This window comes from Malaya genurostris, chromosome 2, assembly GCF_030247185.1.
Source record: "Malaya genurostris strain Urasoe2022 chromosome 2, Malgen_1.1, whole genome shotgun sequence".
NCBI classification, from domain to species: Eukaryota; Metazoa; Arthropoda; class Insecta; order Diptera; family Culicidae; genus Malaya; species Malaya genurostris.
In genome coordinates, this window is record NC_080571.1 from 253,149,509 (window position 1) to 253,293,687 (window position 144,179).

At 36.8% G+C, this 144,179-nt stretch overlaps 1 protein-coding gene across 2 annotated transcripts; it reads left to right on the forward strand.

Moving 5' to 3' along the window:
* The first annotated feature begins 24,957 nt into the window (after positions 1–24,957).
* Positions 24,958–120,068, forward strand: LOC131429526 (guanine nucleotide-binding protein subunit gamma-e). 2 transcript variants are annotated; one of them, XM_058593704.1, is made up of 3 exons: positions 24,958–25,113; positions 47,321–47,438; positions 119,475–120,068. In XM_058593704.1, the coding sequence occupies exons 2-3, from the start codon at positions 47,326–47,328 to the stop codon at positions 119,578–119,580; spliced, it is 219 nt and encodes a 72-aa protein (XP_058449687.1). In that variant the 5' UTR covers positions 24,958–25,113; positions 47,321–47,325; the 3' UTR covers positions 119,581–120,068. The 2 variants fall into 2 exon arrangements, with proteins under 2 accessions (XP_058449687.1, XP_058449685.1); XM_058593702.1 differs by having other exon boundaries at positions 24,964–25,401.
* The last annotated feature ends 24,111 nt before the right edge of the window (positions 120,069–144,179 follow it).

Below are 144,179 nucleotides of genomic sequence, written 5' to 3' on the forward strand. Positions count from 1 at the left end.
ACCCAAATCTTGACATATTGTTCCAGGTTATGAATATTAGTAATCGAAACTCAAATCAGGAGTTATGTTCAATGAGCGTGTATTCATGATTTACTCACTTGGGAAAAAGGGTGTAATTTAACGTCTTTTGAGATCGACTTTCACAAACAAAATCTAGACAATACACTTTTTTATGCGTAGCTTGACCATTATAGTTCAACAGAACCATTGTAATTTGACCATTTGACATTAATGTCATTAATGTGTTTGGTTCGTACATGGCAACGGGGGTTAGAGCAAGCCTGATAAAAAAATCAGGTTCGAAACTGACTCGAATTTCAATTTAACAACGTTGAAACTAGGTTCGAAACTAGCATCAAACAAACGGTTTGACAGCAGTTAGGGTGGAAACTGGGTTAGGTTTAGCATCAAACGAAAACGATATAAGAATCCTTCCGATATTCGGGAATCAAATGTCATTGTAAATTCAAAGTAAATTATTATTATGATAAAGAATACAGTGAATTCATCATCACATGGAAATGATACAATTTTCCGTGACTAAATAGTTAATAAAAGTCTGACAACAGGAATTGTGCCTGAATCGTGGAAAGTGTCGACTATTGTTCCAATTCCAAAGACAATAAATACGAGAGATGCTACGCTTTACAGACCTGTCAACATGTTGGAATTGCAAGAGAAGATATTGGAAGTTATAGTCAAAGAACAGTTATTAAGATTTGAAATTCGAATAATCTTTTGATTGCGGAAAACTCAGGTTTTAGAAAAAATCACTCAAAGGAAACTTCTTTTGCGTAATTGGAAGTGTAATTTTGAAGGTGTTAAATGCACTGTAGCGATTTTTTTAGATTTCAATAGAGCATTTGAGACAATTGACAGAGCGCAGTTGCTAAGACTATCATATAAAATTGGGCTACGTGAAGTTGTGTTACAGTGGTTTAAGAATTATCTGTCAAACACGAAACAAAGGATCAAATTTGGTAACTTCTTCTCAAATATTCGACACAACGATTTGGGTGTGCCTCAAGGAAGTTTCTTAGGTCCACTATTGTTCTCTTTATATACATGAATGATATAAAAAATCGTCTGGGTAGGGGAAAGTTGGAACTTTTCGCAGATGATTCTGCCTTATACTGGAAAGTTAAGAACCAAAACGAGATTATAGAATGAAAAAACGCTGAATTAGAAGATCTAACAAAATACTTGGATAACGAAGAAATTTTGTCTTAATTTGGCCAACATTAAATGGATGATTATTGACTATCGGAAAATAATGCAAACACCAATACTGCGAATAATCAACCATGAAATAATCACAAGGATTGTTGAGCGAAGAATTTACACAAACTCAAAAAACAAATGGCTGAGAGCCGTCGGTTGAAAGCTTGAACGTTAGTCCCTATGTAATTTTCGATCATACACATTTCATGGGAAAGATCTAGAAGGTGGGAAAATGGGATACTCATGTGCTGAATGAAGAGAGCATGAAAAGAGAAAAAACGGTGAGCAAAATGTTACTTGCGATTTTTGAAACAAAGGGTAGAGAAATAGATTTATTTCGGAAATTACAAGCGCAGTAAATGATGATCAGCCATTGAAATTAACTTCAAAACGATGCTTTTCTTTCGGTAGGATCAAAATGGTTTCTTGCACTACAACCTTTTCAAACCAGAGGAAACTGTAAATAATAATCGCTACCGAAAGCAAATGATGAAATTGAATCCAGCGTTGTTTGAAAAATGATCCGAATGCTTGACAAGACATGAGAAATTTTGCAGCACGACAGTGTCCGAGCGCTTATATCGATGTCTCACGAACTTGCTGAACAGCACTTCACTAGATATGAAGACATGAAAAAATGGCTTCACGGCTGGATCACATCGAACAGTTTTTCCGACGTTTTATTCGTCAGTTGGTGGAAAGATGGAAAAATACATGGCTGTCGTAAGCAACTAATTGAAATAAAAAGTCTCGAACCCCACTAGATCGATAAAAGTAGGTACCAAGTCGATGATTCTCTGGTGGTCGCCTGGAGCATTATTGTTGCACGATAGTAGGTTAATAGAAATTCTTACTATCTAACAAATCATTTCATTCGTGGAGCTCGGACGGACTTGTTTGGCACAATCTAACATTCAGTGGTTGACATATTTTATGCTTCCGTTATTGCTGTTGCGATTTCGCATGTGACAGGCTGTGTTGTCACAATCTTTATCGTAATGCAGAACTGTTGGTTTGAAAACAATTTAAAAGCAACTGTATTTATTTCTGCCGTTCAGTTTTCTTCATTTTATTCCATTCCATGGTTCTGGTGATGTAGTTGAGTTTTCGGTTTTGGATAGGTATGTATAACGTACGGGATCTTGGATTCCGTCCTTCAGCCACGAGGCGAACTACCGTGGTCCCGATAGAATACCGACTCTGGTGGATTCGTTGTCCGTTGGTGATTAGCTGAAGAAGCTCACCAAGAAAGGAGAAAAGACATAGTTGCTGTGCTAGCCGTGTTCTTCGCCCGTAAAATATTGATTCGAGCGGTTGAACACAAGTAATCCAATTAGTATAAACAGTTTGACAGATACGACTCATACGACAACATATCGTTTCGATTTCGTTTCCCATTATCGATTTTCGTTGCCGCATGCTGATCCCCAGTGTATTTTAAAGCTCACGGGAAATCGACAGTATTACTAGAAAACGGGAACCACAAAAAGTGACGACGAGGAGAATGATTGAACGTTACCAAAATAATAAGAACAATGTCATACAACGATATAGAGAACAATTTTATATTGTGTAACAGTAACACCTGTAGTGAACTTTGATATGAATATACCCATTTCCCAGCATATTGATTGAATAAGATAGAAGCACTATTATAATTGCTATTTGATGTTTAATATAGGAGCAAAACTCATCGACAAACGAAAAACAAAACAAAATAGAAAAGGATAGTAACAACAAGGACATACATTTTCTGTCGGTAGTCAACGCACTTCATAAAATCATTTCGCATGAAAGAGCAGAGAAAAAAAGATTGTCATAATTCTCACAATTAGTACTAAAACCATATTTTGCTCGGAGTATGTATCTGCCTATTTATACAATTTAAAGAAATAATACGTATTACTAGGATATAGTTCTACTAGTTCAGTCTCTTTCCATTTCGATCGAGCAACATTTTAGCAACTCAACGTTTACGATTGCGTAAAGTTTAATTACTTTCATGTCTAGGTAGCACCTATAGCCAAATGCATTATCATTTCCCCTATAACAAGAAGAAGAAAAAAAGATCTTTACGATGAAACATTGTATGCATAGATTTCATTCTAGAATTATCTCTTATAGCAGTATTTATCAAGTAAAGGAGACTAAAGAACAGAAATGAAGTATTAAATATATTTGTGAAATTTTAATACAAACAGAAAGTTATTCCATAGGTAAATAAATATGATCTTAAGTGTATGTTTTTCAGTGTATTTCGAGATTTATGATTCCTCCTATCTCAATATTACAAAACTAAAAACCTTATCAAACGAAAAGTGGTTACCAAACTAGCAGAAACAAGATCTATAGTTTATAGAAAAAATATAATTGATGTGTAACGTTCGTCTAGCGGTCCACTGAGGCTGCGGGCAGTATAATTAGCTACCGTTCATTGCATTCAACATACTTCTTAGTAAGAGTGTGTTTCGTTGTTTAGTCCTAATGCCGCCGGTAACGAAAGCTATATTAGTTGTCCAACTTTTAGATAAGTAGAGTAAGGGAAACACAATGAATGCTAAAAACACCAAACAAAACTATACATCTACAGACGTTAGCTTAGGAAACAGTTTTTCAGTTTTCGCATCGGAGATATTTACATCAGCTACAGGTAATCGACGGAAAAGCCAAGCAATGAGCGGCAAACTGGTACCAAAAACAACGGAGGACTTTGAATTTATTTTATTTAAATATTTCTGAAACAGTAAATCGACCGGTAATTTAGCGATAACTCAGCAAGAATGGGGAACATAACTGCATAGTGATCCAAACTAGAAACCAACCGACACAAAAGAAGATAAAACAAAATGGCGAGATTCTAACTCGGTACCGCGTTTGAACGATGTGGATGAAAATCAATTGAATTTTTCGATTTGAGCTCCAAGTTTCGATGACTTCGCTTGAGAATCGTTGATCATCACGAGTGAGTTAATTTTGGCATCTAACAATGACCAAATATTTACATGAAAGTTATGTCATCTAGAATTTGTGTTCAGTTCGACCTGTTAATAATTGTGGATCAAAGTCTTAACTTGTATCGAAACAGTATTTGGCTCTCTCGGTCGAAGTTCGGGGACCTGCCCTTATTTTCAGTAGTGGATAGTTCGGAAACCATCTGAAGTCACGAAATGGAACCATCTACAGTTACGAAAAATTGTGATTCTCGTAGAATAGTTGTAATGTACGACTGACTCTTCAAAAACGAGTTATAAATGAAAACGCGATGATCGACACTCCAGTGATCCATGATGGAAAGCTACTAGGCGAAAATAAACCTTTATTCTTCTACTTTCCGATGCCGTGTTCGGTTTTTACCTCCCTTGTTTGGTTCCAGTGTAACCGGAGAACAAAATATGTCCGGTTCTTTTGTGCAACCGTGTACTTTGATCTACATTTCCGGAACAGATCAAATGTGTCGTACCAAAATTTCAGTGATCCAGTAACATATAGTAGAAATGAGCGTATCACTTCATTTAACCAGTTTCATTCAATTTTTTTATTTCATAAACCGCCTCTTTAGTTAATTTTTCTTCCGCATTCCGAAAGGAAACTGATCGCGGTTACCCAAATCGATTTATATTAAGTAGAATAGTTCTAATGACCACATGAATCGTGTTTTTAACCGTTTCACCTTAATTTTCCCTTTAACTGAGTTTTCAGTTAAACTTTGAAACGGAATATCGCTCATATTTTTGAAGCGTAACTTCTAAATAAGTTAGAAATGAAACAAAATTGTTATGTGTTACATTAGCTGCAACCGATCGACTGTACAAATACGGGTTTTTCTCATTGATTTATTTGACAGAGCTCAAGATCCTTAAAACTAAACAGAGCCGGTTTATCTAATAAATTTTAAGCAATAATAAAATCACTGCAATGTGCTTTGGTGATCCATACAAAAAGTCCAATTTTCATTAACTTTTTCAAGCACATCCATAAAAAAAGCAGTTATTTGCAAAAAAAAAGTGTGTATAGTATGTCACGTTTCTTCTAATAAATTTCAGCGATTTCTCAATTGGCAAACATAACGGAACAATTCACCTTTACATTTGCAATGGAAATAGAAACCATAGCAACCATATTTGTGTCATTTCGCTTACATATCTTGATCAAAATATACCTTTTGGACTCTTGCATTCGAGCTTGCATGCAATGGAAATTCATGCGTGCAAATTTTCACTTATATGCTGTACACCCAAACCTCCATTTACGTAATAATCGGGGATTCGTAAATCGAATCATGACGTAAAAAAAGTATGTTCCGGTTTCAAGATGCTCGGATGCACCACTAAATTCACTGACTTCCCGAGTGAACGTTTCAACAAAATCCTATATTGAAGTCTTGGTAAGTCTTCATTCACAGCTCTTATTCGAGGAAACTGAAGAAAAATTTGCAATACTACCGCGTAAAGAATAAAAACTTCCCTATTTTTTATAAATGAAATTACGTGATACAAAATAAACGTGTGAATAGGATTAAAACAAAATACATGAGGTCCTTTTTTATGCGGTTTTTACGCGACTTTTTTTATGCGAATTTTCAGAGTTATGCGGTTTTTTTATGCGAATTTTCAGAGTTATGCGGTTTTTTTTTATGCAAAGTTTCAGAGTTATGCGGTTTTTTTTATGCGAAGTTTCAGAGTTATGCGTTTTTTATGCGGTACGTAAATTCGCATAAAAAAGACTTCAGTGTAGTTGATTCATTGCATTGACATATTCTAAACAGTTGTTTTAAAATCATTTTAAATCACCAAATAAAGGTCAACAGATTTCACACGCGTCTTGATTCTTTATTATTTCCGATTTATTATTTTAATTATTTATTAAAATTATTAATTGGTTATATTAGTTGATCTGGGCAGCCGGATACCGAGAAAAATATAAATTTATTGTTTGAAATATTAATATCAAATATTTTTTACTATGCATTCCATATACCGATATATGTTATCTCTGTTATTAACTTCGTAATATCAACAGATTTGCGCAATAGTTGATTTTTATCATTCAATTTATAATCCTGAAAAACAATCAATAACATGGAAGAAGAAAACATTCTAAATAAAAATTTTCTCCGAAGCTAGACGGAAATTTATAGGTTGAATGAAGAGATAATTTAGTACATAGAGTAATTAGAAGTGAAACGTTGAAAATATCTGATAACTGAAAGAAAAAAGAAACTCCTGCAATTGTCGCCTTCTACGACATGGAAGCAGGAACCCAGTGGATCTATTCTTGGTTCATTTTCTTCCGCCGGATTCCACACGGCATCTAGGCTGGTACTGTCCGGAGAGAGCTAATAGGTACTATCAATCTCCTAGTGGACCCCAGCCCCTTTTTGATGGTAGTTTATGTTATTTGGAATATTCAAAGTGAAAAAAGTTTTCTTTATGTGTATGTATTATTGGATATGTATAAAATATTGGATAATTATAGAACGAATATTATCAGTATTTGCAGGAAAAGTTGTTCCTAAAAAAAGATTACGTTATTTGGGATTTTGTTCGTAGAAAGAGTTATGTAAAAAGAGATAACATAAAAAAAGTTTTCGTAAACGGAGGTTTAGGTGTACACAGGTTTCTTAGAAAAGTTTGTATGAACTTGGATGTCTGTTCTCTGTAGAGAACAATAAGATAATTGTGAGATGAGTAAACCATACCACAACAATAAAATGCTACTAAAGGGTGATTTTTTTCTATTTGGTGCTCTATTTTTAACTGTTTTTTCACAGCAATCGTATTATTCCGCTGCGTGGTAGATTTTTCGCAAGGATTTTGGTTTGAAGACGTATAAAATGCAGCTTTATCAAACTGAAGCTGACGGATTCATCACAGCGTAGTCTTATCGGTGAATGTGCCTTAGAAAAGTTGAAGTGTCTTCAGCGATGAATTACATTTTATTAGAACGGATACGTCAATAAGCAAATTGGTATTTGGTACATCCAGAAAATTGCACCATTTGGTACGATTTATGATCCGAAGGAATCATTACCCCGTACTTCTTCAAAAATAACGCTATCGTGCGATGATTTCCTAGATTTCATTGCTCAAAATTAAGGACCTGAATCTGGTTGACTTGTGGTTTCAACAATACGGTACCACATGCCACACAGAACGCGAAACGATGGGTAATTGAAAGTATACAAAGAATTCGATTTCTTTAAATTTCTGGGGATAAATATTTCCTTTTATTGTTTGGACTAAACGCCGACTGTCGCATGTGTTGCTTGACACTCCGTTGAAATTCTTTGACATAATCTATAATGACTTCCCGACAGAGATAGCAGGATCTGGAATGAAGCTTTCTTTATATAATCAACAATTATTTGTAGTTATTATACTTACTAAATACATCGTAGATTCTCACATGTTCCCTTTGAAATAATAACATTTTTTAATGATCACCGGTAATTTTCTCCGAAATATTTTGTCAGGAAATGACTGCGTAGTGTCAAGTGAAAATGTAAAACGTTAAGACATTTGCCTAGCCGAATATCGGCAAAAGCTAACACATATTTCGAAATTTCGGTAAATTTAGTAAAAAAGCTCTTTGCCGATAAATCAGTAAATTTACTAAATGAATCACTGAAAACAAAATATTGATGACTGAGCAATCAACAAAATTGTGTGTTACCGATTTGTCTCGGTATTTTACTTTACGGAGCTCGAGAATTGTGTGGAGCAATTTTGTGTTAATCTCAGTGAAATGTTAGCTGTTTGAAATAAAGATGATAAATTATATGAATCAACTACTAAAACGCAGTTTTAGGTGAAGAGTTCTCAGCAGAGACCTACTAAACTACTAAACTAACCAAGGGGAAAGGTAATTCTGCGACTACTTGTCAGCAACAATACACAGCATTCGTCAGGCGGAGTTCGAGTCATCAAGCGGATCGGGTTTTCGGGAAAAAACGAAAATCAACAGTTCTAACTAGGAACCCATGTTTCCTGCCGATATTATATCTATTCGAGCTCGAATATTAGCTACTTCTAATTCTACATTGAGCGAAAAGAGCATTTCAAACCTAATATCTGTTATACACTGCAGCTCTTCCCCCAATATATTCGGTTCGACAATCGCCGATTCCTCAGATTGTGGTTTGCTTTCCCTAGATGACATTTTCAGTTTGTCCGGGAATCCATATAATTGCTCACTATTATCGATTTATTTTGTTTGTTTGAGACGTAAGGTCGCCTTGAACTTCTCAATGGGCAAACGAATTGGAACAGAACTGACAAAAACGTATGGCCGAAATCAGTGTTGGTGATTGCCGATAATTTGACAGAAGCTGCTTGATATTTCTCTATATTGTACACAACATTTTCAATCCGGTAGAAGATGCTACAAGAACTCTTGTCTCTCAAAGCATTAACCGTGAGAAAAATTTTCTACATTTCTTCGCACCACTTTATACTCTGAGTATTTCACGGCCCTTGAAAATCAAATCGAATCAAATTGAAATTATCCACTGCCCGTATAGAATCGGATCGCAAAACGAGAATAAGCGACCGTTTGTTGCTTCAGAGAGAATCCCCATAGCAGCGTGCTAACTCGTGATGCTCAGACCGGTCATCGAGAGAAATTCGCTATCGCACTGGTGTGCATTCTACGTGTAATGAATCATGCCGGTTTTTTGTTGCTGAGATGATATCCGTCTTTCTTTGATGGCACTGATTGAATCGTGTGAAGAGTTGGTAGAGAGCGTTCTTTGATACGATAAAAACCATCCTTCGCCGAAATGGTAATTCGCGACAAAACTACCACAAAGACAGAACTCGAAACCGTAACCCCCTTTTCGAGGAAATCGTATTGCCGTTTTTGAAATACCCTGCAATTGAAACACCACACAGAATTATGCCTACATATTTGTTCAAAGTTGGGATTCCTGCCAACAGAACCACAATGGTATCGCAATCGTTTCCTGAATTGGCATCCATTTTGTTTACTTTCTCTGGGATTGCGTATCTGAACGAGTTAATTTTTCAAGCTTAACTCAAAGGTACACGTCATAAAGTAACATGTTGTCTATTGTCTATAATGTCAATTTCTTGGCAAACAATTGCACAGTAAATTTACTCTGAAAACTCAGTTTTAAATGAACGAACTGTAAAATCAATATTTGTAGTGCTTTAAATTTACTAACTTTTTTGTTGAAATAAAGCATAAGAAATGAATTAAAAATGTTGTTTGTTTGTTTGTATTTCACCTTATTGGTCAACCTCAGTTGGGTATAATGCGACATCAATGTTGCGTTTTCAGCTGCAAACCTTTTGCTGTTATTTTAATTTTTTCCCCAGAATCTTAAGTAAGAAAATGATGTGTGGTAAAACAGGATCCAACTATTGGTGGTTTTCCTACGTAACAGAAATTGATTCATTGAAGTTATTCACATGTCAGAGGTACTTTTCGGTTAGACGTATTCAATTTCTTCACAGTTTTACTGTCAGTCTTCAATTATCATAATTCGATTCTACGGACACTTTTGCAGCATCACTAATATTTTGAAAATAGATTCTTCGATTTATATCAAGTTATTAAGTAATGTTGCGTTTTCGAACCTTTTTTCCACTGAGAATTGTTGGGATTGCTGCTGGGATTTATCAAGGGGAAAATCACTCTACACTGTAAACTAACTCAGACAAATCTGATCCGAAACAATCTCACCTGGTTCCGCATGGTCCCTCCTAAACTTTTTTGATTCCTATTGAACTTTTCTAAACTCGCTCATCCAACGCAATCGCTCCTACACTTTTTTTAGTCATGTGCAATCCCTTTTAAATTTACGTACACCGGTTAATCCGAAGTTTTTCTAAGCCCGCAAAATGGTGTTTGGGTTCAGACAAAGTTTAGAGTGATTTGCCCCTTAAACGCTATTCGCACTATTCCGGAACGACCGGGACGGGACCATCCGGGACTACCCGGGACGGCGCCGGGAAAAACTTGGCGAGGAATATCGGTGGCAACCAAATGGATTTTATCCCGGATCCGGGATTTCAATGCATGCACACGCCGGCAGCTCAGTCATCACTGATGAAACAAAACATCCCGGATAGTACCGGATGGTCCCGTCCCGGTCGTCTCGGAATAGTGCGAATAGGCTTTTACGTTTTCATCTATAAATGTCGAAAGATTTTCGTGGAAATTCAATTTCTACATTTTGAAGCCCCTAACACACTTTAAACCGCGAGCACAAAAATATAGTTTCATCGATCCAGCTCAAATTTTTCATACTTCCTATGGGGTTTTAATGGAATACGAAAAGTTTACTGGAGCTGGGATTAAAATATGTTGGTCCACCTTAGTGCTTACTAGCGAATAGAATATTTTTCTTGGTGGGTTTCCAATGCGATTCATCTTCGTCGTTCAACGTCGGTACCGGTAAAAACTAAACCCAACGAGAGTGACACAAGGTTTGCTCATTACTGATGTAATTCTTATGTACGTAGGAACTCACATAACGCCAGTTGTTTTAATAATCATGAAATTAGATCGATCTGCAACCAGCGAGTAAAATAAAACGAATCAGACACGGACTGATTCCGCTCAATACTATATACTGATCACTCAATGGACACACGAACTGAGGCGAAAAAAACCTACACATATATAGAATCAATGATAAACAGAAACAATATAGACAAAACAAAGAGTTATTACTAATATATATAGAGTATATTAAAAATGATTCCTGCCAAATGTGATAAAAAAATCATTAGTAAAATTTTTAACCGTGAGATGTGAAACAATGCCACGCAAATGGGTTGAAATCATGCAATCGAGATTGAATCAGACACACATACAAAACCTGCTGCACTAATTCGTAAGTGTTTTTTACGAACATTTTATAGGAGATCAACAACAACTAATCCGAGTAAGAAAAACCCGTGGAATCCAATATGGTACTAAAACAAAACTGAACGAGCAGTTGTAAAAGCAAATCAAAATCATCTAGGCTTATCGGGAGAATGGTACTTGAAAAGTGCCGATCTTAGCGACTGAATGTCGATTAAATCGACGGAATGGGAACGTGAATAGTGAATGCGAAATTGTGTTTAGAAGCAATGAAGCCGAACAGTAACAGACAAAAGTGAAATCCAGAAGCAATGACGATTAGAGAAAGTAACCAAACTTAAAATTACCGACTAAATACAAACATGGGCCAACGTAATAAGATAAACAATTTAAATAAAATGTTTAACACACATTCATGAAACGAACAGTGTACCAATTATGTCCTACTCTATGTACCAAAAGATAATGGAGTTTAGAAACAGTGAGCGAAAGTACGCTTAGTTGACGGAAGCAGAAATTGAGGCGAGAAAGGTGAGATACTTTCAGTCAGTGGAAGACAAGGGAAGAACATCCCGACACCTTGTATGATATTATACTTTCAGAAATATCTAATTTGGAATAAATTTTAAGTAAATCGGTTGATGTTTTGATTGCCGTTGAAAGGTTAGCTTTTGAACTTTCATTTGAAAAAGCAGAGCTGATCTGTTTCGTGACTCCAAAAAATGAGGCTTTGTTGCCAGTAAGGATGATTGGCCAAAAAAAAAATGATGATGTTTGTTATTTTTGAGGATGTTTAAATGTCAGTTTTGAGAAAATTTCCATTCGTAGATACTAATTTGTTGGAAAATTATAATTATCTGTCAAACAAGTGAAATACAATTCGTTTGTCGTTAATCATTGATGGTGACGAGTAATATCAGTTTTAAATAAAGCATTAGTATGGCAGTCACATTCACACTCATAAACACGAAATGAAGTATTTAAATAAACAAAAAAATATGTAATTAACAATTTCAATAACCAGCGAATTTCTACATGTTTTATTGTGTTTCTGTGAGCAGTATAGTTATATATCAATGCATTTGATTAAATTGATATCCAGATTATGATTATATTGATACATTCCTAATGTATAACTTTAATAAAAACTGAAAACAAGAATAAAACACCAGGAAAACGTACCGCCATCCGTTTTGTCGTATTGTTTAGTCGAAAGTCCTTACTCGTATGACACATGCCAAGCACCCCTGGGCCGAATACCGATACCCTATCGAATTATCGTTACGATAATTAAATTATTTGTCCTGCCCCGGCAAGCAAGCACGTGAGGCACCGGGAAAGCCTATTATAGTTGAAATGGATGGTTTCATCGTTCGTCCGAACAGTTTTCTGCAGGAACGAATTCCACCGTCGATGAAGTCGTTGGCTTCAGGTACAGGTGTACTTTTTGTTCGACAAGTTTCGAACGTTTCCTTTCCACAATACATCGTTGAAGCATTCCGTTCCGTACCAGGAGATGGTAACCGTGGCAGCCGATGTTGGCCGATGTAGTATGTCATTGAACTGAAACGTTTCTTCTACTTGACAAAAGCACATATTGATTTTGAAACAGGCTGATGTGATCGAAGTTCGACCGGAAGGAACAAAGGAAACTTGTTTCGGCGGATGACGTATCCGATACGTAGAATGATTTTGGTTGGTGTTTTGGCCTCAAGACCTAATAGGTATTTATGTTCTATATAGGCATACAATTTTGATGGTTTCGGAATGGAATGGACTGTAACCGAGCTCCCGTTTCGATGCACATTTCAGTGCAGACCTTATTCAAATACACATCCAAAGTAATGCAACACTGACGTCGGTATGGAAAGTGAGAAGTGATATTTTCTCAAATGGCACACTAGGGAACGATTGATGAATGATATAGAGAAAATTTGATTTGTATAATAAAAAATTTCCAAAGACAGCCCTCGACACCGCAATCTAATCTTCAAACCAAAGACAGCCCTCGACACCGCAATCTTGCGCTTCGGCGCAATGTAAAAAAAGGTGGGAGGGTAATGTCAGATACATAACTGGATCACGTGAATACGGATAAAACTGACATGCTTGTTCAACACATCCGAATAACGATAACATTACCTACGAAAGCAATAAATTACGGAATTGTGTAGGGGACAAAACCGATTAAATCATAAATCCAATGTTCAAATTCATTCATGAATTGAAGAATTCACTACAAATCGTTTTCAGTCGTCTTGGATTTCTAAATTTTTAGGATTAATATGATATTTCAAATATTTCAATAATTTAATTGTCAAATCCGCCTGGAAATTACAATACAATACAATACAAATTTTACTAAAATTCAGGATGGAAAAAATAAAGTGTTTTAGATAGCGAGCCGTATCAGGCTCTAGTTGGTGAGTAAAATACATTAAAATGCTTGTTTACATCTAAACTTTTAACATATAACACTGTGAAGCATGAATAGATTTTCAATGTCTTTGGTACTTCATACTCATTTACAAATGTCAACAAAAGGGAGTAATATTTACCCAAAATGTCGTAATACCCGTTGTATTCAATTTTGGGTATGTATGGTTTTTACGAAACAGTGCGACTTTTGATCCAATTCTTTAGAACCACAAGTAAGAGCAAATTCAGCAGCTAGAAGTTCTATACGGAAGATCTATAAAAGAGCAGAAACTGAAACAAACGTATCCCCAGCAAGCCGTTCTAGATTCATTTATTCGACCAGTTCTTCTGTCAAATTTGAAACGGCTCTACGATGCCGTTCTATTTTTTGTATATTTGAAACACGAGTGAAACACTGCTGGGGGCTGCCAGTTTTTCTTGTTATAAAATGCAGATTTAAATTTTGTAACTGACATAAATTATGCATCTAGAACTAGAACACTACTGAACATGCCATAAGCGTGCTCATTATCTTGACACATAAATAAAAATTTACATTCAAATCACTTGAAAGATCACGTAAATTGGTTCCAAATGCCAAATTGAATATTGTACGTGACGAAATTGAATGTTAAGCGAACATCCCCTAAAATGAATAGAGTATCATCAGTTCGTTTACGTGAATTGACCAAACATCAAATAATGTACGCGTATTCCCGGTGTGAAAAATTCCATTTTGAAAATAGTGAGCAGTGAGTCCTTCAAGTGTAAGTAGTTTGAACATTCGTGAGAAATTTTTTTTGATTACAATTTTTTATTGCAAAGCAAAATGAATTATGATTTTGATTTAAATTAATCTGTCAAATATGCCCGTTTTGTAAGGCTCACAAACCCAAATCACCCACGATGTTAACCGGTGGAACCCTCAACGAGTGAACACGGTGAAAATTTGAGTATTTCGAGAGAAAAGATTTTCACCCGTACTTTTGCGACTCCACGTTGTCACGCATCGAGATTTTCACTTGTAGTCCAGTGAAAAGAAACGAAAATTAACTGGCAATATAGCCCAACTTGCTATACCATCAATCGGTGTCATTTCAAGTGAGGTGACACCACCCAGATAAATGTTCATGTTTTTATGGTTAGAATCCTAATGATTTATATGAAAATTTTGAAAATCTCCAACCAATATTTAAAATAACTGTTTTCTGGTATCTGAATGTGATATGAGTACTACACTACATTTTATATATGATTCAAATAATTTTTACTGGATTGTGCATTAAACAGCTTTAAAATGGCAGTCCATTAAAACCTACGTGAAAAGTAGGGTCTGACCGCAAGATCTTAGAGCCAAGGCAGTGTGTCTTATTAAATATGTTATAAAAAAGTAGGGTGGAAAATATTCTCATAACTTTTCACGTAACTATGATTGATCGGTTTTTTTAAATGAAGAAAAGAAATGTTTTTTTCTGGAAAAAGATGCCAGTTGTCAGGTCAAATGTCAAAACTGCTTGAATCAAATTGTTTATTTTTCGAAAGAACTGTTTTGCAATAAAAAAAATTCTCGTCAACGTGTAAACATGTGTATGTGAAGTACAAATGGTCGGGTAATTGATCAGAAAAAAAAATTCACCCGTACCCGACCCGTACCCGAGTGAACAGTAAATTTTTTTTCCCGTACCCGACCCGTACCCGATTGAAAATAAAAATTTTTACCCGTACCCGACCAAAAACCCGTCGGGTACGGGTACGGGTCGGGTTTCGGGTAAAATACCCGAGACTCGACCATCTCTAAACCGGATGACGTGAATACGAATATAATGGACGTTTCTGGACCTGGAATTCTGGAACCGATCTTTGTAGCCGAATGCTAAAGCAGAATTCTGAAACACAGTTTTGAAGCTAGATTCTGGAACTGAATTCTAACACTGAATTCTGGATTGTTGAAATAACTGTGTTCTGGAACTGGTTTTTGGAATTGATTCTGGTTTGAAACTGAATTCTGGACCTGGATTCTGGTTTGAAACGAAATGTTAGTTATGGAATTACGGAATTGCAGGATTCACTTTTCAAATTCGAATCCAGAGTTATTGATTACTAGAATCTAAAAAATCTTCAGAATGTAGTTTCTGAATTCTGTCACACTGAATTTGAGATATGGATTCTGGAAATGAAAAAAAATCTTGTATTTTGAAACTGAGTTTCAGAGCTGGACACTAGAATTGGATTCTGATCCACGGTCTGAACTGATCGAGCCAACTGCGTAAGCTAGAATAAATAAAGTATCAAATTGTTGCCTTCTTTACTTATCAAACATTTCAGAAAAAATTTCAATTTCTATGTGATTATCTCATACTACTGAAAATTCTATCGCAAATTGCTAATAATATCTCCGATAACTTGAAGAAAAAATGTTAATAAGTTAAATAAAACTTCACTAAACTAATTATATTCACTTCCGGCTAATATATTTCAACAGATAAGTAATTTTAATAGTTCTTTAGATAACATTTGCACAAATGCATCTAGCCCAATTACAAATACTCATGGTTTATAAGCAAACATAGCTAGTGTTCTACTAGCGAACAAAACATGTCAAAAGTCTACTGCACTCAATCACTGAAAATATTCGGTATTCCTATGTGTCGGTTTTGCGATATACACTTTGTGCGATGATTATTTCATTTCATGTGGTTGAAAATTTTGTGCACCTTACTTTGACACTGAATTTCACCCGATAATATGAAGAACGAATTATGTTGCTGCGTTAAATTAAACAAGAAAAAAAAGTTAAATTTAATCGCGATCAAATACTTATCACTCTTCCAGCTGGTGTATTTAGTAAAGTAAGTCGTATTCACGACAAAAAGTGTTTCGCAAATAGCGTTAACTTTACGTCTGCTGGATCTGGAAATTGTTTTTATCAGGGCTGGAAAATCACCCAAAATTCAAAATCACTGCTGATCTTAAGATCACTGATCTCGCACACGAAAAAATCACTACTGATTTTATCACAAGTGATCTTAGCCAAAGAAAAACTCATCTCTAAGTGATTTTGATTTTTTGATCAACTCAACTCTAAGAGATTTTGATTTTGTCGTGAATACAACTTACTTTACTATGGGGTGCCTTTTCAAAATTTACCCTTTGAGAGAGTGATAAGTTTTTGATCGTGAATATCTCTTGTTGTATCTAACGAATCAACATAATTTTTGCTGCTTGCCATCGGAAATATGATCACAATTTTGTGATAAAATATTCAGTTGTGTGACATAATCTGAAATAATTCAAAATAAAACTTTTCTGCAATGTTTGGTATAATCGAGTATCAAAGAGGGTAATTCATAAGGGGCGTTTGCCTTTCTCGTATTTTTAAAGCTCATATCTCAGTGATCTGTGGAAGGATTTATATAATCTAACTACCAATAGAATCGAAATTTTTCAACTTAAGCGTAGTATTGAAGTATTTCAATAGTACACTATTGAAAAACCTGTCTCATTTGACCCATGTCAACACCAGCCAATCAGAACGCGTTTTGAAAAAGAGAACAAAATATCTGCTGCTGTACATAAAATCATTCGAGAAAAATGTTCCGAACAGTGCTTAATATCGTAGTGAGTTCCACAATTTGGTCCTTCTGAAAAACAGGAATAAACCCCGTACAGCATCTAGATAGTTTCTTTCAATGAAATGCAAATCCAAAATGAAATAATCGACATTAAAATTCTGTATGCGGCTATTTTTATAGCCGTTAGGACCGCCCATTAGTGAAAAACGCTACAAACGAAATCCCTTAAAAAGGAACCTCTTAATAAAAATTGAATCAGTTTATATTCTATCGCCACTGCGAGCAGATGTATTGTGTGTCGTTTGCAAAGCTAGTTTCGCTTCCGACAAGAGCGATTACGTCACAGCTGCTAGTCGCTTGCATTTGTGAAAAAACAACGAAAAGAGGACAACAGTGGAGAGCATCACACAAAATCAGCCATTCTAATGGCTCTAAAAGTTTTCTAAAGAACTATTAGGATTTCTTCTTCGCAAATCGAAGGTAAAAAAGCTCAGTTTAGTGCTAATCTAGAACAGTTTGATTAGATTTGTGCACTTTTTGCTGTGTGAAATTCACAGTAATCGAGGTCAAGTGAAGCCTTCTTTGTTTTTTTTTGTGAAAAATGTGAAAAAGGGGATTGCTAGCATAATTCATACAATTGATCAACTAATTTATATTCGGAAGTGTTGAGGAATCATATCATATTATATTCCGTTGTATAAAACATGTTGATTATGCGACATGTAACTCAGGCGTCAATACACATTTAGGTGGGTTGAAAACTCCTTGCGAATATAAAAACAAACTCAATATTTCAATTCTTTTTACAAAATTTATTTATAGAAAACGTATCGGTTATGAATAATGAAGTTTTAAGCCGGGTAAAAGAAAACTACACCATTCGCCATTTTCCATTGAATAAGAAACCATCAGGTTTAGTTTTTCAACCAATCGATCTTATTCTAGAATTCACATTTAGCTTTAAAACTTATCACTTAGCTTTGCATATGTAAGGAGAGCTTAATCCAAAATGAATATCATTAGAAATACAGTCTGTTACATAAGAGCGTGGTCACGATTTCTCGCGATCGGTAAAGTGGAATGGTGTGATTATTTCTTTTAACACAGAGGGCAGTACTGTCCTTCATGCAATGCGAGAATAAATCTGCTGACAATTGTTTAGAATTGGATCTCAGGATTTTTTTCCAAGATGAGTATCGCGTAAGCTTCGCACTTCGAAGCAGTTATTTTTGTGCTTGCACCCGAAAGGTCCCAAAATAATCTATGCTGGTACGGAAAAATACATGCAAAAGTCGAAACAGTTTGTGAGTAAGTGGGTGAATCGTTTTAAAGAGGTGAAAAATTCCGACGTTTTGTGACCTGTTTTTTTTTAAGATTCCGACATTAACTTTACGCAGACCAAGAAAGGTTTAAATATATCGTACGGAACTGTTCGCAGACATTTGAGGCAAATCATTTGAAATTTCGAAGTACTTTGCAAAAACCAATGTTGAGTGAAAAACATGTGCAAAAACGTCTTGAATGGTGTCGTGACCTTGGATTGACCCTCTCAGTCGCCCGATGCCAATCCAATTGAGAACGTTTGAGCTCAAATGAAGATAAACCTCGAGAAGAACCGACCACATAATTTGAAGCAGCTTGTTCGTCGTATTAACAAAATTTGGAGGTCGTTTTCAGAAGAATTCGAGCAAAATTTCGCTCAAAGTACGTATCGAAGGTGTCAAGCCATTATTAACGCTGAAGGGGAGTTGGACTTGCTATTAATGTATTTGCATGTAAGTTTTTGTTCTAATAGACCAATATTCAAAAGTATTTTCTAGTTGAGTCTATTCATTTTCTCACAACGCTCTTATGTAACAGACTATATACTTACCAACATAAAATCCAACGAATCGTCCACGTGGAAAAATTTGTCACCGCTTCAAAAGTCTTCAGGAAGAAAACAAACTGTATAAGGATTTTCTTGTTACTTCTATTGCCAATTGACATTATAATACACGTACATTGTAGAAGTTACGAGTAATCACCAACTAAACTATGTTATGTATGTGCAGTCACTAAATTATCAACTCTGATTGAAATTTAATTTAAAGCGCACCAACTGATATAGTTGAAAGCAAATTATCGAGTTAAGTAAGGAAACAATAAGTAGAGATGCTTGAGGCATAGAAACAAAGCACACGATTTATTAATTTTAGTTGGTTTGACGTAAAGCCGCCATAACTAAGTTCAGTTTTGTAATGACTGAGTGAAAACATATATTGGAGAAGCCAAATGAATGAAAAACTTAACAGAAAAGATGATTTATTGGAAAAAGATACGCTCATAGACAGGACTCGAACCTGCGTTCTTATGCATTCCGTGTATACGCGGTACCATTTCGCCACTCTGAACCTTGTTATAGACACAGCTCTAAAACGCAGTCAGACAAGGTAGAACGTACATCGAACATGATCTACATCCTGGCCTTAGTTACGGCGGCTTTACGTCAAACCAACTAAAATGGATGAATCGTTAAAAACAATTGCGGTTTGATTTTCCGTAGCAATCTGCTTCTGGTAGGAAAGGGTAGACTATCAATACAACCTTCATATGGGTAGAGAAGGTGACAAGCGATTATAAATACACTCTCCTACTTAGTGCTTGAGCGGAAAATAGGTATAGAGTGAGAAGACTTGTGTTTGATGGACAGAGAAGATGTTCGGATGCATGGTAGCGGTCAGGTGACGGCCAGAATGTACACCATGTTCGATGTACGTTCTACCATGTCTGACTGCGTTTTAGAGCTGTTTCTATTACAAGGTTCAGAGTGGCGAAATGATAGCGCGTATGCATGGAATGCTTAAGAACAGAGGGTCGAGCCCTGTCTCTGAGCGTATCTTTTTCCATTAAATCATCTTTTCTATTGAGTGGCTTCTCCAGAATATGCACCAAAAATGTGAAAATAATGCCATTAACTTTTCGCGGAGATGGTTAAATCGATTTTCACAAACCTTGATTTAAATGTTACAAAGATCTTGAATATCATTTAGATCAGACTTCCGCTTTCGGAATTACAGAGTGATATGCACCAAATATGTGAAAATAATGCATTAAAAATGTGAAAAAAATGTCACTCACTTTTCTCAGATATGGCTAAACCGATTTTCACAAACTTAGATTCAAATGAAAGGTCTTATAGTCCCATTCAAACTTCCCCTGAATATCATCTAGATCCGAACTCTGATTCCGGAGTTAAAGGATGATATGCACCAAAAAATGTGAAATTAATATCACTTTTTTTAATAACCCTCCACTCTCCCCCACACCAAAAGGCTCGCATTTGAGCCCCCTGGTAATGGGCACCATTTTCAGCCATTGGCAACAACAATTATAAAACAAATATTGAATTACTACTATACTATATCTAAAATGGCTGAAAATATTAAATTTCTTGAAGTTACATTAATGAATAGAGAGCTATACTAAATATGACAAAAACGAAACGTGTGCTTCTAGTGAATTATTTGTCCTTTTAAAGAAGCACATATATTAACAAGAATAGTTACAAATTAGGTGATTCTAACGCGTTGAATTAATAATTACATTTAGCTGTTTGTAGACGGTTTACATTTAACACGTAGGAATAAAAGACACAAATACATAATTAGTAACTTAGATTAGTAATTGGCGTATACGAGTTCTTAAGTAGTTTTTGATGCTGGATGACGATGTGTAATATTCTGTATTTCTCTGGGCAGTTTGTTATATATTGCTGGACCAATGAATGTAATTCGTTTCTGACCAAAATTTGAAAATGCACGGGATTGCGAAAGATGATTAAATTGCCTTGTGTTGTGAATTCGAGATGTTGTATTTATTGTGATATTGTGAAAAGTCTCCGGATTATGGATTATGTTGTGGATTAAGATTAATGTTTGTTCATCGCAGATACCTAGAATGGGTAAAGTTTTATGAGGAAGATCTATATAAAGCTGAATTGTAGGAAATAGAAAGGGTAGATCGAATATTATTCTGATACAACGATTTTGCAATATTTGCAATCTCTTCAATTTTGACTTGCAGGCTCTACCCCAGACAACTATGAGGTAACTCAAGCGAGGATGAATATGAGAAATAGAAATAGAACAGAATAAGTGTCTTCCGTGGTAGAAAATGACTTACACGTTTTAAAATTCCACACAATGATGAGATTTTTTCTTTCGATTTCCTTTATATGATGTTCCCAAGACAACGTAGAATCCAGATGGATTCCCAAATATTTAAAAACTTCCACTTTTTCTATAAGATTTTCTTCAATAATTAAGTTGGGAAGAGTGGAAACAACTTTCCTAGGTGATCGGAACATGACATATTTAGTGTTTGGTAGATTCAAAGAGAGGAGATTTTTGAGAAGTTCTCTTTTAAAATCAGCAAGTCGTTATTCATGTTTGTTATAATAGAACTTGTATTGGCATTCGGATAAAACAAGGTCGTATCATCCGCAAATAACCTTGGAATACCAGAGAGATTAATCTTGCATATATCGTTAACATATAGCAAGAACAGTAAGGACCCGATATTACTTCCCTGTGGTACGCCAATGCTTACTAGTTTTGAAGAACTTGTTTCTCCATCGATTGAAACATATTGGATTCTGTTTTCTAAATAGCTTCGGATTATGTTATTAGCAATCCCTCTAATTCCATACTTGTCCAGTTAACGGAGTAGTATTTCATGATTCAGAGTGTCGAAGGTCTTTTTTAAGTCTAAAAATAAAGCACCCACATATCTTTTGGAGTCCGTTATTTCTAGAATATTATCTATGAGCTCAGTTATAGCAACGGTTGTGCTACTTCCGCTTCGGAAACCATATTGCATGCTACAGAGTATTCTGTGATTTTCTAGGGAACAACCTATACGACTTATCAGCAATTTTTCGAAGATTTTGTTAAAAACTGAGAGTGTCGCTATAGGTCGGTAATTATCGGTTATTGCAGAGTCACCTGATTTTAAAATTGGAACAACTTTAGCAACTTTAAGGCAGTCTGGGTAGAATCCTCCTTGTATCATCAAGTTAAATGAGTCAGATAAGATCCGAGAAAAGGATTCGGAATTATTTTTTATTATTATTTTTGCTGGAATAAGATCAGGGCCAGGACTTTTGTTCGTTTTCAGTTCATTGATGAGAAGTATAATCTGATTCACCGACGATGGTTGGAGGAAAATTGAATTTGCAATTGGATCGATGTGTTGCAGTGGACAAGACCCATTTGGGGTTATATTCTCTGCTAACTTGGATCCAACTGTAACAAAGTGCTTGTTGAATGCTTCACAGATTAGTTTCTTGTCAGTTATACAATTTCCGTTGACAATCAAAGATGGAGTTGATTTGGTTTGCTTTTTACCTAGTAATAGGTTTATGTTCTTCCACATGCTTGAGTGCGGTGTGTTGTTCAATAGCCTCTCTAAATAACTCCTTTTTGCTCGCTTTTTAGCTAAGCAAACCCGCTAAGCGAACATCATTGGGGTCTCGACGACATCGTTTTAGGTAGTTGTTTTTAATTTTTATTAATGTCCAATCACTTAATTTGATCGAAGATGGTAGAACCGAGTTTCACAAACTTAGATTCAAATTAAAGGTCTCATGGTTCCAAACAAAGTTCCGGAATTTCATAAGTATCCAACTTGAAAGAAAATATGGAAATAGTGCATTAAAAATGTGAATATAATGTCACTCACTATTCTCCCAGATGGCAGAACCGATTTTCACAAACTTAGATTCATATAAAAGGTCTTATGGTCTCGGCCAAAGTTGCGGAATTTCATTTGGATCCAACTTCCGGTTCCGGAATTACAGGGTGATATGCACATAAAATGTGAAAATAATGTCACTCACTTTTCTCGGAGATGGAAGTTCTTAAGATGTCATAAGAATATACTAATTTTTATTCGGATCAAATCCCTGGTTTCGGAGATAGCTACCTTCATAAGCTACCTTTTTATATTGGCTAGTGATTTTCTCTAGTTTGCAGACCATGAGACTCTGAAACCAAATAATCCATTGATAGTCCAATAAATGATTTGCTAAATTTTATCCAAATCCGACCGGTACATTTTTTTCCCACGTTTGTAATAAATTTGTAGTTCATGTTAGTGTATGATTGAATGAACCGAATGTCACTATGCCGATATCCACATATGATTGAATAGATTTTACTAACTTAAATTCAAATGTAGTGTATCAATGTAGTAGTATTATGAAACAGAAATATTCTAACATACTTTCTGAACTTTTCAAATTGTAGTATTTCGGGGAATTTCTGCTGTAATATACAGGAAAAAGTGAAAATGAGAAGGCATCATTACACCATTAGGTGGATTAAAACAGGTTTTCTAATTGACACAGAAAGTTATAATTTAACCTAGAGTGACTATAAACAGAGTGGCGACAGCAGTTCGTTTGGAATGACAGCTACCAGTTCCAAACGAGCAAACGACCTGTCAATTCAATATAAAGCTAATGGAATGTTTTGAATTGTTGCCAACATTACGGATGAGAAGTCGCCACTCTGGTTATAGGCACTCTAATTTAGCCATGGTTCGACGTGATTTTATTTTATTAAAAGCTGGAATTTCAAAGTCTCATTTGTAATTCTACAACCAAAAAAAACTCTTTTCCTATTTATTGTATTTATAAGAAAAATAGATAAATATTTGCAGAATATTAGAAAATTCTTAAAAATCATTGAAAAAATCTATGATGAAAAAACTACATTTTGGGCCCTGACTAACTGCAGCAGTTAATAGAATTATTTGAATGCTTCAACTTTTTTGTACATTTTAATTCAACTGTATTAATACTACACTAAACTTTCACAGAAGTATTACTAGAGTTATAATACAGATTCGTATATCGGAATGTTTTGTACGTCCTATTTCAGTGTATCGGTTTTACAAGTTTAAGCTATAAGTTAAACAGTGACTTTTGTGAACGTGTAGTGACGTTAAATTAATATAGTAGAAGCCAATGTTACTAAAAAGTTAAAGTATACATTTTGGGGCCTCCGATAAACAATGCTTCATATCTCGACACCAATCCATTTTAAAGAGTTCACTGTGTTCGGCGTGTTTTCTTGTAATAAATAATATGGTACTCTACAACTCCTCCGAAGAAATGAGTTCTCCATCACGCAATGTAGGCAAATTATTACTTTAGTCTCACTTCTAGGAGAAGGGGACAACTCCAATCGAAAATTCTTTTGAAGGCATTTAGGCTCCAAAATCAACGTCAGAAGCGCAAACAGAAAACGCATTTTGGAGTAACTGGGACCACTGTGCACTGGAATAAGGGAGCTCTGATGGGCAGCATCACTCATTTGGCACTTTACACAGAAATAATAATTTTAATAAATTTTTCACTTAATATAAATTTAGCTAGACCCACTTAGACTGCTGTATCAAGCACGAGAACGAGGTGGAACCATCGTCACCAACATCAAAGTTAATTGCGAAATTTGGTTGATAATGCTTCAGTTCGAAACATTGGTCGTCATGCAGCCTCTTTAACTTGGTGTGCTGGTATTCATTACACCAAACTTGACACCCTTTTATCAGCTGATAGGTACACAGGTGCCATACAATGCTGTCGGCTGTCGTTCGATGATGCATCCCACCCCGCCCCCATCTGGCATCCCAGTATGTATGCAGATACCAACAATAGAGCAGAACATTGTACATATTGGCCTCGGCCGCCCAGCTCCAAACCGATATTGCAGTGTAGGCTTGCATCTCGCAGAGCTCTGCTAGTCGATAGGCAGATAGCTAGATACGGCTGCAACCTGGCTGTATAACGATGTATCGAAGAGTTTGAGCCAATGTGTATACACAGAATGGAGGCAAGAATGAAACGAACATCGGCAGCAGGCGAAAAAAAAACGGTTGAAAGTGGCCACTCAAATTAGTCGCTAAACGTAGCTCGTCGTGAACAGAACCCCGTGAAGCAGAGTGCCATAAACAGTAGCAGCAGCAGCGGTTTCTACGACCACGAACCGAAACCTAAAACGGTGATCATTGGTGTTGCGTCGTGGCGGTAAATAGTTTAATAGTTTCTTTGGAATCTCCTGAACCAACGACACTGGCCCCGATCCAAGTAGCCATTGTCGGTTGCAGTGTCTCAACCAACGACTACATATTCTAGTGCTTGACGGTGTAAATTTAATTCTTCGAATGCAGTGAATTCCAGTGAGTGGTGCAAGACTTGCTGTGGATAACACTGAATCGTCCGAAGGTCTTATCAGGAATCGTGATAACGTTCTGTGAAGCCTCTGATAAAGAGATTATTTGTGTTATTTCGAAAGCGAGGAATATCTTTGTAAAGGTGTGTGTACTCAATGACATCTTTATTCCCCGGTTGCTTATCAGTTAGGATGTACGCGTTAATTAAATCTGTCGGTGATCTAAATTACACTTAACCACTGAAACCACTCTTTTGTCATTTTTCAGTTCGATCAAGTTCTATTTTCACACGGTAGCTATTTCAACTGTCCCGAGCTGTCGATGTCTGGAATTTTCGTTTCGTTTATTTTTTGTATCGTGACATGCTGTAGTTCGGCGCAGTATTTTATTCCGTGTTTTCTATTGAATGATATTACTCGATCAATGTGACTGACTAGTTTGGTTACAATCATTGAATTTAAAATTAATTGGGAAAGATTGTGGAAGTAGTTTACAACATATATTGGAAAATACGTGATCTGAATCGGGTCAGTGAAAAATTTGAATAAAATTTACAATTCTTATTAGAGTTCAGCTAGTTTCTAAAAACAATAACGACCATGCTATTCCAATATGTCGGTTGTTTTTTAATAGACGGCGAGGCCCACACTAATAGCAAGATTACTTTGTTTTCAATTCCTACTAAAAGCGGTCGTTTAATATTCGATCAATATTTGATGAACATGCGAATTTTTCCATTTTCCTATGATTTCAAATGAAAACATTAATAAAATAAAAGTTTTACTTTCCTTCGATTTGTTCCCTTCACCCTCATGCTCTTTCCGTGAAATTGACTGGTATTCGCGGTTAGGAAAAATGTGCATGTAATTTATTATTTTCAGTTGGAAAAAGTTCGAGCAACATCTGAACTAACGAAAAAAAAAGTTTTGCTCTTTCTCGAAACAATTGAAATATCACCATGTTTGTTGGTGTGGAATATGAAGTGCAAAAATAAGTGAAATTGTCGTTTAAAGTTTTGTCTTTCATATATATAAAAGATATGCATTCATTGTGACGATCAGTGCGGTAAAATTTCATTTTCAATCGAATAATATAGGATGAAAATGAAATTTATGGCCGCTGACCTTCAGTGTATCCCTACTAATTCATTTGACTTTTGCTGCCATTTTCAAGTGAAGCTCCCAGAATTCATCGTCAGTTGAATAATCGTACCTAGTCATTTGAAGTTTTGCTTGCTCAGTTTCAAGTGCCAAGTAGTATAGCTGCTTCAGTGTCTTCGCTCTTGGTAGTAAGCAGATTCGAACGAATAGAATTATAAATGGAGTAAAGTATTAAAAATGAAAACTGAAGGAGGAAACAATTAATTTATGTGTATTCTGTAATTGACATTTCAGCTATCTGATTAGTCTTTCATCTATTATCTTGAACCAATTCGAATGTTTACATGAACCTCATTTAAAGGCCGCTCTCACACTATTGAAAGAGATATTTTGTTACTTCAAGAGATCAACTGACGGTAATAAAACTGAGCCTCGATTGAAGAGAAACGAGTGATGAATTGAATGCTGCTCGTTCGGGTCGTCAGCAAACATTGTGTGTGTCAGAGGGTGAAGTTTACTGCAGTGGAGAGATCGTCAATGTGTTCTACATTCAGTTTCAATCGAATTGAATGAAGTTTTACTGCACTGGTGACGATAGAACTTTCGTATACCATTCGAATTAGCTCGTCAGAATCGCAGAATATCTGTGTGTGTTTGTAACAAAAATATACACTTGATTTACTCAGAGATGGCTGAGCCGAATTAAAAAGAAAATACGGGTGGGTAATGTCAGAGACATAACTGGATGATGCGAATGCGAATAAAACTGACACGCCCTTTTTTCACACTGCCGTATATCATTTAGTTATTCGATTGTGTTGATTGTGCAAACTCTCCTCTTCTTCAAAACTAGAAATTGAAACGACGCACCTACATTAAAGTGCGGATTAGTAACATCAAACAATCTGACATACCATTAAATATTATTAAATGATTTGTATGATTCTTTATAATAAATAATAGGTGGTTTTGAAAAGAACCGTTTACGAAGGCGTTGGTGTTGGAGAATTACCAATTAAGAACGAGCCGAGGAAAAAATCGACAATTTTCTGATCAAAATCTATCAGACTGTGAGCCTTCACTAAACTAATTATATTCACTCCCGATTGGCATATTTCAACGGATAGGGGAATGTCGTCTAGGTTGGACCACTATATGAATTTGTCCTGTATCTTTTGTTTATATTGAAATATTCTCAATATTGATGTCTTATTTAAAAGTTTGGTCCGCCATAAGAAACTTCTAATTAGGGTGAATTGCTGCGCATTATATATAAAAAAATTATTAACAAAACGAAAAAATAAAAAAGTAGTCTACCTTATGATCAAAAAAGAACCGGAATTTTCATTTTAAAATTCCCGCGCTTGTCCAATCGGTAAACTTTTATTCTCTCAACGTTGGCAACACTTTTATACACATTCTGTCAAATTTTGACGCATATCATACGATTAGTTATTGTTTGGCGTCTATACAAAGAAGTTGAAAAATTTTCGTGTGGCGATTTTTATAATGAATGAAAATTTAGAACAACGTGCGTGCATCAAATTTTGTGTTGCAAATGGATTTAAGTGTTCCGAAACGTTGAAAATATTAGTGTCTAGGAAAAACACAGGCAAACGAGTGGTATAAACGCTTCAAAGGTGGTCGTACAAGCTTGGATCATGATGAGATCCCTGGCCGCCCAACAACATCTGTTACTGAAGAAAACATTGAATCGGCGGAAAATCGTGTTGCAAAATCGTTCTGTAGAGAGATTGCTGTGTTGTTGGGTATCTCTTATGGATCAGCCGAACACATTTTAACTGATGTTTTGGGTTTGAAACGCGTCGCTTCTCGGCTGGTGCCAAAAAAGCTGAATTTCATTCAAAAACAGCGTCGTGTTGATGTGGCCAAAGAGATGATTTCCAACGCAGATAGTGACCCCACATTCATTGAATGCATCATAACTGGTGATGAGGTGTGGATCTATGAATATGACGTCGAAACCGCACAACAATACACCGAATGGCGCTTCGAAGGCGAGCCGTTGTTATAAATTTTCATCCATTATTCAACTGTTTGTATGGACGCCAAACAAAAACTAATCGTACGATATGCGTCAAAATTTGACAGAATGTGTATAAAAGTGTTGCCAATGTTGAGAGAATAAAAGTTTACCGATTGGACAAGCGCGGGAATTTTAAAATGAAAATTCCGGTTCTTTTTTGATCATAAGGAATGTTAGGCCCCTATTGATTCTGAACGAAATATGTACTTAAATAATTTCAAATGATCACACATGGAACTATTTTTTATTATTTTAATGAAACATCAATCAGTTTTAATAGACTATCAATAAGAATTTTAAGGTCACTGACCGCCCTGCAGCAGCTCTTATGGATTCGTTTTCCAACATTACAGACTTGATAGCCCGAGAAACGTCGTTCACATGAAATTTACTCTTTTCAGATGTATCGTTATTCTGAAAACAAGCGAAAAACGGTCTCTTGACTACATAAGTGGCCCAACCTAATCAACAAGCGTTTTTTTTCCAATCGCGGAACACAACATGCGAACAGGTTAAATAAATAATATTTTCTTGAAAAACTTGTTAATGGTTAACCACATAATGGAAATATATACTTACTTATGAGGTGTCATCATTTTTGTCCTAGCTTTGATCTGTTTTTCACGGTTATTCCGAAATTTTTAGGACTGCCAAAAACAAGACAAATGCACAAAACATTCTTCGTGGCAAACAATGCACTGAAAAGTTTGCTATCATTAAGAATAATACTTCCATGATATAACACCGATGGTAGAACGTGTCATATAAAAGTAAAAGCAATGACCGAACCTAGACAGTGGCTCAACCCTGACGACAATCCCCAATTCTAGTAGTTCTTTAGATAACAGTTGGAGCCATTAGAAGGGCTGAATTTTTCATAATGCTCCTCATCGTTGTCCACTTCAATGCTTCAATGCAAACGACCAGCAGCAGGATGACGCAATCGCTCTTGTTTGTAGCGAAACTGGCTCTGCGAACGTCCCCCAATAGAACTATTCACAGTGCCGATTGATTTTCAACTGAACAAATTTTGATTAGGATCATTCTTTTTGAGTAATTTCGTTAGTAGCTTTTCTACAAATAGGTGGCCTCAACCGTCACAAAAATAGCAACATATAAAATTTTTATGTCGATTATTTTATTTCGGATTTGCATATTTCAGTGAAAGAAACTATCAAAATGCTGTACGAGATTAGTTTATGGCATTCAGAAGGGCCAAGTTGTGGAATTCTATAAGATATTAAACATTGTTCGGAGCATTTTTTCGAACATAGAGCTGTAAAATTCTTGATTCGCACTTGTTTGGTGCGAATTTTTCATTGCGAAAAGTGTACAAAGCTAATCAAATTATTATAGATTTACACTAAACAGATGTTTTTTATTTTCGATTTGCAAAAAAGCAATCATTGTTTTTTGTTTCGATTATAGAGGTTTTAACCTAAAGGTCATTCGCCTCTTTGGACCAGAAAAACTTTCTGACCCTTTGTGCGGGGTTGGGAACTGATCCCAGGCGGGCTGCGTGAAAGGTATCGACTTACCCATCACACTATACCCGTCCCCCAGCAATCATTATAGTTCTTTATATAACATTTGGAGGCATTAGAAGGACTGGTTTTCGTAGTATTTCGCTCCAATGCAAACGACCAGAAGCAGGATCATGCTATTGATCTTCTTTGAAGGGAAACTGGCTCAGCAAACGTCCCGCAAATGATTCAATCCTGTACTGAATTCTTGGCATTCGAACTGGATCTAGGCTTTGGACCTAAACTAACCGGAATGACTTGCACTTGCTTCACTTCCTGCTCAGCCAACTGTGCAGGCTAGAACAAACGAAATATATTAAGTGTTAACCTTTTATACTTACCCAGGTACGAGAAAGATTTAGAACAAACTTTAATTTTGAATCATTTGAGATTATGTCACACAACTGAAAATTTTATCATATATTGATGATCATATTTACGATGGCATGTAGCAAAAATTATGTCGATACGTTAGACACAGCAAGAGACATTCACGATCAACAACTCTCTCACTCTCTCAGAGGGTAAATTTTGAAAAGGCGCCCCATAGTAAAGTAAGTCGTATTCAAGACAAAAAAAATAGATTTTCATGAAAGGCCCCGCTTTCTCATAGAGCGCTATTGAGTATCATCCCAATTCGACTCCCGGATCCGAAATTACCTATTTTTTTTTTATCTAGCCATATTATTTTAAGGCTATGTATGTATGTTTTTTTAAACCATGATTGTGTTGAAAAATACGCTACTTATCGCGATTTAGTTAGGTGCCAGTTTTTACTGACATTTTTTCCATAAATTTTAACTTCCCCGATCTTTGAAGTTATTGCTTTTCGTAGTGTATTTTTTGCCTACTAAGGTGAATGCTTCTAGAGTGCCCTTCATCCCATTCATTGAAATCATTTTTCTTTCTTTTGTGACATCGAAGGCCTCATGCTCGTGATAGGAAGTTGATAGTTTTCCTTCCGTGAGCGTGAACCATTAAACATCACAAAGATAGGCTAAAATGCATTTCACTAGAAGTAAATAGGTAACGACTTCTGCTCACTATTCTTTGAGTTTGCACGAATAATTTGAATGAGTAGTGCAGTGCCGTTTTTCTATCATACCTACAGTAGAAGATTCGTTCTTCATTTTTAATCGAAAGGGATGTAATTTTCTTCCTTTTCACTATGCATTTCTACCATTTGAAGGCAAGAAACTAGGTCACCGAATGACATTGTGTCAATTTGATAATTCTACCGCATGTGAAACGGATGCTCAAAGAAAACGTATTGCATTCGATTTGACAGCAAATGGATATGACAACCTGGTTCAAGATATAAGTTTGGATGAGCGAGTTAATGCTGATTTTGTTATGTTTTTTTTCTATCGTTGTTCTGTAAATTGAAACGGAACCATGTTGTGTGTGATTGACACACAAATGTGTTGTCAGTTTTAACATCTCTGTACCACATCGTATAACAAGCTTATTCTAGATGCTTATTTCATTTAGCTTCTAGAATATACATAGGGTTACCATCTGGGTTGAATCCCTCTCAAAGCAGCACTCTAGTAAAGAGATAAAAGATTCAGTGAATGAAGAATCAATAATTCGTGATACGCCGGAAACATATATAAAATCGATTTAAGAGACGTCCTTGAATACTGATTATACCATAGTATGCGCTCTTTGTTGGGGGTGCATGTATCTAACTAGGACTATAATAACCGCAAGATCTACTATACCTAACAGATGCGCATGGTTTTGTCTAAGAGGGCTAGTTCTATTCTTAGCAACATATTTTCAGCTGATGGCTGATCTATTAATTAATGAAAACTAGTGTTGGGAAAATCATGATCAGGAAAGTTCATTTCATTATCACTCATGAAAAAATCAGTTCAAGAGGTTTTCTAAAAAAGCTCAGTGACTGAAAAAATCACTTCCGAGATTTTCATTAACGAAACAAGCATCCCCTAAACTCTAAGCCTCGTAGTTTAAAAGTAATTTTTTGTATCAGCGAAACTTGACGAATTTTTACCCACTGACATATCGCCAAAGAGATAATTGAAAGAGAGAAGAATTCCGATGATATTTGGATGCTGAATTTCCACTATGTTTCAGTTCGACACCGAAGTTATTCGTGCAAGGTTTAGTTATTATATTTTCATTAATAAAGAAATCTCTTCTGAATAAACTCGCAACTGGATTACGCTTCACTATACAGATTAAACTCAATAAATTGCTATTTAGCATGAATTTTGTTTATAGAATTAACAGGAGCGCAGCATTATGCATGTCTCAAACATACAGCAGGAACAGGTGCTTGTCTCAAACATATGCGTTTGAACTGGCATAGTGATAATCTGTGCTCCTGTTACTTCTGCGTATGATATTCAAGCTAAATTGGCAAATATTTCTTTATCAGCTGCATAGCATACTTTTTGATTATTTTTATTGATGTTTCTATCATTATAACTGTTACTAAGCGTTTCTCGCAACTGATTTTTTCCATGTGAAATCAGTTTCAGTGTGAATTCGGTTGCCAAAAATAAGTACTGAATTTTTTTGAAATGAGTTTTCTGAACCATGATTTTTTTGTCTGAAAATCACTTGTGAAAAATTTCAGTCGTGATTTTTTCCCAACAACTTTTAGCTACGGGTATAGTATGATGGGTGATTCGATGCCTTTCACGCAGTCCTGGATTCGATTTCCAATCCAGCACATTTGGTCAGAAAGTTTTTATGGTTCAAAGAGGCGAATGACCTTAAGGTTAAACCCTTTATAATTGAAATAAAAAAGCTTTTTTCTCTTGGATTGGAGGTTTGATATCCCATTGGATTGAAATCTTTACATAGTATGGTATTAAATACTAAACATTGATCGGATATTTCAATTAATTTGAGAAGAGCGGAATAACCTTAATGTGAACCAAGTATGTAACTTCATTTCGAGAAAATGACTGAAAAACATTTTTTTTTTAAATTTTCAACATGTCTTTGAATGTCATAAAATTTTGATCAAAATTAAATTACACAGATAAAAATATTTTGTGAATTTACATCTATTTTCATGCACATATTTGGAGCAGGTAATTAAACATAAAATTACTTTAGAATTCTGTACGTTTCAATATAATTTAATCGCAAAATAAGCGTTAATTGAAAGATACAGTTATATTCATTGAAAATTCAATGCAATTCAATTTAGTTTTGCATCGATGAAGGTTTTCAATCAAAATTTCGATTCAGCGCATGTCTATTCCATGTTACTATTGATTTACATCTCGTGTAAATTTCATTATTTCTTTCTCTGTATGTCGAAACCATACAGACCATGACTTTTTTACAAACCATGACTTTTTTAGAAAAATCTAGTTGGTAAGATTTTCACAATGACTTGCCATAAAATCTTTACTATGTGCAAAAATTTTCTTTTATATGTTCATCGTGTTTAAAGAGTTGCTGTACAAAACTTATTGATTTTCATAATGAATTTTGATTTTCATAACTCGCTCACACAATGTAGTTGTAATTTCATCACATTTTCTACTGATTACAATTTAAATGTTGCATTACCTAGGAGAGACTGGGGCAAATCATGGACACTTGAAAATTGAGGGGTATATAACCCAAAAGTGTATTTAAACAGTGGTGACGCACATATTTTCGCTGTCGATTGTTTCAGTAACAGTAAGTTTCTAAGCTAATTTGAGGATGCCAAACATGAATATAATGGAATTATATATGTGGCTTTGACGTTTCAATCATACAGTTTGACATTTTTAACCATAACCATCTTCAGAACATTTTGTCATTTGAGCGCTATTTATTTAGTTCACATTTGTAGAAACAGAAAATGAAAATTATAGAATGATAGTACTCAAGAGAGAGTAAGGATGTGAATATAAAGAACGGAAAGGTGAGACGTGACAGAGGGTCATTTAAGCAAGCGGAAATCTAGACTTAACTGTTAAAGTTAAGTTACTTTTTTTTAAAGTTAAGTTACTAGAAGATTTCTGCTTGCTTAAATGACTCTCAGTCACGTCTTGTCTTTTCGTTCTATATATTCACATCCTTGCTCTCCCTTGAACTTTAACGTTTAGTTTTACATGAACATTTAGTCGTTGTTACCACATAATTTGACAGTTTGATCCTGAAACTAAGCAGCAGTAGACTGTATGGGTGTTCTAAGAAGAACCTTATCCAACAAATGTTGTTCGCGCTCGAAGCACTTCAAAGAAAATGTCGCTACCGTTTCTTTAGAACCGTTCATTCTGATTGGTATGCGACCATTTGTTTTCCAGAAGTTTTTCGTGAAATAAGGAAAACAACTGCAAGACGCAAAATCATTCTTCATCACGACAATGCAAGCTTTAACAAATCGGCTCAAGCACCCAAAAATAGTCGAATTGATGGTCCACCCGCCGTATAGTCATGCTTTGGCATCTAACGACTTCTTTTTGTTCCCTTCCGTGAAGAATAAACCGCGTGGAGAGCGATTCAATACTGTTGAAGAAACTATCGAAGCGTACAAAAATCATGTTTTGGGCGTAAATCAAGAATAGTGGGAAAAATGTTATGAAAATTGATTGATTGATCATCTAGGAGACTATTAAAAAAGGCCATTTCTAATCAAATATCAAATAATTTTGTTTTGAAAAGTTTGTTCAAGGTGATTTGCTACCTTGAGTTTTGTGGCAAGGTTTTCTATGCAATCGATATTTAGTCTAATTTGATCTAGATTTACCTTTAAAATTCAGCAAATCATTTATGGGACTATCAATGGTTCATGTGGTTACAGACTCTCATGGTCTGCAAACTAGAGAAATTAACTATCCTATATGTATAGAGTTGTGGCTTAAAAATATTCTTGAAACTGACATTTTCACACTAAGCACCCTAGCTCCGGAACCAGGGGTTTGATAAGAATAAAAATTGACGTCTTAAGAAATTTCAGTTTAATTTAATATGGTGAAGATTGGTTCTGCCATCTCCGAGAAAAGTAAGTGACATTAATTTGGTTGGTGCATATCACCCTATAAATTTGGGACCGGCAGTCGGATCCAAACGAATTTTAGGAAATTCGTATGAGACCATAAGACCTTTCATTTGCATCTAAATTTGTGAAAGTTAGTTCGGTCATATCCGAGAAAAATGAGTGAAAATATTTATCATACACACACATTTACTCAGGTTGTCGGATGGTATATGACATTCGGCCCTCCGGGCCTTGGTTCAAAAGTCGGTTTTCACAGTGATTGTATAGCCTTTCTATATGAGGCAAAAAATTTCCAAATGTGTACTATTGACAAATCTTAATTTTGTTTTGTTACATGTTCAATTTTCAAACCGATCGATGGTTACATCTTTGTATCCATCTGCAAATGACTTAATCATAAGCGTTCAAAATTAGGGCAGAAAACCCTAACGCGAATAGTGGTGAATGTTTAATTTACACCCGGCCTTGTAAAGTGAGAAGTTTAAGGCATTTTAATGTCAACACAAGGTGCAACATACTCTTATGGTAGTAAGCTTCAACTTGCACAAACTTTTAATATCTACCGTAACTGGATGAAGGTATTAAAATGTCAGATGATTTATGCACAAAATTAGCTTCATTTTAACATATTATATCTTAACTTTATTCGTAAAACAAACCAAAAGCAAATCCGATTACAAGTTTTCAAATGAAAAAAAAATTGAAGTTCATAAAAATAGCCTGGTTACCGGGGCAAATAATGAAATGATCATTCAGTGGCCGCGCAACCAGTTTCAGATATTTCGTCTCCTTCGGATATATCATAGACTCTGGTTATCACCAGAGTTGACAAATCGAAGTTTCTCACATAAAACCGAAGATCACAGAAAGTATTGTCTTTCTATTAGTATTCTATAAAAATTAATGATAAGGAAGATCACAGTAAACTTTTTTCTCTGAATAATGAAAACGATATAATCTTACTAGAACAAAGTGAATCACAAAGTTGTAATTATTTAATTGTTTTTAAAGTATTGAATTTTTATTATAGATTGACCTTAAGAGTAACCTCAAGGGACCCTTTACTAATGAGATGACTATTGGAACAATAGCCCTAGTTAGAAAACAGAACAAACCGATTGACCATTTAAGAACCAATCCAACGAGATGATCACTGGCTTCACCTGTTTGTAGTTTTTGTTATATGGTCAATGCTAAGTGTTCTACCGGTAACCTTGCGTTGCGTTGCGTTGCGTCTATTCTATTCGATCTATCGTGTCGGTGTAGGCTGCCATGCATCCACCGCCACTGATTGAGAGGAAGCGATGGGAACTGTTCCATCCCTCCCACCCCTCCGTGAGCCCCCGACAAACGGAGGCTGGCCGTTTGTTTGCGTTTGTGTTCACCAGAAAACTCCGTCTCACTTGTCTCATCCCTAGTTTACATCGGAGTTGAAGCAGCTCAGGTGATAGCTCCGATGAATTGCAATCCTATCCACCCACTCCCATCACGATAAAAACGGTTTTCAAATGCGACGGCAGTAACCTGTACGAGCAATGCTAATATGTTGCAATTGTTGAAAAAATAAACAGCTTAAATGCTGATAATTGCACAATCCATGAGAAAATTGCGCAAAGCTGGAGTGGTTAATGTCTAGGTGATGAAGGGCACTAACGATGGAAACGCTGAACTTGAGATGATGGAAGAAGAAAAAGATTATGGATATGTTTCAGGGTGATTTAAGGCACGTGAGTTTATGTTTCTGGGTGACTATTAGAAATATTTTGATATTTAATGGCATGAACAGCACATGGGTATAGGCACGTACCCAGAGGGGGGGAGGGGGATTAAGGGGCCCTGGCCACTTCCAAAAACGGACACTCATTGGTTGGTTTGATACATACTATTTACACTTACTACATTTTTCATACATATTTTGAAATTTTATAAAAACCAGTTTTGATTCTCCTAGTAGTGTAATGAAGCTTTTTTCACTACTGGTAATACTAGCAATTACTGCAAATTCGATTTCAGGATTTTAGATTATTATTATCAGTATCGGAATAACACATTAAGTTTGTTAAGTTTAAAATTAACAAGACATATGTTTGGACTAGCCTTCAGTACAATTTCACAGAATTTTCAAGTTCTTTGCAATTCAATTGATAGTTCAAAATTTTGAATACTCTATAAAAGATCCGAAAGATGGATTCGAATAAAATTTCATAGAAACTGGTTGCGACTATAAGATTTTTCATTTAAGCCAAAGCTTTTGAAACTCAGTTTAACTGTCCCAGAGAAATCCTGGCAATTTCCGTTTATTTCGGAGGTGTTGACCAGTATTTCCAATATTTTTGGAACCGGAGTCCGAGAACCGGTATAGCCGAAACCACTTAGTTAGGCCAACAATTAATAAGACTTACGTATTAGAAAAGTCTTAGTTACAGTTCATGTTCCAAAATCGGAAGTCGGATCCAAAAATATTTCATAGTAATCTGTGGATGATACAAAATTTACTTTCAATTTAAGTTTGTGAAAATCGGTCTAACCGTCTTCGATAAATCGAAGTAAGATCCAATTTGGTGTTTTTAACCACTGTTTCCGGTACTGATTGGCGTTTGGTGTTTTTAACCACTGTTTCCGGAACTGATTCTGGTCGGAGCCTCGATTCCCGGTGCTTCCGAAGCCACTATATTTGAACTGAATTTGTTCCACAAATAATCAACGAAATTTGCAAACCAGAAGAGCTTATATGGTCACTTATAAAAACACACACCTGAAATTGATAGTCTTAACACTCATTCTGGAATACCAAAAGCAGAATCCGGACTATGATTCAATCCCTCATAGTCCTGATGATTCCCCTAAATTGCAAATTATATTCTATTCCAATTCGGAAACTGTTGTTAATTGATTTTTGAATCTGTACTTACGCCTTCAAAAAAACAAAAGGTACTAAAGTCACACCTAGAACTAGATACATAAAAATCTATCAACAAACTTCGCCACCGATTCACCACTGACTGCAAGAGTCGGCTGCGAAGTCTGTTGAAACAAGAAGTCATGTTTCGTATCGGAATATAGCATCCTGACATAGCTCTGTTTTCTTCGTATATAAAAAAGTTTATACTATGATGCGTTTAGTGGTGACACATATAAAAGTTCCGGTGCAAAAACCGGATAAAAGCATTGGTTATATATTTATCCAGTTTTTTGGCTTTAAACTTTTTTCGTTCGGTTCTTGTTAAGAAGTTCATGCCCAGCTGTGTTCTCAAAATTTTATTGCGGTCAAAATGTAAAAGTGCTTGTTAAGTTTCAATAAATTGCACTCACGCAATTTTTATATGAAGAAAAATATTTGCCAAATGCTTTTCGTTGGTGATTTTGGAAGAGAGAACATATATGGGGTGCTGCAATTAAAATAAGATAGTATTCGCGCTGACGTGTTTTTTCTTAACATCGGCAGCGTAACAAAACTGTTGGTAGCGGTGGGGTGGTGGGGTTGCACACAGGTCAAAACATAATTTGCTATCTTGAGAGTACGATCTTAATTTTTTGCAATGTTTTAACTAAAAAATTTGACTAACTTTCTGTAAGTCAATATTACAACACTTTACTGTATAGTTTGTATTTCTTTATATCCTTTTGCAGAAATGTGTTTAGAATTTTTCTAAAGATAGTGCTGTTTTCGTCCGAGACGTCAGAGCAGACATTGCGTTCCGGCGTAATTATTAAAATCACGGAACTGAAAGTAGAATGAACGTTTACATTTGCTTACCGGTTCATGTTGAACGGCAAAGTGCAATAGCACTTTAATATGAACTGTTACTGCACTGATGAGTCAAAGACAAAACGTAAATCTTAAACGAAAAAAGTTATGTGCACCTTTGCTAAAAACGGTCAATAGTAGTGGATGCCTGAACTAAAATTGATCTAAAAAATTCGAAGTCAAATTACAAAAATAAACATTCTTTATACGAATGGAATTTTGTCCTTCCGTATGTTGCAAGATTGGCATTTTTAAGGAAAAATAGTTTTCCAACAAAAATTTCTTATCCAGCACTGATGCTGTCTGCAGATATAGGGCAACTAGTAACAGGGTATTAGGGGAAATTTTCTCACAAATTGAGTTTCATAGGAATCTTGAATGATTGGACAAGAAATAATTTTTGTAAGAAATTTTGTTTTTATTTAAAACTTCTTATCTTGCAATTTATGAGTGGTTAGTAAGGAGTGTATCGATAAGTAGTTAGCAACATTCAAACAGTTATTACTTTGAAATGGCTTAATTTTTTGCAGCGTGTTTTGCGGTGACATGTGACATGACATCAATAACAGCTGCGCAATCGATTGGTTTCGATACGGTTTATCGTTTCAATGATGAGTCGAATTGATCCGGAAACGCGAAAGAAAATTCTGCACACTTGGTGCTCAGAAAGTGGTGTTACGTACAACGAAATTGCAAAACGGGTGAAAGTGCACCACACCAGTGTCAAAAATATTATCGAGAAGTTCGGTAAGACCCTTTCCATGAAGGATTTGCCCGGATCCGGTAGGAAAACGGGTCCCAGCCAGCTCGGCCGGGACTTAAAACTGGTTGAGTACATCAGGAAAAACCCATCGGCGTCGACGCGGGGTTTGGCCAAGCAGTTCAACACCAGCATCGAAATGATTCAACGGATCAAAGTTTGGAACTCCCTGAAAACGTACAAGAAATAGAAGGTGCCGAAAAAGTCCCTGGTACAGTAAGTTCAGGCCAAAACAAGAGCGCGAAAACTGTATAACCGGATTTTATAGAATAAAGACGGATGCATCCTGATCGATGACGAAACCTACGTCAAGGAAGACTCGAGCGCGCCGCCCGGACCGCAATATTATACGAAATCGGTGTACCAGGACCTAGACGCCGCTGACACCACGGTGACGATGGAAAAGTTTGGGCAGAAGGTGTTGGTTCTGCAAGCAATTTGTACCTGTGGTTTACGATCGTCGATTTTCTTCACAAATGGCACAATTAACGCCAAGGTATACGAGGAAGAATGTTTGAAGAAGAGAATGCTGCCACTGTACAGAAAGCTTAAGGCTCCTCCTCTCTTCTGGCGGGATTTGGCTTCAGCCCACTACGCCAACTCCGTTCTACAGTGGTTGTCAATAAATAATGTATAATTCGTGAAAAAGGACATCAACCCACCGAACTGCCCGGATCTTCGGCCAATTGAAAGGTATTGGACAATTGTCAAGCGGCACTTTCGGAAGGAAGGTACAGTGTCCCAAAACATGCAGGAGTTCAAAAAAAAAACTGAACAGCTGCCATCAGGAAAGTCACAAAAGTAACTGCGCAGAGTTTAATGAAGAATGTCAAGTTCAAAGTGTGAGCGTTTCACAGAAACTAGGATATTCCTCAATATAATCAGATGTCAAAATTTTTTTTTTTCGCTTCTTTATTCAATAACCAATGTTCAATCACTTTTCGATACACTCCTTAGTGCCTATTTTGGGACAAAATTTTATCGAAATCAAAAATGTTTTGTTTTGTAAATTTTTTTTTGTTCAGTGTATGAGTCAGCCACAATTGCAGAAGTTTCTCTTTTCCTACTTTCAGTTACCAGAGCACATTTTTCACTAAACTATCACTCCGCTCAACAAAGTATTTTTTATGAATAGCCTAATCTGGGAGAATTATTTTGATTCGTTAGCGGTTCTTTTCTTGGAAGTGTTCCGCTTAGCTGTGTGTAGTTATCTTCATTTCACACGCTCATTTTACTTACTTAAATTCAATTTTACAATGCATATTCTAAGCCGTTTGGATGGTGGTGAGCCAAATTTGTTCGCGTCCAATAAAATTGTTCCACTAGAAAAATGTGCGTAGTTTTTTTTAACTACCACACATATTTTCGTAATAAATATGCTGTATTAATGCTTTGTTTAGTGTTTGTATGACCAACAAAGAAAATTACGAATTGTATAATCTAAGTAGGACTCGGATCCTTCTAATGGCGAAGTCTGAATTCCTCTTGGTACACTGCTGCAACCGCTCTAGGTACGAGGTTATCGAATGGAGGAAATGACTGGTTTGACGGCGAATGTCAGCAGTTGGTCGAAGAGAAGAATGCAACAAGGGCGAGGATGCTACAACACAGCACTAGAGGGAACGAGGAACGATACAGACAGGCGCGGAACAGACAGAACACGGTTTTCCGGAAGAAAAAGCGCCACCAGGAAGAGCAAGATCGCTAACCGATGGAACATCTGTACCGCGCAAATTACACACGGAGGTTCTATGAGAAGATGAACCGCTCACGTAGAGGCTACACGCCACAGGCCGAAATGTGCAGAGATACCAATGGTAACCTAACAGGTGGAAGCAGTACTATGACGAGCATCCGAATGGCGAAGCACAAGATACAGAGAACGGTACAGGAATCAATCTGGGTGCACGCTCAGCCGACAACAGATTTCCAGCATCTGATCTGTCGAAGATAAGTGATGAGATCGGCAAGCTGAGGAACAACAAAGCCGCGGACAATGACCAGTTGTCAGGCGAGCTGCTCAAACATGGAGAGGCACTGGCTACAGCGCTGCACTGGATGATTTCTAAGATTTGGGAGGAGGAGATTCTACCGCAGGAATGGATGAATGGAATGGTATGTCCCGTCTACGAAAAGGGCGATAAGCTAGACTGTTGCAATTACCGCGCAATCACTTTGCTGAACGCCGCCTACAAGGTACTCTCCCAAATTCTTTGCCGTCGTCTATCACCAATAGCTAAGGAATTCGTGGGGCCGTACCAAGCGGGATTTACTGGAGCCCGCGCCACTACGGATCACATATTCGCGATAAGACAAGTACTCCAAAAGTGTCGTGAACACAACGTACCCACGCATCACCTATTCATTGACTTCAAAGCGGCATACGACACAATCGATCGAGAACAGCTATGGCAGATAATGCACGGTTTTCCCGGATAAACTGACGCGATTGGTCAAAGCAATGATGGATAGAGTGATGTGCTACGTCCGAGTATCTGGGACGCTCTCGAGTCCCTTCGAATCTCGTAGAGGGCTACGTCAAGGTGATGGACTTTCTTGTATCTTGTTCAATATTGCCCTGGAAGGTGTGATTCGAAGAGCGAGGATCGACACGAGTGGCACGATCTTCCGAAAGTCCGTACAACTTTTTGGATTCGCTGACGATATTGATATTGTGACACGTAACCTTGAGAAGATGACGGAAACCTACATCGGACTGAAAGCTGATGCTTGGCGTATCGGACTGACCATAAATGCGTCAAAAACAAAATGCATGAGAGGAAGAGAGAAACACTACGCCTCCCACCACGATTGATAGACGGTGACGATATCGAGGTGGTTGACGAGTTTGTGTATTTGAGCTCACTGGTGACCGCCGATAATGACACCAGCAGAGAAATTCATAGACGTATTTTGGCAGGGAATCGTGCGTACTATGGACTCAGAAAAACCCTCCGATCGAGAAAAGTACGCAACCGTACGAAATTGACCATCTACAAAACGCTCATTAGACCGGTTGTTCTCTATGGCCACGAAACCTGGACTATGTTGGCAGAGGACCAACGCGCCCTCAGTGTTTTCGAAAGAAAGGTACTGAGGACCATCTTTGGTGGTGTGCAAATGGAAGACGGAACGTGGAGACGGCGTATGAATCACGAATTGTAACAGCTGCTAGGAGAACCACCTATCGTACGGACAGCTAAAATCGGACGTCTACGATGGGCTGGGCATGTCATAAGGATGTCGGACGACAGCCTAGTGAAAATGGTTCTTGAATCTAATCCGACTGGTACAAGAAGAAGAGGAGCGCAGCGAGCAAGGTGGATCGATCAAGTGGAGGGTGATCTCAGAAGCATCCGTGCTTTTAGTGGCTGGCGACGAGCAACCATGGACCGAGTTATGTGGAGACGTATGCTTGATACAGAAAAAGACACCCCAGGCCTATAGCTGTTAGGTTGTATGGACAATAATATTATTTCGTATCAGGGTCACTAAAGAAGCCATCAGCAGGATGGACCTAGAACACTACGGATGTGTGTGATCAAGAGAGATCCGCTTGCGAAGAGAGTGACGAGAGAATAGCGAATGGCTACCCAAGATCGAGTGGCCTGCAAATCTACAATTTGTTCATTCATGTACCATGTAAAATAGAGTAAAATAACGGTAATTTCATATCATGTTCCCAATCCTGATATAGCTTGTTGAAGAAACCTTAATGAAAAATGCCCCACACGGAATGAAATTCGTTAACGGTGTCATGATAAAAAAATCGTGAAACCAATCTTGTGAAATCATGACAATCATTCATGATATTATAATCAAAATGATCCAAATCATGAGAGGTAACTACTCTCCCATAAAAATCATCATTGTCGAAATATGTATTACTTGCGAAATGAATTTCAATCAAATCTCGTAACTTGTAAAATTACTTGGTTAATATTCTTTGAATAACTTTTGGTTAATAGACATTTATAAATTTCTGTATTGCTTTAGACAAGGTTCCAGCACACACACCGCTATCATCGAATTAGTAGACAACATCATAAAAAACATGGTTGTCTTATTTATAGATCTCAAGAAAAGCTTTGGACACTTTGTATCGCTACTTGTAGAATAGAAAACAATGCGCTTACTTACGTAACTCACAGGAATCGAAACAAATTGGCTCAAATGGCACGTTCCCGTTGATAATAAACTTACAACTCATGGGGATTCCGCGGTTGTTTGCTAACGACACAGTACACACTATTTCATATTAACAATGACATCAATGCTACTATTAATAGATCAATACACTAAAACCTCAATTTACGCGAACTTAATTTACGCGACATTTTACGCGTTTTATTTGAAATAACGCGATTTTTTATTTAATTTACGCGATGACGCGTAAAACAAGGCTTTAGCATAATGAAGGAAATTTAGGAGTTTTAGCTTTACGACTATGAACAGCATTGAAAAATAAGCTACGTATAGGTCTTAAGACTTGTTCTCACTGAAGTTCTTGGACGACTGGGAATGTTCGGAAGAAAGATCAAAACACACAAACAAAACAGTGTGTAGTTCTACGTCTATGAGCAGCAATGAAAAACTAAACATACGTCCTTATTCTGAATAACGACGTATTTGTTTTTCGATCGAATATGGTTCGATCGAATCCTAGCTACCTTTAATTTGCTAGCGTTATTAGGAATACAAATGAAATACGATCGAAAAAACGATACGTCGTTATTCAGAATAAAGGTTGATAGACTGCTGAATGCTCGAGTGGATCTTAAGACCTATTTTTACTGAAGTTCTTCGACAGCTGGGAACCTACCTGGAACAGCTATAAATAGACAAATAAGCAATGTGTCGCTCTAAAAGTATGAACCATAAACAAAAAATGCATTAGTCTTTGTAAAGCTTGCTTCAGATAGCATTGGAGCAAAGACAATTGCCTGTATTTCAGTTATTTATTATTGAATTCAAGATCTTGTTTTATAAAAATGTAGCGTTTTTTTCATACTTTTAAGAAAAAATACGGATAAAATTATTCGTCACGGTTTCGAAGAAATTCTCGAATTTTTCCTGTAACACGGCTCATTAGGCGGTGCACACCTTCTTCGTCCATCGTTTTAGCTATCTTATTCCACCTGGTCGTCATCTGATTGATGTCTTTGACAACCTTTCCCTTTGCCTTGAGTCTCCTCGTCATGATTGCCCAGTCTCAATAGGGCGGAGCTGGCGGCAGTTGAGTGGATTAAGGTTTTTCGGAACAAACTGGACCCCTTTCTCTGTATACCATTCTTGAACGACTTTGCTGTAATGGCAGCTTGCCAAATCTAGCCAAAACTTTATGGGATGGTCGTGGGATCGAATGAACGCAAAATTCATTTTTGGAGATACTCTTTTTGGTATAGTTCGGATGTCATTGTCTTATTTGTAACGAAAACTTTCGTTTTTTTTTGCCACAGCTGCAAATGCCCTGCCAAATCATAAATTTTCTTACAAATTTGTCGCCAAAAACAAATTTAAATTAGGCTGGAACATCCCCCCGAGCCGTTGCAAAGTAAAATTTTCAACCTGGAATTAGCCCGAAGTCAGCCTTAACATAGGTTTCATCGTCCATCAGAAGACACCCGTCGAACCTTGTCAGCACCTGGTTATATAGTTTTCAAGCACGAATTTTGACCACACTATTCAGTTTTATGGTCCGAATTGGCTGTTTGCCAGCTCGATACGACTTGATTCCTTCCCGGAGTCGGATTCTCCTAACGGTACTATGGGCAGCACCGAATTTTCTGGCCAAATCACGGTCCGACAGATTTGGATTCCTCTTAATCGTCTTCAAAATCTTACCACGCAGTTTCCGGTCGACAGTTCCACTCCGACAATTGGCTGGAGGCTTCCGAATCGTCGTCAATGTTTCCTTATACCGTTTGATAACACGCCATACGGTGTTTCTGGGCAATTTCAGCGGTTTAGCTAGTCTAGATGCAGACCACAATGGATTTTCCAAATAACTGTGCAAAATTTTTTCCGTTCATTCGGCTTCCATGTTAATTGTTTACAAAGTACAGTCGATTTGTGGCATGTCAAAAATCATACGTGAAGCTGATAAAATTTCCGACACGTGGGCGCCAAGAACTTTCAAATCCACAATATGAGCAAAAGTTTGTTCCAATTCTAAATGAAGCAAGCTTTAGTTCTTGCTGTGACACAGTGTAGTCCCTAAGAACAATACTCCAAGTAGTTCTTGGATATTGGAACATCTCTTAAGCATTTCCATAGTCTCATAACATACTCAGAGTTATTTGAAAAACTTTTTTTACGCGAAAAATTGGAAATAACGCGATGTTTTATTTATTTTGAGCGAAATTTAATTTCTGACCCCCGGTGGTTCTGAAATTCAAGATGGCGACTTCCGGTCTTTTGATACACCTTAAAAACGCTAACAATATAGGTATTTTTGGAAGGGGATTGATGGCGGTATTTTTGGAACGGGATTGATGGCGACTTAAAATGGCGAAATTTAAAATGGCGGTTTCTTGATATTCCTTGAAAAACCTTACAATACGGGATTTTTTAAAAGAATTGATGAAAAGGTTCCGGAAAACAATTTTAGGGTCCAAGATGGCAACTTCCGTATCATCTATATTCGTTGAAATCCCTTACAGTATGGGTATTTTAGAAAAGGATTTGATGTGTTGCCATTAAAACGATGTTTGTGATTGTTCCGAATCCAAGATGACCACCTCCGGTCTGTTGATATTCCTTGAAAATACGCATAATATGGATATATTCAGAACAGATTTGGTGTGTGGGTACCGAAAAAAAGATGTTTGTGGTCGTTTTGAAATCCAGTTCTCTCCGAAAATAACCATATTGTAAGGGTTTTCGAGGAATATCAAGAAACTGGAAGTGGCCATCTTGGATTTCAGAACCACCGATGTTTAACGTTTTCCAAAATCTACTTATCAATCCCATTCCGAAAATACCCATATTGTAAGGATTTTCAAGCAATATCAAGCAGCCGGAAGTCGCCATTTTTAATTTCAAATCCACCTCAATCATCATTTTCCGGAATCTACTCTTTAAACCCGTTCCAAAAATACCCATATTGTAGTAGTTTCCATGAAATATAAATGAGCCGGAAATCGCTTTCGATGTATACCAAAACCTCTTTTTACGAAGTAGGTTCGTAAAAAAAGTTTACGTTATTTGGGATTTGGTTCGTAAAAAAAGATTACGTTATTTGGGATTTGATTCGTAAAAAGAGTTACGTAAAAAGAGGTAACGTATAAAAAAGTATTCGTAGATGGAGGTTAGGATGTATTTACCATCATATTAGTTACTGCCACAGCCACCGCCACTCGTATAAACGTTCCTATCAAACTTGTTGACTTTTATTTTGTGGTCGAATGAATCAAGACGGTTGATTCTGTAGGCGAGTTGTTATTTTGCATCCTTTGCGTCCAACTATTGCATTTCGCCGCCAAAATTCTGGCACTTTCTTTGCTTTGGTAGCGCCCACAGTTTCTGGAGAGAATTTCCTTTCAATTTAGGGCGCATGTCTGATATAACGGTTTCCCGTTCATTACGAATCAGTCATTTATTCTGCATTAAGATGAGAAGAGTATCCGTATTCGTAATGTATCTTATTTTGTTTTTATATTATTTTCTGCTATCTTACAATCCAACGAAATAAATTACAAATAAAACTCATTTAGCTTGGTGACTTCGGAAACGTTTCGAACTGTCAAATTAAATGTTTCGCCAAAAATTTCCCTCCCATGTTGGGCTCGATTTTCCACACTAACACACCGATAGCCCTGGCAGGCGGGTGCGTATCACCGTCTTTTCGCACACTAGCCGAGAACTGCCCACCGCTCTAAAAATGATGTGTTGATCTACTTGCAGGCGCGATGGATCCCAGTATTCTAGCAACCATGGACCGTGACGCACTGAAGAAGCAGATCGAGAACATGAAGTACCAGGCTTCGATGGAGCGGTGGCCATTATCGAAGAGCATCGCCGCGTAAGTACCTTTCTTATCATTATATTTCAATATCGGTCATCTGTAATGGTTTCCAAGAGCCAAGATGAATCATCTGGGAGAATTGCAAAAATGGAACTGAATGGATTACGGTGGTGCGAGGAACAGTAGTGTTAATGATAGTGAAAAGATAGGAAAAGGTGTGTGAATTTGTGTGTCAGGATAAGAAGGATACTCACTAACTGATTGTCGATATTTTCGGGGTGTGTATTTACCACTTTCAGGTGTACTACTGACAGACAAAATTGCGTTCATCGAATGTGGGTCAATCGTGTAGATTGCGCTGATATAATTTGGAAAATCATGTTTACTCTAGAGATGGAAATTGTTGAATTTTGTGAAACGGTGTTACGAGAGCCTAGCCAAAGAAAGAAGAAAATCCACACGCATAATTATGCTGCCGCACCGTGATATTCGCTCTCTTTCCAATGCTCTCTTTCTCTCCCGTGCCCGATTGCAACCGAGGGGTGGATAGCTATAAAGCGATGATGACGACGACGGTAGCAGCGGCAACGACGACGATGACGATGTAATGGGCTGTTGCATGCGACGGAGCAAGACAGAAACAGAAGTATCGATTTTCCTGTGTCTTCCCAGCCGCGCGTCGCACACCCCGGGTAGCGGCACACACAACTGCCACCCTCACGAGTTGGCTGATGATGACGGAAACATGGCAGTCAGTTTTAGTGATATGAAATAGTACAGTGTTTTGTTGGAATTTTTCAGTTGGTGATTGAGGGATGATGTAGGATCAATACGTGCGATTGTTATGTCTTTTCTGGATCCACATGTTTGCAAGAAGTTTGCTCATGTTAGTACCGTTGTTAGGCCGATCGAAATGAGGCTGACCGAATAATGTATTACTGGGTGAAATTTCGCTGCATGAAGTGTTAATAATAGTACTCAATTCTGTCAAATCCATACTGTTTTTATTTCTCCTGATTGAAAGTAGAAGTTTTAGCTAACACTAATGTTATTGCATCAGCAATAATAGTTTGTTGTCAATGTCATAGCTGGCGGTAACTAAGAATGATGTCATCGGAAGCCGCTCTGTGAGCAATTACACGCTTGAGAAGAATGTGCAGAAACTCATTTAAATTCATAGGGCTTTAATTAAAAAAAAATCTAATCGATTAAATTCTGTCTATCCAATGCAGATAAGTTGTTATTATAAATTCCATGTTCATCATGAAGCTTTTACGACCATGTGAGGAATTTCTAACCCACTAACGGTTTCAACGGTCAAAAAGTCCAAATTTAGAATTTATTCAGCATTCAGTCTTCGAAGAGCGATACAATCGTTCCAACGACGTCGCTTAACGATGACCTCATCATTTGATACGAATCTCTTTTCTCTATGCTTCTTTTCTTGAATTTGAGAACAGAAATAGTCACTATGGATTAAATCCGGCGAATATGGTGGATGCAATTCGAATTTCAATGTCTAGAACTTAGCCTTCGTAACGATAAGTGGTTTACTTTCTTTTGATATCTTTACGATGTGTGTTTATCTCTTGCAAGTTTTCGTTTTGGTTTTCCATAACGATAGAATGAGCTTTTGAGACGATTTGCGTAACAACTTAGACGACCAGAGAGTGGTGCGCCATCGGTGATTGTACGACCACGTTTGAATCCAATACAAATCTAGTCAGTGATGGTTGATTGGCTCGCAGTAGAGCCCGGATAATGCTTAGCATCAGTGTCGGGGTTCAAATGACATGAAATTTTGACAGATGTCAACTGAAGGATATCTCTATTGAACGCTAGAAAGCAAAGCAAAGTCTTAACATTAGATTTCTTTTGTGGAATTTGACCTTTCTGTTTCAACAGACTTGGTAGCCGATTCATATCGAACAGAATCATTACATGGCTAAGACTACAATCCTAATGAAACTAAAAACCCTTCTAGGTCGGGGTTCGAACATACGACAACTGGCTTGTAACACCAGCGCCCTACACATTGAACCGCCAACCCGGGCGTAGTGCACTGATGCCAAATCCGGCCAAAACTGTACTGGACTTTGATGTTTTCGTATTATGCAAGTAGGCACAGCTGCAACCATTTCCACTGGAATGCGAAATTTCGGGCCTATCAAAAAAATTCAATTTTTGCGTGAATTTTTTTATTCTTCAGTATAATCTTCATCTAGAGCGATACACTTGACCCATCGGTCCTCCAACATTTTGATGCCCTTTGAAAAATAAAAAAATTGTCAAGGCCTTAAACATAGGATTCCGTTTCTGCAATGACCTCAGCCTTCGACAAAAATTTCTTTCCCTAGAGATACCTTTCAGGTTTGGAAATAGATAATAGTCACTGGGGGCCAGGTCTGGAGAATACGGGGGATGGTGGATCAGTCCGTATTTGTTTTGCTGTTGGTTAAATTGACACGTTTATTTTTGTTTTGTTCCGATCGAATTCTCGTGTGGTTTGAAGGACTTGGAAATAAAGTTGTCTATTACACCTAGGGAAATCGCGTGAAAAGTGTTTAAATTGTTGCCGATGGAATCTTTCTATAACAGGCAGGAGGATTTTGTTATCGTTCCGGAACGTAGTGAAAAGTTTTAAAGATCGTGGCGAACAGAGTAGTTGACAATAGTGTTTCCAACTAAAAGACAGTTTGAAATTTAAACAGAATTTTGAACAATTTTTTTCGAGCCAATCACATACAACTGTGATGTAAGTATCGTGTCTATAATTATACGATGGAGACTTTGAATAGTATTTTGAAAGATGTTTTTTATGGAACCTTCGGCACTTTTTGATTGTCTATCGTTTACGCTCAAGAAACCTGAAACTGACCCAGAGTAGTATCTTCAAACAAACAATTTTCACAAAACTGAGTTAGGTACGCACTTAGCAACGGGGTGTGAGTGAACCCGGTATAAGAATGAATTCGAATTTTAATTTAATGACGTTGAAATTAGGGTTGAAGCTGACTTTGAACAAAGAACTTAACAGAAATTATTGTGAAAACTGGATTAGGTTTGACATCATGCGAAAATTACATAAAAATATACATCAAATTATTTCGATTTTGGTCTTGACGGTTGATGGCCCAGCAATATTCTATAATACTAAAACGCGCGATTTTTTTTTTGTTTCGAAAAAACAGATGCTACAATTCCGTTCATTTTTTATTTTTAAAATGTACACTTTAAGAAGTTTCCAGTTTTCTTCACCGCACAACAGAACAATCCGGCTCCAGTTTCTGGACCTCGATTAAAGTGCCAAGCCTTTGCTTTCTATCTTTTGTGTGTAACTGCAACAGCGAAAACTTTTTCTATTCAAGAGTGTTTACATAATGGCAGTCTATCTGGAAAATAGCACCTCCCAACCGATTTCATCATCCCGAATCATAATCCTAAAGTACTAAAAATGGAAATAAAATACAGCTAGAGATGAATAGGGCCAACTTTTCCCATGAGCAGCGTGACTGTGTTTGACTAGACACCTGTTCATCTTTATGCTTATGTGTATTTATTTATTTTGCTCGTTCCATTCCGAGCTGAGGAAAGGAAAGGTAAAATGAGCACATCGGAAACTTTGTTGGTTTTCTGGTTCGATGGGCCGGTCTGTTCTTGGTTTTGTGGCAGTATCATGATTTACCGCAATGTTTTAAAGTTTGAATATTTTCATTGCGTTTGAACCTTTCCCAACACATCTAGTGTCTTTTTATGCGAGTTATGTTATGCGAATTTTCAAACAAATGCGGCTTTATGCGAATATTCAAAGTTGTGTGGTGTTTTCTTGTTTTGTATTAGAAACGCAACTCTCTGGGACTTTTCGATTTCTTTCAAAACATTTTCTTTAAATAACACAGGATCTCGATGTTTCATATATTTTTAAGACGTCTGATGACAAAAATGGTTTTCCAATGATAAAACGAATAAACACAATTTCATAATTATATTGATTCAAATTGCTTACAGCAATAACATTATTGTTGTCCAAAAAATACCAGCAAAAAATCTCCCTTTATTTCTATGATATAAATTTTTGTTATGGTATGAGGTTGATAATTTCAAATTTTTCTGATCGACTTGAAAACATTCCACAGATTTATCCTTAGAATAATTATATTTACTATTTTTTCAATATTTGTACGGTTGCAACTTGTTGGACAAAACTATTTAATTTAAAAGTATAGCATTTAAAAATTTATGCTCTTAGAGTCAGGCACGTACCTAGAAGGGGGGCCTGAGGGGCCCTGACCCCTTCCGAAGTCAGCCAATTTTATTGATTGTTCTTTCACATCTTATTCACTCATACATATTTTTCACAAATATTTTCTTTTTCTCAAAAAACAAATATTTTCGTTTTCTCAAAAAACATTTTTATGGGATACAAAACGACTTAAAATCATAAAAAATGCTCTTTCTTTTTGCGAGTGCATTTTGGAACTGTTCATGAAACCAAGATCCATTACTATATGCCCGATTATCCAATAATGAACTGAAATCGTAACCACTGCTCCGAAGCGGCCTAGGAAGACTCCATGGATCGGAAACGTCATGGCTGCATGTTTTCTGGCATTGTCATGGTATACTTTTGGTAGACTAGCCTAGGAAGGTATAGTGGAAGTAAATTTTTAAGTAAATGACTATCAAAACTAGAAGGGTTTACGGAATAGATTTAATGTAATTATTTCTCTTCAAATTAATGGTTTTAACACTCATCACAATGGTATTCCAAAATCAGAAGTCGAATCTGGACAAAATTTAATATCAGAGATTTTTGCTTCAATCCCTCACAGAACCATCCATTTTGAGCAACCATAAGTCAGGAACAACTTGATAGTTTTACATAAAATTTCCACTGCATCAATTTCTAATAGAGAATGATAACAACTTAGAACTTGGCAACCCATAACTGATGCATTAGAATCTACAAAATGATTGAAAGCGTACTTAGAATGAGTTTGTTTTGGGCCCCTCCCGAACAAAATCCTAGGTAAGGGAAAATTGTGAAATTCGCGCCACCTTAGCAACCTTTAACTTTCCACAAACGTTTTCTTTCGTTTATATTCCAACTTTCTTACGGTGTTCTTAAAGTCCTCCAATATTTGAGCATTTCTAAGTCTGGAAGATATTTTCGATGAATTCATACCACCAATTTGGAAACCACGCACGACATAGGTGTTTGTTTTTGTATTTTAGTATTCTATTCATGAGAAATAAATTTAAAAACTAGGAAAAGAGTTGACAGAATTCATCAATACAATAGAAAGATTGTGTAGATATTGGTTATGGTTTAATTGTTCGGTAATCAGTTGTACATTTTACCCCCTCAGCTCACTAAGCATAAGATCTGCTTACCTGGGGAGAAAACGGCCTTCACATGGGAAACCGATTCACGTTCTGTTGTCGAAAACTTCGACCAGCATCATCATGCTACTGTAAAGTACAGTACAAAATTGAATTATCCATTCAATATGTAACATTCTATTCCCAGTTGAAACCGTTCCTGTGTGTACGTGTTGAATGTGGATTAGCATTAGAATAAAATGAGAATTTTCAAGTAATTTTTTTCAGTTTTGGAGCTGTGAACGATTTCAGGAATCTGAATTGCAATACAAGTAAAGGAAAATGGGTTCTTATATTCGTCACATTAGCCTTGCTGAAAATATTTCAACTGCTGGGCTACGTGTCAGTTACAGTGATGTCAGATTGGATGATGCAGATACGTTAATATGAATTTATTTGTGCCTAGAAAATTAAACCAATGTATAGAAGACAGAACACAGAAGCGAAGGACGAGAGATCGGTTTTATTGATCATCATCAGCAGAATCTCTACAGGCTGACGTCACTAATGAAATCGTGATGAATACAGTTAATGATGGACAGTTATTAGTACTTTGTTAACACACTCACTCACACACTCTATGTGTACAATTTCAATAATAATTAGTAATCAAATCACTACGAACTGTCAAATGACATTCTTTTTGTCAGTTTTGCGAGGTAATGTCATTTTCGTGTAAAAACGAGTTTTAAAATAATGAATAAGAAATGAGTGTTTGAAAAATTAACATGGTTTGAAACATTTGCAATTTTGAACATTTGAAAAAGTCCTGGTTATCGTCTCAACCTTAAAATGAGCACACGAAAAGTAAAAGCCTCTTCTTAATCCAATCAGTTGGGAACCTCTACAGTCGTAAGAGCCAAAAACGCTATTCACAAAATTTTAAACTTTTTAAAAAGCCAAAAGGCGAATACACAATAAAAACCTCTTAAATGAAAAAATCCAATCCAAAAGCCACTTTAATAAATATTGTTTAATATAAGAAAAACTTGGAGTAGGTAATGCCAGAGACAAAACCGCATTCGAGATGTGTATAGAAGCTTTATTTACGCTCGTTTGGTGCGAATTTTGCACAAAGCTTATCAAATTATTCTAGGTTTGCTCTAAACTGTTGATTTTTACTAGAGATGGGCAAAATAGTTCGTATTGTATATGTTTCGACGAAAATTATAAGAAAATATGCAACTATTTAATTCATAAAAACTGCGACCGTTTCGGAATATACGTAGTTGATTAATATAATTTCTCATGGAACTCAATCAAATCTATTCATTTTGGAAAGAATGGTTGCCCATTTCTAATTTTTACCGTTGATTTGCAAAGTAGTAATTTTAATAGTTCTTTAGATAACATTTAGAGCCATTAGAACGGCCGATTTTGTATAATGTTCCCCATCATTGTACACTTTTCGTTTTCCGAGACCGGATGTTCTATACCATTCGATTCAGCTCGACGAACTGAGCAAATGTTCGTGTGTATGTATGTTTGTGGGTCTGTATGTGTGTTGTCAACAAAGAGGTCGAGATCTCAGAGATGGCTAGACCGACTTTGAGCAAACTAGTCGCAAATGAAAGGTTTCCCGTCACCCTGGATGCTATTGAATGGATTTGAGATTTGATGTTTACTTTTTGAGTTATACGAAGTTTTATGCCAAAATTTTCAGTTTTTCGACAGTATCTGTCACATTTGATCTTGAAAACAGAATTTGCTTCCAGACTTGGACTCCGCATGGTAAAAGCTATCCAACAAGCCATAGATTGTCAAAATCCGTTCATTTTTAACGGAGATATCGACATTTTTGTGTAAGTCCCCCCTATTCCAGCAGTAGGAGTTTTGAGCACTGAATGACGAAGTAATGTTTGGGAGCAACGTGGAACAAAAATGTTTCTAAGTACCAAAGAGACTGTGTACAGCATACTTTTTCATGGAATTTTGCCTCGGACCGATTTTAGCACGGTTCGTTTTTAGCAACATAATTGTTTGAATGTGACACATGTAAACCAGATGATGGCAGCATTTTCGAGTTGGAAGGAATTCCATAATTATATTGATTTAAACTATTTACAGCAATAAATGCTGGAAGAACATAACACTCCTATACCATTCGAATCAGTTCGTCGAGATCAGTAATTGCGTGCGTGAAAAATAATTTTACTCCATTTTTTTCGGAGATGACTCCACCGTGTTCTACAAACTCAGATTCATATGAAAAGTTGTATGCTCCCAAACAAGGTTCCTGAATTACGTTTGGATCCTAATTCTGGTTCCGGAACTACAGGATGATATGTGAAACGAAATTAAAATAGTGTTACTCATTTTCTCGTAGATGGCTAAACCGATCTAAATTTCAAATGAAATCTAACAACCATAAGCGATTAAAATGAAAGGTCTTAAAATCCTATAAAACATCTTACTTTTTAGTCAGATCCGACTTCCGGTTTAGGATACAGAGATACAGGGTGATTAGTATAAAAATGTCCATTTCACATAAATTTAACAGGTTTATCGGGTTTGTAGATTTGGATAGTCGATAACCAAATAAACTTATTTCAGTTTTAGCGGTATTCAGTTTTCGATTCGAAAAGTACCCAAAAATTTATTTCGCACTACGATTCGTACACTGATTTTCAAATAGTTTGAATCAAATGTAAACTATACAGCTCCTGAGGTGGATTTAACTGACTTCGGCTACACCGATTTTAGAATTCTGGTTTCAGTATCGAATCGTTTCCAAAGCTCAATCGTTTTCTCAAAAAAGGCCAAATCTAATTTCAAAAACAAAAATTCAAATAAAAATAAAATTATAGTCCCATACAGAATTAGTTAGTTTTATCCAATTCTGACTTCCGATTCTGGATTTACAGGATGATGCATTTTTAAAATTCTAACCGGTATACATAGATGACAATCCCGAAAAGCTTTAAAGTAGGACTCAAAACTATTGCAATTTATTCGTCATATGGCCATACGAATCGGTTAGGGTTATGCTGGTTCCTGAATACCGGCTCTGGAAGTACCCTCAATTACCGTAAACTCTAAAGTGGAACTTACTTCGACATATCATGGAATGTTTAATCGATTGTCTCACTTTTAGATTCGAATTCGATCCAATTTGCAGTTTCGACAATACAGAATAATGAGTGATTAAAATCTCAAATTGCCGTCGTTTTGGGTCATTAAAATAATGTCAGGAAAACTGAAACACCGAAGAATATTCATGCAAAACACACATGCGGATTGATAAAAAAAAGGTATCATCTCACTGCTAGGTGGATTAAGCACGTTTTTTCAATGCAAACGACTAGCAACTGGACGACGCAATCGTTCTTGTTTGAAGCGAAACTCACGATTGATTGCAGTTTTTTCACTGCAATGGAGGAAAGTGGAGTGTTATTGGCTCTTGAAAACATAGGTCAATTCAAACCGATTTTCAATTAATTTTTCTTCCTTTTTCTTATCACAGAGTACAAACATTGCATTTCATCGGAAAAAATGGCAGTGCAGTTTTCGATTGCCGACTGCGCATTAATTGCCAATGTACCCAATGATTTACCCAAATCTTTAGCAAGAGATTCAGGCATACTCATTTTTTTTGATAACTTAGAGAATAGCAGTGATATTTTATTTTCGGTTGAAGTATTTATATTGCTTATTTTGCTCAGCTCCGTTTGAATGTCGGTCAATAATGACTCGATATGATTGAATAATTCGTTCGACTCGGCCGTGGTATTTAGATACTGAATAAGGGCCTGAATCGAATCCGTCTGGACCTACGCGACGCGGATCAAGAAATGTGAAAGAAAATAATGAATAATGAAATCATGAAAACGCAGGTCAATTCTAACCGATTTTCAATTGATTTTTCTTCCTTTTTGTGATAAGATCACAAAGTATAAAGTTAGCATTTTATCGAAAAAAATGACAACGTAGTTCGCTGCAGAATCAACAAGGGGCATAAAGTGACTAGCGTCTTGTGAATTTTTGGTAAAAGTTGACACACATAAGTAAAATCTCGGCAAATGCAGTTACTGATATCGGCCAATATGTTATTTACTGAAGATTTCAGCCCATTTTCGGTAAAAACAGAGCACGTCTTTTCGCTGGAATATTAGTAAAAAAGTTAAACGAATCTCAGATAATACCGTACATCGATTACTGAACGAACAGTGAAATTTCGTCATGCCGACAATTAACTAGACCAAGTTCGAGAATTTGTTCTAAGTATGTACACACTGCTGTGATGGAAGCCACGTCCGGATGGCCACTAATTCAGCTGTCGTTTTCACACAACACGAAGATATGGATAACCAAACCCGCACATCCTTGGTAGAGCCATTATTTTGCTGATGCGTCTATTTGACATTTTACTCAACTTAAGTTAGTTAGACGCTTACATCATCGAGCATGAGCTGCACGTACGATGTTCATTTCTTGTTGTAACCCAAACACCATTCTGTTACATTTATTCATACCGAGTAAAAAAAAACTTCACAGCAAATGGTTGTGGAATTGAAATACGGAATGCAAATTATTTTACTGGTGTATGGCAGGTATTACCAATTCCAGGCACGTTTTTACTGAGTGTATGAAATTTCAGCTTCTACGTCATCGTCGCTGACGAATACCGGAAACCAAGCTGCTTTGTGAAACATTTCTAATTCTGGAAAGTATAACATGAATACAGCACAATAATAAGAAACATAGAATCCATCACTGACGGTAATGGCGACGGGGAAAATAAATCCACCTACAAGAAACAATCACCCTATTTAAATTCATCGAAGGAAAAATTCGTTCCGTAAAAAATGGGCTGCTTTTCATTGCTTCAGCAATTTCATTGCTTTCGGAGTTTCCTCTCGGTTCGGTTTTCCGTTTATCGATGCTTTTAGGCTGTATGATAATCACATAAGGCTTCCTCGTTTTCACCCACACATTAACGCCAAACGTCAAAACCCACAGACAGGGCTGGAGCTGGAGGATGGTGGGATGCTTTGCATTTCACATGCTCTATTGGTTTGTCTGTTTCTCGGTTTAATAATAATTAATGTAGAACCGTTCTACCTCAGCTTGGTTAGGCTGAACTGGGCTCTGTTTCTAAGGGGATGTGATGTTTTGCGTGTTGTGCTTCGGGGTGCCACAGATCCGACGTTGAAAGGGAAAACTCGAAAGACAGAGGAGCTACCCAAAGTCAAATGTGTTATATAGATTCGCTGAAATTGAGTATATACACTTTAAAATAAATCCATCAACGAAACTTTCAATTCAGATCTGTTGAAATCGACGATAATTACAAAGGTCCAATTGCCAATTGTTTGCTTACGATCACATTTTTTGAGGAGTTCTTGAAAAGAAATTGTACACCCTGTCAGTTTGAATGAGAAATTGTGTAAGTAGCACGAACAAAAATTATTTACACTTAGTCATTTATTACGTTTTTACGTTTCGTCTCATCAGTGCAGAGCAGTTCAAATTGAACTGATTAGTGCTAAACTCGGCAGTTCAATTGATTGATGGTTAGCGGTTCATAAGCAGACGTAAAGTTTCTGCTATTTACAGAGCACTTTTTGTTTTGCAACGGAGTGTGTTCTGACATGCCGAACGAACTGCTCTGCACTGATGAGTCAAAGACGAAACGTAAAAATAATAAAAACGGTTATGTTCCCTAGCACAAAATTTGGCTAACCCCTGAATGACCATTTATTACGTTTTTTTCCATTTCCATTCCTCTTATTCCAGTAGTAGGAGTTTTACGCGCTTGATGATAGAGCGATGTTTCGGAGCAAAGTGAAACACGATTTTCAATACTTTTTTTTGCGATTACCCTTATACCATTCAAAGAAGTTCGTCGAGATAAGCAAATTTGTGTGTGAAAAATAATGTCAATAATTTTTCTCGGAGATGGCTTAACGAATTTCTACAAACTTGGACTTATATGAACAGTCCTATGCTCCCATTCAAGGTTTCTGAATTTCATTTGGATCTGATTTCTGGTTCCGGAACAACAGAATGAAATATGTAATGAAATTAAAATAATGTCACTCATTTTGCTCGTAGGTAGCTGAACCGATTTTGTCAATCTAATATTCAAATGAAAGGTTTTGAGTTCACATAAAAACTGCTTGTTTTTAAATCAGATCCAACTTCCGGTTCAGGAGATACGGGGTGATTAATGTAAAAATTCCACATCAATTTATCGGGTTTATCGAGTTCATAGATTTTGAGAGTCGACGACCAAATAAACTTATTTCAGTTTTACCGATATTCGGTTATCGATTCCGAAAGGCACACAAAAATATCATTTGGGACGCAAGACGATTTCTCTATGATGATTTAAAAAAAACTTTTAATCTAATGAAATGGTTAGCGAATCCATTAGGCGAATTTAACTGACTTCGGCTACGTTTCGGGAGGGGCCCACAAAAAAGAAATAATGTGTCTAAGTGATGATTCTTGTGCATTTAGTGTTTTTTGTTTTATTTTTTATTGAATAGTGAGTGCAAGTATGTAGCATTTTAAGTGAATATGTACTCACATATTTCGGATTGGACAATGAGAGATTTAAGCAAATATTTCTATGTGTCAAAGGGAAGGGATCGATTTTTACATTTCTTCTAGTCCTAGTCCCATAGTTCGAATTCGACTTCTAGTTCTGGAAAAGCTGTGTGATGAGTATTAAAACCTTCAATTTCAATGGTGTGTTCTTATAAGCATGTAAGAAGGAACAAATATTTCGAAACTATTCAGTAAGCCCTTCTATTTTGCAAAATTTGTTGGTTATTTGTCGAACAGATGGTCAAGCCGATTTTAACAAATTTATATTCAAATGAAGTGCCTTATAATCCCACGTGATCCTATTTAATTTCATCGAGTCAACTTCCGTGTCTGGATCAGAGATGCCTGCAGATTTGTTTGTAAATCAGCAGATTTATAAAATAAGCTGTAGACATGATTCAGTTGCAGACTTTTGAAAATCACGTTTTTAGTAGACGTTTGTAACAATTTACCGATTTTTTAAATTGCCGCGATCTTTTTTTTTGTTCGCTATACCAATTCCTTGCTTCATTCTTTGAAGAAAATTTGGAGTTCGTGGACTTTTTTTCGAGTTTTAATTTTTCAATATATTTGAGATTTTCAGGGGAATATATGCATGAATATATTTGAAATTTTACAGGGTGATGAGTGAAATATTTAAATTCCTAATTGGGAGTGATGATGTAACAAAAGAAAAATTTTCTTAGTAGCATTCAAAAACTTAAAAACGGAACTCACATAAATTTCTCAGAGCTCACACCGATTTTCAATCGCTCCAATAATTCACACTTATACTTATATTACCGAAATCGGTAATGTCCTGTTCTCTGGCGTATAATAATGGAGTAAGTCAACAGTAACCAACCGACACCATCATCATCAGCATAGGCGAACATGCTTCTGAAGTGTGCTCGCGTTCATCTTTTTTATCCTGAGTATGCAAGTGCAACATACAGCGGCAGGACATCTTTTTCATTCGCAGAATCTTGCTAATACTATGATATGTTTGCTCAGTACTAATCATTATGGCACTTTCTGATCATCCAGTACTATTTCCTTTAAGCTTGACATTGATTGTAATCACTGTGAAACCCGACTTTTGAGCCTCGAAAATAAATTCGATTGCAAAAAGAAGCGGGCTATTTAAAACTGGTTGATAAAATCTTCTAATTAGCACATCTTGTTAGTTGATAACCAAAATAATCATTTCTGTTCCTGATTCCGGGAATAAAAGTTAAAAATCCCAAAATGGAAATTACTTTACTTCGATTTCGGGAGGATCCCGGGCCCCTTCGGCCCCCCCTCTGGGTACGTGCCTGGCTACACCGATTTTCGAAAGTATCGGGAACAGAGAAGCTGAAAGAAGGGCAAAACGAATTTAATATACAAAAAATGAACAAATTAAAATAAAATTATGGTCCCATACAAAATTGGTGAATTTTATCCGATTCCGACTTTCAATTTTGAAATTACAGGGTGATTCAAACCGTCATAGAAGATCACGATACCAAAAAATTTTCAAAGTTAAGCTCAAAACTATTTCAATTTATTCGTCATACTAATTCATGGACTTACGAACTATTTTGGGTTATGCTGGTCTCTGAATACCGTTTCTGAAAGTACCATAAATAATGACAAAAACTTTAAAGATGAACTCACTTCTGCATCTTATGGAATGCTTAATCGATTTTCATACGTTTAGATTAAAAGGAATAGTTTTAAAGTTTCATACAATATCTATCTTCGATTCGCCTTGCAGTTCCAAAATAACAAGGTAATTAATGAGTGAAATTTCAAACTGTCATTTAAAACGACGGTCACGACATGTAATTCAATGATATTTTGAAACAGACATCAATTGAATACAAAATTTGATTGAAAACCATCATCGATGTAAAAGTAAATTGGAATGCATTTTTTTTTTTATTCAAGAATATAATGTTTAAGGCACACTGCTTAAGCTCTAAGATGCCAAGGGCTTTTACTAATTTAAAATTTACGACTAACTTAAAACTAGGGTTGTATCATTAAGTAATGTCATATTTGGGTCGCAGTGGTTGACTTTGGCAGATCCAGCCTTCATGTGGTGATCGGCCGGTGATCTGAATATTTCATGAGAGTCTTCCATATGGCGTTGGTGAATATTCATGTTGGCCGCATTCTTCGGTCCGTGTGGGTCCGCGGGAAACACCCCCAGGTTACGAATACCCGGCGGGTGGCCCGCATGCTGTTGATAAGTTTCCGTGGGCGATGATGGTGTTGTTACAGAAGAAAATGAAAAAAAAAGATAGCGAAGTAAATATTGCGGAAAACGAAGTAAAATGGGGATATGGGAATGAAATGACTAAAACGACAGAGATCTAATTAGTTGACATCGAGATGGTGAAAAGACGGGGAGGGGGGAAGCGAAGGTTAGTGACAGCAAAAAGATCTTGTTAGTTCCGATGAAGATGGTGGACAGATGAGGAATCGGGATAATCGGCGGAAGTTAGTGTCGAACCTGCAGTTGAGAAATAATTCTTAGCCACAGTTGAAACAACGTCGATAAATAGGAGGAACTTTCTAAGCCAGATGTAACAGATTACACTTGTATATTAATGTGTTTGAGAAACTGGTATATGAGAAGCATATATGAACTATCCCGACTCGCCAACACATCCCGAACCGGAACCTCAGGCGGTCTACCTCGGGCCCTGAGGGATTCCAGTAGCTTCGACCTGGCGTCGCGATACTCTACGCACGACCACACGACATGCTCGATGTCCTGATAACCGTCGCCACAGGTGCAGAGCCCGTTCTCCACGATCCCGATACGCCGGAGATGTGCGTTGAATGTATAGTGATTTGACATGAGTCGTGACATAACGCGAATGAAATCACGACTCACGTTCATCCCCTTGAACCAAGGTTTCGTCGATACCTTAGGGATAATGGAGTGTAGCCATCGTCCCAGTTCGTCATTGCTCCATGAAGTTTGCCAACTTTCGAGAGTTTTCTGACGAGAGATACTGAAAAATTCATTGAAGCAGATTGGTCTTTCATAAATATCACCTTCTAATGCGCCCACTTTAGCCAATGAGTCTGCCTTTTCATTGCCCGGAATGGAACAATGCGAAGGGACCCAGACTAACGATATTAAATAAGACCGTTCAGATAAAGTACTCAAATGTTCCCGTATTTTCCCCAGGAAATATGGGGGACACTTTCCTGGCTTCATTGCCCGGAGAGCTTCTATTGAGCTTAGACTGTCCGTGACAATGAAGTAATGGTCTTTGGGCAAGGTTTCAATGATCTCGAGGGTGTACTGAATAGCAGCTAATTCTGCGACGTAAACTGAAGCCGGATCACTGAGTTTGTAAGAAGCGGTGATGTTTTGATTGAAGATGCCGAAGCCTGTGGACTTGTTAATGTTTGATCCGTCAGTGTAAAACACCTTTTCACAGTTGACTGTTCTAAATTTATTATAAAAAATATTTGGGGCCACTTGAGGGCGCACGTGAGCCGGAATTCCACGAATTTCTTCTCTCATGGATGTGTCGAAAAACACAGTAGAATCAGAAGTATCCAAGAAATGAGCACGGTTGGAAACAAACGAAGAAGGATTAATATTCTGAGCCATGTAATCAAAATACAAGGACATAAAACGGGTTTGAGAATTAAGCTCAACTAACCTTTCGAAATTTTCAATCACCAGAGGATTCAAAATGTCGCATCGAATGAGCAAACGATATGAGAGATCCCAGAACCGGTTTTTCAATGGGAGAACACCCGCCAGCACTTCGAGGCTCATCGTATGAGTCGATTGCATGCAACCCAAGGCAATACGCAAACAACGATACTGAATTCTTTCCAGCATGATGAAATGAGTGTTCGCCGCGGATCGGAAGCAAAAGCATCCGTATTCCATCACGGACAATATCGTTGTTTGGTACAGCCTGATCAGGTCTCCTGGATGGGCACCCCACCACGACCCGGTTATTGTACGAAGAAAGTTGATTCTTTGTTGGCATTTTCTTTTCAGATACCTAATGTGACATCCCCAGGTGCCTTTGGAGTCGAACCAGACCCCGAGATATTTAAATGTGAAGACCTGAGCTATGGTTTCACCCCCTAGTTGAAGCTGTAATTGTGCTGGTTCTCGCTTTCTCGAAAATACAACCAGCTCAGTTTTCTCCGTAGAGAACTCGATACCCATTTGAAGAGCCCATGTGGATAAGTTGGCAAGAGTATCTTGTAACGGCCCTTGCAGATCGCCAGCTTTGGGTCCTATAATAGACACAACGCTGTCATCGGCAAGTTGTCTTAGCGTGCAAGATGTGTTGATACATTTATCGATGTCGTTTACGTAAAAATTGTATAGAAGGGGGCTTAAGCATGAGCCCTGAGGAAGACCCATGTAACTGAATCGTATTGTCGACAAATCACCATGCGCGAAATACATGTGTTTCTCAGACAATAGATTATGTAAAAAGTTGTTCAAAACTGGCGAAAGACCATGCTGATGCAGCTTCTCAGATAAGATATTTATAGAAACTGAGTCAAAAGCCCCCTTAATGTCTAGGAAAACTGACGCCATTTGTTCTTTACGAGCAAATGCCATTTGAATTTCTGTTGAGAGCAACGCAAGACAATCGTTCGTTCCTTTACCCCTGCGGAAACCAAATTGTGTATCTGAAAGTAAGCCATTAGTTTCGACCCAATTGTCTAGACGGAAGAGAATCATTTTTTCGAACAATTTCCGGATACAGGAAAGCATAGCAATCGGCCGATACGAATTGTGATCGGAGGCTGATTTTCCTGGTTTTTGAATGGCGATCACTTTCACTTGTCTCCAGTCATGTGGAACAATGTTGTCCTCAAGGAACTTATTGAATAAACTCAACAAGCGCCTTTTGGCGGGGTCTGGCAGATTTTTCAACAAGTTGAATTTTATTCTGTCTAATCCCGGGGCTTTATTGTTACATGACAAGAGTGCAAGTGAGAGCTCTACCATCGAAAACGGTGTTTCGTTTGTATTTGGTGTCGCGGCGCGGGTGATCTTCTGTTCCGGAACAGAGTCTGGGCATACTTTTTTAGCGAAATCGAATATCCAGCGGTTGGAATATTCCTCGCTTTCATTCGTGGTGTTATGATTGCGCATTCGTCGGGCTGTGTTCCAAAGAGTACTCATAGATGTTTCTTTCGTTAAGCCGTCTATAAACCGACGCCAGTAACCGCGTTTCTTGGCTCTAATCAAGTTCTTAGTTTTAACGTCTAACGCCGCGTAATTCCGGTAATTATCAGGTGTTCCATTTTTTCTGAATATTTTATACGCGGAGGCTCTCTCCGCGTTTAAATTTGTGCACTCTTTGTCCCACCACGGGTTGGGAGGACGGATGTTAGTTTTCGCGCCGGGTACACGTTTCGTCTGAGCTTGAGTCGCGGTGTCGAGAATCAAGCCAGCCAAAAACGTGTACTCTTCCTCCGGAGGAAGTTGTTGAGTTCTTTCAAGTTTCTCAGATATCGAGGTCGCATAGCTATTCCAATCAATATTTCGTGTGAGATCATACGAAACATTGATTGTCTTCGATGGTTTTGAGCCGCTGGTGATTGATATTACGATCGGTAGGTGATCGCTACCGTGGGGATCAGGAATTACCTCCCACGTGCAATCCAACCGTAGCGATGTCGAGCAAAGGGATAAATCCAGCGCACTTGGTCTTGCTGGTGGTGCAGGAATCCGTGTCATTTCTCCCGTATTCAAGATTGCCATATTGAAGTTGTCGCAGATATCATGGATCATAGTTGATCTGTTATCATCGTGAAGACAGCCCCATCCCGTACCGTGTGAGTTAAAGTCTCCTAAAACCAACGTCGGTGCAGGAAGGAGCTCTACGATATCACTGAGCCACCGATGCCCAACCGAGGCTCTTGGGGGAATGTAGATGGAAGCAATGCAAAGGTCCTTACCTTTGATTGTAACATGACATGCGACAACTTCAATACCTGGTATCGAGGGGAGGTTAATGCGATAGAAAGAATAGCACTTTTTGATCCCCAAAAGTACTCCTCCATAGGGATTATCTCGATCCAGACGAATAATGTTAAAATCGTGAAAGTTTAAGAATATTTCAGAAGTTAGCCAAGTTTCGCACAATGCAAATGCGTCACATTTCAGATTGTTTACTAGAAATTTAAATGAATCTATTTTTGGGATAATACTTCTGCAATTCCACTGTAAAACAGTGATTAGATCCGTGACCTCGGTGGATGATTTAGCCATCGAAAGATACAATCGCTGAAAGAAGGGGCCAATTTGCAGTCAACTGCTTCAAATATGTTTTTACTGTTGGCATGAAAGCAATTAAAATGCTTCTAAGAGGGTCTGAAATATTGAAAGTTGTAAAAATCCAGTCCACAACATCAGAGAACTTTATAAGTCCAGCACCTAGTTGGTTCTCTGGTGGATTTTCAGGGACGCTTGGGGATTTTTTAGTCCCTGGAAGCGGTGGGAATTCCATCTCGGAATTGAGTTTTCCGAGACCAGGAGCTTTTTGCTTCGGTGATTTTTCCCGATTCCCGTTAGCTGTAACTTTTCGAAGCCCTTCGGAAGACACCTTCGAACCCTTACTAGGTAGCTTATGAGAAGATTTATTCATTCTTTTCCTACAGCTACGAGGGACCGCTGAAGATGGACCTTCCAAAGGGTCGTCAGAATCGCTCTCGTCAGTTGACAAGCAGGCATATGGATTCGTTGCCTGTTTAGGAGGGGTGGCACTCTTAACCATCTCGGCAAAGGAACGCTTGGAGTGTTCCTTCAGGGAACGCTTCATCCGATCTCCTCGCAGTTTGTAAGCGGGACAGTCAGAGAGGTCATGCGGACCCTCCTTACAGTAGAGACACTTTTCAGCATCCTTACCGCAAGAGCCGTCCGCATGAGCTTCCCCACAGTTAGCACAACGTGGCTTATTGCTGCAATGGGTAGCTGTATGCCCCAGTTGTTTGCAATTGGTACAATTCATTATCCGGGGTACAAATAAACGAACAGGCAAACGAACCCGGTCCAAGAGGATGTAGTTGGGCAATGCCGAGCCGGCGAAGGTCACACGATAAGAGTCTGATTGGGGATAAGACTTTGTTCCATCCCCGGCGATCGATACTGAATGCAATCGCTTGCAATCCAGTATCTTGACATTCTTAAGTGAGGGGTCTTTAAAACAACCCGCCCCGTACTTAAGAATATCCTCGCAAGTCAAACTCGAATCGGTGACCACACCGTCGATTTCGACTTCACGAGCTGGCACGTAGACGCGGTACTCCAGCGTAAAAGGATCATTTTGAACAAGCTCATTAGCCTGTTTTGAGCTGGTAAACAGGACCCTGAGCTTGTCTGGCCGTATTCTATCTATACTTTTTATGGTATTATATCGCGAATTCAGGTCCCGCGATATTTTTAAAATATTCAGTTTTTTTTCCTTTGATTTGGTCCGGAAATAGACCGCGTAAGGCCCGGCCGGTAGTGCGAGCCCATCAGGATAGCTCTTTATGCGGGACTTTTTACTGACAAGGGAAGTCTCCATTTGAACATCGGGAGCGGGGGGGGCAGGTTTTAAATTAGACATAGCGGAACTACTTCCGCGCAAAAACAAATGATTCGGGGGGAAATATAATGGTCAAATAAAGAAATAAAAATAAACGAAGTAAAGGTACTTAACAAAGATCCAACGGGGGACACCAAGCTGGACTTCGTCGATCGGCGTATTGCCGCTTTGATGATGTGCAAAAAACCTCCGAGAGGAAAAGGCACACTTATGTATAATCCTCACACAATGGCCGCTTGTTTATAATCCTCACACTTGGCCTTGATCGGCGAAACAATAATCGGCTAACGGTACCGTTTCGATCGACCGCTCGCAATAAGGCACTGTTCTATTATATAATACGAAAAAAAAACCTATCAGAGGAAAAAGCACTATTGTCTATCACACAATATCGTCCGACCACTTTATCACACACACACAACTGGTTTTCAATGCTTTCGCAGTAAACCCAAATCACGTCCGTTCGCTCGGAAGGTTGAAACGGCAATGGATTGGAATGCATTAATTTTTAAATGAATCATAACACATATTTAAATTTGAGCTTAGTTTTGCTTTTAAAGTAAATTGAAAAGTGAAGACCTGAAGAGTAGCTTTATATTCAATTTCGTGCCACCTTCCTCAGCATTCGACGAAAATTTCTTTCCCTGAAAAAATATTTTCAGATTTGGAAATAAATAATAGTTGCTGGGGGCCAGGTCTGAAGAATACGGGGGATGGTGGACCAATCCGTACCGTGAAATCATTCGATTTCACCTTTGCTTGTTTGATCGTCTTTTTCTACAGCTTGATGAAAACTAGAAATCGTCTGACACAATCAGCTGTTATTCAAACACTAGTGGATAAATTATCATGAAATTTGGTATTGGGCCATCTAGAGGCTTGTTCCCAACAAAAATATACACGGTTCGAAACTATTTACATCTCTTCTGTGAGAGACCCGGTACTTTTCATTCCATGTAGTATGTACGTCTCAGAAGACGTCAACTCTTTCTACTATGACACTGATCTTTTAACGTTGTTTGTATGCTAGAACAGTAGCAAAGAAGCCAGTAGGACTGAAAATAGTACGTTGGTCTGAACGTTTTAAAAGTAGAAGAAAGACTAAGAACGCAAACCCACAAAAATTTGAAGATGCCGAATTGCAAAGAATGTTAAAGGGGGGGATGGTCTAAATGATGAAAAAAATGATCATTTTTGCGATTTTTTTGAATAATGAAAAGCATCATTCGAACAACATTTTGAATTTTTTTCGTGGAAAAATATTGAGGAATGAGTCGGTGAAGAGGCATTTTTGAGGACGCTTCTTAAAAATCATGATTTGCGATGTCCACTTTATCTTAGCGCAGACTAATCAGAAGTGAACAAATCAAAGCAGCATAGTTAGAACAGAAGTTTGTTTTTTTTTAAATTTTTTTAATTTTTGGTGGTTGTTTAAATTTAAAAGTACGATTTTTCACGAAAAAATCCGCCATTTTGTAACTGTAAAACCTCCCCATAGTAACAAACAACGAAAAGGAAAACGTTGGGATCTGGTTTTTTATATGTAGAAAGTGTGTGCAAAATTTGAAAAAAATTGGTGCAGTAGTTTTTAAATGACGATGAACACGGACTTTCAAAACCTGCTTTCGAGAAAAACGCGTTTAAAGTTCATTGTCTATAAAATCGAACGAAACAGCTTATTACTCAAGGGAGCACGTAGGCTCTAGCATTCTCAAAAAGCCATATTTTTTCTTTTCTATTTTATTATAATGAAACATTTCGAGAATGTTTTGTCAAGTTTTTAAGTTAATTTTTAATTGAAGCAGAAATCTTGGGTCTGTGAACGCAGTTCTTATTTCTTCGTAAGATGAGATCGCAAAGATAAAGGCTAATAACTTGCTGAGTTTTGTTCCGATAGGGTTTAAACTTTCACAGAATATTCTTGAAATGTTTTACTATCATAAAACAGAAAGAAAATAATTAAATGAAGAAAATTCTCAAACTCAAAAACAAATGGCGAAGAGATTAAACGTAGCTTGCTAAACCATTATGGATCGACGACACGTCATTGGAAAGATTCAGACGATGGAAAAATGAGTACCTCATGAGTGGAATGACAACAGGAATATATAAGAAAGGCAAAAAGGCATGAAACTAAGGGTTTGCTGCCCCGTCAGGTGACGGAATGTGAGACATGGGTTTATTGTGAGAATCCCAGTTGCAGAAAAACGTGGGTGAATTTTCTGACCAACCATCGACATCAATCGCAGAAGCCTAAGCGCTTCGATGCTGTGCATTTGGTGGCATCAACAAAAATTACTTGTGCGACAAGCAAATGATCAACTTACATAAAAAATTCCTTAAACAATAAATAAATAGCTCCGCAGGACTTGATAACGCCTCCACAGCGAAATCGAAGGCGATCAGAAATATAATTTCTGAGCCCACATGTGCCGCAGGAGTCATTCTCCTCAAATTTGGCCCCTTCTGACTATCATTTGTTTTCATCGACGTTCCACACACTTGCTGTGTTATGAAGATGTAGACAAATTACTTCATGACTGGATCGCTTCAAAAGTTGAATAGTTCTTTTGACGTGGCATTCGTGAGTTGGTGGGAAAATGCATAGACTTAGAAGGATAGGCATTTTGGATATTGAATAAAGTATCTTGAACCTTTGACTGGCCCAGGTTGGCGGTTCAATGCATAGGACGCTGGTCTTACAAGCCAGTTGTCGTATGTTCGAGCCCCGACCTGGAAGGATTCTTAGTGTCAGAAGGATCCATAGTACTAGCCATGCAATGATTCTGTACACTAAGAATCGGCTGCGAAGTCTGTGGAAACAGAAAGGCCAAATTCCACAAAAGGAATGTAATGCCAAGACTTTGCCTTACCTATGACTTACAATAAACATTCAAAAAACTCCGCATAATTAACTGGAATAATGCGTATCTACTTGACAGGTAAATGCTAAATATGAATTACACTCACAAGCCCAGTGCAAACTACTGTCGTCATAAAACCATCGCGAATGAAATTAACATCATTTGACAAGAAGGGCGATTTAATGAATTTAATCGCCTATGGAATTAGGTCGCCAGCACAATTCACAATTTTTGTCCTGTGGTTTATTTGAAAATTCTCTGTCCGCCCCCACATCGAGTTTCTAACTACGCTAGCTGGAATCATACCGTAGGTAACGGACATGTGTAGAAGCATTTAACACTGCTGTTTATCTAATGCTTGAAGCGTTTTATGAATGCATTCCACCATTTACACTCGGAGAACCAAACATTTTACAGTGCATACTCGTTTGTGCAATGCAGATAGGATGTAAGTAACTTCGACTTCAGTGCGGGAAGTCTAGCTGCTGATGGTCATTTGATGCAATGGGTCGATTTGCACCGTCGAGTCGGGTGAAAAACGTTTCCGGTTTCTTCAGCACAGTGTGAAAATTAACCATGGTGGCGGCGCTCGTTACCCCAACGGTCAGTTCCCACTAGAAGAAAAACAAAAAAAGAAAAAAATAAGAGGAGATGCAATGATTCCTTAAGTCTTCCTCAACACCACCACTGTGCATTGGTTGGAAAGTTTTCACAGCATTCGTTCATCCGAGGCGAGGCGACGACGGTAAGAGGATCCTGTAATGATAACCGAATGAACGCGGAAGTGCACCTCATCCTCTCGGGAGCTCAACTGGTGAACGCTGTTATGTGCTGAGCTATGTGGTTTTTCCCAGTGAGGTACTGACTCGAGTGGGTAGTCGGAGCATAAACGAGAGAGGTGTTGTAAAACAACCGACACAGTCAACCCAGTGCTGTTATTTTCACGGTGTTTTTTTTCTTCATCCCTCTACGGGATCGGTGGAATGCTATGCTAAAAGTGCTGAACTGAACACAGTCACCAGTGCTCTCGAAGTTTATCCGAAGCAACCGAAAAACGTAACGCATTTAAATATGGTACGGCATCAAAGTTTAATGAATCAAAGCAAGGAGGGTATGTTGTTTTATTTTTTTTTCCAACGCCAGACTGTTTGGTTGAAATATATTCTTTCGCCGTTTCTAGCTTTCTGAGAGCTGTCACAAATGGCGGTGTTTGGATGGGTATCGTTTTTGCCTTAATTTGGCGGAACAAAGGAAGAAAGTTTCTTCTTTGTTACAACAGGTGCCATGAATTAGTATTCGCAAGAATTAAAACGAACTTTCGAATGGTCTGAATCGACTGGATTCTACTTTGTTGAAAATGGAAATTGGACAGAATCTCGGCTGCTGCTCATTGGCATACTCTGTTGACTGAGATGGCTAAGTAAGATAATCTAACTACAGTAATCCATTGACTGGGGTCGGGTGGTGGTCTTAAATTACTGTTTGTAGTCACCATAATTCTTCTTTTCGAAAGATCACATCCGGAAAAGCTTTGGTGAATGAAACGGTGGTGGTGAAGAGCAGAAAACCACGGTTCCTAAATTAAACATGATCATTTTGCTGTGATTTCTGAAGATAGGGATGATTTAGTTGAACGCGTAATGGAAATAGAGTGCTCACCACTTCGGTTTCAATAAAAACTTGAAAGCGGCTGTGATTTGAAATGGGAATGGTTGTTTGAAATTTATTTCGAATTGATAATATTCATTTATTCATTAAAAGATTATGCGTTTTTAAGATAATTTTTGTAGGATTTTCTACTCCGTTAAAATGGATTGTGTGTGTTAAACCTATCCCTAGTCCCACTGTCTGGTAGCGGTTTACAGAAAAAAGATGTTACGCGGCCTTTCCCCTTATTCCAGCAGTAGGAGTTTTGTGCATTGTATGACAAAGCAATGTGAAACACGATATTTTATACTGTAACATACAATTGTTTCTAAGTACCAAAAATACTGTGTACAGCATCTTTTTTCATGACTTTTTGCCTCGGACCGATTTTAGCATGGTTCATTTTTAGCAACATAATTGTTCGAATATGACATATGTAAACCAGATGACGGCAGCATTTTCGAGTTGAAAGTAATTCTATAATTATGTTATATTGATTTAAACTACTTACAGCAATAAATACTGGAAGAACATAACACCCGTTTGAATCAGTTCGTCGAGATCAGCAAATGCGTGTGTGACAAATAATTTCTCTCAATTTTCCCGGAAATCGTTCAACCGTTTTCTACAAATTCAGATTCATATGAAAATTCATATGCTCCCAAATAAGGTTCCTGAATTACGTTTGGATCTGACTTCTGCTTCCGGAACTAAAGGATGATATGTGAAACGAAATCAAAATTGTGTAACTCATTTTTCTCGTAGATGGCTAAGATTCAAATGAAATCTAAGAACCATCTAAGATTCAAGTGAAAAGTCTCAAAATCCTATGAAACATCTTGCTTTTTAGTCAGATCCAACTTCCGATTTAGGGGATACAGGGTGATTAGTATAAAAATGTCTATTTCGCATAAATTTATTAGGTTTATCGGGTTTGCAGATTTGGATAGCCGAACACCAAATAAACTTATTCCAGTTTTAGTGGTATTCAGTTTTCGAATCGGAAGGTATTCAAAAATTTAATTCGCGCTTCAGATGTTTACACTGATGTTCAAACATTTTGAATCAAATGTAAATTATACAGCTCCTCAGGTAAATTTAACTGACTTCGGCTACACCGATTTTCGGATTCTGGTTCCAGTATCGAATCGTTTTTCAAAGCTCAATCGTTTTCTCAAAAAAGGCCAAATCGAATTTCAAAAACAAAAATTCAAATTATAGGATTTATGGTCACATACAAAATTAATGAATTTTATCCAATTCTGTCTTCCGATTCTGGAATTACAGGGTGATGAGTTTTTTTTAAATTCAAACCGATATAGAAGATTACCATCCCAAAAGAGCTTCAAAGTTGGACTCAAAACTATTGCAATTCATTCGTCATATTAATTTATGGCTATACGAACCCTTTTAGGTTATGCTGGTTTCTGAATACCGGCTCTAGAAGTACCGTAAATAACCGTAAACTCTAAGGTGGAACTTACTTCGACATCTCATGGAATCGAATGGAATCGATTGTCTCACGTTTAAATTCAAAGTCGATCCGATTTGCAGTTTCGACATTACTCGGTAATGTCGGAATGACTGAAATCTCAAATTGCGTCTTAAAACGACTGTCATTAAAATAATGTCATGAGAACTAAAACACTGCAGAATATTTATGCCAAAAAAAACATGCGGATTGATAAAAAAATGTATCATCTCACTGCTAGGTGGAATAAGCACGTTTTTATTACATAATTGCATTCGCATGTAGGTTTTCCAATCTGTTTTCCTCGTTAGATACTGATCATATTTAAGTGAAGCTATTTTAATAAAGCAACTTAAGGTGTTCCTGACAAACCCACTCTTTTGGCTCTGGCGTTTTAATTTTTCTCTTCTCGTGTTTGATGTCTTTGAACGTTTTGTTGAGCAAATTAAAACATTTTTTTTTCGTTTCTGATGCATTCGAATAGCGCTTTTTGAACTGATTTTCTGTTATTGAGAAAGTTAGTTAAAAAAATGGATGTTGTTGTAATTAAAGTTGAGGTAAAAGAAAAATTTTCTTTTTCTCGCACTTTATAGAAAATGCTTTCAAAAATGTTTATTGAAAAAATCGCGGAGGAGATTTTTTTGAATTTTTTCAATTGTGCTCAAACATTGTGTTTCCTTTATTGAAAAACGGAACCACTTTTTGTCAAATTACTGTAGTAGAAAAATGACGAGTCGTACAAATGAGTGTTGTATGAGTCGTTTTTACAAAGTCAGTCAAAATTTCAAGCCAATGAAAACGATGCTTTTTGTGTTCCAACTTCAAATATTCAAATACGTTTATTTTTTTTTTGAATGCGAATTTGTTAAACATATTATCAATAGATAACTAATAATAACTTGAATTTTTTTTTTAAATTTCCATACAATGAAAGGTTTACCATTTTGGGATTATGTCCATTTGAAAAAAATAGTCTTTTCCGCCGTTTTGTTTGACGCGAAATTGGTCATCATTCAGTTTAGTGTAGTTTCCATAAAAATAAACTATTTTTTCCTTTAAAGCGCTTAACTTTCAATGTATGTACGGATGGTAGGAAACATAATTACCTATCTTGGGACTAAACTTCACCCGAATTAAAAAGGCGTTTTCTGTTAATTGACTTTAAACTTTTGAAATGGATTGTTTCCAGTGCAGGGATCAAATAAGTTTTCTTAATACTTTATTCTAAAATTTGACTAACTTTGCGAGAACTACTCATACAATACTTGCCATTTTTCGACTACAGCCGATTGTCAAAAATAGGTTACGTTTTTCAATGAAGGAAACACAACTGAAAAAATTCAGAAAATATTTCCTCCGCCATTTTTTTTAAAAACATTTTTGAAAGCATTTTCTATAAAATGTAAGAAAATGAATTTTTTTTCGTTTGCCTCAACTTTAAATATAACAGTTTCAAAATGACCAATCACTTCAGTTCAAAAAGCGCTATCTGAATGCATCAGTCATGAAAAACTTGTTTTATTTGCTCTACAAAATGTTCACAGACACCAAACATAAAAAGGGAAAATAAAAATGCAAGAACAAAAAGACTGATTTTCTCAGGAACACCTCAAGTTGGTTGATTAAAATAGCTTCACTACTAAAAGCACTAGAGATACCACAACAGCGTCTTCAGCAAAACTGTTTGATATAAGTTGTTCTTTAATTTTGACGGAGAAGTAAACCTCTATCTCAACACGTTTAGAAATAATTGTCGGATAACCCTAATAATAAGAGCCACCCTAATACAGTCTATATCAAAAAAAATCTCCTTTGACACTGATCATTTGTCCTGAAGACATCGCAGCTCTACAGTATAAGGCTTGCTAAGTTATTGCTAATCCGGATCCCACTTCCGGTTCCATTATAACAGGGCGATGAGTGCCAAAACTTTCAAGCCGTCTTATACATAAAGTGACGATGCGACGACGAAAACACAACGACGCAAACGAATGATGCACACAGCGTGCAGTGTTCGATTTCGTACACACGGTAAAGAAAACGAAATCCGAAACCGAAACTCGGGTTTGAAAACACAATCGAGCCCATCGAGGCACCGAGCACGCATGAGCACAAGTTTTCAACCGCGTTGAAAAAACCAGATCCACGATGGTTAGGAAGAAACCAGAAGCCACTATACAGGAAGCGTGGGTGAAAAAATAATGAAATTTCAATGGATTGGAGTACATTCCAAAAAATATACATCGGAATTTCATGCTTCGCGATGTGTATGAAATTTTCTCAACCGTTAGTCGACAATGAAAACAGCAAATAATGTTATGCATGCTTTGATTAATAATATTTATTGAATGAAAATTTAAAAAATCTAATAATAACAGAAACGCTGCGACTACTGTATGTTCGTGCGCTCCTGTTACTGTTATAAATCAAATTCGTCATATTAGCGTTTTATCTAATAATCTAATTAGGGTTATTATACAAATAAATTCGAGCTCTGTCCTTATTTAGCACGATACCAACATGTCAAAAACCTATATAATAATAATAATAATAATAATAATAATAATAATAATAATAATAATAATAATAATAATAATAATAATAATAATAATAATAATAATAATAATAATAATAATAATAATAATAATAATAATAATAATAATAATAATAATAATAATAATAATAATAATAATAATAATAATAATAATAATAATAATAATAATAATAATAATAATAATAATAATAATAATAATAATAATAATAATAATAATAATAATAATAATAATAATAATAATAATAATAATAATAATAATAATAATAATAATAATAATAATAATAATAATAATAATAATAATAATAATAATAATAATAATAATAATAATAATAATAATAATAATAATAATAATAATAATAATAATAATAATAATAATAATAATAATAATAATAATAATAATAATAATAATAATAATAATAATAATGATAATAATAATAATAATAATAATAATAATAATAATAATAATAATAATAATAATAATGATAATAATAATAATAATAATAATAATAATAATAATAATAATAATAATAATAATAATAATAATAATAATAATAATAATAATAATAATAATAATAATAATAATAATAATAATAATAATAATAATAATAATAATAATAATATTAATAATAATAATAATAATAATAATAATAATAATAATAATAATAATAATAATAATAATAATAATAATAATAATAATAATAATAATAATAATAAGTTCAATATCAAATATGATAACACAAAACGAAAGTATAGGAACTGTCATTGCAATCGATCGTTTTTTGTAAACAACCTTTCAGGGAATCCGGAATCCGATAAAAAGTATTCAATTAAATAGCTTCCCGGTTCCATGTACCATTCGACTCAGTTCGACAAAATTGGAATACGTGTGCGTATGTTTGCGAGTGTATGTATGTGCGCTTTTCTACGCTCAATCTTTTGATGTGGAACACATCTTTATTTGCTATATAGGGGTGCAAATCAGAAACTTAAGGAAAAATACAAGTAGAAATGTGGTCAGGTTTTAAACACTTACAGCTCAGTATATTTTGTATCAATTATTAATATTATTTCATTAATTGATTACAAATATTTCTAAGATTCGATTTGAATGTATCAAGCCCCATATTTTCAATTATAAATAATTGAAATTTTGATGAGTAGCGAGCAGTGTCCTATTTTGTTTGCTAAAAATCTCCGGCATATCGGATTTCCCTGCCATAGACGCCGGTTTTGAAGGAGTGAGCGATCTATCAAAGGGAAAGCATCGTTCTGATTGGTCAATCGATGCAAAAGCGAAGCTGTTGGAAGCACGCGAATCTATAAATAGAAGCGAAATTATAGCTAACATTCCATTTTTACGCGTAGCATGCTAGAGATAGGTTGTTGCTAGACAGCAAGTCAAAAAGTGCCATAAAACGATTTGAAGCTTTATGCCACTTTTTGACTTTTGGTATGCTCTGATCTTGTGTCATGCAAGCTCGGATGAAATTCCATGTTATGTCGTTTTGCCTGAGAAATTGACAACTTCCCAGGGTAAATGAGTGCTTAGAATTAATTTCTAATTTATATAAGATGAACTCGATTGATAATGAGCAAAAGTTTATCGCTTCAACCGAAATCGCAGTATGGTAGAGAAACTTAACACTATAAAAAGAACTGCTTGCATACAAAACTTGAGCACAAGCTTGGCGAAGAGAAGCTTAAATATCAAAATCGTATAGCAAGTATGTACAAAGATATAATTGCATACATTTGGGATATTGGTGTAATTTAGTCGGTTATAAAACAAACAATGTTCGGTGTTGGTGCCGAATGAAGATCAATCTAATGTCGTTTTCGTGTTTAAACTGCACTACATCGGTGCAGTGCTACACCATGGCATGAATAAACGAACAAAAATGATGAAAACATAAACAGTAACCCTTGACTACAATAAACGATTCTATTGCACAGAGCTACACCGAACTTTTGATGACCAGTGGTATCGGTGCAGAAAAAGTGTAGCACTGGTGTAGTGCAATGGATAAAAACGAACAATGCAATTTAAACACGAAAACGACATAAGCAGACTCTCGTGCAATTGCGGATTCAAAAGTGTGACGATTTATTAAACTGTTTGATTGTAGATCATTAAAAATCAATGGCTTGAACAACCCATGAGCTGATCCTTGTAGTTTTTGGGGAATGATTGAATCCTGAGCTTGTTTTAAAGCTATTATTGGGTTATTTGTCAAATTCAAATAACAAATCAAATAACAGACACTCCCAGTTCTGGACAAGTAAAGGCACAAGTGACGCAACCGTCGAACGGCATTGTTTTTCATCTGATCAATTTCTCGGAAATGGTCGATTGACCCGCTGTGTATAGTCGATTTCAATGGAATGAAAAGAAGTGACATTTTATGCAACTGATGATTTCACTACATCTATTAAAGCAGGTGGTAGTCGCAAAGCGAAGTTCTGACATTACATTCCATTTGTGGAATTTGGACTTTCTGTTTCAACAGACTTCGCAGTCGATTCATAGCGTACATAATCTTTGCATGACTAGTACTACGATCCTACTGATACTAAGAATCCTTCCAGGTCGGGACTCGAACATACGACAATTGGCTCGTAAGACTAGCGCCATATGTATTGAACCACCAGCCCGAGACTATGTGGTAGTCGGATTGTGCTGAAGCGGAGCCTTGAAGTGGTTGAGGCAGAATTTCGTAATGATCGTAAATGCGATATAGTTTCTAGCCAAAGTAGTGACCCGCATCAAACTAACTGGTTGTATTCGATACAATAATCTTCTGACAAACTGATTACTCGAAAGCTTCGTTAGTTTTCAACACTCCCACCATGTGCAGAGCCCGATCCAACCAAAGTTTACATATTTTTCTTTTGATTCTACTATCACGTTTCTACACTTCCTTCAACTACGCGTCCTACTTCAGATAGGTGTTCTAACTGCATTTCGTAGTCTGCATCAGTGTATCAGTTTGATAGAGACTGCAAAGAGTTTTCAAAATATTGTAGCTATCTCATGGAAAACATGTTGGTTGAATTTTCCAATATATTCTGTGAATCGTTAGATCTTAAGAGATAAGTCTTGTTATTTCATTCCTTTTGTGATAATCGTATTAACAAGAGTTATTCCAGGTCGGAGCTCGAACATGCAAGCACCAGCACCTACATATTGAACCGTCAATCTAACGAAAGAAAAAAAAATACTGCCTACATCAATTGAGATCGAATTTTTACTACATTTTTACATTACAATAATCGACATTTCACGATTCTTATAATTCAAGTGGAGTTTTATACTTCCATATTGGGCGATCTAAAACGAATACTTTTACAAGTGCACAAAACATGTCAAAGTCCAATTGGTTTTGAGTACGCATAATAAGACCCGCATGTATTCCCGCTTCGCTTCAACGGCCCGGGCCCTTCAAGCCGGTTCCGCTAAAAGTAACATTAACCCGCTTTCGAGTTAACTTTAGTGGCGATGTCGTTCTGCTACCTGTACAGATGCTCCTCTTTACACCGTCCTAACACCGATAGGTTGGGTTGGGTAGAGACTATACGAAACGACGGGTTTTTGACAAACGCGCCTGCAGGGAATTGTGGTACCTGGTGCTGATAAATTTCGTAAAATTCACTCAACTTTCGGTGGTCTCTTTTGAGGGTGGCAATAAGGACGACCCGTACATTAAGCTCGTTAGTACTTCAGGGAGCTCGGTGCCTACCTTTCGTCATGGCCAATGCTTTCCACGGGTTATATTCGAACAATACTTTGTAAATCTGTGTTTTATCTGATGGAAATCAAGTTGGTTTGCCTCTTCGTTTATCACTTTGCCCATTATGCTAAGCGAATGATGAATGCAAAACAAAGCCCTTAATCTTATTCCCGTGCACAATTCGCAGTAAATCAAATTTCATTCGACTTGACATAACGACATTAATCTGATTTCCTACGGAAAACTCAATTCCGCTGGTTGCCTTATTTTTCCTCGGCAACTACCGCTCTGCATAAGAGAAGAAAACACAACCAGAGCCAGATAACCTGCTGATTGCGCATCCGATTTTCGTTCCATGTTCAAAAGTGAAGTCAACAAAAAAAATGTATCGTTCCGGAGCGGCGTATCCAATCAAGATAGGAAGAGTGAAACAGAAAAAAGGAAACATTGTGCAAATTTTCGGTTTGTTTTGAACTTACGAGATAGGGTTCCTCTTCTATTTCAATGATCATCGCATGAAAAACTTGAGTGATTCTGGCCAATTGCGCCTTGGTTTAGACAATAAGAGTAACAGGGTGAAATAAGCATCAACACCCTACAGTTTGACTGTCGAACAGTAGGTCAAAACAGAAGAAGCCCAACAGTGTGATTTATGACTATCATTTGTTTCATTTGATTGGGATGGTATAACAAGCGCAACTTAGCAGTTTTGGGGTAATGGCAGAACTCGAATTGTACCACTTAGAAGTTTCACGCAATGTCAATTTTTTATAAGCTGCGAATCAAACGACTCAGTTGTGGAATATAGCTTGGTTAATCACTATGATAAATAATTATGTGGAAGATAAGTCCCCTAGTGAAGAGAAGCAACTTGAAGTCAAGAAGAAGACAAACGAAGAAAACACTAACAAATTATTTTTAATGTACTAATTAACTACACTAACCACAAAGCATGATTGCATGAACTAAACCAACTAAACCTTAGACAGTAAGATTGCATGCCAACTAACCAGCACTACTAATAAATTGCACTAACAACTTTTACTAACCACCTGGCCCAAACGATGGCTGAAGATACATGCATTGTAGTAAGTGATTCAAGAAAAGTGAATAAGAAGAAGAAATAGTATTGACATGTGTCATCAAAATTGTTCAAACAGTGCTACAAACTTGAGATGGGCAATCCGTTTGCGAACTGTTCAATAGAACTAGTTCTTCTAGAACAATGAATGAATTAATGAACAGTAGTTCTTTACTTTGGAAATAGAATTCTCTATTATTTTCAATAGAAAAAGAATTGATTAAATTCTGTTAAGAATTGAATAGTGGTAGATATTAATAGTACTAATAAATACTAACTACTAATAAATGCATAAAATAGTCACAGTTTGTTACTCTCTTATCCTTTTCGTGGAAACAAATAAAATTTATAAAGAACGGAAAAATGGTTCAAGAGAACTAGTTCTTTCGATGGAACTAATAATTTCTGAACGGTTCTTTGGAACGAACTATTTTGCCCATCTCTACTCCAACCCCTACGCCAGGTAAGTGAGGGGTGGCTTTTCTTCCATGTGTGATTGTGTAATTTAGTTATGTATTTTACCTGAAGATGTTGTCTAGTGAATATTTCCCAACTGAGTTGAAGTAAATTAATCACTAACTTGTTCCACTCCATGTGTGACTTTAAAAATAATGATTGAAAGAAGCCTGGTCAACCGATTTTCGATAAAATATCAAAAAGAAAAATAATTATTTTAATTCCTAATGACAGGTTTCTAACCAATTTTCCATGATACTGTGGAAATTGAGTGATTTAAACAAAAACTAATAAATATTGACCGTTATATGACAATGTTTTTATAACCAGAGTAATTATACAATGATACTTTGTATTAATCGACGTATATCTCTTGAAAACCTCGTGCTTTACTCGAAACATTATCAATATTAACTATAAAAATAAACCACGATGAAAATCGCCTACTCTAAAAATTAAGTCGTCTTTGACCGATACATACTTGTTGATGCTTCTTCATTTTCTTCCCCATTTCTTTCCTACATTTCTCCGACTTTCAAAAAACAAAAAAAAAATACTACGCCACTCTCACATAAAAAAATCTCGCCACCTGTTCATTTAACATCATGGTTGCATACTACAGGACAGGCCATTTAAAGTGAAAGCAGCGGGCAACCCATAAGCGGCCCTTACACGATCATTAAAAGTGTCATTACTAAGTAATGACACTTCTGCTCAAACGCTCGTCATTACTGTATTACTGTACATCATTACTTTTTAGCATTACACGTTCATTATCAATTATGAATATTTATAACTATTCCAGTACTGGGCTTGTAACCGGAATAACTTTTCCTCAGCATTAAAGAATATTAGCAATATTCTTTATCTTTGTTTAGACGAAAATAAATTTTATTTGCCATTGAAACGTTAAGATTTGTCATTTCCAGAATTTTTTTTCACGTACAGTTCTGAAGAGAATGTTTACTTCATAGTTGTCAAATTTTCTCATCTAATACAACTGACGATATTCAGCACTTCCACAAAAAAATAAGAAGAAGAAGAAATAATATTGGTAATGATGGAAAATCTGGAATTCCATCATTACTCGTGTCATTACTGAACTCGCAGACCTTACACGATCATTAAAAGTGTCATAACTTTTAAGCAATGACACTTTTCATGATCGTGTAAGGGCCACTATTAACTTTTGACAGAGATATCAGATTGACTAATGACACACCACGTTGTGAGCGTCATTCCAAGACAATTTTACCATGGAACAGTACACACCAAAACAACGCACTGAAATTGTTCAGCTTAACATTCAAAACAAAGCCAACTTTTGGCGAACGTCAACATGACAATCGAGGCACATTTCACGGTAAAAGGATGCGTTAATAAGTAAAATTATCGGTTTCATGCCACTGAAAACCCTAAATTAATTGAACAGCCTCTATACGACCAAAAGGTTACAGTTTGATGTGCTGTTTGTGCGGATATTGGTCCCTATTTTTTCCAAGACGATGATGGAGTAACAAAAACTGTTAATGGCGATCGTTATCGAGCCAAGATAAATGATTTTGTGATGCACATTGTTCGTGAAAATGGTTTGATTGGTTTTAACAGGACAGTGCAACATACCTTACAGCTCGACTAACAATCGATTTGTTTACTCGGCGAACGACCGTAACTAGGTTGAAGTCGGGTATAAATAAGCGATATAATCAATCAATCGATTTATTACGACCATTGTTCCCTGGAAGAGTCATATCGAAAAACGGTGATTTTTTCGGTGGCCGATACATTGGCCAAAGTGATGGAAAACACCGCAAAAAGGGCACATTTTGTACTCAAGACCAAAGGTGACCATTTATGCAATATCATTTTCAAAAAATAGTTGTAACATATCTCCTTGAACCAAAATCAATTATGATCGAAATGAAAATAAATGATATGTGTTTTTCATATATTTTGATCAGAAATAAATGATTCCACTTTAAATGGCCCTCCTTGTACTTAACCCACTTGTATGCGACAGGAAAATTTCTCCCCAGACGGCTTGCTATGTCTGCCAGCCATTTTTGCCGGCATTCTGTCAGAATTCCGGCATGAGTCTGGCAACAATTCAACACGCGGTTTCCTGCCTAGAATTTCGCCTAGCGGTTATAAACGGTTCTGTTTCTCCCGGATTCTTGCCATACAATACTGACAGAACCGTTAAAAAGTACATATAGTAATAACGCAATAAGTTATTGCCCTTCATATATACTGCCCATATTCGTATATCAGTCCCATATCGATTTTAGCCAATTTCGAGTTAGCTTGAGGAATGTAATCTGTCCTCAATATACTATGAGAAATTGCAATACTAGTTGAGGATTTGCTCAGTAAAATGTGAAAAAAATATCAAGTCACGCCTGTCCCATATGCAAAGTACCCGCATGTCAGTCCCGTTCAGAGCAAATTTCAATAATTTCATTTGTTGCAATATTGGAATAGCAAAGGTGTATTACCGATATATCATGTAATAATACCATGATTTAGCATTAGGTAGCACAATAAATCAAAAAATTGGGAAATGAAATTTTGATCGTCTTTTTCTCGACTTGCCGATTTTCCATATGGGACTGATATGCAAGTATGGGCAGTATACTTATTATGAAAAATGTTATTGACCATAACATTTCTATTTTAATTTCATTTACCATATATCAATTTCATTTACCTCGTCTCAAGGCTCTTTTTTTGCGGCAGTCGGCAAATGAAGTCGAACAAAAAATAAGAAGGAAAAGCAAAATAAGCAAGACAAGTACGGTCAATGTTGGAATTTGTAACTGTTTGACGTAAGCTTTCTTGTAACTATGCACGAAAATTGGTATGTGATTAGCTGATAGTAGTTCTGATTCTCTAGGCCCAAGTAAAATTTTCAATTTTAATAAATAGAGAAGACCGGGGCTAAACCGGAAAATTTTGGGGATTGAAATGAAAAAACACCCATCACAAACTAGGTTTTTATCCAAGTTATTTATACCGTTATGTAGCTCCAAACTTGTGACTTGGAAAAATATGCATTAGTTTTCGTATTAAGTCGTGATGAGATGACCAACTCATAATCCAAAATCTCAGAAACTGTGGGACTAAACCTCACTATAATCTATTACACAAAAATGAAGAACGAATACTGTAGGGCACCACATATCCAGATTTTTTTATGAGCACGAATGGATTGGTTGTTTGTTTCAACTTTTCGTTAGACATAACTCTGTTCACCAAAACATAGGTACTTGAGCTAGAGCTTGAGCTTGAGCGACCACCCCTGGTTGCTACTCCGTTACTGATCGGGATTAGCTGAAATTGTACAGGGAGTTTCTAGATGATCCGACCTGGGACTGGTAAATCATCTTTCAATGTACATCTTCTGGTAACCCCAGAATTCATTGATTAGTACCCGTGTCGGCCAGGGCCTGAACGTAGATCGTCTAAGGAATGGGAAGGGATGTTAGTCCAACACTTGTTGTTACTAGAGGCCGTATATACTACTGCGCACTCCACAAGTGTCACGGAAGAAGGATATTTGTTAGTAAAAATTTCGGTATTGGTATTACTCGCGCGCGACTCAGTATGTTCCCGTTTCAAGATGCTCGGATCCACCACTAAACTCACTGACTTCCCGAGTGAACGTTTCAACAATATCCTATATTGAAGTCCCGGGAAGTCTTGATTCACAGCTCTTATTCGAGGAAACTGAAGAAAAATTTGCAATACTATCGCGTAAAGAATAAAAACTTCCATATTTTTTATAAATGAAATTACGTGATACAAAATAAACGAGTGAATAAGATTAAGAAAAAATAGTTGATTCATTGCATTGTATTTTTTTTTACTATGCATTCAATATACCGATATATGTTATCTCTGTTATTAACTTTATAATAATTGCCCTCGGCATCTTATAGCTTAACGCAGTGTGCCTTAATATATATTATTGAATAAAAAAAAAAAAAAACTTTATAATATTAACGGATTTGCGCAATAGTTGGTTTTTATCATTCAATTTATAATCCTGAAAGACAATCAATAACATGGAAGAAGAAAACATTCTAAATAAAACTTTTCTCCGAAGCTAGACGGAAATTGATAGGTTGAATGAAGAGATAATTTAGTAAAATAGTAATCAAAAGTGAAACGTTGAAAATATCTGATAACTGAAAGGAGAAAGAAACTTCTGCAATTGTCGCCTTTTACGACATGGAAGCAGGAACCCAGTGGATCTATTCTTGGTTTTTTTTTTTCGCCGGATTCCACACGGCATCTAGGCTGGTACTGTCCGGAGAGAGCTAATAGGTACTATCAATCTCGTAGTGAACCCCAGCCCCTTGTGAACCCTAGTCCCTCCTGTTCACCAAAACAAAGGTACTATCTGGAAACTTGACGTCCTGCTGTACCCAATAATTTATGCATAAACTGATCTGAATTAGATGCGTAAACTGATCTGGACTGATCTGAACTAGATGATGCACAAACTGATCTGAACTAGATATAAATCAAGTTTAACAAAGTGATATAAAATAGAATAGAAATGTAGACAGCAATATTTGGGTGTGCTTGAAGAATCCTTTAAGAAATTTCAAGTCTAAAATTATGTGTCTGATCTAGTCCCGCATGAGGAATTTATTTTCGAGGCGCAATAATAGTTTTATTATCTATGTAATCGGAAAACATTAAACTCCATGAATTAAACGAAAGCTCGTTAATCGAGAATTGGGGATTTGGGAATCACTTCGTAAAAAAAGTTTGTGCAGTGAATGTTTCAAAACCGAATCATATCAATATTTTCGAAGTGGATTTGATGAGTAGGAGTCGGAAAACGATGCTTAGGGTCGTTCCAAAATCCAAAATGGCGACTTGTGTTTATTGATATTTCGTGAAAACCCTTATTATATGGGTATTTTCGAAACGGTTTTGATGTTCAGGTACCAAAAACGATGTTTGAGGTTAAACTGAAATCCAAGATGGTGACTTCCGAATTATTGGTATTTCTTGAAAACCCTTACAATATTGGTATTTTCGCAACGGGTTTGATGTGCAGGTATCTAAAACCGATGTTCGAGGTCGATCTGAAACCCAAGATGGCGACTTCCGATCTGTTGATTTTCCTTTGAAATCCTTATACTATGGGTATGGGTAAGGCTCGTATACATTTTTTGACAAAAAACAGTACATTTGGCGTAAAAATCAAGAAAACACAGTACATCGACTTTGAAAAAACAGTACATTTTACAGTACGCATTTTTCTAAAAATAGTGAATAAAACTCTGAAGCAAATAAATTAGATTAGCATCTTACGAGGAAAACAGATTGAAAAAATGACATTCGAATACAACTATTTAATGAAAACCACGAAGAAGCCACCGCAGAGACAGGACTCAAACACATAGTTAGCTCCTATCCGGGTAAATTGTTTTGCCAATCAAATTATCCTGCATGTGAAACACACGAAGAAATAGTCTAATTGAACAAAGGAACCAAGCTGTGCTCGGGCACCACGGCGTTAATTTGTAGTCATTTCTCTATTGCAACCCCTCCGCCTGTTGTTTCAGCGCTCAATTAGTCTGCTTGTTTTTGTGTGATTCACATAAAGGGTAGCTTAGTTGGCAAAACAATTTCCCCGGATAGGAGCTAACTACGAGTTCGAGTTACGTCTCTGCGGCACTTTTTTTTTCATTTTCATATTCTGATTTAAAATCCTTTCTAGGGCAAGTTTCACAAAAACTAAAAACTGCACGAATTATTCATCAAACATTTTTTGAGAAGCGTATGATTCTTCTTGGTTGAGACATTTTTCTTTTTTTTTAATCATCGAAATTTCGCAAAATTGTTGTAACGCGCTCTGAACACGAATGATTATTGAAAAAAATTTTGTTTGCATGTACTTACATTCACGTTCGATACTTGATGTCACTGTCCTGTCTGTCGCTTTGTTCTACCACAAATCGAAATTCAATGCATTAAAAATTTTAAATTTTGTATTAATTTTTAGTGTGCAAAATACAGTACATTTCAGTGTAACAATACAGTACAAATTAAAATACAGTACATTTGAGGGTAAAAAACAGTACACAGTGTTTGAGTCGAAAATACAGTACAATACTGTAAAATACAGTACGGATACGAGCGTTAGGTATGGGTAATTATTGATATTTCTTGATAACGCTTACAATAAATGTAGTAAGTTTTACTAAAAAAGGAGAGTTTTGATTGGACAATTGGTTCAACAAGAAACGATACTTCTTAACGAATACAGACATTATTTACACATCATAGTGGATTACAAGCGAATTTAAAAAAGAGGAAGTGTAGTAAGTGTTCCGAAAATGGGAGAAGTAAGGTAAAATTGATCGATTTCGTTGAACAATTTTACTTATTGACAAGTATTGCACTTTTCAATCTCCAATTTGATAAAAATTTTCTTCGAACAGGATTCAACATTGAAAATCTGTAGATGCCGACTTTGAATCTTGGATAATCTCGGATTTTATCGAACAAGACCTTCCATTTTCGTAAGAAGTTAATATCAACAAAATTATGAATTCCGATCCCGCTTTGTTTCACGACCACCACAAGCATTAAAATACTGACAAGTATCGTAGCTGTGAGCAAGCAAATATCCTTTTCGGGAACATCCGTGATTTTACTTCATCGGGAAACTTTTTCAGTGCAGGAGGCTTGTAACGCTTAAACTAATTATAACTTTCCTTGCGTTTAGAAGGAAGGTTCCAGTGCCCTCAATCTAATCATACTCATCGGACTTTCTTTTTTTTTCATCCAGCTGTCACGTTCGCGTTATTTTTTGCTCCGTTCAACCTGTCACTTTCATTTTGCGGGCTAGCTTAGCTAGGATGGGAATGGAACTCTACATTTTTTTCGTGCCTGTCAGTTGATATTCTATTCAATTCCCTCCCGTGGACTACCTCTTGAGTATCAAGGAGGCGATCAGTTGGAAACGGCGAGGCGGACATGTCGCCGACAGAAATGATTTACTTTTTTCCGATGATGGTCGGCTTCATTCGTGTTGTGGTATGGATTGACATTTTCCTGTGGGTTCACGGATTCTCGTTTTCGTTTCGGTGTTATTTTTTCCTGTCGTAGGGCGGAGGTGATAGGATCAAACAAAGTGACAATAATGTAAAGATTAGTCAGTGGAAAGGGATAAATTTAGGATTGTATTTTCTGTAAAGCATTCTCAAGTTCGTTAGAACAATTAATTTTGCAATACATTTTGCAATTTTTTGTAAAACCGTAATTGCTTACACTTTTGTTTTTTTTAACTTAAATTTTCTAGTTCAATTACAGAAAATAACTTCTACTCGGAGAAGGTGGAATGCTACTGAATATGTGGCATTGATTTTGAGCTTTCGTCGTATTTTAATTTCCGATATAGAGATATCCGTTCATGGGTTGCACCGTATCACAGTTCCGGTAGTCGGTAAACAATGGCGCTAGATTAGATAAAGTCAAAAGAGTAGCGACATCAATCTGACTGAGAACATAAATTGGTCATTTATATTGTCCCTGCCCGGCAAAAACTCCTATCCCCGGAAACGCACGGTCGCTTAGAGCGTCGGTGTTTGTTCAGGAAACTCGAACGATGACTGGCGAGATTGAAATTGCAAACCAAGTGGTTGTGTGGCGTTCATTGGGAAGACCGGTTCCCGGGCTTATCGTACCGGTTACATCGTTCTGCTTGATGCCGGACGTTGACTGTTTGCAAGGCAAACGAAAATCAGTCCCAGACGATTATTCGGAGCTCCTATCTAATGAAGCAGAGCCACAATAGCAACAGGATGAGATTTAACGATTTATGTTCGCAGAGAAGTTTCCAAGAAGGTTCAGATTGCTTTATCAGCACTGATGCGAAGCGTGACACTTTGGAATTTTCTTTTTTGAATCCGCGAATCGACACGGGCACGGGGTTTGGGAGGATGGCTGGGAAAATATTGAAGTTTCTATTGCTCGGTTCTGGAGCGATCCTGGCGGGCGTAATTGCTATGAAATTCTTTTTGAAATTTCATGAATGAAATTTAAAGAAGTTTTCCATTCAATTATTCCGTTTAACCAACTGAGCTTCCCATCCGTTGGTGGAGGTCGCTACTATAAAATAATTCTTTTCCGTTTCGGAATTCAGAAACTGTAGAGAATTTTTCATTAAATTATAGCTGTTCATTTTTCGAAATTTTGTTATTTGAAACTTTTATGTACTTCTTTCGGCTGGTTTGATGGTTTGAAGTACAAGAAAATTATAAACCAACCGCGAAGTTGAATTAGGAATAAGGCTTCTAGTTTTTCCCTGGGAACCCGCTCCTATTTGTTGTTAATTCACTGAAAACTGTTCCATCTAATGTGTCATTTTGTCGAAAGCAAACTCATTATTTGGGTGGAATATATCGTGCATAATAGCATCAATAATGCTGAAGATATAATATTTTTTGTACCTATAAATAAGACCAATATATGAAATGGCTTGTTTATGGTTTTTCATAAACGATTTAGAGCGCGACTGTGGTAGGAAGCGACTGCAACCGGTGATACGTTGGCGGAAGAAGTACCGGTTAGCGCGAGAGCAGCTCAGTTTAATCCAATTAAGCGGAATCAAGAGGCAGATTATAAAAAAAAAATCCCATTGGTACACTAAGGCATTATGTTAATGATGAATCAGCGTTCGGCGAATTGGTCGTTCGGCAAATTGACCCTTTGACGTATTGGCCGCTCGGAGAAATGGCTAGGCAATATCTTAGAAACCCTCCAGAATTCGTCCCAACTGACTTTCACATTTTTGTCTTGATTGGCCACTTACTTGCAAAACAGCGCTTTATCAAGTTTCAAAGCAAGTGAAAAATGGTTGTTGAACTATTTATAACACATGGATCAATATGTCCCGAGACTAACAATGGAAACAACATTTTTTTTGCAAAATTTTTTTTTATTCATCAACATAATCACCTTTTAGGGTGATACAATGGTTCCAACGTTTTTCCAATTTTTCAATACAATGTTTATAAAAAAATTTATCTTTCGCTTCAAAATAAGCTTCAGTTTCAGCGATGACCTCCTCATTTGAGCCAAATCTATTATTTTTTTAAGATCAGCAAAGAGCCAGTAGTCACTGGGGGCTAAATCTGGCGAGTATAGGGGGGTGGGGAAGCAGATCAAAGCCCAATTCGTTCAATTTCGCCATTGTTTTCATCGACTTGTGGCAGGGTGATTCGTTGCTGTTTTTGTTCCATCGAAAGCAATCGCGGCACCCACTTGGAAAAAACCTTTTTCATGCTCAATTTTTCATGAAGGATAATAAATACACTTCCATATGATATCTGTGTCATCTCAACAATCTCACGGAGCACTTCACTCACATTTTCCGGTGTAACAGCTTCCACAGGTTTACCCGATTGTTCCGCGTCATTTGTGTCGGTACGACCACGTTTAAACTCGGCGAACCACCGACAAATCGTTGCTTTTGATGGACAAGAGTCCTGATAACATTTTTCATTCCATTGTTTCGCTTGAACGGTGTTTTTACCCATTAAAAAACAATGTTTTATCAAAACACGAAACTCGGTTTGTTTAATTTTTTAAACAAACTACAAAACAACTTCACTCCAACCTCGATAACTCAGCTGTTTCTGGTCGGATCGACTTAAAATTTTGACCCAAGTTTAGTTTCAAGCAAAGGTTAGTACTCTAGAAAGACGTGGTTACAGGTTTACTACGAGCGCCATCTCTGCTTTTGTCTCGGGACTTATTGATCCATGTGTTATTGGATATTCATATTATATTTGAAGACAAACACGAGAAAAGGTCCTGAGTGCAAATGATAGTTTCTTTTTGTTTACTTTCTCTTTCGATTATCCCTCTCTCTAACTCTTTACCTAGAATATCGACCGAACCCATCGACTTTCGATCTGTAGTTAAGAAATTGTTGGAAAATACAGGAATATGCCGTAATAATTGAGCTTGTCGAATCGTTGAGAGTCGTCTCAACGTCTCAAGGCCCTGGGTATGATTCAGAAAGAAGGAAACTGGGTGCCGTACGATTTGAAACCGAGGGACATCAAGCGCCGTCTATTTGTATGTGAGCAACTGCTTCAAAGACAAAATCGTAAGGGGTTTTTACATCGAATCGTAACCGGTGGTTCGATACGATAATCCTAAACGCAGAAAATCATGGGGAAAGCCCGGGCATGCTACTTCGTCGAAGGCAAAACCGAATATTCACGGCGCTAAGGTGTTGATTTGTATATTGGTGGGATCAGCTCGGCATGATTTACTACGAGCTCTTAAAACCGGCTGAAACCATCACAGAAGATCGCTACCGAACGCAACTGATGCGCCTTAGTCGCGCGCCACAGTATCAAGAGCGACATGGCAAAGTCATCCTCCAACACGACAATGCTCGGCCTCACGTCGCAAAAGTGGTCAAAAAGTACCTGGAAACGCTGAAATGGGAAGTCTTGCCCCACCCGCCGTATTCCCCAGATGTCGCCCCTTCTGACTTCCACCTATTCCGTTCGATGGCACTTTCATGGCACTGGCCTGGCAGATCAACATTTTCAATTCTTCGAAGCGATGGAAAAATGGATTGCTTCATGGATAGTGTCAAAAGAGGACTCCTTTTTTCGAGCCGGGATCCGAAAATTGCCGGAAAGATGGGAGAAAGTTGTCGCTAGCGACGGACAATACTTTGAATAATACAAGCACTTTTTTCGCAATGAAGCTTTTAACTTTGGAAAAAAACGGCGGAAGCAAAGTTGTACACCTGATATATTTATGAACGTTTTTTTCACTGTTTGGCCGGTTGCAGCCAGCCAGCTTCTTGTCGCTCAGTATAGTCGGCTGCCCGGATCCGGGCCTTCTTTCGATGTTCCGATTGTTGTCTAATAGTGCCAATATGTTGTAGATGCCGGAACAGGCGAATCCGCCGTCCACAAAGCGTCCAAGTTCTTCTAACGCGCACACTTCTGAACGAAGTTGCTTCACTGTTTTTGGCATCAGTTCGACTGATAGAACTGTCAAATTATGTATGCTGACTCATAGGTTACTATGATTGATGTTACATGGGTAGTAACGTCAGTGCGGGTGATGGTAAACCCATGAAAAATCGGCAATTTTTGTTCGTTTTGTTTTTAATGTATTACTTTCGCGATGTTCTGGTCTGCTTGGTGAATAATTTCCTCTGCATTTAGGAGAATCATAAAAATATTTCTCAATGATAGACGTGGTTGCCGTTCTCTTTTCGGACCAGAAAAAAACTCAACTTCTTACCCAGAGAACGGACATCCAAGCTCATATAAACTTAAAAAAACTACAAGGATCAGCCCCATGGGGTTGTTCGAGCCATTGATGTGGAACAAGGCAACTAAAATTTCTAATGATCTAAAATCGAACAGTTCAATCAATCGTCACACTTTTGTTTTATAGCCGACGAAATTACACCAATATCCCAAATGTATGCAATTATATCTTTGTACTTGCGATACGGATTTCGATATTTAAGCTTCTCTTCACCAAGTTTGTGTTCAAGTTTTGTATGCAAGCAGTTATTTTTATAGCGTTAAGTTTTTCTACCATTCTGCGATTACGGTTGAAGCGATTAATCTTGAACATTCAAAATTTACCCTGAAGTAGTTGTCAATTCCTCAGGCGAAACGACATAATATGAAATTTCATCCGAGCTTGCATCACACAAGATCAGAGCATACCAATCAAAGCTTTAAATCGTTTTATAGCGCTTGCTGTATTTCTGTCTAGCAACAACCTACCTCGGGCATGCTACACGTAGGACTGAAACGTTAGCTATAATTTCGTTCGCTTTTGCATCGATTGACCAATAAGAGCGATGCTTTCCCTTTGATATATCGCTTACTCCTTCAAAACCATCGTCTATGACAGGGAAATCCGATATGCCGAATGTAATCGAATCTTACAAATATTTCCAATCAAAGAAATAATATTAACAATTGATACAAAATATACTGAGCTGTAAGTGATAAGACCACATTTCTACGTGTATTTTTCCTTGAGTTTCTGATTTGCACCCCTATATAGAAAATGAAGATGTGTTCCACATCAAAATCTTTGCAAAGCATTCATGTGAAAATTCGATGAAAATCACCGTTGAGTCGAACGAAATAGGCCATAAGCGGCGAATTTATTGATTACTATTCCAAACAACCGATAGATTGTCTGTTTTGTGTGCTTCTTATACAGGTTTGGAATTCGAACCCAGGCAGACTGCGTGAAACACATCGACTGACCTATCACGATTAACTTGGCTAGTAGAAAAATCTTCTTTTTGCTTATTAATGACAGCCCGTTACATAAACAAACTTCTTTTAATGTTCATTTAGTAACGCTTCGGACCAGCTTCGTTCGTCAACGTGTGTTTTCGTTTTTGAAAGTAAAAGTCACTTGAACGAGATGATAAATTATTGACGTATAGTTAAACATCAAATCCACCTGTCTGAGCCATGCCGGTATCCTCTTCGATGGACTATATATTGTGGACATAAAACTAATCCACGGAAACGCTTCTGAAGATTTCAAGCTCACGCTATCTGAATGAGTAATGTGGTCGCGTCTCCATGAATTTATGAGCTGAGTTTACCATTAATGGTAGCAATAAACGAATTCCATTACACTTGCATATTGCCGTACATAGGAGAGGACGTCACTACGTGGTGGATTCGGGGTTGGAATTGAAAATTTATCTACGCAACAATTGCGTAGATAAATTTCAGCAGGAATCGTGATTCTTCACGTAATCAGCATACGGACATTAAAGAGGATGAACCTTTTCGATATTCGGCACAGTCCCGACGGTAATTTTCATTTTCAGCTTAGTTCACGAATGGTTTAAGTGATTTTAAACTTCAAACGAAACCGCTGCCAGTTCCTTTTCACGCTTTTTGCCTTTTCTCAAAACGGCAATATTTTTCAAAACTCTTTAGTTCAGAATAAATCTGGGAGTTGATAAGCTGGTCCGGCACATCGCTCGCAATTTCTCCCTTTTTTCGATTTTCTTGTGTTTTTCACACATTGAACGAAAATTCACATTTTTTTGTTGTTTTAACTCTGAACCATTGATAAACAGTTGTCAACTTTCTTAAATGGGTAGTTCCTATCGATACGAAATTGCCCTGAAATACTTTTCCATCAGTCACTGTACTTACAGTCACAACTGAAATGGATAATTTGTTAGATGGATTTTGAGCATAGATAGGAAAGAAGCTAAACCTTTGATTGTTACAGACCCACATCTACGAGTGAATAATAACAAATTACAACGTGACAGCAATACAAGCAATGCCGTGGCTCATTTGAGCTGAATCTAAAATCACAATTGATGTGATTCCGGTTTAAGGGTCTTTCACCAAATTATGTATGGATTAAATAATATGCCACAACACCAAGAACATTTGCGGCGTCAAAATAAACAGCCTAATGAATATCATTTATCCTTTGCTACATGAGCATATCAAAAGTTACGACTTTGCCAAGTCGGAATCGAAAAGTTGATGGAATTTGTTTTTCTCACTCGATGAAATAAAGATTCAGCCATTTTTGACTGGCTCCGGAGAACGAAGAACGAGCACAAAAAATTCCAGTTTTGTCTAATTCGATTAGCAGAAGCTATTTTGCTCAAGATTGAAACAAAAAGGCGTGCTAAATCTGTCGCGTTAAGCCATCGGAAACATTACCAAACAATCAGCGTCACTTGGTATAAAATGATATCCGACGACGTGATTCTATGTGTGAGGAAAGAGGGGTAAAATTTTTCCTTCCATGAATCGCTCTGTTTTAGCTGTCGAATAAGAAGTTTGACAATTTCATATCTTCAATGAATTCAAAAAATTTTTAACTTTTCAAAATCGATAAAAATTGCTTATTGAAATATTAACGTATATGGTAATGTATTGTAAGTCAAAACGTCCCTGGGTAGGCGGTTCAATGCATAGGGCGACCTGGAAGGTTTCTTAGTGTGAGTAGGATCGTAGTACTAGCCATGCAATGATTCTGTACGCTATGAATCGGCAACGAAGTCTGTTGAAACAGAAAGACCAAATTCCAAAAAAGGAAAGCAATGCTAAGACTTTTTTCGTAACTCAAAATAAAGAACGAATTCACTCCAACAACGAGTCAAAACACGCAATCCAGTTTACTTTCTTGTCTCATTCGAAACAGTCGATACAGTAATCCGCCAACGCTCGAAACGATAGAATAAAAGATCAATGAAGTTTAGTGAACAATAAGACGACAAGGTCATGGTCCAAATAGACAAGAAGAATGTACTATCGTGTCATGGCACAAGGAAATACTCGTAGAAATCCTGTTAGCGTCTATTATCATAATCGATGGTCAATAACTGATTAGCATTCAGTTAACCTATTCTCGTCAATCATTCAAAGCATATTAAGAAATTACTATAGCTCTTGTTAGAAATGTTCATGAGTAGTCTTCAGAGGTATTCTCTGAATTCATCTGCTACTGGTAGTACGAAAAGTCAATGGATCGAAAGCGCCAGGATCAGACGGGTTACCAACGTCTTTCGCAAAGAAGTGTTCTTTACTTACATCTCTGCTTTTCAACCGCACTCTTGCTAAGCACAATTTCGCAGCAAAGCGGAAAAAAGCTTTGATTGGCCCAGTTTAGAAAACCGGTTACTTACATGACGCTACTAATTACAGAGGTATCTTAATTCGGAGCTGTTTGTCAAAAGTGTTCTAGTGCAAACTGTTGGATCTTCTTCACCCCTCAATAAAACACATCAACCAACTTGAAAAAAAATAGAATCGGTGCGTATTATTTCAAATTTTGAATACTTTGAACCATATTCCTGATCAGCTCGTTATGGAATAATTCATGCGATACGGGTTCCCTGATTGGATAACCAATTGGATGTTCTTGTTTCTCACGAGCCGTAGTCTCTATACATGAGTCGGTACGAGTGTGTTACACCGGGTGTTCCACAAGGATGCCATCTCGTACCATTCATTTTCATGCTAGTCTGTACAGTGAATTGTCGTAATTTTATGCATGGAGATGATATAAAAAATTAGAACTCTTGTGAATTGTTGGGAAAACTACGCGCGAGCTGTTAATATTACTTCACCGCTTATGATGATGAAGTTAGAATTATAGTTCTAAAAAGAATGTACTAAATACTCTAAGCAAAATGAATATCTAACATAGTGCCGCCCTGACATTTGTACGTTTAATATTTATATATTTGTTTCCTCGTTCGTGACTTGATGTGAATGTTCAGCGTCGTATGTTCCTTCTTCAAATGATTCAGAGTTTTTTCTCTGTGTATTTCAACAAAAAATACGGAGTTGTACACGTGCCATAAGTTATTGTGTTCAACTGGTATGATTGAAATATACGAGTTGCAAATGACGATCTGCATCATCAATCTCTATTTTTATCAAATCTGTGGCAAGAACATATCGTGGGAAACGGTATCTTGGTACTTTGTTGAACAAATCGTCCTGTTCAATTGGCCCCGTCCTGAAAGTATCTTTCAGGAAAATTCCACTAGATATAGCTGCAGACCCATTGAAAATAGTTCTTGTTTTAGTTGTGCTACTATCAGGACTTAATGCAAGTAGAAAACTGGTCTCTTGACATTTTTTTATTTATTATTCTTTCCGTATATCCCATTTCTTCATACTTTCGTAGGAATGTTACATAGTCTTAGTGGAACGCTTTGTTTTTCATAAATTTCTTTTCAAATTGTGATAATATTTCTAAATGCATTGGTCTGGATTCCCCTAAATTTACCATATTTGATTGTAATGGAAATCATACTACAAAGCTTCCATCAGAATTTAAAGTCATAGTTTGGTCATTGATCAAACGTGAAGCTCCTTCAGATGTGTTCATGTTGGTCATGTTTTCTTCAATTATCCATCCTCGTGTTTCGCAGTAATGGCATTATTGGCTATTTGTAGATTCCTATTGGGAAGAACTTTAAACATTATTGTTACTCCTACACAGTTCGAAAAAATCTTGTGATTTTTCATCTTACAAGATGCACATAAATGGGGCGTCATATTTCACACAAACTTATATTCAAGAACATGTAAAATTGTGTGATTTGAAAATTACATGGCTTGTAATCGAATAAATAAAAAACAACAACAGATGATCGATCGATAGTTTCAGCGCGGTTTGAACCGAGAAACATTAGATCACAAAGCACGCCGCTAATCAACTAAACCACAAAAGCACATATCTGCATTATGAATAATTGATACATATAAATCCATCAGTGGAATTCTGTACGAATGGAATATTGCGTCACTTGACAAGTTAAGTAGTTATGAATTGTATCGTTTGTAGAATTATGTTACGTGTAAAATTTATAATTTTTTTCTGTGTAGTAATAAATCAATGGGTTGACATAGGTTAGATTTTGGAACGGCTAACGTTGAGTTCTCAATATTCTAATCACATATTGAAATCTGTATGCTTTGACAGTTGACTCCAGTTATTTTACCAGCAAAAAGTACGAAAATTATTCTTTGTAATCTGTAGGTTGTGATGATAAATGATTGCGTAGAAGAAATAACTCAAGTACGTCGTATGCAACAGCATAGTTGTTTTTAGTTGTTGACAATGAATGGACATTTCTAATGCAGGACAAGACAACCAAGGTGTTATCCTCCTAAATTAGATGACTTTTATTGCTTTTTGATTACTAATCTCTCAACCCATGTGTTAGCAACCTTAGTGCTTCCTTAGCTTATCGCTTACTATGATGAAGTTAGAATCTTAGTTCTAAAAATAAAGTACTAAATACTCTGAGTGAAATGAATATCAAACACGCTGTTTCGATAAGTTACGGATAGTTGTACAGGGTGCTCCATCTTTTATGTCGATATGTAACCGCTGAATAACTTTCAAATTTCCCAACCGAGCATCCGATTTATTTTGGAAATGTCAAATCAGTACATTTTTCCCATAAATCGTTTCACACCGGAACAACGCGCTGAAATAGTGACACTTTACATCGAAAACAGTCGTTCCATTGTGTTAATTCAACGTGCATATCGGAAAAAAATATCGCGGCAAAAAGGCGATCACTTGATTTAACCACACCCTCCCCTCCGGACTTCTTTTTGTTTTGCTAATAAAGGTATTTAATTCATATTGTTTTCAAAAACTGGTCCAAAAAATTTTAAGGCACCAAACTGAATAATAATACATCACTCGGTTGTTTTTTCTTAAAGCTATTCAATGTTTATATACCGACATAAAAGATGGAGCACCCTGTATGTTTTATTTAGAATCACTTTTTTAGCATAAGCAGACTTGTTGAAACGACTCTATTCATGAAAAATCTGAGCTCTTTGTATTTCATGTCTAAATATCCCGAAGAAGACAACTTCTAGGGAAAAGGTATTGCTGCCCAAATTTATTGCCTTTTAACACAAAAATCTTATTCTATTTTTTAAACGAATGGTTTTCATCAGACTTTAAAGTTAAAAAAATTCACTTCTTTCACGACTTAATTTACACTAATCAAATAAAGTAAGTAGTATTTTCAATTAGATTTTTTCTTTGGTTAGTTTTTCAATACTTAACTTAGACATTTTTCTTTGGTGAAAGTATCGAATTTCCTACAAATTTTTCTTCTACACCGTTTTCGTTCAAGGCCAGGTTCCTCCAAACAATTTTCCAAAAATCGAAGAAAAAGGATTCTTTGAATTGCTACAAAAGACTCTTTGAAATGATATAGTATTATTTCCTAGAGTACACGCGACCAAGAAGTTGGTAGAAAAATCTAAGGACACGATTAGCGGCGAATAAAAACTTGGTTCGGCTTTTACTCGAAACCACGTTTTTCCAAGTGGGTGTCAGTCGTATTCCAAAACTATTGCACGTATCAACATGAACCAAACGGCATTTTAATCGTTAGATATCTACGGTCAGAACTACGACCATTGTTATTTTAAAAAGTTATTCACAATTAAAAGTGCATAAAACGCTCGAAAATCGAAAAATTGCCGCCATTTTGTTTTTTCATGGTAGAAATTTTTCTTTCCAATTCCGATCATAGCCAATTTGATCCAGTATATGGAACTGTTTTGCTTTTTGCTTTCCGATGATTGGTTACCAAGAAATGATAGATTGAAAGCTAAGAAAAAACAAAAATGTATATCTGTAAAAAGTTCAATTTTGAAATATCGTTTAAACAATAAGAAAAATTCAAAAAACATGAGGAAAAAGTTTGGAGTAACCTGATCTGAGTTAATGACCAGTATCCGAGTTACAACGATTTAAAAAAAAGCGCCTACAAAAATTCATTCGTGCTTTTTAAAAGTCAGTCTTGAGTTGGATTGCTCACTCCGTGAAAAATTAATGATTTGTCATATTGACAACGTGTGTAAAGTTTTATTTAAATCAAAGTATATGAAGTCTGACCACCTACCATTTCTGGAATTGCTCTAAACTTTGTCTTAAGACCTACACATTTCTGGAATTGCTCTGACCTACACATTTCTGGAATTGCTCTAAACTTTGTCTTAAGAAATTTTCTCCCAAGAAAAACAAGTGCTGTATTTGTCTGTAGGCGTGCGCTATGCCCCATCTTCCCTCGTCTAGAGGAAACAGATAAAGCGATTGAAAAGAGATCGAATGGAACGGTCGGTGGGTAGGACGGTGGCGGATTACAAAGCCTAATAGCAACACCGCAGCTGCTCGAAGACTGAGGACTAGAGAACGGTCGAAAATAGAACCTGACGTCGACAAAAAGTCCAAAAGGTTATTCAGCAATATGAGCCTGGATCAATTCAGGAATATGAAGCTTTTTTTCTTTGGCATGTGAAACCAAGGCCGACCCTTTCGGTCATTGGGTTGACGTAGTTCGACCCGCCGACGGATCATTTTCCGTTTGTGAAAGGTGAAATCGTTGTTTTAAACGACGGCAGCACCAAACCATCGCATGTTTGGAAAATGGTTTTCTGTTGTTTCAAACAAATGGCCCTTTCTGCTGTAACCGGTTATGATGAATTTATTGGTATTTCACATTGTTATTGTTTTCAGATAACTTGGAGGCATAAATTAAGTACCGAAAACTGTTTTGCAGTGATCATAATATAGCTATATTATTTCGTCACACCGGGTCATTTTTATATCGCCCCTTGGTAATAATAATCTTCACGCTTTTCGCTAAATGATGAGAAATGGTTCGTTCCACAAAGGACACAGCTGGGGTCAAATGTTGCAATATATAGCTTCTTGCTATGATTAACGTATGAAATATATTTCTTTTAGTCAGAGTATACGACAGAGTGCAGAGAAAGAGCAACAGAATGATTGGAATGAGCGAGCACCACGTCGTTGAAAAAGGACCAGTTTTTCTTCAGCCCCTACTGGTGGTATAACCGATATGCTAGTTGCCTTGTTACGGAAATAATGATGCTGTCAATGGACGAAAAAAAAACATTCCTGTCGATTATCGGCATGCCCTTTCGGGAGCGCTCAACAATGGCCCATTAGGAACGTGTCATTTATCCATGATAAATATGTTCTTTGACAAGCTAAGAACTTTTTTTTGAGTTACGTTGAAGGATGGAAAGTGGTAATTTGTCAAAAAGATTTTTGGATAAAACATCGAAACCGTGTTCTATTAAAAAACTCGCCATCGCGCTGTTTAAATATTTAAACTAAAATTATTTTATTACTCAAATTTTTACACTAAGTACGTAATGATACCAGTTACACTGTATTCATGTTGGTATAACTAGTTATGATCTTCATAAGAGTCCAAATAAGTCTGTTGAAGAAAAGCTGCAGTACTATATGTTTCTTTTTATTTAAATATGGGTAAAGTCTCCCTTGTTCATTTAATTTTTTTTTAAATCATTACATAAAGAGAGAGAGGGAGATCAGTCATGTCCATTCAATGCACTTGCTCGAAGCATAAAAAGAAAATGACGTCATGTTCACATTTTCACACACTGATCACTGCTTGAAGACGAAGCAAAGATATTGGCACCCAATTTAATCGCATTACAGGCCAAGTATTCCACAATAATAGAAATGTTATTAGGTAATTCCAGAAAGGAACAGCAGAAAAGCTGACGAAATCAGGATCGACCTGTTCTGATTTGGGTGAAACTTTGCGGACATATTCAGTATGATAAGCCATTTGTTTTGAACGGATGTAGAGACCACTTTGATTCAAGACTAATTTTTAACATAGGCAAATATATTTTCGCTTGAAAATTTCTTCAAATTGTTGTAGCTCGGAAATTGTTATTGGAATAAGTTCTAAAGAATCGATTGAGCAGTCTAAAACATATGAACTGAAAGAAAAGTTGAATGAATGTTCATGAAAGCCAAAAAATCAAATTGGAAAAATTTGTTGTAAGTTATGTTAGAGACATAACCGCGAGATTGACGTAGGGTTGCTGTCGACAAGGGACAGATCACTTTAAAAATGTACATTTATTTTGGTACATTATTCTACTAATAAAACATCCATTTCAAGTAAAATCTCATTAGGTCTTTGTAAAATGCTTTGAATTCTGAAAAGAATCGACTGTTATCGTTTCTCCAACTTTCAACACAGTTGCTCATCATACAAGCAAAGTGAGCTTTTCCAATCACACAATCGTCGGGGGAATAGTTAAGATATACAATACAAGAACAATGTTTGCTACTTGGGAACTGCACACAGTGCGGATCAATTCAGTATTAAAGTAATTTCTGTGAAGGGTTTTCTTTTTACGTGATTTCGTTTGCACCGAGTGACGTAATCGCGGGATTCATTTCAGAAGGTGGTATTTTCTACGGTATTGAACGCTGTTCGGAGCATTTTGATCGAATGCGAATCAGCCAAATGCTTGCTTCATTTGCGCTAGTTTGGTGCGAAATGTACTGCGAAAAGTGCACAAAGCAAATCAAATTATTCTAGATTTGGACTAAACTGATTATTTTTATCTTCGATTTGCAACGAAGTAATCTCAATAGTTTTTTAGACAACATTTAGAGCCATTAGAACATCTGATTTTGTGTAATATTCCCCATCGTTGTCCACTTGTCATTTTCTTTTTCTCCAATGCAAACGACCAGCAGCTAGATGATGCAATCGCTCTTTTTTGAAGCGAAACTGATTTTGCGAATGACCGCAACCCATTTGCTCACAGTGCCGATTGGTTTCAAACTAACCAACTTCTTTATACGTGATTTCGTTTGTAACTTTTTCACAAATAGGCGGTCCCAACGGCCACAACAGTATCAACGTATGGAATTTTCATGGTAATTATTCTATTTCGGATTTGCAGTGATATTTCAGTGGAAGAAACTATCAAAATGCTGCACGGGATTCATTTCTGGTATTCAGAAGAGCAGAATTGTGGAATTCTCTACAATATAAACACTGTGCGAAAAATGCACGAAGCTAATCAAATTATTCTAGATTTGCACTAAACGGATGATTTTTATCTTCGATTTGCAAAAAAATAATCTTAGTAGTTTTTTAGATAACATTTAGAGCCATTAGAACGGCTGATTTTGAATAATCTTTCTCATCATTGTCTTTTTCTCCTATGCAAACGACCAGCAGCTGGATGACGCAATCGCTCTTGTTTGAAGCGAAACTCACACTGCGAACATCCAACAGCAGATATGCTCACAGAAGAACCATTTGTTTTTTCTGCGTTTAGATGAACTGACTGAAGCACCAGTTGAATCATGACGGGTAGTTCCTCTGTCTTGGCGTGGTTGCGCACTCGATGTGTCTCATGGATTATCATAGACTGATGCTAGTAAACTTCCAACTGGGTCTATTTGTAGATTCGGTTGATTTTGATGTTTTATGCTTGAACCTATGTTTTCACTGTTTAAACAATGTTATTATTTACGCAATAAACGCGGTATTAACAACAATCTTAACTCATCTTTCATCAGTTTCGTGAAGAAATTAGAGAAAGTACTTAAACAATGAAAAAGTTATTAAGAAATTGAATCGGAAGTAATTTCGTTACACTTTCGTGATGTGGAATTTGAAAATGCACCCAGGTAAGCATAGTAAAGAAAGACAATTAAAAGTGCATTCAAAGTTTTTACAAACTGCCACTGTGGGAACGCAGCATAGATCAAGTTGCTCCTAACAAACAAGCAAACTATGCTTCGTCCATAGCGACAGTCGGTAAAAACTTTGAATGCAAAAACCGGATAAATACATTTGTTTTGGAAGAACCGGCTAAGTTTTTGTCCGGTTTTTGCGTTCAAAGTTAGTTTGTCCGGTTCTTGCAGAAAAGATATTTTTAAACGATTCTTGCATTGCAAAATCCATGTTCGGCTTTCGCTCTCAATGTTTTTGTCCGATTTTTGCATTCAAAAATACTTAAACGGGTTTTCCAAACTAAGTTGCACTTATCCGACTTTTGCATTCAATCGTTCAAATGATGTATGGATTTGACAGTATTTAAGACAGTTCTGCATGGAAATTTTGTCGGATTTCAATTCTTATTATTTTTTCGATATAATGAAAATCTGTGAAGTTTTGCTATAAATAGAGTCTAAAATCGAAACTACTATAGATACATGCACCAACAGGTAAAAATCCTTTGTGTATCGTTTTATGTCATTATCGATTATCCCAGCTTCGGCTGAATATCGATACTGCACAGTAGACCAATTTCACTGGAAACCGAAAATGACTGAAAGGATAAACGAAAAAACAACACAATTTTTAAAACTATTCTTCCACTTTTGTCGTTGACTGGACATGGATTTCGTTCTCAAAATTTGCAAGCAGAGCTAAGTGACATTTTTGTTTATTATTTTCGTCTATTCTGAGTCAATGAAATTAACTTTTTTGAGCTCTGATAGTGTCGATTTATTAGCATTCATTTTATGTAACAGATGTTTGCCTTTCTCATAAAAAATGACCGAGTTACCTATACCATTCAAAACAGTATGTGTGTATGACCAATATTGTCATTCTATTTTCTCAGAGATGGCAGAACCGATTTGAAAAAACAGAGGTTCAAACGAAGGGTCTTAGGACTTAACAGTTCGGCTGAAAAGTTCGTATCGTTTCTATGAGAAGGCGCCACTAGAATTAAATCCATACCATTTTCAGTTAGTACCAACCTTCAAAAGATACGTGTATAAATTTGACAGCTGTCTGATTATTAGTTTGTGAGATATTGCATTTTGAGTGTAGCTACTATTGTTATTGTGAAAAAAATGGAAAAAAAGGAATTTCGTGTGTGAAGTGGGAATTTCGGAGTGAAGTGATGGAGCCATGTTTCGTCCATTGTTATATCTCGACGAAAAAAATCGGTTTTATTTCGATATAACAGCTCCAAACATTGCTCAGAATCAGCAATTCGTTGTTGTTTTTGATCGATTGTGAGCTCACGCGGCACCCATTTTGCACAAAGCTTTCTCATATCCAAATATTCGTGAATAATATGTCCAACACGCTCCTTTGATATCTTTAGGGTGTGAGCTATCTCGATCAACTTCACTTTACGGTCATTAAAAATCATTTTGTGGATTTTTTTCACGTTTTCATCGGTAACAGCCTCTTTTGGACGTCCACTGCGTTCATCGTCTAAGGTGCTCATATGACCAGTACGAAATTTTGCAAACCACTTACGAATTGTTGCTTCGCCCGGTGCAGAGTCTGGATAACACTCATCAAGCCATTTTTTGGTATCGGCGGCACTTTTTTTCATCATAAAGTAGTGTTTCATCAACACACGAAATTCCTTTTTTCCCATTTTTTTCACAATAACAAAAGTAGCTACACTCAAAATGCAATATCTCACAAACTAATAATCAGACAGCTGTCAAATTTATACACGTATCTTCTGAAGGTTGGTACTAACTGAAAATGGTATGGATTTAATTCTAGTGGCGCCCTCTCATAGAAACGATACGAACTTTTCAGCCGACCTGTTAAGAGGCTATAAAAATGTCTCGATTTTAACAAGTATTTAAATTGTACAAAAGTTCCAGGATTTTTTAAACAGCGCGGCTCCTAGTGTTGCCATCTGTCTGCATTTTTCATCCTTCAAAAAAGTTTGGGTTCTTTTTGGCCTCTTTAATGATGATTTATTAATTTTAAGTTGGTTTGACGTAAGGTCACCATAACTAAGTTCAGTTTTTGCAATGACTGAGAGGAAACATATAATGGAGAAACCAAATGAATGAAAAACTGAGAAGATGATATTTTGGAAAAAGATACGTTCAGAGACAGGACTCGAACCTGCGTTCTGTTGCATTCCGTGCATACGCGCTACCGCTACCGACACCCTAAGTCGTGTGATAAACACAGCTATAACACGCGACTAGGCATGGTAAAGCGTACATCGAACATGGTCTACATCCTAGCAGCCTCACCCTAGTCTTCTCGCTCTATATCTATATCTCGTTAATGATGTCTCTTGAATGTTGAATGCTGAGGTCTTTTTCGTGTTGTTTCAAAGTGTGCTGAACAAATCGAGCACAAATCTTTCTAAAAAAATATAATACGATTAATCGATGCTACGGATATTGATAATTTCGATTCCATATATTTAAACGATGATTGCGGCTCTTTTTCTATGAATTCACGCACAATTTCCGTATTTTTTTCTTTCACAACATCTTTTTGCCGGCCCGAACGTTCGTCCTCCTCCCGCTTCTCTTGAAAACGTTTAAACCACTCGTGAATACTGCTACGGAACAGACAATCATCGCCATAAATTTGTTTCATCATTTTTTTTTATAAAAGATATTTTTATTCAGGCCTATTTGCGTACAAACTTTACGTAGCCGATTGAGCTGAGTTTTTAGCTAAAATTTTTTTTGTATTGGATCTCGTTGTCATCCTTTTTCTAGGGGCAGAGGAGCTTCCATTTTCCTCCTGCGAGGATTGAGGGGCAGTTTGTTCGTGGTTCGTCTCGTCATCCATTGCCGTGGTATTGTTATTGATTTCGTTGCTAGTTGATGTAGATGCGCCTTGTTGTACATTGTTTGCAGTTGCTGGTTGGAAGGATGTTAAGTTGTTAACTGCAGCTGGTGTACTTTGTTCTATAGGGGTTACGTTGGATGGTTTCGTTGAAGGGGATACTTCACTGTTGATGGTGACTGTCACAGGTGTACTGGGGTTGCTTGGGGTTGGTGTGAAGGAAGCACCGTTGTCCTTTGGTGTGGTTCTCTCCTTATCCAGTTTATCACATGGCTTACCGTAGTGAACAGCTTTTTGGCAATATTGACATGTGGCCATCTGATTGTCATAGGTAACAAGTGATTTGCACGGTATTCTTGTATCCTGACCGAATGTCACATAAGAAGGTATAGGCCTCCTCAAGCGCATGCGTAACAAACGTACGTCATTTAGAATACCGGGGAAAAAGTTCTTCCACTTTTCTTTTTCGATAGGGAGAATCTCTCCGTATTGGGACATAGTTTTGCGAATATAAGTATCGATGACGCTTGAGGGAAGATCATGCACACGCACTTCTATAGCACTATCTTCCATATATACTGGAATGTTGTACTTAATGTTCTCATGCTGCACATAGTTCACATTATTATTGTCTTTTGCGAATTGAATTGCATCCAACTCTTTGTAAAATTGGATGTAAACAATATTATTTATCTTATTGCACTGAAGTAAATGCACAGGTTTAATGTCAAGATGCATTTGCTCCTTAAGCAAACCTTCAAGTTCTCGTATCGAAGGTCGAATTTTGCACTGCCTGAAGTCAACAACAATTGTATTCTTTCGTGTCGGCGGCAGCTTTTGTTCGTTTGGTTCACTCATTTTCGAGGTCATGCACACGCACTTCTATAGCACTATCTTCCATATATACTGGAATGTTGTACTTAATGTTCTCATGCTGCACATAGTTCACATTATTATTGTCTTTTGCGAATTGAATTGCATCCAACTCTTTGTAAAATTGGATGTAAACAATATTATTTATCTTATTGCACTGAAGTAAATGCACAGGTTTAATGTCAAGATGCATTTGCTCCTTAAGCAAACCTTCAAGTTCTCGTATCGAAGGTCGAATTTTGCACTGCCTGAAGTCAACAACAATTGTATTCTTTCGTGTCGGCGGCAGCTTTTGTTCGTTTGGTTCACTCATTTTCGAGGTCGTTCTATTGTTCACTACACAATACTGTACTTGGTTTCTTTCGTCCCGAACGTAAGCGGTTTTGTTATATCGACTGACTTGGATGAGATGTGAAAGCGAACTGTTTCATCATTTAATGAGTTTCGGTAAAAGTTTTACCTAGTTTAAAATAAAACTTAATGCTGGCTCTTTGTTCGATGCTCATTTGCCGGTCGACACAACAAATGTACTGTCACATTTAGCGTGATACATACGACAACACTGAAAGACACACAATTGACGGATAAAAATTTCAGACCGATGGCGACACTAGGAGCCGCACTGTTCAAAAAGTCCTGGAACTTTTGAATTGTATCTTATATTCAAATCCAACTTCCTGTTCTAGAGATGGTGTGCTTAGAGTAAAAATATCAATTTCATGAGTCCGGCGAACGACCGCAACTTGGTTAAAGCCGGGTATAAATAAACGATATAAAAAAAAATAAAAATTTCATGAGTATTTTTTCATAAGTAACCTTGTGATGAGTAGCAAATTTTTTGAAGTAACTAAAAAATTTCTGTAGTTTGCAGATCATGATAGTCTTTGGCCAAATAAACTTATATCACATTGTCATAAAAGTAAATTTTAATAAAATGACTTATAGTTCGATAACAATTTGAAGTATAATTTTCTCCAAGGCCGTTTTTTCGGTTCTAGAATTACAACTCGTCACTTATTTCAAATCGCCATTTTATTCGAAGGTGCAGAGAATTTAGATATTCTTTTAAATTCTTCTAAGAACTATTTCAATTTGTAGCTCATATTAGTTTATGGTTGAATAAACCAAATTTCACTACACCGGTATCCAGTTTTCGATTCCAGAAGTATCGGAAATAGTGGAAAAAATCTTCAAAATAGAGCTTTTTTATATACACGATTGAATCGTTTTTCAATAACTAATATTCAAATGTGGTATGTGTAACATATAAGATATAATGGATAACATGAGAAAGGCTTCATTACACAACCAGATGGATTGAAACAAATTTTCATTTCTCATATACTCAATTTTTCCTTCATACTGCTTACAAACCCTGTAGGTACTTTTATTCTTCTTGTTGTCCGTGCGGAGTATTCAAAATCAACCAATCTGGAACTGTAATATTTTGGCATAACATTAAAACAAGGATCACCTCTTTCTCCCACTTGACAAGTCTTGTCATAGGTCTAAGATATTTCCTGTCGTCGCATCATTATAGCGAGTCAACAAACTGCTTCACCTGGATTTTGGGCACAGCAGGCGTACTCTAAGACAAGTTGCTTCTTCGAGTTGCTTGATATATCCTTTCTGTCTGTCGCATGATAAAATAGGTATACTTATTATGCATAGATATCAATGTGATATCATACCTGAATACTGAGAGCAGCACACTACCAACGCTTGTCATACGTGGGCTACATAAAAACAAAGGCCCTCTTTTTCCTGAATATTTTTGACAAACCAATGGTTGTAAAATCCAGAGTACAATTTTGAGATGGATTAAAGTTATTGTTAAAATAGAGCCATTGTACCAATAGTCATCTTATAAGTAGAGTCGCCATGTTATTTAGCCGATTACTCGACTTTCAATCAATGAATTGTGATAAAATAGTATACAATATGTTTGCTTCGGCTTCAAGAAGTAATATCGCCGAAAAAATACTTCGTAAATTATGCACTACTGCTGTTATAGCGTAACGAAAACTTGAAGCGAGTGCACTTATCCATTATAGTGAATCTATCGATCACACTCTCACCAATGATTTTTGTATGTGAGATAACTACTGGAGCCAAGAAGAATGGGATTCCGTCACCCTATTATTATTTTATTTTTAGTAGGCCTGAAATGAATGCATTCTTGGGAGTGTTAAAGACTACACACATTTTGAATTTGAAAGGTTAACTTTTTAAATTAGGAGCACGTCTTTGTAAAAATGTATAAATGCTCTTATTGGGACAAGAGCTTTTCGCTTTCCTTTCATGTTCTATTATGTTCTAGTATTAACACCTTATTTTTGATGTCAAAACAGTAACATAATATTCAAGAAAAAATGTATTTGATAGAATTATGTTTTATTTGTTTATTTATTTATTTATTTATCATGTATTAACCGTACACTACATTGTTTATCTTACTGTTTACTCATTTGTTATTTCCGATTTATCGAAATATTCCTTCAGTAGTTCCATTTTCTGTCGAGAATCAGTGTCTCACGAAGGGCTCTGTGAACGATTCCGGAACAGAAAAAAACAATTCAATGTCATTCCACTTCCTTGAACAAATAATATATTACTTACGCTTTGTTATCGTATTTATGTTTAACAATATTCTTGATATGCCAAGAGTAAAACGAGATGATTATTTTGAGGGTTTTGTTCCAAAAATTCATATTTTTGAAATAACTTGACAAAAACTCAACCAATATCATCAATCAAGCACCGTACTCTCCAGATATGGCCCCGTGTGACTTTTTCCTCTTCCCCAGACTCAAATAGCCATTGCGGGGAACGCGTTTTGAGACCATGAAAGAGAATTCGCTGCCTGAACTAAAGGCCATACCTTCGACGGCCTATAAAACTTGTATGGAAAAATGGATCAAGCGTTGGCATGCATGAATTGCCGCAGGAGGAGAGTACTTTGAAGTCGATAATAAAGAAATTTATTAAAAATAGAAATTTTGCGTTTTTTAATAAAATTCCGGTTCTGTTTTGGTCATAAGGTATAATATAAGCAAACGTTTGCTGTCAGACCCAAGTTTTTGCTCCTTTCAAAATCTGCTATTCTTATAAACACAATTTTATACTTCAAAGTTTCGTGGGAGATTCGCATTCTTTTGTAGCGCGCATGACTTAAGATTCCCCGATCAACAGAGCATAACAGGATTCTATCAAAATTATATGTGATCTTAATATTTATATCTCATTATCCTATGAAAATGATTCCAAATCAGAAGCAATTTGATTAAGATTTTATTAAGATTATAGCAAGTCCAGATATTATATTAACGGCCGTTACATTTCAGGTAAAACTGTACTAGAGAATTGAAAAAAAAGAGTTTAAACACTTTTGTCGATCATGTTTTTGACTTTCAACCCGAAAAATGCTATGCTTCAATAAAGAGCAGTAACAAACATTTTTTTCCAATTTCACATACCTGAAGATGCTTTTGAAAACAATAATTTGATATTTGATTTTGAAATGACAGCCTAATTTTAAATTTGAGAACGTTCCTAAGTAATTCCTACTTAAATTGTGTAAAGTTTTTATTCAAATATCAGTTTTAAATTGAAATAAATATTTTTCAAGATGATTTTGCGCTATTTCGCTCATGAACAAAGAAAGGTAAGGCAGAAGCTTCAAAACTCGACTAATATATATTGGAAATAGTGATATAGCATTCGACTCAGTTCATTGAATCCGCAATGTTTCCTTGGAGATGATTTTCACAAGCTTGGAGTAAAATGAATGCTTCAATTTTATCGGTGGCCGATTTTTGTTGCCGAAAACACAAAGTGGTAAGTGTTAAAACTTTCAAAACGTCTTCAGCAATAAACGGAAAACAAAATCTAAACTGGGCTCAAAAACAAAATCTAAACTTAGCTCAATACTTTCTCGATTTATAGGTCTTTTAGTTGCAGATTGAAAATAGCGATGTTAGTTTAAGGGACCCCGGATGTACTGAAAATAGAGAAAAAAAATCTTGAAAATTTCTATCGATTTATGTTTAGTTCTTGCTATACTTTATACTATGTGGATCTGATGATTTTTTACGTAGTTCCAAATAAAAAACTTTGTTAGTATTACATTGGAAAATGTTACCTTTGGCGCTGATCATCATGGCCTAACGCAAACTAAAGTAATATCGAATCACTTTCACAATGTTTGGATCAAAAATCAGTAAAATCGAATGAGTTGGTTAGGTCATCAAATAATAAGATCTACGAATTGCAGATATCGAATTTTGCCGTTGTCATCTATATCATTGCATGAACATTTTTAAATTTGATGAATCAGACAAAAACGAGTTATTGCACCATAATACCTTCGATTTGAAAAGTTCAATCTATCCATATCTGATAAATTTATGATAGTCTCATTTCGTAGTATTTTGATTACTTCAAATTCCGAACCATGAGCTGGGATTCGAAATTTTCTATGTAGAGTTTAAAGCGACCGACCCGCATTATGAGACTTTCCATTTGAATCATTTTTCTGTGAGTCAATCTAGGTAAATATCAAACAATCAAACCGGAATGAAAGTTCAATTTTGATGACTTTTAAACAATACATGCGGAGCTTCTGGCTGCGGATATATGTGACTAATAGGCAATTGGTTGATCATCAATCATAAAAACTTGCTATTCGAATTGATGTTATATACACTTCTGATTTTTCACTGACTTTTAAACGAATTTTTATTCTAATCTAAGTTTACGAAAATCTAAAATAGCCCCTTTGTCATTCCTATGTCGGTTGGAAGGAAATGACGAAAGAGGTGGAAAGCGATAGATTATTTTTGTAGCAATATGGACTTACACTAGTTATTATATGATGCCATTATATCCTCCCAACCTCAGTTGGTTCTCATGCCCCGATGCAATCGTAGCGTATGTTGGCAACTCAAAACTTCCCGGTTCGAAACCAGTCCGCTTAACTGTTCGTGTTTTTTTATCGCAAATCAAATTGCCTAAAGGTATGCAATTTCATCTTACTTCGCGAAATTTATTTTTAGATTTGCACGATAAAGCCTTTCCCCCAAAAAAATGGGTAATAACAGCAGAAAAGTCGTACTAAATTTGTAACAAATTTAGATATAATATTGATATTTACATATCAAGGTTTGTAACAATTTTTTTATCACCTAGGTTAAATTGAGTTATAATTTTTGTTATTTTTACTATTAACAAGGCCAAGATTATGACTAATTTAGATAGAAAAAACCGAAACAACTCCGAAAACAATTTTGTTATCTCTTGTTGATCGGGTCTCCATTAGTAGTATTTGAACCAACTACATGACTGTGGTATTCACCTTTTCGTAGCTATAACACATGAGCTAAAAAGTCCCGGGACTAACAAAGAGAACACGATATTTTCGGCTCAACATTAACTTTATTCATCAACGTAATCTCCATCAAGAGCAACGCATTCATTCCAGCGCTGCTCTAACATTTCAATACTACTTTTGTAGAACAATTTATATTTTGACTCAGAATAGGCCTCAGTTTCAGTTCTTCATTCGTGCGAAATTTATAATCTCTTCATTCGTGCGAAATTTCTTTAGCATTTTTTTCAGGTCTGCGAGCAGCCAGTGGTTGCTGGGAGCCAAATCTGGTGAATACAGTGGATTTGGGAGTAAACCGAAGTTCTTTTCATGTAGTTTTGCCGTTGTTTTGATTGACTTGTGAAACGGTGCGTTGTCCTGATGAAACAACAGTTTTTTCTTTGCCATATGCGGTCGTCTCTTTGCAATTTGAGCCTGCAAACGCTCCTGTAACACTATGTAATATTCACTGTTTATGGTATTTCATTTCTCAAGTTAGTCGATAAAAATGACATCACGCACATCTCAAAATACTGAGGCCATAACCTTTCCAGCCGATTTTTGTGCTTTCGGGACGAGGTTCACCAGTTGCTGTCCACTCAGATGACGATCGTTTTGATTCCGGAGTGAAGTGATGAATCCATGTTTTATCCATTGCAACATATCGACGCAAAAATTCTGGTTTGATAAGTTTAAACATGGCCAAATACTGCTCAGAATCATCAACACGTTCTCGTATTTGGGCATTAGTGAGCAAACGCGGCACACATTTTGAACAGAGCTTTCTCATAGTCAAATGCTCATGCTATTTAAAGCCTTTTGATATCTTTACAATGTCAGCAAACTCACACAATTTCACTTTTCGATCATTCAAAACGATTTTGTGTTTTTTTTTTAATGTTTTCTGGTGTTACCGCCTCATTCGGACGTCCACTGCGTTCTGCATCATCGGTGTCTCTACGACCACGTTTGAGGTCAGCATACCATTTTATTGTTGTTTCCGATGGAGCGGAGTCTCCATAACACTTTTCAAGCCATTGCTTTACTTGAACGGTTTTTTTCTGATCAAGAAGCAGTGTAAAATTAAAACACGAAATTGTTTTTAATCCATTGTTCTGAAAATAAGAAAAGTAGCGTCACTCTTAGCACAAAAACTCACAAACTAAAGAATAGAATGTCATTTTACAGTTGTCTTTGAAAAGTTAGTATCAACTGAAAAAAGGAAACTGCAATAAAACTTGCCTCATATATGTGTTAGACCCGGGACTTTTCAGCCTATGTGTTAGAACACTTCTATGCCAACACCCATACGCAGTCTTCACTCACTATCCGCTGCTCTCTATCTTGTTCTAGACCACTCCGCTTACACACTCCTCTCATCATACTAAAACTCATTGTAGCTAGACCATAACTCAGGATACTATGATGAGTAATATCGTAAAAGTTCCAAACTTCAACCCGATAAACTCAATTTGCTCCGTTCGTTGATTCTAAGTAAATTTGTTAAGCAGTAGATTTAAGTTGCATTTGGCGGCTTATAACTTTTCTATACTCTTTGGTTGGTGCGTAAAATTTCATGCTTCCTGCCAAAGGCTAGAAGATATCAACAAGAGTGCTATCAAACTAAACCGGAAAATTTAGTGTTTCAAATAAGCTATGTGAAAATTTTCTTACATCACACCACTCCACAAAACCTTTCATAAGCGAATCTTTTATAATCAGCAATATTAGATTTCCACGCCTGACGCCATTCGTTGCCATTCCGGACCCCGACTGCGATAACATGAGCCATGCTTCATATGTAAATACAAACATTTACCTTTCGTTGATTAACATTTTCCACTAAATCTTGTTCGTCGTATCGATCAAGAGCAAATTTCGCAGAATCAAGTTGAACGTTTCGCCCGTTTTGAATTTAGTCGTATTCGTCATTTGCAGGAAAACGGATTCTCATCGTGAAAAGCTTGCAAGGAAAATTCATCGCCCGTTGACTGTTCCTTAGAAATCCGTTGTGATTAATTGAGATATGCGTGTCTATGTTTGGCTATCAAAAGCCGATTATCGATTGAACGACAACCGAACTGAATTGGATAGCTTGTCATGACAGATAAATTTGTGTCCTTCGTTTTTTGTTAGCTCCAGTGACTGCAAATGAAAGATGACATGCACTTTTTGCCGAAGAAATTATCCGGTCTAATTGTTGTGTATTAGACTATTTCTTGATAGCGTGAATTGTGACTATAGAAAACTATCAGGCATTCACGTTTGACGGAATGATGATTAGCATATGCCAAAAATGTATCCTTCGTTGCAATGAAGACTGCTTATGACAAATTGTTTTCTCTCTCTCGGGCCGCTTTCTAATTGAAGGTATTGTTTTGTAATATAATTTAGAAACTGATTCTTTGACTAAAGTCTGATCTTCTGCGATGAATACATTTCAAAACGTTGTTTCGAACTACATAAAAGAAAATCGCACATAAATTATTTTTCCTCAATGTATTGGATCGGATATTGTTGCTATTGTTGCATGGCTTTGTCACTTGTACATTTTCACAATGTAATTTCGGTCAATCGAATTATTTCGTCCTTACGATGTAAAAGATAACATTGGAAATATTATCTGAAGCCAGTTTCGCACCTAGTTTCAATGCCATTAGACGGAAAGTCGAGTCTATTTCGAGCCTGATTCCTATATCGGGTTTGTTCGCATCCCTTTGTTAAGGGTAAACCTAACTCAGTTTCGTGAGCATTGTTTGTTTAATGAAACAACCTGGATCTGTTCAATATTTCTCCAGCAAAGACGACATGAATAATTTCGAAAGGCTGTGCAATTATGTCGAGATCAGCAAATGTAACAAAAATGAGCACTAATTTTGTTTTGGGAGATGATGAGACCGATGTTTACAACCTCAGATTCAAACCATAGACTATATGATCTCATAATCTGCTATTGAATTTCATGCAGATTCAAAATCCGGTTCCGGACTTACAGGATGATATGTGCAAAAAAGCACTCCATTTTCTCAAACATGGCTGAACGGTTTTTCCTCTGATTGGCGGATTTATTAGTTGGATGCCAAACAAAAAAAACTCACTTGGGCTCTCAGTTCCCGATTTTGAGTTCCGAAAGTAACAGAAACAGTTGTCAAAAACACAAAATAGGAACTAATTTCGATTTTTCAGAGAGGGTTAAAACGATTTAGATTCAAATGAAAAGCTTAGAATGTCATTAAATTTAATCCGCACTCAGCTTCCTGTTTTAGAATTATACTCATTTAAAATGACAGTGCAAAACACGTGCCAAATCTTCAAAAGTGGGTTCATAATTATTTTTGTTAATGAAAGGCCGAACGAACCGAGTTTGGCTGCATCGGTTCCTGGTCTCCACTTCCAGATGCACCGGAAATCGTGTTCAAAATCTCCAAAATTATGCATGCATCAAGCTACATAGTGAGGTAGTTTGAAACATCTCTTGCTTCTTAACTCTGTAGTCTCTCCCGAATAGCCCGGTAATGAGTCCCTATGTTCGGATACTATTTACAGCTGAGCAATCCCAGAAATCAACAGCAGGAAAGTAGGCAAAATCAGGATCGCATTTATCCAATTTTGACGATACTTTGTACACGTCTTCAGCATGCCGAACCACTAATTATGTACGGATAGAGAGAGACTGAATAGACTCAAGACTGATGTTTAAATATTGATGAATATAAGCTGTATTGCTTGGAAAATTTCTCAAAACCGTTGCAACTGTTACTTTTACGGAAACGGCCTGTAAAAAAACCGGGAGAAAATCAAATATACACAGGAAAGGAATGTTGCACACTTTTCAAAAATTATAAAAAATATCAATAAATAAACGCATGTCTAATTTTTTTTTTAAATTTACTCTTTTACTCTATGCTCGAAACTATAACCAAAATCATTGTTATTCACAAAAGTTATTAACAATTTAAAGATCAAAACAAGGGTCGAAAATCGAAAAATGGCTGCCATTTCGTTGTTTTATTCAGTGGAAATTTTTCAGTCTAGTTCCAATTCGATACAGAATATGAAACTCTTTTACTTTTTGCTTTCCGATGATTCGTTTCTAACAAAATATTACTCATACCAACAAATCGAACGAGTTTGAGCAGTTGTTTTCAGAGCCGCAATATCGTTAAAAAATAAAATAAAATTTTTTCATGAAATTTAATATATGTACTTTTATTTGAATGGCTGAAAGCAAAAATCGGATAAATCCAACTTAGTTGGGAAAACCCCATTAAGTATTTTTCAGTGCAAAAATCGGATAAAAACATTGAGTGCAAAAACCGGACATGGATTTTGCAATGTAAGAATCGTTTAAAAACATCTTTTTTGCAAGAATCGGACAAAATAACTTTGAATGCAAAAACCAGACCAAAACTTTACCGGTTCTTTCTAAACAAACGTGTTTATCCGGACTTTACAAACTGCCGCTGTAAGGGCATATTCAGTAGTGTTCTAGTTCTAGGTGCATAAGTTATGTCAGTTACAAAATTTAAATCATTTTATAACAAGAAAAACTGGAAGCCCCTGCAGTGTTTTACTCGTGTTTCAAATATACAAAAAATAGAACGGCATCGTAGACCAGTTTTAAACCAGGCTTGTAGGGGATACGTTTGTTCCATTTTCTGTTCTATTATAGATCTTTCATATATAACTTGTAGCTGCTGAATTTGCTTTAGGAATGCAGCATAGATCAGGTTGCCCATAACAAACAAGCAAAGCATGCCTTGTCCACAGTCCTTAAAAACTTTGAATGCAAAATTCGAAAAAAAAATAAATGCGATTTCAAAGAACCGGTTAAGTTCTTGTCCGGATTTTGCATTAAAAATGTTTCTCGCCGATTCTTGCAAAAATGATGTTTTTAAACGATTCTTGCATTGCCAAGTCTATGTCCGGTTTTTGCTCTCAATGTTTTTATCCGGTTTTTGCACTCGAAACGGGTTTTCCATACTAAGTTGCACTTACCCGTATTTTGCATTCAACCGTTCATCTGTAAAAAGTATAATTTTAAAATAATGTTTAAGCAATAAGTGGAATTCTTCAAAAATAAACAAGTTTCCTTTAGGAACCTGACCTTAAGCTAATTAGTGTTCTTCCGGAAAGAAAGACGTTACTAACATTTCTGGGTTGAATGGTTTGAATGATTACTTCTAGTAGAAAAACGGTTTTACAGATTAAAAGCAATAAATTTTATTTATAGACGAAATACGCGCCAACTCGAACAAATGTTGGCAGCCCCCTCTCAGATTTGAATGAAACTTCCTGAACCTGTTGACTTTGTTACAATTAGCCACTTTGCATACTTTGTTTTTTCAAAAGGTAAATGCGCTGTCTTTAGAAAAGAGCGAAACTTTTTTCTATCAATTTTCTCAAACAGTTATTGCCGAAAAATGATAAATCCTACAAAATGTGTATTTCATTTTCACAAAATTAGTCAAATTGTGTGTGTGTGTGTGTGTGTGTGTGTGTGTGTGTGTGTGTGTGTGTGTGTGTGTGTGTGTGTGTGTGTGTGTGTGTGTGTGTGTGTGTGTGTGTGTGTGTGTGTGTGTGTGTGTGTGTGTGTGTGTGTGTGTGTGTGTGTGTGTGTGTGAGTCTGCGTATGTGTATTGTCAACAAATAGGTCGAGATCTCAGAGATGACTGGACCGATTTTGATCAAACTAGTCGCAAATGAAAGGTATCTCAGTCACCCTGAACGCTATTGAATGGTTTTGAGATCGGATGTTTGCTTTTTGAGTTATACAAAGTTTTATGTCAATATTTTCAGTTTTTTGACCATTTCTGTCACAACTGATCTTGAAAACAGAATATGTTTTTAGACTTTGATGCCGCACGGTAATAGCTAACCAACAAGCCATAGATTGTTTAAATCCTTTTTCACGACATCATTCGCATCAGTTCGTCGAGATCAGCAAATGCGTGTGTGACAAATAATTTCACTCAATTTTCTCAAAGATGGCTAAACCGTTTTCTACTAACTCAGATTCATATGAAAAGTAGTATACTTCCAAACAAGGGTCCTGAATTATGTCTGGTTCCGACCTCTGGTTCCGGAACTATAGTATGATATGTGAAATGAAATTAAAATTGTGTAACGCATTTTTCTCGTAGATGGCTGATCCGATCTAAGATTCAAATGAAATCTAAGAATTATCTATGATTCAAATGCGAGGTCCTAAAATCCTATAAAACATTTTACTTTTTAGTCAGATCCGACTTCCGGTTTAGGAGATACAGGGTGATTAGTATAAAAATGTTCATTTCATATTAATTAATCAGGTTTATCGGGTTTGCAGATTTGGATAGTCGATTTCCAAATAAATTTATTTCAGTTTAAGCGGTATTCAGTTTTTGATTCGGAAGGTACCCAAAAATTTAATTCGCACTACAATTTCTCAAAGATGTCTACACACTCCTCAGGTGAATTTAACTGATTTCGGCTACACCGATTTTAGAATTTCGGTTCTAGTATCGAATCGTTTCTCAAAGGTCAATCATTTTATCAAAAAGGCCAAATCGAACTTCAAAAACAAATAATCAAATTAAAGGACTTATGGTCCCATACAAATTTGACAGGATGATGAGTTTTCAAAATTCATACAGATATAGAGATGTAAATTGTTAGGCGTATTAATTTATGGCCATATGAATCATTTGGGTTATGCTTGTTCCTGAATACCGGCTCTGGAAATACCATAAATAATGACGAAAAACTCTAAAGTGGAACTTAGATTCCAGAACTAGAACTAAATTCAGGATCTTGATTATGAACCTGAATTCTGTACCTGGACTCTGAATTCTGGAACTGAGCTCTTAAATTCTAGTTCAGATCAGAATCTAAGTCTAGAATTCCGTTACATAATTCTGATCCAGTTCTAGAATCAGAGTTTTAAACATGAATTTTGGGATTCTGGATTTGAAATTCAGACTTAGACCAAAATTCGGGTCCATTTTTCAGTTCAAAAGTTTAATTCTATGCCCAGAGTTCAGTTTCAGAAGCTAGGTTTAGTTCCCGGAGTTCTAGGTGTTCAGGTTCGGAATTCAGTTTCAGAAACCAGTTCCTGAATTAAGTTATAGAATTCAGATCTAGAAATAAAATTTAAAATTTAGTTCGAAAATTCAGATCACGGTCCAGGATTCATTCAAGCCTTCATTGCTTGACTTACCGTAAAGGAACTTGAACAAACGTTTTTGATTCATATTTACGTCATCCGGTTACGTTTCTGGCATTGCCTACCCCCTGTTCTGTTGATAACTCGGCATGCAAAAAATGTTTGTATTTTCACTTCAGTTCTAAGAAAGAATATCACGGTAAAATTTATATTCAAGTTATGGGATACTTACTGATATACTCTAAAATTTGAAATAAAGGCGCCGATCATATCCATCATATCCTTTGAGCTTATGGTTGTAATAGGTGAGGTGAGTTTGATAATCATGAGTCCTTCCGCAATTTTCCTTATCCAGAATAAAACGATAATGAGTTTTTTTAGCAATTTTATTCATAAAATTAAGTAACTATAGGTAACATATTACACAACTAATTCAATCTCTGTATCTCTCTATATATTCTTCAGGATGCGGGAATACGTGGAGGAAAACGAGAAAAATGACCCACTGATCCACGCACCCGATAAGAAAAACAACCCATGGGCGGAAAAGGGCAAATGCGTCATCATGTAAATACCATCCAAACAGCGTCAGCTACTACTACCACTGTTTCCATTATAACTACAACAGCTACTACTACTACTACTACTACTACTACTACTACTATTACTACTACCACTACTACCGCAACTACTACCTTAACTAGTACTACAATACATCCACCCATACAACCTTACTCACGTACTTCTACACCTGCCATAATACCACTACTACTATTACTAGAAACAACTGATGCAACTTGCTAATATTTTACCACTATTCAAACAATTGTTTTACAAAGAATCTACTAGGAATCTAAATTAGACTATCACTGGACAAATTCCAATCGTCCGTTTGGTGTTGTGCATTTTGTTTTTGGTTATGTTCAAATGTTTTTTGCGTCCATGTTTGGCTTACGTTTAGTGTTTGTATCAAGCAGAGACCAGTAAATAATTCGAAATAAAGATACTCGAAATTGACGATGAGATGATCGGTAAATCTCAAGCATGATCTTGCAGAAAGCTTTGTTTTATTTGACTTTTGTGACAACCTGCTGTACAATAAATCCGCGCATTGTTCCAGTTCCGGTGCCCAAACATTGAGCAAATCCTTTCATTGGTTTTCGTTATGGTTCTTGAATCGTTCGTTTTTCTCTGTGTTTTGTTCTGCGTCCGACCTCGCAGTCTTGCCTCAACAGGTTCCATTTTTTTCTTCCTTGTTCCCTTCTTTGACAGATAAAAGACACATGCACTGTTCCCATCCCCCTCACAGTGGTACCCGATTGTCCCGTGGCATCATCGCAAAACTGGCAGCATTGGAGTGTTCTAGGAAGGGGGTCAGGATCGGTTGTAGCTAATCGAGACTCGGATGCTCAGGACGATGATGGCAAAGATCGGGAAATGTGTGTTGATTTTATCTTTTGTTTGGCGCTTCGTTCGACAGAAGCATTCATTTTCACTCCAATCCCACAAGCAGACAGACGAAGCCACAGAAGTTAACAAAAGAAAAAAACCACTAATGAAGAGCATGGTGTTGATTTATTAAATTTACCAGGTTAGTTTGATGATTGTGTAACAACGAGCTCAATTTATATTTTTTAAGGCATTTTTATTTCTCTCATAAGAGGTGAAATTATATTACAGGTAACTAAATACATCCATTATTTTTAGAATGTCTTTTCAAAATGACTTATGTGCAAATGGAAGCCTTATTTTGCATAACTTCTCTTTTTTCAATATCTTAGTTAGTTAGTGTGACATATTTTCAATAGAAGAACCAATGCGAGAATCCATAAAGACTTCCACAAAATTATACTTACTCAGCCAAAAATTGAGGCCCTGTTTTCCACAATTCATTTTCTGTCTGCATCCTGCGGATCACGAGATAACATCCCATTAGTAATTGTTAGGTGATTAATAAAAAAAAAACACTGTCATTCTTACTGATAAGCAAACTAGAACAAACCATCATATGACCAACTATAATTACAACAATAAAAAATTATCAATAATTCTTTGAAATGTTGCACAGTAAAATCTGTAACTATTAGTATTCACACATTTAACAAAATAGCAAATACTTGAATATAATAGTTTTATCCGTGAACTTTAAATCTGAAATTTTAAATTTTCATCCAAATATACAAAACATTTAGCCGTCAATCATACAATTGAGCAGAGTTCATAGCTATAGTTGCATATTTCGTTCTTTTTAGGAGATAGGTTTTTCACTAATGTCATCTAAATTAAGCGTGCTATTGGTTTGAAAACCATAATATTCATAATCGAGTTGAAAATTGATAATAAGTGTGATAGTCTCAGTTTAAATATATTCTGCACCGCACTTTTATACCGTACAATTCTAAAAGGAAACTCCAAATATGAAAGGAAAGAAAATTACTGAATCTACTGTAGTCGTTTGCATGCAAGAAGTTGAATACAAATTTCAAGCTACAATTGGTTTGTGTCCTTACTGATAAGGCGCAATGTGTGACGCTTGTGACGCCAGCACTGACAAAAACCTGCCGAATGTTTGTTTGGTTCGTTATTCACTTGGATTCGATGGAAGTTTTCCTGAAAATTGTGGCAGTTTATGCTCGAAAATATAAAGTCGAAGTGTAGATAAATCGTTTAATGAATTGGTAAGTTGGTAGAACTAACTTGATTGTCTTTCAAGTAAAATGAATTGCCGATCAATCGAAGCATGAGCCGAGTGGAAAAAATTACATTCATTAAATTTCCTTCATTTTCAATCTTCCATATTTTTCGAAATTTGATATGTTTCATTCTTTTAGAGTCGCTATTTAAACCATAAATTTGACTTATGTGTTAGATTTTTCAGTTGTTTATCATTTTCAATTACAAAGATGAAAAAATCACAGAAAGCAAATCGTCGCACAGTCATCGCTTAATCATGAAAAGTGTTCACATTAGAAATACTGCGTTTGAAATTTCATAATCTAAATAAATAAATTCAATGCAAAAATATAAAACAAGTAATTATATCTACTTCAGAAAATTGTGAATGATAAATTTAAATGAGAAATAAAACATTTTGAAACTCAACATTTTTTCCCATACTGCCGTGATTCGATTGCACCGCGTATAGACATAGACCGACAAATTGATTGGCTTGGACGATGCGATGCCATTATCAATCTAGCGAATATAGAGTAAAATTCGATGATTTTCAACGAACAGGATCGTAATATGAAATCGATTCGATGTGGACATCTGGATCGTTTGGACAAGACGACGATTTGATACAATCGGACTACGAAGTCTTGAGTGAGCAGAACCTGACTAGATAGCGAGTGTAGAAGACCGAACCATTTCTAGACGTTTGAATTACATAACAAACAATATGACAGTGATGGTAAAAATAGTAATAAAAATTACCGAATTAATCGGGCTGGTGGTTGTTCGGTTGCTTTTCGCTTATTTTATCCGAAAATGTCCTGAATATTTGTAGAAGGGTCAGAAAAAAGTCCTTTTCTTCTTTACATCGATCTTACAATTCGAACTTCTATACAATTGAGTTTTTGGTTTATTGGCTTTATTCAAAATACAGGTCTGCAGTCAAAATCGAGACGAGCTATAACAATTAGTGATGAGTAAGAATTCGGTGAGTAATTAAGTCTCTAATTAATTAAAATGAACGTAGCACAAAACTTAAAACCGCTACAATCAGCGAACACTTCTGCACGAAGAGAGCCGATATTCTCGAAGAGTTTATTCCCAACTAAATAAGTATGGAGCCGTATGAATTGAAATGAATAAATTCTTTAATATATATGAGTGTAACTAAAAACATAGTTCCCCGAAAAAGTACTGCTATTCTCCTTTAGAGATACGCATTGTTTTGTTTGAGGGCAGCGGTTCCATTTTTAAAATAACAGATCGGCTGAAAAGTTCGTATCGTTTCTATGAGAGGGCGCCACTAGAATTAAATCCATACCATTTTCAGTTAGTACCAACCTTCAAAAGATACGTGTATAAATTTGACAGCTGTCTGATTATTAGTTTGTGAGATATTGCATTTTGAGTGAAGCTACTTTTGTTATTGTGAAAAAAATGGAAAAACCTGTTTTAATCCACCTAGTGGTGTAATGTTGCCTTTCTCATATAAATCATACTATCATATATAATACTGTTATAATCTTCAAAATAATTTTCTTCGATTCCTAAAAACAATAAACCGAAATCGGTTTGTTTGATCGTCTGCTGATAAAAAACTATTAACTGGAGAAGATTTGAGGTCGATTTAGAATTTTTTTGATGGTTTTTCGTCCTTTTCAGTGATGGTATACAATTTTTAACACACTTTACCCTATATTTCCGGATCCGGAAGTCGGATCCTGATGAAATTCAGGAATTACGTATGGGACCACAGTATCTTTCATTTGAACCTAAGTTTATGAAAATCGGTCGCGCCATCTATGAAAAAAGCTAGAAAACATATTTTCATTTTATTGCACATTTTACCCCATAACTCCGGAACCGGAAGTCGGATCCAAATAATATCCAGGAATTTTGTATAGGACTACAAGACCTTTCATTTGAACCCAAGTTTGTGAAAATCGGTTCATCCATCTCTGAGAAAAGTTAGTGCACTTATTTTCACAATTTTTTGAACATTTTACCCCATAATTCCCGAACCGGAAGTCGGATTCAAATAATATTCAGGAATTTTGTATGGGACCACAAGACCTTTCATTAGAATCTAAGTTTGTTAAAATCGGTTCAGCCATCTCCGAGAAAAGTTAGTGCAAAAAAACGTTACATACACACATACGCACACACACACACACACAGACATTTTGCGTACTCGACGAACTGAGTCGAATGGTATATGACACTCGGCCCTCCGGGCCTCGGTTCAAAAGTCGGTTTTCACAGTGATTGCATAACCTTTCTATATGAGAAAGGCAAAAAGGGAATTTCGTGTGTTGATGAAACACTACTTTTTGATGAAAAAAAGTGCCGCCGATACCAAAAAAATGGCTTGATGAGTGTTATCCAGCAACAATTCGTAAGTGGTTTGCAAAATTTCGTACTGGTCATATGAGCACCGAAGACGATGAACGCAGTGGACGTCCAAAAAAGGCTGTTACCGATGAAAACGTGAAAAAAATCCACAAAATGATTTTCAATGACCGTAAAGTGAAGTTGATCGAGATAGCTGACACCCTAAAGATATCAAAGGAACGTGTTGGACATATTATTCACGAATATTTGGATATGAGAAAGCTTTGTGCAAAATGGGTGCCGCGTGAGCTCACAATCGATCAAAAACAACAACGAATTGATGATTCTGAGCAGTGTTTGGAGCTGTTATATCGAAATAAAACCGATCATGATTCAATCCTGATCGATTTTGCTGAGCTAACACCGAAATTGTTGCTGACAAGTTCGGCAATAATTGACAGTTGACTAGTTTAGGATTGATTCTTAGTAATTATACATTTTGCCGAGCACTCGGCTGTGCAAAACTCCGCATTTTTACCTTTTTCAGTTATAATTTAATTGTGCACACACTTAAATCCAAACTCGGTAAAGTAAAATGCTGAGACAGATCGGCATTTACTGGTAATTATTTTGCAAGGATTCAGGGAAAATAAAAGTGTGTACGTCAAATCTGATGAATTTCTTCTTATTTTGGGAATTTCTCTACTGAAAATTTATTGAAAATGTTCATAATCGCTCCGCAATAATTGAAAGAGCAACTTAAGAACGAGAAACTACCATTTGCTATGGGCGATCTAACGTTGTGATTGTTATCTGTCAAAATACAAGGGAAATCCAATTTCCACTTGTAAAATCATTTATTACTTATTTACAACGTCATTTGTTCAAGTGAAAAGTTAATTTTAGCGTGAAAAAACTGATTTTCTACATCTGTAATTTTTGCAGCACCCAAGATTCTGTTTTAAGCAATGAAAATTTTCAGTTCCAATTTTCGCATGGAAGAAAAAGTTATGTTGATCATTTTCATATGACTTTAAGGACTTGAAAGACCGTACAGATGCGCAAACTGAACCAAAAATGCGATATTATGATGAGAAATAGTGTTTTACCGCCTTTTGATTTATTACTCTAGCGTTCAAAATAACCTCAACCGAACCGAAACAAATTCCGTATCTCGATATTTTGTCTACATAGCATCTTATAAAATCAAAAATGGTTACACGAAATAAATGAAAATTTTACATTTTCGAAAGAACAGTTCTTGTAACAGATCCTAAAATTTTACAATATAATTGAAATTATATGAATTCCCCATAAGAACCTGTGTAAAATTCAATCGTCATACTAAGAAAGGTTCAAATAATGAAACTTAGATGGCCCGTCAGGTAAAATTAGTTAAGGCACAAATCCCCGAAAATATGGGGAACGTTATGAACCAATTTATTCTGATACCCAGATGGCCCGTCAGGTAAAATTAGTTTTGCGTTAGATTGCAAATTACTGCCTTATACCATAACACATGGGCTGAAAAGTCCCGGGCTTAACACATAGATGGCGCTAGTTTTATTGCAGTCACCTTTATTCAGCATTTGACTATGAGAAAGCTCTGTTCAAAGTGGGTGCCGCTGTTGACCAAACACGAGAACGTGTTGATGATTCTGAGCAGTGTTTGGCCATGTTTAAACTTAATAAACCAGAATTTTTGAGTCGATATGTTGCAATGGATGAAACATGGATTCTTCACTTCACTCTGGAATCAAAACGTTCGTCGTCTGAGTGGTCGGTAACCTCGTTCAAAGCGCCCAAAAGCACAATAATCGGTTGGAAAGTTTATGACCACGGTATTTTGGGATGAACGTGGTGTAATATTTATCGACTATCTTGAGAAAGGAAATACCATTAACAGTAATTATTTTATAGCGTTATTGCGTTTGAATGCTGAAAGAAACGACCACATATGGCAAAGAAACGACCGCATATGGGAAAGAACAAAATTTGTTTCATCAAGACAACGCACCGTATCACAAGTCAATAAAAACAATGGCAAAACTACATGAATTGAACTTCGAATTGCTACCACATCCACCGTATTCTCCAGATTTGGCTACGCAGATCGGAAAAAATGCTCCCCAGTAAGAAATTTCGCACGAATGAAGAGGTTATCACTGAAACTGATGCAAAAGATAAATCGTTCTACAAAAGTTGTATTGAAATGTTAGCGCTCTATCAATGCGCTGGAATGATTGCGTGGCTCTTGATGGAGATTACATTGGTGAATAAAGTTAATTTTCAACCAAAAAAGTCTCGTGTTTTCTTTGTTAGGCCCGGAACTTTTCATCCTATGTGTTATTTACAAAGTTTGTAGTTTATTAGGTAAAAAATTATCGCTTTCTGTTCGTTTTCAAAACAGTAAAACGATGCGTTCGAAAAAAATTGGTATTGTAAAGCTTACGTCTTGCAACAAATTTATTGTGCATTGTTTATTCATATGCAATGTATTACTACTTTAATGTACATCTAGCTAGAGATAAAGTTGCACAACTTTCGTGTACATTACGTTATTTTCGTAATCGCGATTCCGCATGCCATCGCATTAGGCTATGTACAATTTTGTGGTCTATAACATTTACAGCCGGTTTGAACAATTTAAACAAATTCATAGCCATTTCACACTTTGTGAACAACGAAAGTGCATTTTTCCCGAGCGAAAGAAAATCACTTAGCCTAATTGTCCAGTCAGCGTTTGGTTGAATGTTTGGCCATTATTTAAGGTAATAGCTTTTATATTTTAAGCTCTATTCAGTTTAATATTAATTACTATAGAAATAGTAAATAGTAATTTCAAATTTAGATCAAAGTGATACTCTAAACTTCGGTTGTCGAATCAGAAAAACTTTTCGACGTGGAATTTGATTTGTTTTGATAAAAGAGGTTTCAACTTTTAAAGTCATTCGCCTCTTCGGCCCACAAAAACTTTGCGACCACTTACCCATCACGCTATACTCGTCCCCTAGCTTGGAATTTTAACCCAGGCAATAATTATATTGAAAAGAGATTACTGATATTTTTTCTTCAAAATAAGTTACTGTCTTCGCTAAAGTCAAATCATTGGGATTAAAAAAAATAATAATTACGATTGTGATAATAATTCTAAAAAAGGCGTCATTTATCCTTGGATCTCACATGGAACAGCAAACTGGTTTAATATTTCAAGCTAGTTTTGTGTGGTTCACTGGGCATAACTCTGTGTGCTGGTGCATAACCACATTACTGATAATCCGGACTAAAAACATTGTCCAATAATATGAGCATAAGGAAAAAAACAAAACAAATGCTTCACTCAACCTTGGCTGGCACTTGAATACTAGCGAATAAACTGTAAGCTGCATGTGACTTTTGCATTAAATTTACCTTTCTAATTCAAATTGCATTGTATCGTACGGTGGTTCGTTCAATGCAGATATTGGTTCGACACGCTACGAAAGACAAATGGGCAAGAGCTAAATCGTGACTTTGGTTGAACCGTTACTAGTAATGAAATGTTTTATTTTATTGTTTCATTTCTGCATGTTATAATGTTTTTCTAAAAAAAATGTGCATCATTTCTGCATAACATTCATTTGTTCTTAATCGATTAACTGATACGAAGAAATAGAGCCAGTTCCGCTTCCAATCATTTCAAATAACTTTTATGTGGCACCTTTTTTAAAAGAAGCTGAAACTGGCAATTGGTACGATCACGGTCACGATCATGGTAAAAAAGGCAATGATGAATGAGAAGTCAGAAGGCGTCGTAATCGAAAACCCTCGCAGATTCGATTCAAGTTGCAGTCAGATGATGACGACTTGAATACATATGGATTGCCACCGTCGGCTGAGATGGTTCTATGAGTCACGTCGAACTTGACTTCATCAAGGATGGTCACCGTTGGATCCAACGCAATCGGCCGGTCTGCCCACGTTTATGCTGTTCAGTTTACATATTTGCAATATCAACTAGTTGATAAGCTTGCTATTCTGGCTCCCACGATTCCAGGTGAGATCTGGTCTGCATTATCGTTGCTTCGTTCCACATTTTTGTATTCACCATCATCAGTACATCGTTTTCAGCATCGACATATTTTCGAGGCCGTTTTATAGAAACCGGGTCCGCATTCGTTGGGGACGCTGTGCTAGAATTTACCGTTAGCCGTTGTTGAGATTTAACAAAATTAGTCATTAGGTTGTTTGAATATGCAAACTTGCGGGATCATTTTTTTCTGACAAAGATCGTCTTTAAATTTTCACGCTGCTAGGGAATTAATGTTATTGGTTAGATTCCTTCAGCCAATAGAACTTTTGCAAGTAGGAATTAAAGGAGTCGATGTTGTTTTTTTCGTCGATATATAACATGGCTTCGATTTTTTTCGTCGATATATAACATGGCTTCATCACTTCACTCCGGAGTCCAATCGACAGTCAGCTGAGTGGACTGCACGCGATGAACCGAACCCAAAGCGTGGAAAGACTCAACAATCGGCCGGTAAGATTATGGCGTCTGTATTTTGGGATTCGCATGGTATAATTTTCATCGACTACCTTGAAAAGGGAAAAACCATCAACAGTGACTATTATATAGCGTTATTAGAGCGTTTGAAGGACGAAATTTCAAAAAAACGGCCTCATTTGAAGAAGAAAAAAGTTTTGTTTCATCCAGACAATGCACCGTGTCACAAGTCGATGAAAACCATGCTGATATTGAACGAATTGGGCTTCGAATTGCTCCCTCATCCACCGTATTCTTCAGATTTGGCCCCCAGTGACTTTTTCCTGTTCTCAGACCTCAAGAGAATGCTACTAATCGCTGGTAAAAAATTTAGAAGCAATGAAGAGGTAATCGCTGAAACTGAGGCCTATTTTGAGGCAAAGGACAAATCGTATTACAAAAATGGTATCGAAAAGTTGGAAGATCGCTATAATCGCTGTATCGCCTCTGATGGCAATTATGTTGAATAATAAAAACGAATTTGGGCAAAAAATGTGTGTTTCTATTAAACGATACGAACTTTTCAGCCGAACTGTTAACATGTTTTTGTAACGGAGCGCCAAGGAGGAAATCTCATCAGGCATGCATACGTTTCACTCGGACGATAGTTATGATGGAGTCAGCTACACACCACTCGCGCTGTTCCAACAGACGAGTATAAAAGAAAAAGTCGTACTAAAAGTAACATTTCGGTATATCCGTAATCATTAGGCGTCTAAAAACCGGCGACCATGTGAAGTGACTGAAAACTGTGTCCGGTATAGTTGAACTGGTTTTTTTTCGTTAGACAAAAACTTACTCAATTGAGTAACATTAAATAATAATATTAGTACAATTGAGTTTAACCGGCTCATTGGAAGATCTGCTTTGTGCGCCGTTCGCATCTAACCAGTGATATTTTTTGCATCTGTTCTTTTAAGAACCATAAATCGATATACTAACTTGATCAAAAAGTTCCCGGAATTTATTCAGCAAATTAAGAATACAAGATTATTCATTTAAATCGATATTGTCCCCTTCAAAGTACTTCCCATCGACTGCAGCACACGGATGCCAGCGTTTGGTCCAATCCTCGAAACATTTTTCACATTCAGTTTTCGGTATGGCATTAGAGCCATCTGCGATTTTTCCATAATCTCATCTCGGGTGCTGAAACGCGTTCCACGGAGCGGTTTCTTGAGTCGACCGAATAGAAAAAAGTCATAGGGAGCCAAATCAGGTGAATTCGGTGGTTCCTGAATGGTATTCGTTTCATTTTTAGCCAAATGTTCCCTCTCTCATTATCATTCACAGGCTCACGTCCACTTCTGAAACGTTCGGGCAACTGTTTTCTTCAGAGTATCGTTGCCGAAACACACTTCTAACTTCCACAATATCGTCGCACCATTGAAACCGTTTTTATCGCAAAATTTAATGCATACTCGTTGTTGTAAAATCCAATTCCATTTTGAAAATTGATCAAATCGAGGACACTCACAATCGCAGATGTACTCAATACAGCGTAACTTTTACAAATGTCCAGGTATCAATGACAGATGTGGCAACATAAAAAAATAAAATTTAGTTCGGTGACTAAGAGCGCCACACAGTGGTGATTCCGGGAACTTTTTGATCAATGTTGTAATCATCTGTTTGATATTTTCTTCCATCCAAATAAACAAATATGTAACATAATAACCAATGTTAATTTTATTTGTAGTATTTTTGGGTTAGTTAGCTTCTCCTTATCTTGTCTAAAACTTCGCCTTATACGTGCGATGACGCAAACATTAAAAGAGAGAACCTTTTCATTATACTAGCGTAAGTCTTACCTAATTCGAACCTTGTGCAGCTCTAAGGCCAAGCAATTAAATTGTCATTTTCAATTTCCATTTTCAATTTTTTTACACACAAGAGCACGTGCTGTACGACAAATTTTTGACAGACATTGACGTTGAATGATTATGGATGATGAAACAAATGTCAAAGCAGATTTTAAGCTTCTTTCTAGTCCTGAATTTTACATTGCATCACAACATGGCATGGTAGGCGATCGTATCAAGGCCAAAAAGTTGGTGGAGTGCTTTTGAAAATACATGGTTTGGCAGGCTATTAGTAGCTGTGATTCGAAGTGTAACATCTTCTTAACTACTGGTACGATTAAACAACAAGTTTACAGGCACTGGTGTTCAGGAAACAACTACACTGATCGTATCAGAACATTGTAAATTAGAAAAATACGGGGAGACGAATCCTTCCATCGGGGAAATTGATTTTTCCAATTAAATTTCCATCATTTGATAAACATGGAGAAACAGTCTAATTGTATAGAAGAAAAGTTATCTCTCCTGTTGTGTAGATTCAACCTTCCGCTACAATTCTTAATTTGTGATTTGGAAAACAATTCAGCTTTTGTGACAAGTCGCGCAGAAATGAAGCCAAAGCCCAATATTTCTAAAACCGCGGAGCTAAACCGGACTCGTTATGGAGCAAGGTAGACTATAAAGCTTCACACCAAAATTAAGAATGAATTATCGCTATCAAAATTTTATAGTAATCTATTGTCATGACAGACTTCCAGTTACATTAAAATTTCTGCGAAAAAAATTGGAAACTTCTCAGAAAAGCATGGAATGCGTCTGTCATGACAATAGATTACTAAAAAATTTTGATAGCGATAATTCAATCGTGTCTGGAAAAATAAATGAAATACGATAATGTCTTTATTTTTTTTTTAACGATATCAAACTACTGAATCTCACCTTCCGCACTTTATCTTCATATCCTTGTTCTTCCTTGAGTACTATGGCTCTATAATTTTCATATTCTTTCTCCTCTCACGATCTCTTGTTAGTTTATTATTCATATGACTATTATTATAATAGTCAGCCATCTTTCATCCGGCAAGTATTTCTTTCACGGAATTACTGAAACTATCGTAATTCATTCTAAACCGTCCATTCTAAGGCGTGTTTCGCAATTTGTTTGACTAGTGTAGTGTAAAAAACGTTCTTCGCTTGTGGAAACTTGAAACTTTTGACTCATCTTAGGAACAGTTTCGGAACTTGAACGGACACGACTATGAGCATAAAAGTTAAGTTACAGCAGTATTGATAAATTTTTCGCACTATTTTTTTCTGTGGTAGTGCTTCTAAGAGCTGAAGCAAAAAAATTATATCCAAATTTATCACAATTCGTCGATTAAAAGTCATGTAATGGACAAAATAATATGGCCACGTTGTTAATGAGATGACCATTGGTATGGGACAGTGTTCGGTTACCGGCACCCTTTTTATTTTAAGCTTATAACCTCTGACTAAGTGCACATTATGCGGACATATGTTATATACATCAATGGAAAGCTAAAGCCCCTAGCTAACAACTGATTAAGCAACTAAGTTGATTTACTTGCTTTGGAAAACATTATTATCAATTTAGAAAACTGATAAATTTTGGCCATTTCAAAAAAGGTGTTCGGTTACCGGCACCGGCAAGAAAGGAAAAATATATGTAAAGACTGCAATTATTCGAGGAAAAAACGGAATTTATTCTTTTCGAAGGCGTTTTGAACAAAAGTCTTCATTGCCTGATGCTGATTTTGCTTTGGCTCTCTTAGCCGATATTTTGGATGGAGATGCCTTTGGTGTTGACTTCACCGGCCTTCCACCGGCTTCGCGGCATTGAATACAGCAGCCGAATTTATTTGCTTCTTATCCACTAATTAATGGTATTTACCAGTGCATTAAAGTTCATTTTCCTCGACTTTGACGATTTGTTTGAAGTCGCCATAGCTAACAGAACCAGAGAACCAAAGTTTTTACTTATATGACGGATGTTTTGAAGCTGTCATTTCAGAGGTCCACGTGTTGCATATCACAGAGATGCCTGATAGAGAAAATTTTAAAAAGTCTGTAAATTCTGATGAATGTCGACAAACAATCGAAGTTTCAAAAGTATGTAAAAAGTCTTCAGACGAAAAAAGGTTTGCAGGTAAACTAAGAAATTTTATAATTTTCAGACAAATTTGCAGATTTGCCATCTCTGCCTATCACTGACAATGTTTCACGATTTGTCGAAAAAATGGAGTGTCGGTAACTGAACACCTTCGGGAGCCGGTAACCGAAATCGGTAGATATTTAGAAAATTACTAATAGATCGATTTCACTTCATTAATATTCAATCCACTCACCTTTTCGATTGATGCTCTTCAATTTATGACACTATAAAACTGTCAGAAAAAACTTTTGTGTTGATTTTCACGCAATTAAAATTTGTTTTGAGCACAGCAATAAGTACAAGCGTCTGTTTGCTTCGGTATTCGGCACAAAAAGAACGTGCTACTATTACACACACATGACATTTGTCGGAATGGCGCTATCTGCTTTCTGTCAAAAGTTACGGTGTGGTGCCGGCAACCGAACACCTTCCCCTACAATAGCCCTATTCTGTGATAGATCCGCTTATAAATGCTTGAATACTTGCTGACATATTGCAGACTGATTCCAAATCGTCTCAATGACTGTTGATCAGTGCGGTAAAATTTCATTTTCACTCGAATAATATAAGATGAAAATGAAATTTATGGCCGCTGAGCGTCAGCGTATCCCTACTAATTCATTTGACTTTTGCTGCCATTCTCAAGTGAAGCTCCCAGAATTCATCGTCAGTTGAATAATCGTACCTAGTCGTTTGAAGTTTTGCTTGCTCAGTTTCAAGTGCCAAGTAGTATAACTGCTTCAGTGTCTTCGCTCTTGGTAGTAAGCAGATTCGAACGAATAGAATTATAAATGGAGTAAAGTATTAAAAATGAAAACTGAAGGAGGAAACAATTAATTTTTGTGTATTCTGTGATTGACATCTCAGCTATCTGATTAGTCTTTCATCTATTATCTTGAACCAATTCGAATGTTTACATGAATCTCATTTGAAGGCCGCTCTCACACTATTGAAAGAGATATTTTATTACTTCAAGAGATCAACTGACGGTGGTTAAACTGAGCCTCGATTGAAGAGAAACGAGTGATGAACTGAATGCTGCTCGTTCGGGCCGTCAGCAAACATTGTGTGTGTCAGAGAGTGAAGTTTACTGCAGTGGAGAGATCGTCAATGTGTTCCACATTCAGTTTCAATTGAAGTGAATGAAGTTTTACTGCACTACTGTTGATAGTCATGTTAAGATTCCGGTATCCTCATGATAAACTCAAAACTTTTTTTCAAGCGGGGGTACGTACCTCATAAAATTCCGAATAACTTCGGATATTCACATAAAAAAACAAATTTCATTTTGGTGTTTTGACAATCCTTTTCCAGAGCCGAAACCCGGAGGCTGTCATGGTCTTAATAAGCTTTTATGGCCATAGAACAGCAAACCTATATGTTCAAATAGTTCTAAAATATGTTTTAAAAATTTCATACTTGTTTTTGTCGTAAATTATATGACGGATATACCGACGACACGACCAGGCACTCCGAAGAAAAATCGGAATAAAAAGTGTTCGTGAGCGACCCTTGGAAGTGATAAAAATTATCTTCTTGTGCAACACTGTTTAAGTTGCTATGAACCAGTTACCAAGGAGCTCCATAGTAAATAAACAAACCAGAATTGATTTCAAACTTCTTTAGGTACGAATATAAATATATTAATGAATGATATTATTTGTTAAATTATCTTGACCTGATTATTATGACGGATCATTACAGGACACCAAATATGACGCTTGAGCCACGCGTCCGGATAATAAGTATCAGGACATAATGCAAATATCTGATGTTTTAAGCTCATTGTACCTTCGAGATCTCGTGAACCAAACACTCGAAAATCGCATGAAACAAACACTCAAAAATTTTGTACCCGGTAAAACATGTCGGGAGGCTGGCTTTTTGAGGACTGTAATTGATCGAGAATGTGATCAAGAATTGGTTGCCTATCCGAATGCGATTCGAGCACTAGCTTTGATTGCAAATTAGACGGACTTTATAATCTCTTAAGGTGCTTGGCGATATTGGTCATCTAAAGATATATCGATTTAGAAATGGTTTGATCTATGGTTTCCAGGAGATTTAAGAGTTTTGCGACACTGTAGGTAGTTTGAAAGTAGTCTTTTCGATCGTATTAAACATTTTTGTTTAATCTGAATTACAGAATTATCCTCCATCAAAACCAGGTCCAACAGTTGATTATGTAGGGTAACGGATGTATTTTGACCACTCCAATATGTTTTGGTAAGGCGTACACATTTCTAGATGTAATCAAAATTAAATTCATTGTGTGTCCAGGTTTTGAAGATTGTTCCATACATTAACATATTAGGTATGAACATGTGAATTTTGACTACAACCAAAAATATAAGCGCCAGGCCAAAATATATTAGAGTGGTCAAAATATCTAAAAGCAAAGCCTTGGTATTACATTCTTATAGTGGAATTTGACCTTCCGTTTCAACAGACTTCGCAGCCGATTCAGAGTGTACAGAACCAGTGCAATCCTTCCAGGTCAGGGCTCGAACATACGACAACTGGTTTGTAAGACCAGCGCCCTATGCATTGAACCCGGGACGGCCAAAATATCTCCGTTACCCTATTTTTAGGAGAGAAAAGCACAGTTTACAAAGTTTTGTATCCATATCGCGAAAAATCAAGATTAAATAACTATAATGAAAATAATAAAAAAAAATAGACCCCATGGATTTTTTCGTTACATGATAGTTTTGTTTGATTAGAAAACTACTAATTCGTAGTTCGATGTTTTCACTTGAAGATACCCCAAAGATGCGAACACAATTCAGTATCTGTAATTCAGTCAGGGCGCAATTATGATAAGTCGATTAATATTTTCGTCTTGTAAAATTTTTCATATTCGAACGCCTCTTTATCTTCGATTGCAAAATTCGGTATGGTGTCGGTAGATCTAATAAATTAAGGACAATTCCTCTAGCGAAGACCACTGGTGCGTGCTAGCGGGCGAACACTTAATTTTTATATTTATAGAAGGTGACGATGGCCTTATTATGATAACCTTTTGCGCAGCAAGGAAAAACTAAGTTTTAACGATAAATTGCACTTTTGCTAAATATGCGTGTCCCACGCTTCTCTTATGCGAACCGTCCACCAGAGTCCTCACCGGTGTGCACACTTCGGAGAAAATATCTTCATCCACCTCGAAGAATTTCAGAGCTCTGCTCTAGCAATTTGGTGTAATTCAGTGCTAGAGTTGAAAGAAAATAAACACGCGCTCTCATGATGCGTGCACAGTTTATATAACAGTGGTGTATATGTGTGAAAGAGGAGAGCTCTCGTTGATGTTGTCAGTGCGAGGGGAAAAATTATACTTGCTCTTCGTCAAACGGAGGAGATGGACATCACTAATACCGATGAAAAGTGTTGAAAAATGACACGTAATGGAAGAGAATGACGAGTCGTCGTCCTTCCGGAAAGTAGGCAAAGCATCAACATTTCCTCTCCTCCTTATACTTTATCCCACCTTGTGAACGATGGGAATGGGGGTGGCCGGAAAAGATGGTTATCAGCAACGTTACCTGAGGGGATGCACTTCACCCCATCCTTCCCTGAACGAAACATTTTGGAAATGAAATGAAAGAGTTTTTAGAAAGAATTTTTATAAAGCGCTCGTATCTTTTGTGACTTTTGACATATTATATGCAACATCGAGAGTTAATTTAAATATAATAGGCTTTCTTTTAAATTATTAACCAATAATTGGGCAAATCTTTCAAATTATAAATTATGCAATTCACATTTTAACATTGAAATGAGAACATTGTGAGATTAAAGGAAATGAAAATTTCGTAGTTTCATAATGCTCTCGTTTCAATGTTTTGATGATATCTGATAACAGTTAAAAATTTCTGTTATCAGTAATGAAAATTTAATCCTGATTGCCAATTCAATCCGCGATCCGTTACTATGTCAGAAAGTCATTCTAGAACGATACTCACCATTATCACATTGCTACCGAAACGTTTCAAATTTCTTGCTTCACACTAATTTCGCTGAATAACATTACAAAACATTACCCCTAAAGGAGCTTCAGTAGAGAAAGCTCACCAGCGTTCGTTGAGCTTCCCTGCGTTGTCCTGCTCGGTTCGACCCCTTGACGATGATGCATTCAATCAAGCCCTCGCGAAAATCGTCTGCTCTGTGGAAGACGCGATTTACATTTGACGCGTGTCTCACCCATACACGAACCGGCGAGTACAATACATTTACTTATATTTTTTATGCTCTTGAAAAATCGAGAGGGTGATTTTGCTACCCTTCGCAACATTTTTTTTTTCAATTCTGCTGCTGCTGCTGCTGCTGATAGCGCTCCGGTTTGCAGCACGGTAAAACAACAAGGACCAAGTGGAGAAGCGCGTATCGCGTCTTTTTTTTTCTTGGGCTCTGCTCTCGTCATCGACAAGCGAGGGTGCTTTTGTCTTATTTTTATTACATTATGATGCCGGAAAAGGAGGGTGATTTTTTTGCTCTGCATTCTCTAGACGTGTTTTTAACCGAGCAAGGCCAGTGCGGGAGACTGTGTCTCAAACTTCCCCGAAGCAATTTGAATGTTCGACGGCGGGATCTTGTCAGTTTGGGAGCGATTTTTTCACGTCTTTCACGTCTAGTTTTGGAGGGTACTTTTCTTCTTCTTTTTTTTTTGCATTTTAGAGTTCGCCGTTTTTTTTAATTTTGTTTCGAAACGAATTAATTCATTTGCACAACCGTGTCTAGCAGTGAATTAAATAGGGAAACGTTTTCATCGATAGAATCTGAGCGAATTGGAGTTCTTCATTTGCGTTTTTAATTAACCCTTGTTGAAGCAATACAGCATAGGGCATCTAAAATATGCTAATTAGCACTACTACAATTTATTTTCGGTATTAAAATCATCGAGAAAACTATATGCGTCTCAACATACAGTATAAGAATGCTTTGTTGTAAAATGTACGGGACACCCATTTAAATTTGTATTATTAATAAATTTTCTGTGCTTTTAACGAGATAATTTTTTAGAAATTTGAGCAGCACGAAAAATCACAGGTGACGCACGTTTTTAGAAAAAAAAATAAATTTGCGCTTGACTTCACAAGAAAGGCTTTAATGTGTTTCAAACATACCCATCCTTTCACAGAGCCACATAAAATCGCATTTCAGTACTTAAAAAATTATCAGAATCCCTGAAAAATGTGTAAAATCAACTGTAAAAATGTGTCATTTTAGACGCTACCATATGTCGTTTTCAGAAGACATAAATTTACACGAATGTTTCTAAGTATGTATCTGAAACATAGCTTGCTACAGTAGTTTCGAAGAATGTATCTCATTGGTAATTGCCTTAGCTCAATTCAAACTGTGTTCAATTTCATATACACTCTTAGAAAAAATTTAATTCAAGATCGACGTAGATTCAAGCATGCCGTAAATAATTAGCTGTTTGATGTACACTATTACATTTACAACCATGTAAAAATAATTTTTTGCGTTCGTATCGATGTAAAATTCAGCTCAATTATCTGTAAAGATATGACTTATCTTTAAATGCTTTGAATTGTAAATTTAGGCGAGAGGTGGCGAATAGTGCGCACCTAAGCTTTTTGAAATATTACAAATAAAATATGCAGATAAAATAGTTTTCAAAATCCTCAACTGAACGATTACAATTATTATGTTACTTACGAGCATGAAAGTTACAAAATAACCGTGTTTTGTTCCTAATAATACGCAAAATAAGGTAATAGTGCACAATGGTACACAATTATGCGCACAATGAATTTTCCGTAGTACTCGAATACTCGAATTTTCCATAATACTCGGTATACTCGATAACAACTTCGTTTGGGTCGAAAAACTGTTACGAAACCAAAAATAACGTGATTCTTTTAGGAATAAATATAAAGCTTATTTTCTAATGACAGATTTTAACAGCAGCTCACAATGAGATGCGCACTAGTATGTACCGCGCACTATTACCCACCTTTCTTATAAGTAAATTACGCTGCTCCTTTCATGTGCATTTATAAAGACGTAAATTTACACGATTTTTTTTTCTAAGTGTGTGTAGATAAAAATATTTTATGAATTTACATTTAATTTGAAAATTGAATATTAAATAACTCTACGGTTCTATATTTTTCAATACACCTTAAAAGCAAAACCAACCACTAATTTAATTATAGAGCAATTCTACGGCAAAATTCTGGCACGACCCCCTTCGATTTGCATGAAACTTTGCACGTGTGATCGATATGGCAAATATAGTACTTTCCACTGGTCTAGAGATTTTCACTCAAGACTAATTTTTGAAAAAGGTGTATGTGTTTGAAGCTACATTAATTTTAAGCAATTATAACTCGAAATCAATATTTTTTCAGATAATACTTTTTTAGAGTGCCAAGTAAGTGCACGAAAAAAATGTTTTTGCTCTTTTTTTAAAAAAGGGGTGGGTAATACCACAGACATAACTGGAGGATATGAATACGAATAAAACTGACATGCTTCTTACACTTTTCCGAATATAAATAATCGCTCGTATTAGTAGATTGCGTGAATGTTGCAACTTTTACTGCTTCGCTTCCATAATTTTAACGGTGCATCTTACGACTTATTGACAACAAACACATTTGACCATGGTTTTTTGGTTAGTAAAAGACTGGACAATGCGCAATTCAGGCCCCAGTGTGGTTCTTAGCCTCTTGTCCAGTAACTCCTATCCCTACCTCCTCGCGGTGCCGGCTGGGATACGAGCAACCATAGGAAAGATCGGGTAACCAACCCCGGTGGGACCTTGGTCGTATGCTGACAGGGAAGGGGGTCCTCTTTAGAGGATGTCGGAGCGTCTGTACTCCATGTTAGGAGCGGCTTCAAACAGCGTCTGTTCTGGTATCCAGCGGCTGAGTATGAAATGCTGCATCCCGTCCAGCTAAATCCAAGGTGGCAACCCCACCAACGGGATCGTCCTAGTGCTAGTTGGGACGTTAAACAGAGCAAGCAATACAGGAGAGAATACGCGACGAAATAAGGACTACGATTGGAAACTTGGAACATGGAACTGCAAGTCGCTAGGTTTCGCAGGCTGCGACAGGATAATATATGACGAACTAAATCCTCGCAGCTTCGACGTCGTAGCGCTGCAGGAGCTTTGTTGGATGGGACAGAAGGTGCGGAAAAGTGGACATCGAGCGGCTACCTTGTACCAAAACTGTGGTACAACGAACGAGCTGGGAACTGGCTTTATAGTGCTGGGCAAGATTGGGTGGCAGCCGATCAACGCTAGGATGTGTAAGTTGAGAATTAAAGGCCGTTTTTTCAATTACAGCATCATCAACGTACACTGCCCACATGAAGGGAGACCCGATGACGAGAAAGAAGCGTTCTACGTGCAACTGGAACAAGCCTATGACGGCTGCCCACGCAGAGACGTAAAAATTGTCATCGGTGACATGAATGCCCAGGTAGGAAGGGAGGCAATGTACCGACCGGTAATCGGGCCGTACAGCCTGCATGCCGCATCGAATAACAACGGCCAACGGTGTGTCAACTTTGCGGCCTCCCGAGGAATGGTAGTCAGAAGCACCTTCTTTCCCCGCAAGGATATCCACAAAGCTACTTGGAGATCACCTGACCAACAGACCGAAAACCAAATCGACCACGTTTTGATCGACGGAAAATTTTTCTCGGACATGAACAATGTTCGCACCTACCGCAGTGCGAATATAAATTCGGACCACTACTTGGTTGCTGTATGCATGCGCTCAAAACTTTCGACGGTGGCTACCCAACGTCGAAACCGAACGTCGCGGTTTAACATCGCGCGGCTCCGGGATGCTGGAGTAGCCCAAGATTACGCGCAGCAGTTGGCAGTGGCACTACCAACGGAAGAGCAGCTTGGTGCAGCTACTCTTGAAGATGGCTGGATAGACATCCGTTCTGCCATAGGTAGAACTGCATAAGCAACACTAAGTACGGCGGCTCCGAACGTAAGGAACGACTGGTTCGACGACGAATGTGAACAGTTAGTGACCGAGAAGAATGCAGCTTGGGCGAGCAAGCTGCAACACCGGACGAGAGCAAACGAGGAGCGATACAGACAAGCGCGGAACAGACTAAACTCGGTATCCCGTAGAAAAAAGCGCCAACAGGAAGACCGAGATCGCGAAGCGATAGAACAGCTGTTCCGTGCTAATGACACAAGGAAGTTCTACGAGAAGGTGAACCGTTCGCGCAGAGGCCATGTGCCACAGGCCGATATGTGCAAGGACACCAACGGGGATCTTCTCACGAACCACTGTGAGGTGATCGAGAGGTGGCGGCAGTATTTCGACGAGCACCTCAATGGCGATGTGGCGGAATACGAAAGTGGCGGCGCAGTAACGAACTTGGGAACGCGTGCGGAGGACGATAGACTGCCGGTCCCAGACCTTCAAGAAGTGCAGGAGATGGTAAGCCGGTTGAAAAATAATAAGGCCGCTGGCGTTGACCAACTACCAAGCGAGCTACTAAAACACGGTGGTAATGCACTAGTGAAAGCATTGCACTGGGTCGTTACCAAGATCTGGGAGGACGAGATTTTACCGGAGGAATGGATGGAAGGAATCGTGTGTCCCATCTACAAAAAGGGCGATAAGCTGGATTGCTGCAATTACCGCGCGATAACTCTGCTGAACGCCGCCTACAAGGTACTCTCCCAAATCTTATGCCGTCGACTTTCACCGATTGCAAACGAATTCGTGGGACAATATCAGGCAGGATTTATGGGCGAACGCGCTACCACGGACCAAGTGTTCGCCATCCGCCAGGTGTTGCAAAAGTGCCGCGAATACAATGTGCCCACACATCACTTATTCATCGATTTCAAATCAGCCTACGACACAATCGATCGAGAACAGCTATGGAAAATCATGCACGACTACGGATTCCCGGACAAACTGATACGATTGGTCAAGGCTACGATGGATCGAGTGATGTGCGTTGTTCGAGTATCGGGGATAAACTCGAGTCCCTTCGAAACTCGCAGAGGGCTACGGCAAGGTGATAACCTTTCGTGTCTGCTATTCAACATTGTTTTGGAGGGTGTGATAAGAAGAGCGAGGATAGACACGAGTGGCACGATTTTCAGAAAGTCCGTCCAGTTACTTGGTTTCGCTGATGATATTGATATTATAGCACGCAACTTCGAGAAGATGGAAGACACGTACATCGGACTAAAAGCTGAGGCCAAGCGGATCGGACTAGACATCAATGTGTCAAAGACAAAGTACATGAAAGGCAGGGGCTCGAGAGAAGATAACGTCAGCCACCCATTACGAGTTCTGATTGGTGGTGATGAAATCGAAATGGTCGACGAGTTCGTGTACTTGGGCTCACTGGTGACTGCCGATAATGACACCAGCAGAGAAATTCAGAGACGCATATTGTCAGGAAATCGTGCTTACTGTGGACTGCGCAGGACGCTTCGATCGAGCAAAATTCGCCGTCGTACGAAGTTAACTATCTACAAAACGTTGATTAGACCGGTTATCCTCTACGGGCATGAGTCCTGGACAATGCTTGCGGAGGATCAACGCGCACTAGGTGTTTTTGAACGGAAAGTGTTGCGAACCATCTTCGGCGGAGTGCGGATGGAAGACGGTACGTGGAGAAGGCGAATGAACCATGAACTGCACCAGTTGCTGGGAGGACCAACCCTTGTCCAAACGGCCAAGGTCGGGCGGTTACGGTGGGCCGGGCATGTTGTTAGAATGTCGGAGAACAACCCGGTTAAAATGATTCTCGATAATGATCCGACCGGTATAAGAAGAAGAGGCGCGCAGCGGGCAAGATGGATCGATCAAATTAAGGACGACCTGCGGACCCCTCGCAGCTACCGAGGCTGGCGGCGAACAGCCATGAACCGAGTTGAATGGAGACGCCTCCTGTATACAGCAGAGACCCGCGTGATCTACGACTGAAAGAGTAAGAGTAAGTAAAGGGTGATTTTTTAAGAGCTTGAGAACTTTTTTAAACAATAAAACGCATAAAATTTGCAAAATCTCATCGGTTCTTTATTTTAAACGTTAGATTGGTACATGACATTTACTTTTTGAAGATAATTTCATCTGCCACAACGTCGAATTTTCAGTGAATGGGCCCTAGAAAAGTTGGCAGAAAATCCGCTTTTTTATCGACAAATTTTGTTCAGCGATGAGGCTCATTTCTGGTTGAATGGCTACGTAAATAAGCAAAATTGCCGCATTTGGAGTGAAGAGCAACCAGAAGCCGTTCAAGAACTGCCCATGCATCCCGAAAAATGCACTGTTTGGTGTGGTTTGTACGCTGGTGGAATCATTGGACCGTATTTTTTCAAAGATGCTGTTGGACGCAACGTTACAGTGAATGGCGATCGCTATTGTTCGATGCTAACAAACTTTTTGTTGCCAAAAATGGAAGAACTGAACTTGGTTGACATGTGGTTTCAACAAGATGGCGCTACATGCCACACAGCTCGCGATTCTATGGCCATTTTGAGGGAAAACTTCGGAGAACAATTCATCTCAAGAAATGGACCGGTAAGTTGGCCACCAAGATCATGCGATTTGACGCCTTTAGACTATTTTTTGTGGGGCTACGTCAAGTCTAAAGTCTACAGAAATAAGCCAGTAACTATTCCAGCTTTGGAAGACAACATTTCCGAAGAAATTCGGGCTATTCCGGCCGAAATGCTCGAAAAAGTTGCCCAAAATTGGACTTTCCGAATGGACCACCTAAGACGCAGCCGCGGTCAACATTTAAATGAAATTATCTTCAAAAAGTAAATGTCATGTACCAATCTAACGTTTAAAATAAAGAACCGATGAGATTTTGCAAATTTTATGCGTTTTATTGTTTAAAAAAGTTCTCAAGCTCTTAAAAAATCACCCTTTACATATTCGACCATACAATCAAATAACACCTTTTTTGTAGAATTTATCTACTTGAAATAAGAGTTAAAATATCAAAAATCATAACAAAGTCTGCATGAGAAAATAGCAACCAAATTCACAATTGTTTCATTTAATATCAAACCAAGAACAAAATATTTATTAAAGACAAATTTTTCAGTAATTTTATATTCTAGTATTCAGAATAGAATAAGATCAAACATATTTCTCTTTTCTGATTCAGCTCATTCAATAGTATTTTATTTGGAAATAGAACTACTATAACAATTGCAGTTAATGAAATTGCATTAACGAAATAAAATATAATAACTAATTTAAACTCTAAATATATATTGTACAATTTATTGATTCCATCGACGAAATATCAAGAAAATATCAAGTATTGCTATGACATCACAGAAACATGAAGACACGGCTTTTAGGTGACCGGTTTACGTATTTTCCTCTGTTATAAAAGTTTACCTATGGTACAAAAGGTTATCTACAACCAACTATAAAAGCGCATTTTTAAATACAAAGCGTCAGTGTAAAAACTACATGGTTGCGCAAAGGAACCTGACAAATTTTGTTCTCCGGCTTCACTGGAACTCAACAAGAGAGGGAGAAACCTATCATGGCATTGAAACGTAAAACAACGAAGGATTATTTTTGATTAGTAGTTGTCCATCATGGAACACGGGAGTGTCGCTCACCACGTATTCATTATAACTCGTTTTTGAAGAATCAGTCGTATGTTACAATTATTCG

What these genes read in the sequence shown, in the direction of transcription:
- LOC131429526 (XM_058593704.1), top strand. Translation starts at nt 47,326, where the DNA reads ATGGATCCCAGTATTCTAGCAACCATGGACCGTGACGCACTGAAGAAG. An exon ending in TTATCGAAGAGCATCGCCGC is followed by an intron (nt 47,439 to 119,474) that starts GTAAGTACCTTT and finishes TATATTCTTCAG; the next exon opens with GATGCGGGAATACGTGGAGG.